This window comes from Budorcas taxicolor, chromosome 15 (genome assembly GCF_023091745.1).
Source record: "Budorcas taxicolor isolate Tak-1 chromosome 15, Takin1.1, whole genome shotgun sequence".
Lineage (NCBI taxonomy): Eukaryota > Metazoa > Chordata > Mammalia > Artiodactyla > Bovidae > Budorcas > Budorcas taxicolor.
In genome coordinates this window covers 38,428,277-38,572,455 of record NC_068924.1, presented here as the reverse complement: position 1 = coordinate 38,572,455, position 144,179 = coordinate 38,428,277, and the positions used below count along the sequence as shown (strand labels likewise).

The 144,179-nt window shown below is 37.9% G+C and overlaps 2 protein-coding genes across 2 annotated transcripts; one reads left to right on the top strand and one right to left on the bottom strand.

Moving 5' to 3' along the window:
- Positions 1-8,045: 8,045 nt before the first annotated feature.
- Positions 8,046-8,916, bottom strand: LOC128060688 (poly(A) polymerase alpha-like). Its single transcript, XM_052653064.1, has one exon. It carries the CDS (start codon positions 8,913-8,915, stop codon positions 8,058-8,060), a length of 858 nt encoding a protein of 285 aa, XP_052509024.1. The 5' UTR covers position 8,916; the 3' UTR covers positions 8,046-8,057.
- A 51,505-nt stretch (positions 8,917-60,421) lies between these two features.
- Positions 60,422-137,018, top strand: FAR1 (fatty acyl-CoA reductase 1). The gene is made up of 12 exons (XM_052652698.1): positions 60,422-60,507; positions 96,682-96,877; positions 105,810-105,985; positions 118,744-118,923; positions 121,484-121,661; positions 122,708-122,752; positions 122,878-122,996; positions 124,079-124,146; positions 125,639-125,810; positions 132,690-132,819; positions 134,996-135,123; positions 136,856-137,018. Exons 2-12 carry the CDS (start codon positions 96,689-96,691, stop codon positions 137,016-137,018), a joined length of 1,548 nt encoding a protein of 515 aa, XP_052508658.1. The 5' UTR covers positions 60,422-60,507; positions 96,682-96,688.
- Positions 137,019-144,179: the final 7,161 nt, after the last annotated feature.

Sequence of the window (144,179 nt, the reverse complement as noted above, 5' to 3'; positions counted from 1 at the left end):
TTGTCTTTTATATTTTTTCCTACCTCTTTTGGAGGATAATGGGCTGCTTTTCTGGGTGCCTGATGTCCTCTGCCGGCATTCAGAAGTTGTTTAGTGGCATTTACTCAGCGCTTAAATGTTCTTTTGATGTATTTGTGAAGGAGAAAGTGGTCTCCCTGTCCTATTCATCCGCCATCTTAGGACCACCCAAAGATGATGTTTTTAAAGTGCTGCACTCAACATGCCAGCAAATCTGGAAAACTCAGCAGTGGCTGCAGGACTGGTAAAGGTCAGTTTTCATTCCAATCCTAAAGAAAGGCAATGCCAAAGAATGTTCAAACTAACTCACATTACACTTATTTCACATGCTAGCAAAGAAATGCCCAAATTTTCCAAGCGAGGCTTCAGTTCAGTTCAGTTCAGTTCAGTCGCTCAGTCGTGTCCGACTCTTTGCGACCCCATGAATCGCAGCACGCCAGGCCTCCCTGTCCATCACCATCTCCCGGAGTTCACTCAGATTCATGTCCATCGAGTCAGTGATGCCATCCAGCCAACTCATCCTCTGTCATCCCCTTCTCCTCCTGTCCCCAATCCCTCCCAGCATCAGAGTTTTTCCAGTGAGTCAACTCTTCGCATGAGGTGGCCAAAGTACTGGAGTTTCAGCTTTAGCATCATTCCTTCCAAAGAAATCCCAGGGTTGATCTCTTTCAGAATGGACTGGTTGGATCTCCTTGCAGTCCAAGGGACTCTCAAGAGTCTTCTCCAACACCACAGTTCAAAAGCATTAACTCTTCAGCGCCCAGCCTTCTTCACAGTCCAACTCTCACATCCATACATGACTACTGGAAAAACCATAGTCTTGACTAGACAGACCTTAGTCGGCAAAGTAATGTCTCTGCTTTTGAATATGCTATCTAGGTTGGTCATAACTTTTCTTCCAAGAAGTAAGTGTCTTTTCATTTCATGGCTGCAGTCACCATCTACAGTGATTTTGGAGCCCCCAAAATAAAGTCTGACACTGTTTCCCCATCTATTTGCCATGAAGTGATGGGACGGGATGCCATGATCTTCGTTTTCTGAATGTTGAGCTTTAAGCCAACTTTGTCACTCTCCTCTTTCACTTTCATCAAGAGGCTTTTGAGTTCCTCTTCACTTTCTGCCATAAGGGTGGTGTCATCTGCATATCTGAGGTTGTTGATATTTCTCCTGGCAATCTTGATTCCAGCCTGTGCTTCTTCCAGTCCAGCATCTCTCATGATGTACTCTGCATATCAGTTAAATAAGCAGGATGACAATATACAGCCTGGATGCACTCCTTTGCCTATTTGAAACCAGTCTGTTGTTCCATGTTCAGTTCTAACTGTTGCTTCCTGACCTGCATACAGATTTCTCAAGAGACAGGTTCAACAGTATGTAAACCGAGAACTTCCAAATGTTCAAGCTGGGTTAAGAAAAGGCAGAGGAACCAGAGATCAAATTGCCAACTACAGTTGGATTGTAGAAAAAACAAGAGAATTCCAGAAAAACATCTACTTCTGTTTCATTGACTATGCCAAAGACTTTGACTGTGTGGATCACAAAAAGCTGTGAAAAATTCTTGAAGAGATGGGAATACCAGACCACCTCACATGTCTCCTGAGAAACCTGTATGCAGGTCAAGAAGCAACAGTTAGAACCAGACATGGAACAATGGACTGGTTCCAAATTGGGAAAGGAGTATGTCAAAACTGTATATTATCACCCTGTTTATTTAACTTATATGCAAAATGCCAGACTGGATGAAGCACCAGCTGGAATCAAGATCGCTGCCGAAATATCAGTAACCTCAGATATGCAGGTGACACCACCCTTATGGCAGAAAACAAAGAGGAACTAAAAAGCTTCTTGATGAAGGTGAAAGAAGAGAGTGAAAAAGCTGGCTTAAAACTCAACATTCAAAAAACTAAGATCATGTCAACCCGTCCATTGCTTCCTGGCAAATAATGGTGAAACAATGGAAACAGTGAGAGACTTTATTTTCTTGGGATCCAAGATAATGCAGATGGAGACTGCATCCATGAAATTAAAAGATGCTTGCTCCTTGAAAGAAAAGCTATGACCAACCTAGATAGCAAATTAAAAAGCAGAGACATTATTTTGCCGACAAAGGTCCATATAATCAAAGCTATGGTTTTTCCAGTAGTCATGTATGGGTGTGAGAGTTGGACCATAAAGAAATCTGAGCCACAAAGATTTGAAGCTTTTGAACTGTGGTGTTGGAGAAGACTCTTGAGAGTCCCTTGGACTGCAAGGAGATCAAACCAGTCAATCCTGAAGGAAATCAATCCTGAACATTCATTGAAAGGACTGATGCTGAAGCTGAAGCTCCAATACTTTTGGCCATCTGGACATGAAGAGCCAACTCATTACAAAAGATCCTGTTGCTTGGAAAGATTGAACGCAGGAGGAAAAGGGGATGACAGAGGACAAGATGACTGGATGGCATCACCAACTCAATGAACATGAGTTTGAGCAAGCTCTAGGCGGTGGTGAAGGACAAGAAAGGTTGGTGTGCTGCAGTCCATGGGGTCACAAAGAGTTGGACATGACTGAGCTACTGAAAAACAACACAATCAAAGGCTTTAGCATAGTCAATGAAGCAGAAACAGATTTTTTTCTGGAATATGTTTGTACATACTCTAAATGCCTTCAACAATCTGGTCCGTTCCTTTTCATGATAGGGAATCACTGATACCACTTTAATTTTGACTTCTAAACTTTCTGCCTTGCACCTATATCCATACATACACACATTCCCAGAGGAAACAAAGTTATATTTTGTAGTTTGGTTTAGGTTTTACATAAAGGAAGACTGTTCTGAAACTTTCTTTTCCCAATTCAACAAGGTATCTTAGGTCTTTCCATATTAACATTTTTTCATATAGTATTTTGTGGTCTGACTTTACAAAAATTTATTACGCTACTCTTGGTTTGTTTCTTATTTTGGGGTTTACAAACAATGCTGCAATGAATATCCTTGTACACACTTCCATGTGTACCTATACAACCATTAGTATTTCTTTGGGGAAGACAAGGAGAAGTCTTGAGAGACATGAAGAATTGCTGAGATAAAATTTGTGTATGTTTAGTATTTTAATACTTTATTGCCAAATTGCCATCCAAAATGATTGCAATCTGATCTACTATTACCAACATATGAGATGATCTTTTCTTCTAGTGCATAGTCACCCTTGATATTTTCAAGCTCTTTCAATTTTGCAAATCTACCAAGTGAAAATGCAAACTCATCATATCATTTTCATTTTTCTGTTTTCTAGTAAAGTTCTGTATCTTCTCCTCTCTTAAGACTATTTATATTTCTATTGTGAGCTGTCTACTTGTATTACTTATGCTTTTTCTATACAGGTGGTCTTCTCACCACTAATGTCGTTTTGGTGAATAGAAATTTTACATGTTGATGAAGTCAATTTATGACTTCTGATTTTTTAAATGAGGTTAAAAAAAGTCACATAACAAAATTTACCATTTTAAAGTAAAAAGCAATTCAATAATTTTAGTACAGTCACAAAGTTGTGCAACCATCAGTTCAGTTCAGTCGCTCAGCCATGTCTGACTCTTTGCAACCCCATAAATAGCAGCATGCCAGGCCTCCCTGTCCATCACCAACTTTCAGAGTTTACCCAAACTCATGTCCATCGAGTCCGTGATGCCATCCAGCCATCTCATCCTCTGTTGTCCCCTTCTCTTCTTTCCCCCAATCCCTCCCAGCATCAGGGTCTTCTCCAATGAGTCAACTCTTCACATGAGGTGGCCAAAGTATTGGAGTTTCAGCTTTAGCATCAATCCTTCCAATGAACACCCAGGACTGACTGGGTTTAGGAATGACTGGTTGGACCTCCTTGCAGTCCAAGGGACTCTCAAGAGTCTTCTCCAACACCACAGTTCAAAAGCATCAATTCTTTGGCTCTCAGCTTTCTTGACAATCCAACTCTCACATCCATACATGACTACTGGAAAAACCATAGCCTTGACTAGACAGACCTTTGCTGGCAAAGTAATGTCTCTGCTTTTTAATATGCTGTCTAGGTTGGTCATAACTTTCCTTCCAAGCAGTAAGCGTATTTTAATTTCATGGCTGCAGTCACCATTTGCAGTGATTTTGAAATAAAGTCTGAGTTTATTTCTGTTTTCACTGTTTCCCATCTATTTGCCATGAAGTGTTGGGACCAGATGCCATGATCTTAGTTTTCTGAATGTTGAGCTTTAAGCCAACTTTTTCACTCTCCTCTTTCACTTTCATTAAGAGGCTCTTCAGTTCCTCTTCACTTTCTGCCATAAGGGTGGTGTCATCTGCATATCTGAGGTTATTGACATTTCTCCCGGCAATCTTGATTCCAGCTTGTGCTTCTTCCAGCCCAGCGTTTCTCATGATGTACTCTGCGTAAAAGTTAAATAAGCAGGATGACAACATACAGCCTTGACATACTCCTTTTCCTATTTGGAACCAATCTGTTGTTCCAATGTCCAGTTCTAACTGTTGCTTCCTGACCTGCATACAGGTTTCTCAAGAGGCAGGTCAGGTGGTCTGGTATTCCAATCTTTTCCAGAATTTTCCACAGTTTATTGTGATCCACACAATCAATGGCTTTGGCATAACAATAAAGCAGAAATAGATGTTTTTTCTGGAAATCTCTTGCTGTTTCAATAATCCAGCAGATGTTGGCAAGTTGATCTCTGGTTCCTCTGCCTTTTCTAAAACCAGCTTGAACATCTGGAAGTTCACAGTCCATGTATTGCTGAAGGCTGGCTTGAAGAATTTTGAGTATTACTTTACTAGCCTGTAAGATGAGTGCCATTGTGCAGTAGTTTGAGCATTCTTTGGCATTGCCTTTCTTTGGCATTGGAATGAAAACTGACCTTTTCCAGTCCTGTGGCCACTGCTGAGTTTTCCAAATTTGCTGGCACACTGAGTGCAGCACTTTCACAGCATCATCCTTCAGGATTTGAAATAGCTCAACTGGAATTCCATCACCTCCACTAGCTTTGTTCATAGTGATGCTTTCTAAGGCCCAGTTGACTTCACATTCCAGGGTGTCTGGCTCTAGATGAGGGATCACACCATCGTGATTATGTGAGTCTGAAGATCTTTTTTGTACAGTTCTTCTGTGTATTCTTACCACCTCTTCTTAATATCTTCTACTTCTGTTAGGTCCATACCATTTTTGTCCTTTATTGAGCCCATCTTTGCAAGAAATGTTCCCAAGAAGTTGGTATCCCTAATTTTCTTGAAGAGATCTCTAGTCTTTCCCATTCTGTTGTTTTCCTCTATTTCTTTGCGATATCTGAGGAAGGCTTTCTTATCTCTTCTTGCTATTCTCTGGAACTCTGCATTCAGATGCTTATATCTTTCCTTTTCTCCTTTGCTTTTCGCCTCTCTTCTTTTCAAAGCTATTTGTAAGGCCTCCCCAGACAGCCATTTTGCTTTTTTTGCATTTCTTTTCCGTGGGGATGGTCTTGATCCCTGTCTCCTGTACAATGTCACAATCCTCCATCCATAGTTCATCAGGCACTCTGTCTATCAGAGCTAGTCCCTTAAATCTATTTCTCACTTCCACAGTATAATCATAAGGGATTTGATTTAGGTCATACCTGAATGGTCTAATGGTTTTCCCTACTTTCTCCAATGTAAGTCAGTATTTGGCAATAAGGAGTTCGTGATCTGAGCCACAGTCAGCTCCTGGTCTTGTTTTTGTTGACTGTATAGAGCTTCTCCATGTTTGGTTTGCAAAGAATATAATCAATCTGATTTCAGTGTTGTCCATCTGGTGATGTCCATGTGTAGTCTTCTCTTGTGTTGTTGGAAGAGAGTGTTTGTTATGACCAGTGCGTTCTCTTGGCAAAACTCTATTAGCCTTTGCCCTGCTTCACTCCGTACTCCAAGCCCAAATTTGCCTGTTACTCTGGTGTTTCTTGACTTCCTACTTTTGCATTCCAATCCCCTATAATGAAAAGGACATCTTTTTTGGGTGTTAGTTTTAAAAGGTCTGGTAGGTCTTCATAGAACCGTTCAGCTTCTTCAGCGTTACTGGTTGGGGCATAGACTTGGTTTACTGTGATATTGAATGGTTTGCCTTGGAAATGAACAGAGACCATTCTGTCATTTTTGAGATTGCATCCAAGTACTGCATTTCAGACTCTTTTATTGACCATGATGGCTACTCCATTTCTTCTAAGGGATTCCTGCCCACAGTAGTAGGTATAATGGTCATCTGAGTTAAATTCACCCATTCCAGTCCATTTTAGTTTAGCTGATTCCTAGAATGTTGATGTTCATTCTTTCCTTCTCCTGTTTGACCACTTCCAATTTGCCTTGATTCATGGACCTAACATTCCAGGTTCCTATGCAGTATTGCTCTTTACAGTATTGGACCTTGCTCCTATCACCAGTCACATCCACAGTTGTGTATTGTTTTTGCTTTGTTTCCATCCCTTCATTCTTTCTGTAGTTATTTCTCCACTGATCTCCAGTAGCATATTGGGCACTTACCGACCTGGGGAGCTCCTCGTTCAGTATCCTATCATTTTGCCTTTTCATACTGTTCATGGGGTTCTCAAGGCAAGAATACTGAAGTGGTTTGCCATTCTCTTCTCCAGTGGACCACATTCTGTCAGACCTCTCCACCATGACCCACCAGTTTTGGGTGGCCCCACATGCATGGCTTAGTTTCATAGAGTTAGATAGACAAGGCTGTGGTCTGTGTGATCAGATTGGCTAGTTTTCTGTGATTATGGTTTCAGAGTGTGTACCCTCTGATGCCCTTTTGCAACACCTACCGTCTTACTTGGGTTTCTCTTACCTTGGACATGGGGTATCTCTTCATGGCTGCTCCAGCAAAGCACAGCCACTGCTCCTTATCTTGGATGAGGTCGCTCCTCCTGACCTTGAACATGGAGTAGCACCTCTCGGCAACCATAATATCATTTAATTTCAGAACATCGTTATCTGGAAAAGAAACCCTGTAGCATTAGGCATTTGCTTCACATTCTCCTCTCACAACCAGACCTGTGGCAATCACTAATCAGCTTTATGTCTCTATGGATTTGCCTATGTTCAATATTTCTCACAAATGGAATCATGTAATATATGGCTTTTGTGTCTGGCTTCTTTCACTTAGAAATTTTCAAGCGTCACACATAGCTCAGTCAGTAAAGAATCTGCCTGCAATGCAGGAGACCCGTCTTCAATTCCTGGGTCAGGATGATCCCTTGGAGAAGGAAATGGCAATTCATTCCAGTATTCTTGCCTGGAAAATCCCATGGACAGAGGAGCCTGGCAGGCTACAGTCCATGGGGTCGCAAGAGTCGGACACAACTTGGCGACTAAACCACCACCACCACCACATGTTGTAGTATGTATCAGTAGTTCATTACTTTTTATTGCAAAACAATATTCCATTATATGGATATACCACATTTTACTTATTCATTCATCCATCATGGAAATTTGGGATTTTGTTTTCATTCCTTGGCTATTATGAATAATTCTGCTATGAATATTCCTGTACAAGTTTCTGTCTAACTGTTTTCAACTCTCTAGTAAATATACCTAGATGTGTTATAGGATTTCTGAGTCTTATGATAACCCTCTGTTTAACATTTTAAGGAAATACTAAACTCTTTTCCAAAATAGATGTACCATTTTATATTCTGAAGAACAGTCTACAATCTTCTGCCAATAATGTTATTTTCCTGTTTAGGTGTTTTTTTTTTTTTTTGGTCACTCAACATGTGGGATCCTAGTCCTCCAACCGAGGATTGAACGCATGCCCACTGCATTTGAAGCACAGACTCTTAACCACTGGACTGCCAGGAAAGTTCTGCCTGTTTTTAAATTATACCCACTCTAGTGGATGTGTAGTGGTATCTCATTATGGTTTCAAATTGCAGTTTTCTAATGATTAACATTGTTGAACATATTTTCATATGTTTATTGGCCATTTGTATACCTTCTTTGGAGAAACATCCATTTAAAACCTTTGCCCTTTTTTTTTTTTTTAGTTTCTACAATCAATTTTATTTTAATATAATCTAAACACATACCATTTAGAAAATACCAAGAAAAATTTATGTACAAGAGTTGATGCTATTGCATTTGGATAAAGCTGGCAAGTTCTTGCTACTAGCATAGCCCAGGAAACACCACCGAGGAAACCTAATATATTGGAATAGATGTTGTGGCGTTTGGCCCACAGTTTGATAGCTCTCAGGGTTAACCTGAAGTTGTCAATGTTTGGTACTAGATGTAAAATTTCATCGGTTACCCTGCAACCGTTAAGACTTCTTATACATCTTATATCTAAGTTTTTAAGCAGACTGTCATCTCTTAAATCCAAGTCTTCTGGAATAGTCTGCAGTGCTAATCTTGCAAACAAAATATCAATCTCTATCCCATCAAAACACAGTTTGATAACTGGTACAAATGCCTCTTCAACAGCTCTTAAATCTTTTACTTCTTCCTGTAATTTCAGCTTATCATAGAATGAGGTGAAAAAATCACTTCGATCAACATGTCTTGGTGCAACACACAATGCATCAATATCAGCACCTTTTGTATGTACTCCTAATCTATAAGATCCAAATGTAAAAATTTTCCCACCAACATTTTCAGTTACAGACTGTGGAAGATTCTTGCTTTCACTGATTTCTCGTATCCACTCTTTTACCAGGTTATTAAATTTTCCCAAAATTAAAATCCTGCGCTGCAGTTCCTCTTCCTCTTCAAAAACCCCAAAGGGCTTCAGAGTCTCAACTAGCTTCTGTGTGAGTAGGCAGTCAGTCTCCTTGGGGGCCGCTAAGCTGATGGGAGAAGTAATGCCATAGTGCTTCTGTGGCGGCTGTGTTTGCTGTGATCCCTGTGTTGTAACTGGAAACGGCATCGTCTCCTGCGCCGGCACCGCCCGGTCACTTCCCCCCGCCCCACAACCGCTGCCGCTGCCCACTGGGCATGATCCACTGAGGCGGGAGGGAGGCGGGCGGGGGCCTGCCTTAGCCCTGGGTCCTACCCCACTCCCGCACCCGCTCCCGCCGCTTTAAGCGCTTCTCCTCCTTCCTCTTCGTCCTAACATCCCTTTGCCCATTTTTGAATTGGGTTGTTTGCCTTTTTGTTGACAAGTTGCATTAGGTTTTTTAAAAAAAAATACATTCTGAATACTAGATCCTTATCAGATGTTTGAGTTGCAAATATTCTCTCCCATTCTGAGTTGCCTTTTAACTTTCTCTATAGTGTCCTTCAATGCACAGAGCTTTTTTATTTTAATGAAGTCTAACATCTATTTTTTCTTTTCTATATCTTTATGTATATTTTTGCTTCTGTTTTCAATATCCTAAGAGTTCACTGCCAAATGCAAGAAATTGAAATATGCTATGTTTTCCTCTAAGAGTTTTATATTATCTCTTACATTAAATCTTGATCCATTTTGAGTTAATTTTTATGTATGGTGTGAGATAAGGGTCCACCTTCATTCTTACACATATCCAGTTGTCCCAGCACCATTTGTTGAAAAGACTATTTTTGTCCCACTGAATAGTGTTGGCACCCTTTTGAAAATCAGTTGACCATAAATGTGAGGATTTCTTTCTGGACTCAAAATTCTGTTTAATTGATCTATATGTTTACACAGATACCAATACTTCATAGTTTTGATTACTGTGGCTTTGTAGTTAAGTTTTGAAGTTTAGAATTCTGAGTCCTCTAACTTTATTCTTTTTCAAGATTGTTTTGGCTACTATGGGTTCCTTGCTATTCTATATGGATTTTAGGATTGACTTGTCCATTTCTTAAAAGCAGGCAATTGTAATTTGATAGGGATTGCAACTAATCTGTAAATGTAGGGAATATTGCTATCTTAACAATTTTGTCTTCCAATCAGTAAACACATGATGTCTTTTTATTTATTCAAGTTTTTTTTTCTTTCTTTTTTTATTTGTTTGTTTGTGGGTTTTTTGTTTTTTTTTTTAATGCAGCATGTGGGATCTTAGTTTCCCAGCCAGGGTCTGAACTCATGACCCTTGTGTTGGGAGTGTGAAGTCTTACCCACTCTACTGCCAGGAAGGACCCTTCTTTAATTTCTTTTGGCAGTGTTTTATAGTTTCTAGTATGTGAATCTTGCACCTCTTCAGTTAAATTTATTCTGAAGTATTTTATTATTTCTGATGATATTGAGAATGGAATTATTTTCTAAATTCATCTTCAGGTTGTTTTTTTTAAATATTTATTTTTATTTATTTATTTTGCTGCGCTGGGTCTTAGTTGCAACACCTGGGACCTCTGATTTTGGTGTGTGAACTCTCAGTTGTGGTATGTGGGATCTAGTTTCCTAACCAGGGAGAGAAAACAGGACCCCTGCATTGGGAACATGGAGTCTTAGCCAATGGACCAACAGGGTCTATTGTTCATTGACAGAGTATAGAATTATAATTGATTTTTATAAGTGATCTTGTATCTTGCAACTTTGCTGAATTCATTTGTTAGCTCTAATAGTTTTTTAATAGATTCTTTACAGTTTTTGGTATTTGAAATTATGCCATCAGTGAATAGAAATAGCTTTACTTTTCCTTTTCAATTTGGATGACTTTTATTCTTTTTCTTGCCTAATTGCCTTTACTAGAACTTCCAGTACTGGATAGTAATAGAAGTATAAAGTAGGTATCCTTGTCTTGTTCCTGATTTTAGGGAGAAAGTTTCAAGTATGATGTTAGATGTGAGTTTTTCTTTCCATTGATGCCCTTTAGTAGGTTGGGGAAGATTCTGTCTCCTCCTGGCTTGAAGATCTTTTTTTTTTTTTTCATGGAAGGGTGCTGGAATTTGTCAAATGTTTTTTCTGCATCTATTGAGGTGATCATCTGACTTACCCTTCTTCATTTTCATAAAGTGATGTATTACATTGATTTTCACGTTGACCCACCCTTATGTTCCTGAAATAAATCCTACTTGATCATGTTGTGTTGAGGGCTAGTTTTTCTTTAATGTTTGATAAATAAAATTTGCTATTGAAGCTATCTGGTTCTGGGATTTTATTAGTTGCAAGCTTTTAGATAAATGAATCAATCTTTTTACTTGTTACAGGTTTATTCAAATTTTCTATTTATTCTTAGTCAGTTTTAGTTTTCTGTGTATTTCTAGGAATATGTCTATTTTATCCAGGTTATCCAATTTGTTAGTTTATATTTTTCATAACATTCTGTTATACATTTTCTATTTATGTAATATTTAAAGTAATGTCTATTTTCATTCTTGATTTTATTAATTTGAGTCTTCTCTCTTTTTTGCTTAGTCAGTCTAGATAAAAGTTTGTCAATTTGCTACCCTCTTCAAGGGACCAACTTTTTGTTTCACTGGTTCTTTCTGTTGTGTATCTACACACTATTTTGCTTATCTCTGCTCCAATTTTTAATGTTTCTTCTCTTCTAGTTGCTTTGGGGTTAGTTTGCTCTATTTTTCTCTAGATCCCTACAGTGGAGTGTTAGGTTGTGGATTCCAAATCTTCTTTTTTTAAACTGTAGATGTTCACATCTATAAATTTACCCCTAAGGACTGCTTTTGCTGCATCTCAAAGTTTTGGTATCTTGTGATTTGTCTCCATTCATCTCTAATTATTTTCTTTTGATTTCCTCTTTGACTCATTGGTTGTTTAAGACTGTGTGGTTTAATTTCCACATATTTGTGAATCTCTAGATTTTCTTCTTTTATTGATTTCTTCTCATTCATTTGTAACTTCATTCTATTGTTGTCAGAGGAGATACTTTATATCATTTCAATATTTTAAACCTTAGTGAAATTTGCTTTATGGCCCAACACATTTTATGCTGAAGAATGTTCTACATCCATTTGGGAACAATGTGAATCCTGCTGTTTGTAGCCGAAGTGTTCTATATGTGTGTCTTTGGTTTAGTTGATTTATAATGTCATTCAAGTCTTATATTTCCTTGTTTATCTTTTGTCTAGTTGTCTTATTCATTATTGAAAGTGAGATGTTGAAGTCTCCGATTATTGTTGAAATTTCTCCCTTCAACTCTGTTAGTTTTTGCTTAGCATATCTCAAGTCTCTGTCGGTATTTGCATATAGGTTTGCAATAGTTGTATCTTCTTCATGAATTGACTCTTTTATCAATGGGAAATAGATGGGGAAACAGTGGAAACAGTGTCAGACTTTATCTTTTTGGGCTCCAAGATCACTGCAGATGGTGACTGCAGCCATGAAATTAAAAGACGCTTACTCCTTGGAAGAAAAGTTATGACCAACGTAGATAGCATATTGAAAAGCAGAGACATTGCCAACAAATGTCTGTCTAATCAAGGCTACGGTTTTTCCAGTAGTCATGTATGGATGTGAAAGTTGGGTGGTGAACAAAGCTGAGTGCCGAAGAATTGATGGTTTTGAATTGTGGTGTTGGAGAAGACTCTTGAGAGTCCCTTGGACTGCAAGAGATCCAACCAGTCCATTCTGAAGGAGATCAACCCTGGGATTTCTTTGGAAGGAATGATGCTAAAGCTGAAACTCCAGTACTTTGGCCACCTCATGCGAAGAGTTGACTCATTGGAAAAGACCCTGATGCTGGGAGAGGTTGGGGGCAGGAGGAAAAGGGGACAGCAGAGGATGAGTTGGCTGGATGGCATCACCGACTTGATGGATGTGAATTTGAGTGAACTCCGGAAGATGGTGATGGACAGGGAGGCCTGGTGTGCTGTGATTCATGGGGTCGCAAAGAGTCGGACACGACTGAGCGAATGAACTGAACTGAACTGAACTGAATGTCCCTTTATCTTGCATAACAATTTTTGTCTTAAAGCCTATTTTGTCTTATATTAGAATAGCCACTCAAGTTCTCTTTTGCTTACTGTTTGCTCTCTTTCGGTTAGTGAAATATCTTTTCCATTCCTTTATTCTGTCTTTTTGTGATCTGGCTCTAATGTGAGTCTCTAGTAGACAGCATGTAGTTTGATCAAGTTTTTAATCCATTCTGCCAATCTCTGCTTTAAATTTGAGAGTTTAATTCATTCATATTTACTGATAGAAAGGGATTTACATTTGTGATTTATCTATTTGTTTTACATATGTCTCATATCTTTTTTGTTCCTTAGTTATCCTATTACAGCCTTTGTGTTAAGTGAATAGTGATTAGTTAAATAATAGCTTTCTAGTATACCATTTTTTCCTTTTTAATTCTCTTACTATACACTTTCTAGTTATTAATGGTTTCCCATGAGATTACAATTAACATCTTAATTTATTACAAGATAGTTCAAATTAACACCAACTTAGTTTCAATAATATATATAAAAACATTGTTCCTGTATAGCTCCTCCACTCCTTTAGGTTGTTATTATGTCAAATTACATTTTTACACACTTCATACCTGACATAGATTTATAATGATTGTTTTATGCATGTGTCTTTTAAATCAAATAGACTAAAAAGAGAAGTTATAACCAAAAATACATAAACTAACTTTCATATTTAGCTATATGGTTACCTTTATTAGTGGATATTTCTTTATTTGGATTTGAATTTACTGTTTTGTGTCTTTTTATTTATGGTTAAAGGGCTCCTTTTATCATTTCTTGTGGGGTAGAAACAATTTCTCAGTTATTATTCATCTGGGGAAGTCTTGGTTTCTTCCTTTTTTGTTAGTTTTATTCATGTGTGTGTGTGTGTGTGTAAAACCCCACAAGACATAAATTTACTATCTTAAGAACTTTTAGGTATATGTCACAGTCTTGTTATTAATAACTATGTGCATATAGTTGTACAACAGCTCTCTATAATTTTTTCATCTTGCATAATGGAACTCTATATTCATGGAACAACAGCTCTTGTTTCCTCCTCATTTCAGCCCCTGGAAACCACTCTTTCATTTCTATGAGTTTTATTACTTTAAATATCTCATATAAATGAAATCATGAGTATTTGTCTTTTTGTGACTGGATTATTTTACTTAGCATACAGTCATCAAGATTCATCCTTGCAATAGTATATGACAGAATTTCCTTCTTTTTTCAGACTGAATAATATTCATGCTTCACAGCATGGCCAAAATTTTAAAAAGTTAAAAATAATAAAATTTTCATTGATTTCACTCTGATTTAGATTCCTGAAACTCATTTAAGGATATTCTACATCCAAGATTATAAATATATTCCTTTAAATTTTCTTTTATTCTTTGAAAGATACATATTTTTTATAAAACACATGACATGCATCTGAAATTCATCAAAACTTATTTTTGTGAACAATGTGGGAAAGAGATTGTGGTAGGTTGAATAGTTATATTATTTTAAATAATTATGCTTCAATTAAAAAATTTAGCCAAAGAATTATCCAATTATACCCAATGCCAAGTACTCAAATGTATCTTCTCACTGAAATTCAAGGGTTGGGGTGGAGTGTGCAAGAGTACACTTGAGAGGGGTTGTGCAAGAGTAACATGATCTGCATTATGTTTTAGAAAGATAATTATGGTGCTGTTTTAACAATAGACTATGTGGGAAGGTGGAGATAGAAACACAGTAAGATCATGCATTCATGTGCGTTTGGTTCCTTCAGTTGTGTCCAGCTCTTTGCAACCCCGTGAACCGTAGGCTGCCGGGCCCCTCTGTCCATGGAATTCTCCAGGTAAGAATACTGGAGTGGTAAATGAAACTGAAAAATAATAACTGGAAACAAGAAGATTGATAACTTTGCTGAAGTTACAGAGATAAAGCCAGACTGGAGGGAATTTAAGAGGGAATATGAGGTTAGGAAATAAGAGAGAGCTAATTGACAACTCTTTGAAGGGTTTTGCAGTAAAGTGAAATTGAGAAATAAAGCAGCTTTTTTAAGGGGAAGTGTGGTCAAGAAACATTTTGTGAAAGATGAAATGTCCTAAATTATATGGCTCTAAGCATCCTCTAGTTATTGATCTGATGCAGTATCATTTCTCTGCAACCTCTCCAATCTATTCTGCCTTTTGTCATAAACAAAACTTAGTCTTGGTCATAAACAAAACTTTCCATTCCCTCAACCTGTTCTCTGAAGCTTTGCTTATATGGATCAGCCCCTTGTACACCAAGTTGGGCTGGGTGTGGAGGAGATCATATCCAAATCATAGATATTCCCCGCTCCTTCTCCTTTATGGTGAACTCATCAATAGATACCATCTATTTTCAGAGATGGGTTTCGTAGGGATTCTCAAATTAAGATCACTTCTGGCCTGTGTTAATGATGTAGATACCTTGTTTCTACCCCAGACCTACAGATCAGAATCTCCTTAAAGACATACAAATTGGGAACTACTGCTATTAATACTTCTTACTGTCTCCTTCATCTGTTTACCTCTGCACCTAGGCTCTTGATACCTACCTCTGGCATTTCTATCTAAGACCCTTTGATACTTACTACTCTATCTTGACCTCAGATATGACTCTATCATTCATCATTTGTTCTTAGGGTCTTTGACAGCATTTAAGAGCTATTCCATCCTTTGCCTCACAGCCTTACAGTTCAAGGAATCAGACAGCAGCCTTAAACCTATTTGAGTTAACTTGGGAGGCAGCCAGATAGAAAGCTTTACAGCTGGATGGTCAGCCAAAATGTGATAGTGTTAGAGAAACTGAGTGGAATAGTCCCCTTACACTTTGAATATGAAGTGGCATAATGGAGTCATCCAAGAAAAAGTCACATCTGAAGGAAAGAAAGATGATTTGTGAAATGGCAGAATTACAAAGACATTTTAAGATAGAACTGGAATTAAGCATTTAACAATAGTATGAACATAACAGCAAAGAAATTTTCATAAGCAATGTTTATTCGTTACCTAGTCATCAACAGAAGAGATGCAAGAGAAAAACAGTGTTAAGAACCTAACAGTTCAGAATTTCAATTTTATTTCTGCCGTGTATCCATTGAGTAATCTTAGGCTTATTCAGTTTCTCTGAGTTTCATTTTTATCCCTCATCTGTAAAGTAGACACAATGGCACTTAATACAATGAGCAGTTTGTGGACTGAATAAAAATATGATGTATAGTGCATAGAGCACACTGTATGTTCAATTAATGGTTTTTCCCCTCTCTCCCACTCCATGCTTCCATGGGAATCCAAAGCTTAATTGAATATGGGCAACTTGATAAAATTTGATTCGAGGAACTTTGTTTTAAATTTATGTTTTGAGCAGAAGTAGAGCACTGAAGAATTGATGCTTTTGAACTGTGGTACTGGGGAAGACTCTTGAGAGTCCCTTATACAATGAGGAGATCAAACCAGTCAATCTTAAAGAAAATCAACCCTGAATGTTCAGTGAAAGGACTGAAGCTGAAGTTGAAGCTCCAATACTTTGGCCACCTGATGTGAAGAGGCAAATCCTAGGAAAAGACCCTGATGCTGGAAAAGATTGAAGGCAGAATGAGAAGAGGGCAGTGGAGGACAAGATGGTAGAATGGCATCGCATTCAATGGGCATGAATTGGGCAAACTCCAGGGGGGTGAAGGGCAGGGAGGCCCAGGCTGCTGCAGTCCATGGGGTCACAAAGAACTGGACATGACTTGGCAACTGAACAACAATAACAAAGCAAGCTTAGCAGGCTCTAAACTAAGAAGTAAACCAATTTAGTGACTCAGAGAGGAGAACTCAAGATTTAGTAAAACAATAGTTTTTAAAAATCTCATCTATAGCAATAAGGCATAGGCCCCCTACCTCCTTGCCCCCAAGGTAAAATTAGCAAATTTCTAAAGCTCTTTTAAAAAGTGAGAATTTTTTTTTTTTTCAAAAGTGGAGTTGGAGTTAGACAAGGAAGGTGCTATTTCAAAGAATGGTGCTTCAGACATGTAATAATTAGACAAAGATTTTTTTAAAAAACAAAATAAACAAAAACCTCACAAAACCAAAAATCTTCCTGAAGATGGAAATAATAGAAAAGGAACTACAAAACGTTTTCCAATCCCTCGCTCTTGGCTATTTATCTGTCCTCTGTTTAAGCTTAAAAATAAAACATAACAAAATAAAATAAAATGCAAAATAATGTCCTGTTGAAATTGGTCTAAACCAGGGGTTGTCTTCCTAACAATTTCTCCCACTTGCTTGTTTCTTCTTGGACTGCACAAAGGAAACCCAAAGACCAAATAAAGGGATGTAGTTTAGTGCTCAAAAACTAGTCACATGACCTCTACAAATGATCAAATACCTCCAAAGCTCCTTCACTCTGTGAACTTCTTTCTGTTCCAGTCTTTGGACACTTTTCTAAAACCAGCTTGAACATCTGAAACTTCACAGTTCACAAATTTCTGAAGCCTGGCTTGGAGAATTTTGAGCATTACTTTACTAGTGTGTGAGAGCAGTGCAATTGTGCAGTAGTTTGAGCATTTTTTGGCATTGCCTTTCTTTGGCATTGGAATGAAAACTGACCTTTTCCAGTCCTGTGGCCCCTGCTGAGTTTTCCAAATTTGCTGACATATTGAGTGCAGCACTTTCACAGCATCATCTTTTAGGATTTGAAATAGCTCAACTGGAATTCCATCACCTCCACTAGCTTTGTTTGTAATGATACTTCCTAAGGCCCACTTGACTTCACGTTCCAGGATGTCTGGCTCTAGGTAATTTATCACACCATCGTGATTATCTGAGTCATGAAGATCTTTTTTTATATAGTTCTTTGTGTGTATGCTTGCCACCTCTGCTTAATATCCTCTGCTTCTGTTAGGTCCATACCATTTCTGTCCTTTATCGAGCCCATCTTTGCACGAAATGTTCCCTTGGTATCTCTAATTTTCTTGAAGAAATCTATAGTCTTTCTCATTCTGTTGTTTTCCTTTATTTCTTTGCACTGATCGCTGAGGAAGGTTTTCTTATCTTTTCTTGCTGTTCTTTGGAACTCTGCATTCAAATGGGTATATCTTTCCTTTTTTCCTTTGCTTTTGGCTTCTCTTCTTTTCACAGCTATTTGTAAAGCCTCCCCAGACAGCCATTTTCCTTTTTTGCATTTCTTTTTCTTGGGAATGGTCTTGATCCCCGTCTCCTGTACAATGTCACGAACCTCCGTCCATAGTTCATCAGGCACTCTGTCTATCAGATCTAGTCCCTTAAATCTATTTCTCACTTCCACAGTATAATCATAAGGGATTTAATTTAGGTCATACCCAAATGGTCTAGTGGTTTTCCCTACTTTATTCAGTTTAAGTCTGAATTTGGCAATAAGGAGTTCATGAAAAGGGAGAGGAACCAGAGATCAAATTGCAAACATTCACCGGATCATTGAAAAAGCAAGAGAGTTCCAGAAAAACATCTATTTCTGCTTTATTGACTATGCCAAAGCCTTTGATTGTGAAGAGATTGGACCAGACCAATCACCTGACCAATCTGATCAGGTGAACCAGACCACCTGACCTGCCTCTTGAGAAATCTGTATGCAGGTCAGGAAGCAACAGTTAGAACTGGACATGGAACAACAGATTGGTTCCAAATAGGAAAAGGAGTACGTCAAGGCTTTATATTGTCACCCTGCTTATTTAACTTATATGCAGAGTACATCATGAGAAACACTGGGCTGGACAAAGCACAAGCTGGAATCCAAATTGCCGGGAGAAATATCAATAACCTCAGATATGCAGATGACACCACCCTTATGGCAGAAATTGAAGAGGAACTAAAGAGCCTCTTGATGAAAGTGAAAGAGGAGAGTGAAAAAGTTGGCTTAAAGCTCAACATTCAGAAAACTAAGGTCAGGGCATCTGGTCCCATCACTTCATGGCAAATAAATGAGAAAACAGTGGAAACAGTGGCTGACTTTATTTTGAGGGGCTCCTAAATCACTGCAGATGGTGATTCCAGCTATGAAAGCAAAGACGCTTACTCCTTGGAAGGAAAGTTATGACCATCCTAGACAGAGACGTTACTTTGTCAGCAAAGGTCTGTCTAGTCAAGGCTATCGTTTTTCCGGTAGTCATGTATGGATGTGAAAGTTGGACTATAAAGAAAGCTGAGCTCAGAAGGATTGATGCTTTTGAACTGTGGTTCTGGAGAAGACTCTTGAGAGTCCCTTGGACTGCAAGGAGGTCCAACCAGTCCGTTTTAAAGGAAATCTGTCCTGGGTGTTCATTGGAAGGACTCATGTTAAAGCTAAAACTCCAAAATCTTGGCCACCTGATGTGAAGAGCTGACTCATTTGAAAAGACCCTGATGTTGGGAAAGATTGAAGGCAGGAGAAGGGGCAACAGAGGATGAGATGGTTAGATGGTATCACTGACTCAATGGACATGAGTTTGGGTAAACTCCGGGAGTTGGTGATGGACAGGGAGGCCTGGCGGGCTGTGGTTCATGGAGTCTCAAAGTTAGACACGACTGAGCGACTGAACTGAAATGAACTGAACTTTGGACACTTGCTCTTCCTGTGATGAATGCACAATGCTACTCATTGTGCAGAAGCAGAAACTTCAACAAGGAACTTGGGTTATTTCCTTCACCATTGTTTATGGAGGACAAGGAGAGGCTGCATGACAACTCTTAGAACACTGTGTTGTTCTCTGTGTCAGCACCAAGCTCATTGTGGTTGTGACTTACCTGGAATTATACTGAACACCTGAGAGAGCCATCAAGATATTTGCTGTGTTCTCAGTCCCACTTACAGCCCATGTTGACCAAGTAACTGTTGTATATTATGTGACCACCTCACCCCATACCACATGACCACAGCTGATTGAGAACAGGTAACTACGAGACCACCTGACCTGCCTCTTGAGAAATCTGTATGCAGGTCAGGAAGCAACTGTTAGAACTGGACATGGAACAACAGACTGATTCCAAGTAGGAAAAGGAGTACGTCAAGGCTGTATATTGTCACCCTGCTTATTTAACTTATATGCGGAGTACATCATGAGAAACGCTGGGCTGGACAAAGCACAAGCTGGAATCAAGATTGCCGGGAGAAATATCAATAACCTCAGATATGCAGATGATACCACTCTTATGGCAGAAAGTGAAGAGGAACTAAAAAGTCTCTTGAAGAAAGTGAAAGAGGAGAGGGAAAAGTTGGCTTTAAGCTCAGCATTCAGGAAGCTAAGATCATGGCATCCGGTCCCATTACTTCATGGCAAATAGATGGAAAACAGTGGAAACAGTGGCTGACTTTATTTTTCTGGGCTCCAAACTCACTGCAGATGGTGACTGCAGCCATGAAATTAAAAGACACTTACTCCTTGGAAGGAAAGTTATGACCAACCTAGACAGCATAGTAAAAAGCAGAGACATTATTTGCCAACAAAAGTCTGTCTAGTCAAGGCTACGGTTTTTCCAGTAGTCATGTATGGATGTGAGAGTTGGACTGTGAAGAAAGCTGAGTGTCGAAGAATTAATCCTTTTGAAAGGTGGTGTTGGAGAAGACTCTTGAGAGTACCTTGGACTGCAAGGAAGTCCACCCAGTCCATCCTAAAGGAGATCAGTTTTGGGTGTTCATTGGAGGGACTGATGCTAAAGCTGAAACTCCAATACTGTGGCCCCCTCAGGTGAAGAGTTGACTCATTGGAAAAGACTCGGATGCTGGGAGGGATTGGGGGCAGGAGGAGAAGGGGACGACAGAGGATGAGATGGCTGGATGGCATCACCGAGTCAATGGACGTGAATTTGAGTGAACTCCGGGAGTTGGTATGGACAGGGAGGTCTGGCGTGCTGCGATTTATGGGGTCACAAAGAGTCAGACACGACTGAGCAACTGAACTGAACTGAACTGAAGTACCTGACAGAAGGACCACCTATACATAGGCTGGCTCACATTCCATACAGTGGAATGACATGAAATGTTTTGCCTTAACTGAGGAAGAAGTTTGCTTACCAAAGAGTAAACCTTTGATTAGTAATGACTGCAAAAAATGTATATGCAATAACATTTTCATTTTATACGCTACAAGCACCTTCTGCCACAGAGTAATCTGGAAAAACAGATTACTTTTAAGAGGAGACCCTCTCCATACTCTGGGAAGTATTATTTTTTAATGACTTTTTAGTCATATTAATATGAGTCAGGGGCTTCCCAGATGGCACTAGTGGTAAAGAACACACCTGCCAATGCGGGAGACATAAGAGATGTGAGTTTGATCCCAGGGTCATGAAGATCCCCTGGAGAAGGGCACAGCTACCCATTCCAGTATTCTTGCATGGAGAATCCCCAAAGACAGAGCAGACTGGTGGGCTAGAGTCGCAAAGAGTCAGATATGACTGAAGCGACTTGGCATGCACGCAAGAATATGAGTCAAGTATCTATAAACTTTCCTTGGGGAATTCAGTAAAAATACACAAATATAGAGGGCTTATGTTGAAAACCTGAGTGTCCTATTTACAAAGGTAAATTGGTATTTTTTAAAGCAGAACTACCTCCTGAAAATATTAAAAACATTTTTCTTTAGTCTGGAAATAGAATAGCCTACACCTAAAAATCACTGAAGATATGTGACTTTGTCCAAGTAAATAAAAGTAGGAAATCAGAGCTGAAAATAAGTCACAATTATCTAAAATGAGCTTGATTGGCTGTAAGCCTACATGTGATAATATAAAAGACTGAGCTGCTCATATGTTGGAAAGTGGACTGCTCATTATTTTCAGAGGACCCTTATGGTGAGAGTCTCAGGTAAAGGAGATTTATCCCCAAGAATGAGAGGTGAAGAGAATGTGTGCTTCCCCCTTCAATCACCATTAAAGTGAAAGCGTTAGTTGCTCAGCCATGTCCAACTCTTTGCAAACCCATGAACTGTAGCCCTTCAGTCTCCTCTGTGCATGGGATTCTCCTGGCAGATACTGGAGTGGTTTGCCATTCCCTTCTTCAGGGGCTCTTCCTGGCACAGGGATTGAACTCTGGTCTCCTGCATTGCAGGTGGATTCTTTACCACTGAGTCACCAGGGAAGCCCTTATCTTCCATTACTTTCCCCTGATATTTCCTAGTCACTTCCACAATTTACCACTCCTACAAGGTTAAACTCTTCCTTTGTCTTGTCATTTCTCCACAATTTTTTTTTTTTTTTTTTTTAAGATATGTAGGCTCTTCATCCTAACTTCTTCTTCGGGTCTTCAGTTCTCATTTAAAGGTTCCAAGTGCACATAACAATATTGAATAAAATCTGTATACATTTTTCCTGTTAATCTATCTATGTCTGTTTAATGCTCAGGCCTGGCCACAGAACCTAAAAGGGTAGAGGAAAGGTTCTTCCCTTGCAAGAACCATGAGTGTGTTGAAAAGAATAACTGAGAGCTTGAATGTACATGAACTGTGAGCTGGAGAAAAGATAAAAGGTGAAAGAGAGAAACAGATGTAGAGAGAAGCAGACAAACAGTAGTTGATCCTCTTGCACTAGAGAGATAGTATTTGACTTTCTACTGCTGAGGACCCAAGAGCTGTTTTTTGTTTTTTTTTTTAAATTGTTGTTATTTATTTATGGCTGTGTTGTGTCTTTGTTGCTTTGTGCGGGCTTTTTCTAGTTGTGGCAAGTGGGGGCTACTCTTCATTGGAATATGCAGGCTTTTCATTGTGGTAGCTTCTCATGTTGGCAGAGCACAGGCTCTAGGTGCTTGGGCTTCAGTAGTTGTTGCACATGGGCCCAGTAGTTGTGTCTTGAGGGCTCTAGAGCTTGGGCTCAGTAGTTGTGGTACACGGGGTTATCTGCTCCTTGGTATGTGGAATCTTCTTGGACCAAGGATTGAACCTGTGTCCCCTGCCTTGGCAGGCAGATTCTTATCCACTGTGCCACCAGGGAAGTTTCCCAGGAACCGGTTTGGATTATGCACGACCACCCAGTCCCATGGGACCTAGCCCCATCATGGTTCCAGTTATTCATGAGTGAGTTTTTCTGTGGCAAGCTACAGAAAACAGCTCTAACTTAAGCAGAAGGGAATTTATTCAGAAGGCATTAGGGATATAATCAAATTGACTGGAGGTAGGAGAGTCAGGCTTGAAAACTGGTAGGAAGCAAGAGAGCCCTAGAGACAGTAGCTATCTTGGTGGCAGGAATGGTCTGGTCAAGATGTTGCTATACAGACAGAAGGGAAATATTATCATTGATAGTTTCAGTCTCTTTGTCCCTGTGCTAGCTATTGAAATTCCAGGGAGGGAATATACAATGCCCTAGCTTGAGTCAGGGGCCTGCCCTCCTAGCTTGAGTTAGAAGCCAAGTCTCAAACGATAGCTCCAAAATTTTAATCAAAGTGGAAGAGATAATAGGGGAAAAGGAAATTGGGGTGCTAAAGGGGAAAAGGTGAATATTGGGAATCAAACCAAGAACTGTCCACTCTCCAACCACATGGTTTCCTGTCCTTTCCTGTGTTGCCAGAGGCTTTCCCACATGACTGGATTCCCATCTTTTGATTCCTGTAAATACCATTACCATCGGCTGTCCCATAACTGTCACTTGAATGATTCTCAGTACTTGGTAACAGAAAAAAGTTGAGGCAGATTGCAAAGAAAAGTGTGCTCTTTCTGCTCTTCTGCTGTTTTTGTTTTTGGTCTATCTCCTATAGAAATTATTGAAACCTCTCAAAAAATAAAGAAAGAGATCTCAGCTTGCTTCTTCAGAGAGTGTTTGGCTCTGCTGGAGTCTCTTGACTTTGTCAGTTTTCTCTCTGGACATGTTCCATGTGTGAAGGGGTTATAATATTATAGTATTTCCTTTCTCAGTTAATGTTCACATGGTTTGGCTCAGAGATCAGCCCAAAGAGCGGCAATACATGGGCCCTTACACTCCCTCATTCTTTTCTTTTTTAAAACGAGCTATATAATTCACATGCCATAAAATCCACCCTTTTCAGGAATGAAACACATTGGTTGCTGTATATTCACAAACTTCTGCAACTATCACTACTATAAAATACCAGAATGTTTTCATCAGTTACTCCATGCTTTTCCTTCCCCTCAACCCCTAACAACTACTAGTCTATTTTCTGTCTCTATGAATTTGCCTATTCTAGATATTTCATATAAACAAGATCATGTAATATGTGACATTGTATGTCTGGCTTCTTTCATTTAGCATAAAGTCTCAAGGCTCATCCATGTAGTAACACGAATTAGTATTTTATTTCTTTCTATGGGTAAACAATATTCCATTGTATGGATACATCACAATTTATTTATCTATTCACAATTGATAGATATTTGGGTTGTTTCCACTTAACAGCTATTGTAAATAAAGCAGTTATGAACATTACGTACAATTTTTTGTGTTCACATGTGTTTTCAATTCTATTGAGTATATAACTAGGAGTGTAGTTAGTGGGTCATATGGTAATTCTGTGTATTACCTTTTGAGAAGCTGACAAACACCATTTTCAAAGTATAAGATTTTATTCCAGATCCTCAACAACATTTGTCCCTCATTTTTTTTCTTTTGGCCACATTACTTGGCATATGAGGATCTTAGTTTCCCAACTAGAGATCAAACTTGTGCCTCCTGCAGTGGTGGCATGGAGTCTTCACCTCTGGACTGCTAGAGAAGTCCCAGTTCCTCATTTTTATTTTAACTGTTCTAGTGGGTTTGAAATGGTATCTCATTGTGGTTTCCATTTCCATTTCCCTAATGGTTGATGATGTTGAACATCTTTCCAAGGGCTTATTGGCTATTTGTATAATTTCTCTGGAGAAATGTTATTCAAATCCTTTTCCCACATGTAACCAGATTGTCTTTTTACTGTTTAGTTGAAAGAGACCTTCCTTTATGTATCCTGGATATTAGTCTCTTATCTGATATATGTGCGTGGGTTAGTTACTCAGTCATGTCCGACTCTTTGCAACCCCAGGCACTGAAGCCTGCCAGGCTCCTCTGTCCATGGAATTCTCCAGGCAAGAACACTGGAGTGACTTGCCATTCCCTTCTTCAGGGAATCTTCCCAATCCAGGGATTGAACCCGAGTCTCCTGTATTGCAGGCACATGCTTTACCACCTGAGCCACCAGGTAAGCCCTATCTGATATATAATTTGCAAATATCTTCTCCCATTCTGTAGTTAATTATTTCACTTTCTTGACATTGAAGAACAAAGGTTTTTTAATTTTGATGAAATCTGATCTATCTATCTTTTATCTGGTACATGCCTAAGAAATCATTTGCTAATGCAAGGTAACAAAATCTTATACTCATGTTTTCTTCTGGGAGTTCTATAGTTTAAGCTTTTACATTTAGTTTTTCATTTTCAGTTAATTTTTGTACATGGTGTGAAGTGAGGGGAACAAATCCACTCTTTTGCATATAGATATCTTGTTGCCCCGGTGGCATTTGTTGAAAAGATTATTATTTTCCCTATTGAGTTGCTTCAGTATTCTTTTTGAAATCAAATGACTATTAATATAAAGGTTTATTTCTGTACTGTCAACTTGATTCTATTAATCTATATTGTCATCTTCATGCCAGTACCACACTGTCTTGACTATTGCAGCTTTGTAGTTATTTTTGAAATCAAGAATTGTGTGTCCTCCAACTTTGATATTTTTCAGATTGTTTTTGCTGCTCTGAATCCCTTGGTATCCCATATGAATTTTAGGATCAAAAGAAAAGCTGCTGATATTTTGAAAGGGATGGCACTGGATCTGCAGATCAGTTTGGGGTATACTGCCATCTTAACAATGTGAAGTTTTCTAACCTGCGACCATGTCTTTACATTGATTTAGGTCTTCTTTAATTTTTTCCAAAATTTTTAATAATTAAAAAATTATTTCTTAATATTTTATTTGTTTGATGCTATTAAAATGGTATTGCTTTCTCAATCTTATTTGCTGATGGTTGTTTGCTGGTGTACATAGATAAAACTGATATTTGTGTATTGATCTGCTATTTTGTAACTTCAGTGACTAAATTTATTTATCAGTTTTATAATGGTTTTAATGGAGTCTTGGGATTTCCTATGTACAAGGTTATGTCATCTACAAACAGAAGTAGTTTTAATTCTTCCTTTCCAATCTGGATGACTTTTCTTTTTTTCTAATTGCACTGACTAGACTCTCCAGCACAATGTTGAATAGAATGGCAAGAGCAAACAAACTTGTCTTGTTCCTGATCTTAGGGGAAAGCTCTGAAACTTTTGCCATTAAGTATGATGCTAGCGGTAGTGTTTCACACATGCCCTTTATCAGATTGAGGAAGTTACTTTCTATTCTTAGTTTGTTAAATGTTTTTATCAGCAATATTGAGATGATCATATGATTTTTTTAAAACTTTATTAATGTGGTATATTATTTGCTTGATTTTTGTAGGTTAAACCAACTTTTCATTCTTGAGATAAGTACCATTTGGCCATGGTGTATATCCTTTTTTATATGTTGCTAGATATGGTTTATAAATGCACAAATAGACAGCTATTATTTTGCTGAGGATTTTTGTGACTATATTCACAAAGGATATTGGTCTGTAGTTTTGTTCTGTCTTTTCCCTTGTGATGCCTTTGTTTGGCGTTTTTTTTTTTTTTTTTTTTTTTTGGCTGAGCTGTGTGACTTGCAGGAGATTAGGTCCCTGACCAGGAATTTAACCTGCTCCCTCAGCAGTGAGAGTGCAAGGTGTTAAACAGTGGACCACCAGGAAATCCTCTCTTTAACTGCTTTTGGTATTGGGATAACAGTGGCCTCACAGAATTAGGTAGTAAGTTTTCCCTCCTCTTCCACTTTTTTTGAAGTTTGGAAAGATCATACTAGTAATGCAACTTAAGACCATGAAAATTAAAGATTGTTTCCTGCTGAATAATCTATCCTTCAGGTTTATAAAAATATGAAATATAATATACAAAGACTATTGTGAACAAGGTACTAAATATTTAAAAGACACAAATCAAGCCAATAAGTTTTGTCCTGGATTAAGTTTACTCCCTCCTTAAGTTCCTAAAGATAATTTACTTAAGCTATATCACAAACTTATTTTCAAATCAAGGATTATTTTGTTTGTGAAAATGCAAATATATCACACTCCTTGAAAAACATTCAAGAAGCACAGCAACATATTAATATGAAAGCAAAAAAATATAAAAATAGTATCATCCAGAAATAATCATCAGATATATTTAGTGAACATTATTTCAGATCATGCTTTATATCACAGTTATTTAATTCCATATTTAAATATTTAAATGTATTCATTGTTTGTCACCACTCCTCTTATTTTATCTTCTCTATACTTAAATCTCATGGATATATGGATTTCTTAAAGTAGTTTTGTGTTAGTACTCCTGGGTAATGTGATTCCTGAGTTTCCTTCTGCTCAAGGATATTAATATGCTTCCTTATATGTGTTGTACTCTTGTCTCACATTTTAATTTTCTAGAGATCATTTTATTATATTTCAGGCATGAATGTTGCTGTGGAAGAGTCAAAGGATAACCCAAATTCTCTGCCCCCATTTTTCCTGTGTGGATGCTTGAAGAACATTCTTTAATCTTGAAACTCAATTTAATTTGATATGTTTCATCTCAAGTAAATCATTCTGGAATGATCAAAATCAGCTCTTTATTTTACAGATTCAGTTTCTTTTAATTTTTTTTTTCTGCCGCATTTTTTGTTACCTCTATTTAGGTCTTTTCATTTTTAAAATTTTTGTTGAAGCATAGTTGATTTACAATGTTGTGTTACTCTCTGCTGTGCAACAAAGTGAATCAGTTATACATGTACATATATTCACTATCTGCCTTTTTTCGTTTTGGTCTCACTGAACATCATATGGGATCTTAGTTCCCTGATTAGGAATTGAACCTGTGCCCCTTCCATTGGAAGAGCAGTCTTAACCACTGTATGACCAGGGAAATTCCCTTTGCTGCAATTTTTTAAGCTCACCTTTATGGAGATAATAATTAGTCTCATGTTGGATAAAGTTTGTTTTCTTCAATGACTAAATTCTAATTGTTTTCATTTTTGTTTTTTCTCTTATAAGTGATTAGTTAGGCTTTTTTGTGTTAGAAATATTTTTTCAGTTGTGTGCATTTTATTTCTTCCTATTTTATGTTAATTTATTAGAGACAGTTAGTGTTATTTTGACCCTTGAATTGTTTTCATAACTCTGCAATTTCCCTTTCCATCTCTTGTTGCATCTTATCTGATTTTTGAGTTCTTGCTTTGTTGAATTGAGGTTATTAAAAGTTCCTTAGGTATACTTATGAACATGTTTATTCTGCAAAGTATTGAAACAGTTACAGATGTTTCTTTTTAAACACCTCCCACACATGTCTACTTGAATATTCATTGGAAGGACTGACACTGAAGCTGAAACTCCAATAATTTGGCCACCTGATGCTAAGAACTGACTCATTGGAAAGACTCTGATGCTGGGAAAGATTGAAGGTGGGAGGAGAAGGGGACAACAGAGGATGAGATGGTTGGATGGCACCACTGACTCAATGGACATGAGTTTGAGTAGACAAGGGGATTTGGTGATTGATAGGGAAGCCTGGCATGTTGCAGTCTATGGGGTCGCAGAGTCAGACACGACTGAGTGACTGAACTGAACACACATCTATTATGTTACTAGTATCTAGATCTTTCAAGGCTATTTCTGTACCTTAACTATGTCATTGAGGACCTAAGCTATTCCCATCTTTCTGTTCTGCCATGCCTCAAAATCACAAGATGGTTGCCACAGCTCCAAGATTCAAGTTTATACACACCAGCATCCCAGCAAGCAAGGATAGGGAAGGAACTAAGAGGGAGTTATTTTTTATTGCTCTTTTTTTTTTTTTTTTCCAGAAAGGAAAGTTTTCCTCAGAACTTCTCTTGCTTCCACCCCAAACCCTTAATAGAGTTCTCCTTTCATATTGCCAGAACATAAGCTCTTCTCTAAAGAAGTCACTGAAAAAGGAGAACTGGATTGTCATGAGTCGTCTAAGAGAATGATTCTCAACTGAGGCTGATTGTGCCCTTCAGGGGACATTTGACAATATTTGTGAAAATTTTTGGTTGATACAAATTCAAACCAAAATCAAACCAAAACCAATACTGGCAAGAACAAAGGGAAGAACAGCAGTTGAGCATATACACTACCAACCTATACATCACTGACTAGTGGGAGGAAACCCATTTTCAGCTAGAACACTAAAGAATAATTTATTTTTCCCAACAAGAGGATTGTTAAATTATCCTTCCATTGCCATACAAAGGGCAAAACAGAACTCCAAGAGAATGTAGAGGTCCTAGATATACAGAGAGAAATGCTTCAACATCAAAGTCAGAAAAAGGAAAAAGCAATTGAGGTTTAAGAAGTGGAAAAAATACTGCAGAGTATAAGTATACACCTATGAAAATTAAATTAATCAAAACAGTCCTTAATGTGAACTTTGTAAATTATTTTATGAATAAAAGTAAAATAGAGAATAAATTAGAAAAAAAGGACTTCTGTAGTAGACTGAATAATAAATCCTCAAATATACTCATGTCTTGATTCCTGGAATCTGTAAATGTTATCATACATGCAAAATTTGTTTTTAAAATATGAATAAATTCTCATGAAATATGGAAATTATTTTTTTTATTATCATGTTACTGCTAAGTCGCTTCAGTCGTGTCTGACTCTGTGCGACCCCATAGTCGGCAGCCCACCAGGCTCCCCCGTCCCTGGGATTCTCCAGGCAAGAACACTGGAGTGGGTTGCCATTTCCTTCTCCAATGCATGAAAGTGAAAAGTGAAGGTGAAGTCGCTCAGTTGTGTCCGACCCTCAGCGACCCCATGGACTGCAACCCACCAGGCTCCTCCGTCCATGGGATTTTCCAGGCAAGAGTACTGGAGTGGGGTGCCATTGCCTTCTTGTTAGACCCAATGTAATCGCAAAAGTTCTTACAAAAGGAAGGTAGGAGGGTTAGGGTCAGAATAAGAAATATGACAATGGAAGCAGAGTTGAAGTGATACCATCACCAAGGAATGCAGATGGCCTCCCCAAACTAGAAAAGGCAAGAAAATAGATTCTCCTCTGGAACCTCCGAAAGGAAATAGCCCTGCTGACAGGCATTTTAGACTTGATTTCCAGAACTGTAAGATAATAAATTTAAGGTTTTTAAACTTGGGCTTCCCAGGTGGTACAATGGTAAAGAATCTGCCTGCCAATGCAGGAGACACAAGAGACACAAGTTTGACCCTGGGCCCAGACCATCCCTTGAGTAGGAAATGGCAATCCACTCCATTATTCTTGCTTGGTAAATTTCATGGAGAGAGGAACCTGGTAGGCTATTGTCTATAGGGTTGCAAAGAGTTGGACTTGACTGAGCCAGCCTGCACAGCCACAACAAGTTTGGAATAATTTGCTACAGTAGCTTTAGAGTATCCAAGTACAGGCTTACATAGAAAAAGAACTGCCCGACACAGAACAAAAATCATCCACAGGACTTGGACAATGCAAAGACAAGAGAAATCAAAATTGGATCAAAACAGAGGCAACACCTAGCTAAACACTAATTGGTTTCATCATTTTTCATAGTAAGAAGGAAACTGAACATTTCTGTGGGAATTCATTGTGGATTTGTTACAGTTTGATATATGTACTAGTCAAGATTCTTTAGAGAAACAGAACCAATTAGAGATTTTATATATGTGCGATGTCTCTCTATGTGTGTTTTAAGAAATCGTCCCACACAACTGGGAGGTCCAGCAAGTATGAAATCTGTAGGGCAACCTGGCAGTCTGGGAATTCAGGATGATGTTGCGGGAGTGATAATTCTGTAGGTCAGCAGGCTACAAACTCAGGCTTCAGTGTATCGGTTGTGAGAATTTCTTCAGAAACCTCAGCTGTTGCTCCAAAGACCTTGAACTGATTGAATGAGGCCCAGTCACATTATGCAGGTACTCTGCTTTATTCAAACTGCACTGAATTAAATGTTAATCACATATTAAAAAACAAAACAAAATCCTTACAGAACACCTAGTCTGTTCTTTGACCAAGCAACTGGGCACATAATCTAATCAAGTGGACACAAAAAATTAACCATCACAATGTACACAGGTACATTTAACTCTACAGTAGGATACACTGATTAATTAACAGTTCCTTTGTTGTGTTCATCAACTTGACTTACTAGTGTTTAGATAAAGATTATTTATTTATTTATGGCTGCACTGGATCTTTGTTGTTGCACACAGGCTTTCTCTAGTTGTGGTGATCGAGGGCTTCTCTTCATTGCACTGTGTGACCTTCTTACTGTGGGGATTTCCCTTGTTTCAGAGCACAGGCCCTAGAGCATGTGAGATTCAGCAGTTGTGGTGCCTGGGCTTAGTCATTGTGTGTATGGGCTTAATTATCCTTCAGCATGTGGAACCTTCCTGGACTACAGATCAAACATGTGTGCCCTGCATTGGCAGAGGAATTCCTAACCACTAGACCACCAGGGAAGTACTAGACAAAGATTTTTAATCTGGAATCCATGGACCTAAAGCTTCTTAATCTGGAATCCATGCATCTCTAGAGGATCTCCCATCTTCAGGTGTGGGGAGGAGGTTCATGAAACATTCTAATTATATACAGCATTTGAGTTGATGTATGTTTTTTCATCTTTCTGGGTGATGGGCCCACATTCTCAGAATTTTCACCACATTTTCAGAAGACTGAAAGAGTATGACATGGCCAAGAAAGGTCAAGGAATCATCATAAACAGACATCTAAGCTGAGTGGACCACTTTTGACATTTGAAGACTAAGTTCTAATGTTTGAACAAGCAACACCCTTACCAACTGCCTTGGCAGTTACTCATTATACGAAGTCCTCAGCAATTGCAAATAACAGATTAAATATAAATCTTTGCTTTCCAATAAAGTTTTCCATATCTTACTCTGATATGATATTACATAGAGAAGGAACAGTCCCATAGTTCAGCCCAAAATGAGTCTTTTAGAAGCAATTCTGGAGTCATCATAATTTTATAGATGAGCTATAAATGAGTTAATATCAACACATGGCAGTAGGGTAAGAAGCAATGAGGAGCCTTCCACAGTTTTAGAAATGAAAAGGCATATTGCTCTTTGAATCCTAAACTTATCAACTCAGCATATATAAGAAGCCAGCAAAATGTCTCTTAGGCCCTACAAACAACTATGTAGTTAAAGTGAATAAATCAATTAATAGGGGAAACTAGTATTTTAAAACAATTCAGACTACAAGTCAGCTGCACAGGGGAATTTATAGGGTAATGGAAATATTCTGTATGATAGTGTAGTTATAGACAGATGACTTATGCCTTTGTCACAACCCATAGAATTATGCATCACAAGTAGTGAATTTCTGCATGCAAATTAAAAAATATCAACCAGGATGTGCAGAAATCTCAAGATGGAATGCAGACAATGATGAATGAACCTAATATTACAAATATACACTATAACTTGACAGAAGGAAGTGGAAAAAACAGGAGCTGACTTAAGTGATTTTGGAAAAATATATTTTGACAGGATACTTCAAGGCTAAAGACAGAAAGAACTAGTTAATATGAGTTAGCATTTCTGAAATTACTTTATATACATGCAAGGGTAGAATAAGGTCTTCTTTGGTGGCTCAGACAGTAAAAAATCCGCCTGCAATGAAGGAGACCTGGGTTCGATCCCTGGGTCAGACTCTGGAGAAGGGAATGGCTACCTACTCCAGTATTCTTGTCTGGAGAATTCCACGGACAGAGAAGCCTGGTGGGCTACAGTCCATGGAGTCACAAACAGATGGAAACCACTGAGTGACTATCACATACACAGGGTAGAATAATTGAATGGTATAGACAATAGGAGCCAGATTTCTAACCCTCAGAGAATAAAGTTAAAAATTAATTAAGGAGAAAAGGCTAGAATTAATCCTGTAGTGTTGTATTAGAGTTAGGGATGTATGAACTCATGTTTATTGTAAGATATATGCACACAGATACAGAAACATGCATGTGTATGTTTACATGGATTAATGTCTATGTGTACACACACACACAGAGACACACACACTTGCTAGTTCTGTTCACTGAGTGGGCTGAGAAATAGTGGCAACTCAGCAGCAATAAGCACACTCAGGACTCAGATCTTGATTCCTAAATATAATTCTCCAATAAAAGGACACAAGAGATAACCTTAAATAACTCTCAGGCAACCTGAAATAACCTGAAATAACTTTCAGAACTAGAAAAATTTGACCAAAGCTGCAACTATTTCAGCAACAAAATAATGACAGTTTTCTCTTGTAATACATAGAATAAAATAAATATCCATGAACTTATACTGATGTAAATAAACCACTGAATAAATAAGTAGATATGTAAATGTGAAAAAAAGAAAAAATTTTTCTTACAAAAGAAAAGATTATACATCATGACCAAGTGGGCTTCATTCCAGGGATGCAAGGATTCTTTAATATTTGCAAATCAATCAATGTGATACACCAGAGTAACAAATTGAAAGATAAAAGCCATATGATTATCTCAATAGATGCAGAGAAAGCCTCTGACAAAATTCAGCACCCATGTATAATAAAAATTCTCCAGAAAGTGGGCATGGAAGGAACATACCTCAACATAACAAAAACCATCTACAATAAACCCACAGGAAACATTATCCTCAATGGCAAAAAATTGAAAGCATTTCCTCTAAAATCAGGAACAAGAAAAGGGTGCCCACTCTCACCACTACTATTCAACATAGTTTTGAAAGCCCTAGCCATCACAATCAAAGAAGAAAAAGAAATAAAATGAATCCAGATTGGAAAAGAAGTAAAACTCTCACTGTTTGCAGATGACATGATTCTCTACATAGAAAACCGTAAACACACAACAAGAAATTTACTAGAGATAATCAGTGAACATAGTAAAGTTGCAGGATATAAAATTAATATACAGAAATCCCTTGCATTCCTATACACTAACAATGAGGAAACAGAAAGAGAAATCAAGGAAACAATTCCATTAACCATTGCAACAAAAAGAATAAAATACATAGGAATAAACTTACCTAAAGAAACAGAAGACCCATATATAGAAAACTATAAAACACTGATGAAAGAAATCAAAGATGACACAAATAGATGGAGAAATATACCATGTTCATGGATCAGAAGAATCAATATAGTGAAAATGAGTATACTACCCAAAGCAATCTATAGATTCAATGCAATCCCCATCAAGCTACCAACGGTATTTTTCACAAAACTAGAACAAATAATTTCACAATTTGTATGGCAATACAAAAAAACTTGAAAGGCCAAAGCAATCTTGAGGAAGAAGAGTGGAACTGGAGGAATCAACCTGACTGACTTCAGACTATACCACAAAGCTACCAGTCATCAAGACAGTATGGTACTAGCACAAAGACAGAAATATAGATCAGTGGAACAAAACAGAAAGCCCAGAGATAAATCCATGCACCTATGGACACCTTATCTTTGAAAAAGGAGGTAAAAATATACAATGGAGAAAAGAAAATCTCTAACAAGTGGTACGGGAAAACTGGTCAACCACCTGTAAAGGAATGAAACTAGAACACTTTCTAACACCATACACAAAAATAAACTCAAAATGGATTAAAGATCTAAATGTGAGACCAGAAACTATAAAACTCTTTGAGGAAAACATAGGCAAAACACTCTGACATAAATCACAGCAATATCCTCTATGCCCCACCTCCCAGAGTAATGGAAATAAAAACAAAAACAAAAATAAACAAATGGGACCTAATTAAACTTCAAAGCTTTTGCACAACGAAGAAAACTATAAGTAAGGTGAAAAGACAGCTTTCAGAATGGGAGAAAATAATAGCAAATGAAACAGCTGATAAAGAATTAATCTACAAAATATACAAGCAACTCATGCAGCTCAATACCAGAAAAATAAACGACCCAATCAAAGCATGGGCCAAAGAAACAAATGGACATTTCTCCAAAGAAGACATACAGATGGCTAACAAACACAAGAAAAGATGCTCAACATCACTCATTATCAGAGAAATGCAAATCAAAACCACAGTAAGGTACCATCTCACGCTGGTCAGAATGGCTGCCATCAAAAAGTCTACAAACAATATATGCTGGAGAGGGTGTGGAGAAAGGGGAACCCTCTTACACTGTTGGTGGAAATGCAAACTAATACAGCCAGTATGGAGAACAGTGTGGAGATTCCTTAAGAAACTGGAAATAGAACTGCCATGTGACTCAGCAATCCCACTGCTAGGCATACACACTGAAGAAACCAGAATTGAAAGAGACATGTGTACCCCAATTTTCATCACAGCACTGTTTACAACAACTAGGACATGGAAGCAACCTAGAAGTCCATCGGCAGACGAATAGATAAGGAAGTTGTGGTATATATACACAATGGAGTGTTACTCAGTGGTATACATACACAATGGAATGTTACTCACCTATAAAAAAAGAGCACATTTGTGTCAGTTCTAATGAGGTGGATGAAACTGGAGCCTATTATAGAGAGTGAAGTAAGTCAGAAAGAAAAACACTAATGCAGTATATTAATGCATATATATGGAATTTAGAAAGATGGTAATGACGACACTATATGCAAGAGAGCAAAAGAGACACAGATGTAAAGAACAGACTTTTGGACTCTGTGGGAGAAGGCAAGGGTGGGATGATTTGAGAGAATAGCATTGAAACATTTATATTACCATATGTGAAATAGATGACCAGTCCAAGTTCAAAGCATGAAGCAGGGCACTCAAAGCCAGTGCACTGGGACAACCAAGAGGGATGGGATGGGAGGGAGGTGGGAGGAGGGAATCAGGACGGGGGACACATGTACACCCATGGCTGATTCCTGTCAATGTTGGCAAAACCCACCACAATATTGTAAAGAAGACTACAATTAAAATAAATTAAGAAAAAAAAAGAATTCAAAACAATATTTGTAGATACGTCTTCCTCCAGGAGAGAGAGAGAATTCCCCTCTTCTTGAGTGTGGGCTGTATTTGGTGGCTTGCTTCCAATGAACAGAGTATGGGAAAGAAAAATGGTAACTTTACAGTGGAGAAAGCTGGCAGGTACTACCTTGACCAAGTGGATAAGGTCAGCGTCATCAGTGACAAATCATTTTGATATCATATATCCCCTGCTAAATGATGTGAGGAAAAGTCACCTTACTTCTGTGATAACTTCCCCCCAAATTCATAACTCTTGTGTAATCATGAGAAAAACCCAAACTGAAGGATATTTGACAAAGTATCTGACCAGTACTCTTCAAAACTCTCAAAGTCATAAAGAACAAAGAGACTTCAGTTCAGTTCAGTTCAATCACTCAGTCGTGTCCGACTCTTTGCAACCCCATGGGGGACCGCAGCACACCAGGCCTCCCCGTCCATCACCAGCTCCCGGAGTTTACCCGAACTCAAAGACTTAGAAACTGTCAAAGATTGGAAGGGAAATGGTAATGGAAATGTAAAGGAAATGTGATGACTAAATGCAATATGGGATACCAGGTTGGATTAGGAATAGAAAAAGGACATCAGTGGAAAGCTTTGATAATTGTACTGTTTTTTTAAAAGACATGACGCACAGTAGGGGAAACTGGGTGAAGCATATACAGTGTGAGTGTTTGTGCATTTACTGTTGTCCCAGAAGTCTCTTATGTTGTCTTCATTTTTTTTTTTTTTCATTCTTTTTTCTATATTCTGTTCTGTGGCAGTGATTTCGAGCATTCTGTCCCGCAGGTCATTTATCTGTTCTGTCTCATTTATTACTGATTCCTTCTGGTGTATTCTGTTTGTTTGTTTTTTAGTTCTTCTAGGTCTTTGGTAAACATTTCTTGCATCTTCTCCATTGTTTTCTCAAGACCCTGGATCATCTTCACTATCATTATTCTGAATTATTTTTCTGGAAGGTTGCCTATCTCCACTTCATTTAGTTGTTTTTCTGGGGTTTTATCTTGTCCCTTCATCTGGGACATAACTTTCTGCTTTTTCATCCTGATTTACTTTCTGTAATGGACAGGGAGGCCTGGCATGGTGCAGTCCATGGGGTTGAAAATAGTCAGACACGACTGAGCGAATGAACTGAAGTGAACTGAATGTGCTTTTTGTTCTAGCTGCTGTGGGATTGTGGTTCTTCTTGCTTCTTCTGTTATCTGATGGAGGAGGTTAAGAGGCTTGTGTAAGCTTCCTGATGTGAGGGACTGGCGGTGGGGAAAACTGGATCTTGCTCTGGTGGGCAGGGCCTTGCTCAGTAAAACTTTAATCCAATTATCTCATAGAGACTTTTCTTAATCCTGTGTCTGTCACTTCCCCAATATCAGGGTTTTTTTCCAGCGAGTCAGGACTTCCACGGTGGCTCAGACAGTAAAGAGTCCACCTGCAGTGTGGGAAACCCAGGTTTGACCCCTGGATCAGGAAGCTTGAAGGCAGAAGGAAAAGAGGGGGATAGAAGATGAGATAGTTGAGTGGTATTACCCATTCAATGGACATGAACTTGGGCAAACTCCAGGGGATGGTGAGGGACAGGGAGGCCTGGCATGCCACAGTCCATGGGGTCGAAAAGAGTCAGACACAACTTGGCAACTGAACACACACACATCTGTCATTTGCTGGCTTTGTGACCACAGGGAGGTAATTTATATTCCTGCAGCTCAGTGATCTTGTGTGACTTTGGAAAAGTTGCACAACCTCTTTGTCCTTGGAAGCATTCTTATTTGAATTTCTGTCTCATTGCAGAAAGACTTCCTATCCAAAAACTTTAAGATTGTTTATTCAGCCTACAGGAACTGTGGTTGTGGGAAAGGAATGCAGTGAAAAGGGCACATGAACATACTGTCACTAGAAAAATACATCCCCTGTATAAACCAATCATCCAGCTTTCAAGCTAATTGCACCAATGCAGAAAATTCTGTCATGAATCTCTCACTGATCATGTTCATTCTAGGGTCCAAAGTCTGCTTTCTGGACTAGCAAGCCTCACATTCAGACCTTACAATCAGATGGGTTACCTCCCCAAGTCCTCCCCCACCTCCCAGCACCCCTTAATCCACATTGTTGTTCCAGCCCATTAGGCTTCCCAATAGCCAGCTCTCCCAGCAATAAGTCCAGTAACAACCATACTTGCTACATATAAGATATTCCTGATATCTTGGCATCCCTTATACTTTCTTGAATAATGTGAATACCACTTTAAAAAGTGATATTCCCTCAGCCCCCTTGATGTTTTTATTAAGTAAATGTTGCGGCTATATACTGGAAAAGTTAGGGCATAACACCAATAAACAATGACTCTAGATTCCAGCCTCTATCAGGTTCTTACTGTGTTGAAAGAAAATAACTTTATTTTCTCTCTCCTGCATAATTTTTCTTTCATCTCTGTATACATTACCTGTGCTTTTCCTTATCATTCTATGTTTGAAGGTCTGTGCAACCTGACTTGCCACTTCTCAGAGATGAAGAGAGAAGTACACATATCATTTGTATTTCAAGTATGAGGTCCTTTCCCCTTCTCAATTTTTTACCCATCCTAAAGCTTTGCCATGTACCTCAAGTTCTGGCCAACATGACTCTAACCTGGTTGTAAATTTCTAGTACCTATTGTAACCAAGAACTTTTCTTTACCACTCAAAGTTCACCAAACTCTATACTAAAAATGGAAATATGTTAGTCAGTCAGGCAGAGGTAAGCAGAACATCTTCTTATGTAAGCTAAAATGAAAAATAAAGTTGCTAAACATTTGTTTCCTCTTCATTATTCAAACTTTCGTACATATAATTTTGTGTGTGTGATTACTACAGTAAATAAACAACATCAAGAAATGGACAATTTCAAGAAATGGCAGGATACAGTCCATGGATCACAGACTTGAACATGACTGAGTGACTAACACTTCCACACTTTCTGAATATATACATATTTTAAAAACACATCAATAGAAGCTCTCACATTTTCTTCCCACACATGCCTGGGTTGCTAGAGCCTTGCTTTCCATAACAGTGCTCAGGGATACAGAAATCCAATGGCTGACTTCTATGAAATGTACATTTTTAATTTTACTGCAAACCTTGAAATTGCTTTTCAAAATGCAATGTGCTAATCTGCAAGGAGTTTATGAAGGAGCTCCTATTTCTTCACATTCTTTCTAAACTTCATATTGTCAGACTTTACACCTGCCAGTCTGTGGATTGATCTCTCCCCTCAGGAATCAGATTCCTGCTCTGACTCTCTCATTAGATAAGGAACCCCCTACTGTCACCTTAACACAAGATCTTTGATCATTTAATGTCCCTGAAAATAAGATTATTCCACAGAAGTAAAATAAAATTTCAATAGTGGGCCAGTTGTTGTTGTTGAGTCGCTAGGTTGTGTCCAACTCCTTGCAACACCATGGGGTGTAGCCTGCCAGGCTCCTCAGTCCTTGGGGCTTTCCAGGCAAGAATACTAGAGTGGGTTGCCATTTCCTTCTGCAGGGGATCTTCGCAGACCAGGGATCAAACCCGTGTCTCCTATATTGACAGGAGCATTCTTTACCACTGAGTCACCAAGGAAGCCCGGGACAGTAATTAAATGTGAGTTTAATAATATACTCTTTTCTGATCTTTCATGAATCTTTAAGAAATAATCACATAATGTTAAAACATTGTCACCAGGAGCCCATTATGCACTACTGCCTATTACCTGGTACCTAAATAAATCTTCAGTAAATTATTTGGTGAATGAACAGAAGGAAATGTCAATACATAGCCATGTACAAAAACAACTAGGTATCTCTCTTCATCCCTCTCTTTTTGTTGCTTCCCTGACAAGAGTTACCAAGTCCCGTTAGTTCTACTTCTGAGATATCTTTTCTCAGAAGTAGAGAAAAGGCAGAGGAACCAGAGGCCCTTTCTTCTTAAGGATTCCCACTAACGTGGCCCAAGTTATAGCCATCTGAATCTCTTTCCCTTTCCCATTTTCTCATCCCCAAACTAAAAATGTGTCAGTTATTCTTTCATGTTTATATGACATTATACATGTTTATCTTCTGCCTGGAAAATATTCATCTGACGATATTCTTACTTATCTTTTAGGATTCAAGTCAAATTTTACCTCCTCTGTGAAGATTTTCTTGACTTCTGGGCAGTTTGTTCTCTGTGCTCCCACAGATGTTTTAATGACTCTTCTAATCAGTTTGTTCTGCTTGTTCATTTGCTAAGTCATGTCATATCTTTGCAACTCCATGCACTGCAGCATGCCAGGCTTCCCTGTCCTTCACTATCTCCCAGAGTTTGCTCAAACTCATGTCCCATTGAGTTGGTGATGCCATCCAACTATCTCATCCTCTGTCTCCCCCTTCTCCTCCTGCCCTCAATCTTTCCCAGTGTCAGAGTCTTTTGCAGTGAGTTGGCTCTTTGTATTATGTGGCCAAAGTATTGGAGCTTCAGCTTCATCATCAGTCCTTCCAATGAGTATTCAGGGTTGAGTTCCTTAGGGATTGATTGGTAAAGATCTCCTTGCTGCCCAAGGGACTCTCAAGAGTCTTCTCCAGTACCACAGTTCAAAAGCATCAATTCTTTGGCATGCAGGTTTTTTTATGGTCCAACTCTCACCCTGGTACATGACTACTGGAAAAATCATAGCTTTGACTATACGGATCTTTGTGGGCAAAGTGATGTCTCTGCTTTTTAATATGCTGTCTAGGTTGGTCATAGCTTTTCTTCCAAGGAGCATGTGTCTTTTAATTTCATGGCTGCAATCACCATCTGCAGTGATTTTGGAGCCCAAGAAAATAAAATCTGCTGCTGTTTCCACTTTTCCCCCAACTGTTTGCCCTGAAGTGATGGGATCAGATACTATGATCTTAGTTTTTTTGAAAGTTGAGTTTCAAGCCAGCTTTTTTACTCTCTTCTTTCACCTTCATCAAGATGAAGTTCCTTTATTTCTTTAGTTCCTCTTCACTTTCTGCCATTAGGGTGGTATTATCTGCATATTTGAGGTTATTGATATTTCTCTCAGCAATCTTATCCCACCTTATGATTCATCCAGCCCAGCATGATGTACTCTGCATGTAAGTTAAATAAGCAGGATGAAAATATACGGCCTTGTTGTACTCCTTTCCCAATTTTGAACCAGTCTGTTGTTCCATGTCTGGTTCTAACCATTGCTTCTTGACCTGCATATGGATTTCTCAGGAGGTAGGTAAAGTGGTCTGGTATCCCCATCTCTTTGAGAATTTTCCACAGTTTGTTATGATCCACACAGTCAAAGGCTTTAGCATAGTCGATGAAGTAAAAGTAGATGTTTTTCTGGAATTCCCTTGCTTTCTCTATGATCCGATGGATGTTGGCAATTTGATCTCTGGTTCCTCTGCCTTTTCTAAATCCAGCTAATACATCTGGAAGTTCCCAGTTCATGTGCCACTGAAGCCTAGCTTGAAAGATTTTGAGAATTATTTTGCTAGCATGTGTAGTTGTATGGTAGCTTTGAGTTTGATTCCTAGGGTGGAAGATCCCCTGGAGAAGGGAATAGCTACCCACTCTAGTAATTCTTGCCTAGAGAATTCCAGGGACAGAGAAGCCTGGTGGGCTACAGTCCACAAGGTTGCAAAGAGTTGGACATCACTAAGTGACTTCTCATTGGACTACCTTTAATTGTCCTTATTTTTTTGCCATCTTGATCATTGTTGTCCAATAGAAATATAATACTAACCACATGTAATTTTTTATTAGTCATATTAAAAATGTAAAGAGAAATAGAGTCAAAGAATTTATTTTAATTTAGGCTAATACATCGCAATATTATCATTTCAATATGCAACATATTTATCAATGAGGTCTTTTATCTTATTTCTTGGTACTAAGTCTTCAAAATTCTGCATTTTTGATACTTAAAGCATATTCCAATCTAGACTGGCCACATTTCAAGTGCTCAATAGCCATATGTGGTTAATGGCTTCCATACTGAACAACTATTGGACATTCAAAAGGAATCATATCCTATTAATTTTTGTACTCCCAGATGTTTGTCAGATATACCTAACAAATGTTTACTAAATGAATTAATGAGTAAATGAACAATGACAAAAATAGCTGGTGTTGATTGCTTACTAAGTAAAAGGCAATGTGATAAGCTATACACATAAATTCATTCCTTTCCCTACCAGCAATGTTCAGTTGATATTCAATGGCTACTTAACAGTGATTCAGTTCAGTTCAGTCGCTCAGTCGTGTCCAACTCTTTGCGACCCCGTGAATCGCAGCACGCCAGGCCTCCCTGTCCAGCACCAACTCCCGGAGTTCACTCAGACTCACGGCCATCGAGTCAGTGATGCCATCCAGCCATCTCATCCTCTGTCGTCCCCTTCTCCTCCTGCCCCCAATCTTTCCCAGCATCAGAGTCTTTTCCAATGAGTCAACACTTTGCATGAGGTGGCCAAAGTACTGGAGTTTCAGCTTTAGCATCATTCCTTCCAAAGAAATCCCAAGGCTGATCTCCTTCAGAATGGACTGGTTGGATCTCCTTGCAGTCCAAGGGACTCTCAAGAGTCTTCTCCAACACCACAGTTCAAAACCATCAATTCTTCAGTGCTCAGCCTTCTTCACAGTCCAACTCTCAAATCCATACATGACTACTGGAAAAACCATAGCCTTGACTAGACAGACCTTAGTCGGCAAAGTAATGTCTCTGCTTTTGAATATACTGTCTAGGTTGGTCATAACTTTTCTTCCAAGGAGTAAGCGTCTTTTAATTTCATGGCTGCAGTCACCATCTGCAGTGATTTTGGAGCCCAAGAAAATAAAGTCTGACACTGTTTCTACTGTTTCCCCATCTATTTCCCATGAAGTGATGGGACTGGATGCCATGATCTTTGTTTTCTGAATGTTAAGCTTTAAGCCAACTTTTTCACTCACCTCTTTCACTTTCATCAAGAGGCTTTTTAGCTCCTCTTCACTTTTTGCCATAAGGGTGGTGTCATCTGCATATCTGAGGTTATTCATATTTCTCCCAGCAATCTTGATTCCAGCTTGTGTTTCTTCCAGTCCAGCATTTCTCATGATGTACTCTGCATGGAAGTTAAATAAGCAGGGTGACAATATACAGCCTTGATGTGCTCCTTTTCCTATTTGGAACCAGTCTGTTGTTCCATGTCCAGTTCTAACTGTTGCTTCCTGACCTGCATACAGATATCTCAAGAGGCAGGTCAGGTGGTCTGGTATTCCCATCTCTTGAAGAATTTTCCACAGTTTATTGTGATCCACACAGTCAAAGGCTCTGGCATAGTCAATACAGCAGAAATAGATGTTTTTCTGGAACTCTCTTGCTTTTTCGATGATCCAGCAGATGTTGGCAATTTGATCTCTGGTTCCTCTGCCTTTTCTAAAACCAGCTTGAACATCAGGGAGTTCACAGTTCACGTATTGCTGAAACTGGCTTGGAGAATTTTGAGCATTACTTTACTAGCATGTGAGATGAGTGCAACTGTGCGGTAGTTTGAGCATTCTTTGGCATTGGAATGAAAACTGACCTTTTCCAAGTAATAATTAGGGTTGGGAAAGCCACTTACTTTCTTAAGAACACAATTTTCCCACTTGTGAAAGGAGATGGGCAAAATGACTCTCAGACCAGTCCTAAAATAGTGTGGATATAAATAAATGCAGCATATTTTGAGTTGAGTCATGAAAGTAATGAATGGTCAGGTAACTTTTAGAAGACTATTGAGTAGTGGAAGGGCAAACATTTTGGAACTAGGCACACCTTGTTAGAATTCCCAACTTTGTTATTCGATAGTTATGTGCTCTTAGGCAATGAAATTAAATTTACTAACGTTCCACTTCTTTGTAAAATGGAGACAATAATACCTACCTTGCTGTGAAGTTTGGAAATAGTATTTCTAAAATGTTTGGCATATTTGTGTATCTTCAAAAGACAGAGACAGTATTGGTTATGAGAAATCCTTCACTCTTCTTGCCCCCTTAGGATTTAACAATCATAAAAATAAGCCTTTACATAGGCCTTACTATGTGCTAAAATGCTTTAAGATATAATATTAACTCATTCAGCGGGATAGCATTTCTATGACATAAATGCTGTTACTGCTATTTCCATTTTAGCCCCAGGAAACTGAGACAAAGAGGATAAATAACTTGCCCGTGGTCACACAGATAGTAAGTGGTAGTGCTTGGATTGTACCACTTACTAGGTGGTGTAATGCCAGGTGTTCAGTGCCAGAGTCAGGACATATGTCTCTCCTCTCTTTATTTTGTTGCAGCATTTGTGGGTTTTCTTTAGTTGCAGTGAGCAGAAGCTACTCTCTAGCTGTGGTGTTTGGGCTTCTCATTGTGGTGGCTTCTCTTGCTGCAGAGCACAGACTCTCAGGTGTGCAGGCTACAGTAGCTGTGCACATAGACTCAGTACTTGTAGCGCATGGGCTTAGTTGTCCTGTGGCATGTGGAATCTTTCTGGACTAGGAATGGAACCTGTGTCCTCTGCATTGGCAAGAAGATTCTTAACCACTGGATCAACAGGGAAGTCTTTTTTTTAAAAAAAAAAACCTAATTTTATTAATTTATTTATGGCTGCATCGGGTCTTTGTTGCAGCATGCAGAATCTTTTGTTGCAGCATGCAAGCTTCTCTCTAGTTGTGGCACATAGGCTCAGTAGTTGCAGCTTGAGGCCCTATCTGCTACAAGGTGTGTGGGATCTTAGTTCCCAGTGGTGGTTTGCTTACTAAGTCATGGCTGACTCTTGTGACCCCCATGGACTATAGCCTGCCAGGTTCCTCTGTCCATGGGATTCTCCAGGCAAGAATACTAGAGTGGATTGCCATTTCCTTCTTCTGGGATCTTCCCAAGAATTGAACCCGGGTCTCCTGCATTGCAGGCAGATTCTTTACCAACTGAGCTACCAGGAAGCCCTCATAGTTCCCAGACCAGGGATCAAATCTGTGTCCCTTGCTGTGGAAGATGGATTCTTAACCATTGGACCACTAGGGAAGACCCTAGATTCAGGACTCTTCATCACTGCTTAATTCTTCTCAAGCTAACCACTGATTAATTCATTGGAAAAAAACCATACAATTGGCTGCACTAATATATATCTAACAGTGTGGTAAAATGGCTTTTTTTCATGGAGAAACTAATCTATGCACTGTTCTCCGTTCTGGAAAATAAATGACTGGGGACTAAGTCAAATGTAAGTTTTAATTCCTTAAGAGTCATACATTTGTAATCACTGGCAATTTTTCTACACATAGGTGCGGTTTGCTGCCTAAGGCTCTCCTAGTTCAGGTCCTTTGTTTCTGTTAAGAGGCCTCTCCCTAGAAGCTCAAGGGTGAGCTGATACTGATTTCAGAGACTTTAGGCACAGTTCTCTAAAAGAACCACCCAAAGAGCAAGACAGAGGGGAGTCAGAGTCTGTGACTTACACCTTGGACATGTGGTGCTAGAATACAGATAATGAACTAGTGATTCTCACTTCTGGGCATTGGCAGCAGCTCTATTCTGATTGGTGCACAAAGGGAGTAAATTGCTAAAAAAAGAAAAAAAGACAAGAAAAAGAAAATAACCTCCAGGTCTCAGGGTTCTATTGATTTACTACCACCCCCAAAGTAAATTCCAAATAAATGCCAATGCTTATACACAAAAGATGGGCAAATGACTATCAAATCAGTTGTGGGAAGAAACTGGCCAGCAAGACAGTTACTTCTGTTCACAGTGACACTTGGAAAAAAGACAACAGGTGGTATTTAAAGAAATGTTACATTTACTGTTCTTCTTCCAATACCTGTGAGCCAGCTAACAAAAGAACACTGTTATCAATAAACAGGGTCTAGAGGAGATGCTCGAAAAGGTAGGCAAAATTTTACCTCTGTCTTCTCAGAGGTTTTCAACAGGGCCTGAGAATTAAACTGACATAAGATAAGACAAATGTATACACATTTGTATGTTTTACATGATACAGGGGCTTGATAAGAAAACGAAGACCTCTCCCCACCCCCAAAAACTGGCAAAACCTACAGGATTTTACATTACATGAAACAAAGAAGAAATTGTGGAAAAGTAACTAAATTACTTGGGAAGGTTAAAGAAAGACAAGAATTATTTTAACAGGTCTGTTTATACAGGATTCTCTCACTTTTAATTCCCTATTGAAGAATGTTTCTTTCTCCTGGCATAGGGAGAGTATCCTTCACACAGGAGATTTCACCTCCTGTTTTTAGGAAGAAATGGGGAGATTAGAAGTCTTTTGGGCATCTGTTATTGTTTCAAATAGCAGGTGCACTAGCGGTAAAGAACCTGCCTTCCAATGCTGGAGACGTAGGAGATGTGGATTTGATCCCTGGGTTGCGAAGATCCTCTGGAGGAGAGCTTGGCAACCCACTCCAGTATTCTTGCCTGCAGAATCCCATGGACAGAGGAACCTGGCAGGCTACAGTCCATGGGGTGGCAAAGAGTCAGACATGACTGAAGTGACCCAGTAGCAGTAGCAGCATTCGTTCAAGTGCCTTTAGTTCAAAATAATCCTTATGTCAAAGTAGCATATTTTAGAGTGGCATAGTCTGCCACTTTTTATTCCTCTACTTTGAAACTTCCCCCTAAAGATTCATAATCCAGAATCTGAGTTGGCAGATTATTCTGTTTCTCATTGAATAAGTCGCTTAGTCTTGAGAATAGGTCAGTTCATTTGAACGATAGTGTCTCAGTCCAGGAGGCAGTGGTACAGGTGAGAGTAGTAATTCATCTAAATTAGCTTTCTATTTGATGTGAACAATCAGGCATTCAATGAGTTTTTTTTTAATGGAAACAAAAGAAAAATAAATATTAACAGTTGGAAACCTAGTTTCTGAGTACAGAGAACAGCCAGGTGAGAAGATTTCTAGACTTAAGCTTCGAAGCATCTTTAGATGGTAGAATGAGGAGGGCAGTTTTTTATACTTTGATGAATGTCCTGGTTTGAAGTTTGAAAGTCTCTGGTTATGGCGCTGGGTGTTCTGGTGAATTTTCTGAGTGGCCCACAAAAGACAGCAGGCATGAAGGTTTTCTTTTAATGTATGATTTGCTGTGGTGATTTTTCTGAAGCTTATATTGTCATCTAGTTTTAGATTTTAGGACTTGGGGAAAAGGGCATTTTTAATTCTTAGTGATTTCAAGTCAGAAGAGTGGGAGAAAAATTAGAAGTGATCATTTGGAGAGTGGTAGCCATATACTGGAGGAAACTAGAATTCAAAATCCAGAGCAGTTTATGAGTAGGTAACAAAACCTCAAAGACAGTGAACACAATTAGAATCTAATAGTTATAAGAATGTGTTATAGTTTTTCACTGAAATATGTTTTCTCTCTCGAGTCAACCCCATTTTTATTAAACATAATTACAGTAAGACTATCTTCTTTTTGTAAAATAAGTTTAGTCTTGTTAAACTTAGCCTGATTATTTACATAAGTTCAGCAAGAATGACTTATCATATAGGTTTATTTTAAGTCTGCTTTGATAGAACTTTTAATAAGGAATCTTAGGCTGAAACTTTAAAAGTCTTTCAAGGATAAGAAGCCAATCAAGAATTCACCATCAGACTTTGCCTATGTACCCATGTGCCATAGTATCCATAGATTTAGGTGAATTCTACTCTTTTTGAGGTACCCAATATACTTTCAAGCTGGATTTAGAAAAGGCAGAGGAACCAGAGATCAAATTGCCAACATCTGTTGGATCATCGAGAAAGCAAGAGAATTCCAGAAAAACATCTATTTCTGCTTTATTGACTATTCCAAAGCCTTTAACTGTGTGGATCACCACAAACTGTGAAAAATTCTTAAAGAGATGGGAATACCAGACCACTTGACCTGCCTCTTGAGAAATCTGTATGCAGGTCAAGAAGCAACATGGACATGGAACAACATACTGGTTCCGAATACAGAAAGGGGTACGTCAAGGCTGTATATTGTCACTCTGTTTATTTAACTTATGTGCAGAGTTGCTGCTGCTAAGTCGCTTCAGTCGTGTCCGACTCTGTGCGACCCCATGGACGGCAGCCAACCAGGCTCCCCCGTCCCCGGGATTCTCTAGGCATGAACACTGGAGTGGGTCGCCATTTCCTTCTCCAATGCGTGAAAGTGAAAAGTGAAAGTGAAGTCGCTCAGTCGTGTCTGACTCTTAGCGACCCCATGGACTGCAGCCCACCAGGCTCCGCCGTCCATAGGATTTTCCAGGCAAGAGTACTGGAGTGGAGTGCCATTGCCTTCTCCTATGCAGAGTACATTATGATAAACGCTGCACTGGATGAAGCACAAGTTGGAATCACGATTGCCGGGAGAAATATCAATAACCTCAGATATGCAGATGACACCACCCTTATGGCAGAAAGTGAAGAGGAACTGAAGAGCCTCTTGATGAAAATGAAAGAGGAAAGTGAAAAAGTTGGGTTAAAACTCTGCATTCAGAAAACGAAGATCATGGCATCTGGTCCCATCAGTTCATGGGAAATAGATGGGGACACAGTGGAAACAGTGACAGACTTTATTTTGGGGGCGGGGGCTGGAAAATCACTGCAGATAGTGACTGCAGCCATGAAATTAAAAGATGCTTACTCTTGGGAAGAAAAGTTATGGCCAACCTAGATAGTATATTAAAAAGCAGAGACATTCCTTTGCCAACAAAGGTTCATCTAGTCAAAGGTATGTTTTTTCCAGTAGTCATGGATGTGAGAGTTGGACTATAAAGAAAGTTGAGTGCCGAAGAATTGATGCTTTTGAACTGTGGTGTTGGAGAAGACTCTTGAGATTCCCTTGGACAGCAAGGAGATCCAACCAGTCAATCCTAAAGGAAATTAGTCCTGAATATTCACTGAAAGACTGATGCTGAAGCTGAAACTCCAATACCTTGACCACCTTATGCAAAGAACTGACTCACTGGAAAAGACTCTGATGCTGGGGAAGATTGAAGGCAGGAGGAGAAGGGGACGACTGGGGATGAGATGGTTGGATGGCATAACCAACTCAATGGACATGGGTTTGAGTAGACTCTGGGACTTGGTGATGGACAGGGAGGCCTGGTGTGCTGCAGTCCATGGGGTCACAAAGAGTCAGACTCATCAATAACTGTGAATGAAGAAAGATTTAAAAATAGCCATGGTTAAAGATCTGGTAAGAGTTCACTATTTAAAAAATGATAAAATTATCAGGGACATTTGGTTATTTCTGTGACATGGAATGCTTTAAAATAATAATTGGGTTTATGACTACTTGTACAGATAATAAGGACACTGACAAATTTCTAGAAATTCTGGAAAATTCTTGAAATTTAGCAACATATGGCCGTACAAATATAAACAAATCAAAGTTGTTTAGCATTTTTAACAATGCTTTCTATGTAATTTAACACATTAAATAAGCTAATTAATCTCTCTCTCTCTTTTTAAGGAGAAGGAACAAGTCTTTTGAGATCTTCTGGGGGCCATATGGAAAATCCAAGTTAGTTCAAGGTCAAAAAGTCTTCATCTGAATTTGATTGGGGGAAATTTATCAAAATTGTCAAAAGGTTTAAAACACTTAAGTAGTATCACAGGTAACTGAAAAACAAGATATCTAATTAAGGTGACTATTGAAAGATTTTAAAGGGAAATGCAAAAAATTACATAGGTATTAAAAAAAAAAAACCCATCAGCTATTTTAACACTGAAGACTCAGTTTTTGTAAGTAAGCAAAGACCTAATAAATACAGTGTGAGAAATAAGAAATTATTTTGATCAAACACAAAATATTTATTTCCTTGACAGATTAAACAAAAATAAAGAAAACATCCTTTTATAATCTTGTATTAAAAGCAGACCAAACGTAGCACAGCCTTTAAAAACTGTATTAAAAAATTTAAAAATTTTACCAAAGCAGACCAATAATCTAATAAACTTCGTCATGTTAACAGAGAAAAAATTTAACTCGTTTCTATCCACGTATTATTTCAGTCATTTAAAAACATCTTAGGGGTGTGTATGTACTCAGTTGTGTCCAACCCCTTGTGATCCCATGGATTAGAGCCCACCAGGCTCCCCTGTCCGTGGAATTTTCCAAGCAAGAATACTGGAGTGGGTTGCCATTTCATACTCCAGGGTATCTTCCTGACCCAGGGATTGAGCTCAGGTCTCCTGCATTGCAGGCAGTCTCCTGAACAATAATGTGAAGTGTAATAAAATGAGGTATACCTGGCACAAAATTATAAAAATCTATAAGTTTTAGAGATATATGCTTTTTCATATACACAATTTTTTTAATGTGGCAAAAAATATGTATAGTAACAGACCCTCAAATATCTTTTTTCTCTTTGCAAAAATTAAGAAATGTTAGTTGCTCAGTCATGTTTGACTCTTTGCGACCCCATGGACTGTAGGCTGCCAGGCTCCTCTGTCCATGGGATTCTCCAGGCAAGAATACTGGAGTGGGTTGCCATTCCCTTCTCCTGGAGCTCTTCCTGACTCAGGAATCAAATCCAGGTTTCCTGCATTGTAGGCATATTCTTTACCTAAAAATTAAGAAGCCAAAAGTAAATAAACTTAGGTTTAGCAATTAATGTTTTAGTGTATTATCTCATTTAGAAATGATCTAGATATTCAGTGAATATCCATCAGTTTGGTTCAGTTCAGTCGCTCAGTCATGTCCCATTGCTTCCCCATCTATTTGCCATGTGGTGATGGGACTGGATGCCATGATCTTAGTTTTTTGAATGTTGAGTTTTAAGCCAGCTTCTTCACTCTCCTCTTTCACTTTCATCAAGAGGCTCTTCAGTTCCTCTTTGCTTTCTGCCATAGTGGTGGTGTCATCTGCATATCTGAGGTTATTGATATGGCAATCTTGATTCCAGCTTGTGCTTCATCCAGCCTGGCATTCTGCATGAGGTACTCTGCATATAAGTTAAATAAGCAGGGTGACAATACACAGCCTTGACGTATTCCTTTCCCAACTTGGAACCAGTCCGTGGTTCCATGTTCAGTTGTGATGCTTCTGGACAAGCATACAGATTTGAATATCCATAATTTAACTTAATATAACTTTACAGCCTCGAGCTTCAGAACAGATTTTGGAAACTATTTTTAAGTAGATATAATATTTCCTTGTGTTACTGTTTGTTAATAAAAAAACAAGTATAAATTATTTTTCCTGTAGATAAATCAGGCAAATATTTTTTAAAAACCATAGAAGCAAAGAAACTAAAAGTTAAAACATGACTTTCTCCAACTTTTTAAACATATTGTTGTGTTTGACATACATCAAGTAATTTATTTTCATTATACATTCTGATTTTAAAATTTTATAATCTCAAACATCTAGTTGAGATAACATAAATTCTTCTGACTAGTAAACCCAAATATTAATAGAATACATTCTGTGTTTTCATTATATCTAATGCTGACAACTTTGGAGACATAACCACTTTTACTAAAACCAACAAACTTAAGCTAGCTTTCACCCCGGATGTTGTGTACCTGAGAAACATTTGGGTTAGTTTCTATATTTCTGAGAGTTTTATGAATACTTAATTTATGTAAGCATTTATGTTTTAAGCCAATTAAATATAACTCTTTTGCAAAGTAATTTTGGCAATATCATACAGAGATAGAAAAATATTACATATAAACATAGACATATAGAGACAGATATGAAAAGAGATGTTACAGTTTTCATTTTAAATCTTAGCCATGTGTTAGGTGTAAATACAGAAAAGCAAAATTTACAGACTTAAACAAGAGTTACCTTTGTCTTATTTTTTCCTTTCAATTTGACCTTCCCATAGGTAGCAATGGGATATATATTTAGGGTGGGTGCTAAAAAAATTGACATATAAAAGTTTAAATATTCAAGAATATACCTATTTTAGGGGCTTCCCAGGTGGCTCAGAGTTAAAAAATCTCCCTGCCAATGCAAGAGAAGTGGGTTTGATCCCTGGGTCAGGAAGATCACTGGAGGAGGAAATGCCATCTGCTCCAGTATGGACAGAGGAGCCTGGTGAGCTACAGTCGATGGGGCTGCAAAAGAGTTAGACACGACATACCTATTTTAATTATGACTCAAAACCAACAAGCCTTTTTATGGCTTAAAAGTCAATAAACCTTTTATGGCTTAACCACAGATATGACAGGCATCCCTGGAGAGTAGAAAAAATGCAGCCCTCCAAAGACCCACAAAGTTCACTCACAGATTTAGCCTAAGAATGCAAAGAGCTTCACTGTTACAAGTAGTAAGAACAGGGTTTGTGAAACTGTTGTCTCTTGCTTCCTACAGGGATTCGAAATGCTTCCAGCATTAACTAGCTAATCCGTGGCATCCAGCGGGCAATACTAGGATAAGGGCTTCCTAGCTTTCATGCATTGGAGAAGGAAATGGCAACCCACTCCAGTGTTCTTGCCTGGGGAATCCCAGGGACGGGGGAGCCTGGTGGGCTGCCATCTGTGGGGTCGCACAGAGTCGGACACGACTGAAGTGACGCAGCAGCAGCAGCAGCAGCAGCTCTAGGAAGACAATGAAGGTAAAACAAAGGCTCCCTAGGGTTGGAATCTCTAATTAAGACAAGGCTGGCAAGGTTGGACAATGAGAATGCTGCTTGTCATTTTGTGTCTTGATTTCTAGCCTGTTTGGTTAACTCAAGCCAACACTTGTACTGTCCAGTCCAGCTGGTGGAGACCAGATAGAATATTTTCACTGGTCACAAAGCCAAGCTCTGATGACAAGAAACAAGATGAATGGGGCATCTCATTTTATGATTTTTCTCCTTATGACAAATACTACTAAAGAAACAGAAAAAAATAAAAAAGATAAGGAGCCTGTGGATTATTGTCAATAGGTACTGGGAACCAAATTTACAAAAGTCACAATTCAAAGAACTAATTTTCACATGTATTTTTCTCCTGACAATCTACATTTAGAAAGGGAAAAGATAAGGAGAGACTTATTTTTCTTGTTTTGGTTGGAGCATGCAGGCAGAGATTTAAAGGACCAATGTGTAAGAACTGTTACCTTCTGCCAGTTTTTTGTCAGGATATCTGAGTGTCCCAACTGTTAAAATCCCAACCTTATCACCAAGAATTGTAGGGGAGGCAAAATTTTGCCTCTTCTTAAGGCTTTTTGGCTAGGCCTGAGAATTCAACTGTTGGAAGGGCAGGGCTGTGTTCGCTCCCTGTTGTTTGGCCTGAGGCCACACTGTTGACCCACTTCTGGACACTCACAGGCAAGTCTGACTCAGGTCTCTCATTGGCCTCCAAAGTCAAATTCCCTGGGGGTTCTCAGTCCCTTTGCCAAATCCCAAGATTGGGAAATCAGTTGTGGGTCCTAGAACTTCCTTAACAGTGTGAGAATTTCTTTGGTATAATTTTTATGGAGTTTGTGGGTAGCTTGGTAGCTCTATGGTGGGGCTAAGGGTGACTTCCTCCAAGAGGGCTTATGCCACACGCTGGGTGTCCCAGGTCTGCTGCAGCCAGATCCTCTGTCCCAGGGGCAGGTCACTGCTGACCCGTGCCTCCACAGGAGACACTCAAACACTCAAAGGCAAGTCTGGCTCAGTCTCTGTGTGGCCTCTAGGTCCTGGTGCATACAAAGTTTTGTTTGAGCCATCTGAGCATCGCTAGTGGGTATGATGTTTGATTCTAAATGCGATTTCGCCCCTCCTACTGTTTTGTTGGGGCTTCTCCTTTGCCCCTGGACGTGGGGTATCTCTTTTTGGTTGGATCCAACATTCTGCTGTCAATGGTTGTTCAGCAGTGAGTTGCACTTTTGGAGTTCTCTCAGAAGATGAGCACACATCCTTCTACTCTGCCATCTTGTTTCTTGGCTATATAATGTCACCTTGCTTATTTAACTTATATGCAGAGTACATGTGAAATGCCAGGCAGGTTGAAACACAAGCTGGAATCAAGATTACCAGGAGAAATATCAATAACCTCAGATATGCAGATGATACCACCCTTATGGCAGAAAGCAAAGAGGAACTGAAGAGCCTCTTGATGAAAGTGAAAAATGAGAGTGAAGTAGCTGGCTTAAAACTCAACATTCAAAAAACTAAGATCAGGGCATCTGGTCCCATCACTTCATGGCAAATAGATGGGAAAACAATGGAAACAGTGACATACTTTATTTTGGGGGGCTCCAAAATCACTGCAGATGGTGACTGCAGCCATGAAATTAAAAGACACTTACTCCTTGCAAGAAAAGCTATGACCAGCCTAGATAGCTCATTAAAAAGCAGAGACATTACTTTGCCAACAAGGTCCGTCTAGTCAAAGCTATGGTTTTTCCAGTAGTCATGTGTGGATGTGAGACTTGGACTATAAAGAAAGCTGAGCACCAAAGAATTGATGGTTTTGAACTGTGGTGTTGGAGAAGACTCTTGAGAGTCCCTTGGACAACAAGGAGATCCAACCAGTCAATCCTAAAGGAAATCAGTCCTGAATATTCATTGGAAGGACTGAGGCTGAAGCTGAAGCTCCAATACTTTGTCCACCTGACTCGAAGAACTGACTCACTGGAAAAGACTCTGATGCTGGGAAAGATTAAAGGCAGGAGAAGGGGACGACAGAGGATGAGATATTGGATGGCATCACCGACTCAATGGACATGAGTTTGAGCAGGTTCCAGGAGTTGGTGATGGACAGGGGAACCTGGCGTGCTGCAGTCCATGGGGTTGCAAAGAGTCGGACATGACTGAATAACTGAACTGACTGACTAACTGATGTTAGGTAAAGTTGTCTCCAGAACAGACAAAAAACAATCATTTATTCATGTGGTAGAAAGAGCGAATTAAATGAATTATAATTTTTAAGTGTTTGAAAACAGTATGGGGGAGAGAAAACTTATGCGGTGCTCAAACTGTACTTTTAAAAAATACTATTTCATTTATACTCATACATGAAAAAAAGGGCTATACTACTATGTTTACAAACATACTAACAGTGGAAACAAAATTCAATAATGAATCACAACTAAATTTTATAAAAAACACACAAACATTACAAAATACTGATTGGTTATAGAAAGCAGAGTGGAATAAAAAAGACATTTGGTGTTTTCATTTCCATTAAAGAGCAGCACTCTCTGGGAAGAATCAAATCAGTTAGTAAGACTCCTTACACCCCAAAAAAAGTATGTACAAAGGAAAGCCAGTGATTATACTGGTTTTATTATTTTTGCTAAGCCATTAAAAAAAGACCACAAAAATAGGTTGAGCACCAAAGAATTGATTCTTTTGAATTGTGGTGCTGGAGAAGACTCTTGAGAGTCCTTTGGACTTCAAGGAGATAAAACTAATAAATCCTAAAGGAAATCAACCCTGAATATTCATTGGAAGGACTGATGCTAAAGCTGAAGCTCCAGTACTTTGGCCACCTGATATGAAAAGCCAACACACTGGAAAAGACCTTGATGCTGGGAAAGATTGAGGGCAGGAGGAGAAGGGGATGACAGAGGATGAGATGGTTAGGCAGCGTCACTGACTCAATACTCATGAACTTGAGCAAACCATGGGAAATAGAGGGTTAAAGGAAAGCCTGGCATGCTACAGTCCATTGGGTCAGAAAGAGTTGGACACAACTTAGCGACTGAAAAACAACAAACCATTTTTTCTTCCTAATACTCAATGCAAAGAAAGTAATATGAAGAAAAATATGCCCTCATTATTCACAATAAAAAGAGTCTGCTTCATTCTGCAGGCATGGCATATTGTACAATATTGTACATATTGAGCAGTTCATTGCTCAAGTGGATCAAAGTATCATTTTGATTCTGAGCCACTGAATAGGATCTCATACATATTTGGTGACTGGACTAACTGCATAGGAGCTGTGATAGATTGAACCTTCTGTGATCTCACTAAATAAGAAAAAGCCCTACACAAGAAAAGATCACAATCAACCTGTTCATAAATTCTATCTATAGGCTCTTTCACCAGTGCAAGGTGGAAAAGGGGCCCTTCCTTGTTGTGGCCTAAAGACTGATGGATTGATAGTGTGTCTGATACGATGAAGGTAAGAAACTGCCAGATTAACAAATCCACAATTTGTCTCAATTCTTCAAATAATGGCGCAATTTCCTTTCCTAGGCTGACAGTTAGTACTGTATTAGCATTGCTGCTGGCTATGAAACTCACCACGTAAGGTAAAGGATTGAATTCAACCACCTGGTGGTTGTAACAGATGATACACGTTTCTTTTTTGAAAGTCCAAGTTTTCCCCCTTGGTCTTTTTAAGAGCGAGGAAAGTGAAGAGTGAAGTTGCTTAGTCAGGTCTGACTCTTCACGACCTTGTGGACTGTGGACTGTAGCCTACCAGGCTCCTCTGTCCATGGGATTCTCCAGGCAAGGATACTGGAGAGGGTTGCCATTTCCTTCTCCAGGGATCTTCCCGACCCAGGGATCGAACCCGGGTCTCCCGCATTGCAGGCAGACGCTTTACCGTCTGAGCCACTAGGGAAGACCTTGTAAGGGCAAAAGTAGACAAGAAACCAGGTCTCAAAGCATGCTCTGGAGTGTTATCACTGGTCACTTTAAATGATAAGCTCTCCATCTCTGACACAACAGTAGCATGGAGCCCTTCAACACTTGGTAATTATATAGGAAGCGTTTCAGGTCATCCACAATAATGAAGCCCTTTCTCCAGCAGGATTAATCTCCATGCCTGGGTTTCTGGGCTGCCTGGTTCTCTGAGCTGTCTCTTCAGGACAGCTTCTGGGATAGGTTCCTCTAAATGCTGTCATCACATGATTTGTCTGTTTTTTTAATAGACAGACTTTATGTTTAAAGTGGAACAATTCTGGATGTCATAATTGTATGCAGCCAAGGTTCAGTTCAGTTCAGTTCAGTTCAGTCACTGAGTCGTGTCCGACTCTTTGTGACCCCATGAATCACAGCATGCCAGGCCTCCCTGTCCATCACCAACTCCCAGAGTTCACTTAAACTCATGTCCATCGAGTCGGTGATGCCATCCAGCCAACTCATCCTCGGTCATCCCCTTCTCCTCCTGTCCCCAATCTCTCCCAGCATCAGGGTCTTTTCCAATGAGTCAACTCTTCGCTTGAGGTGGCCAAAGTATTGGAGTTTCAGCTTTAGCATCAGTCTCTCCAATGAACACCCAGGACTGATCTCCTTTAGAATGAACTGGTTGGATCTCCTTGCAGTCCAAGGCACTCTCGAGTCTTCTCCAACACCACAGTTCAAAAGCATCAATTCTTCAACACTCAGCTTTCTTCACAGTCCAACTCTCACATGCATACACGACCGCTGGAAAAAACATAGCCTTGACTAGACAGACCTTTGTTGGCAAAGTAATGTCTCTGCTTTTGAATATGCTGTCTAGGTTGGTTATAACTTTCCTTCCAAGGAATAAACATCTTTTAACTTCATGGCTGCAATCACCATGTGCAGTGATTTTGGAGCCCAAGAAAATAAAGTCTGACACTGTTTCCACTGTTTTCCATCTATTTGCCATGAAGTGATGGGACCAGATGCCATGATCTTAGTTTTTTGAATGTTGAGCTTTAGGCCAACTTTTTCACCCTCCTCTTTCACTTTCATCAAGAGGCTTTTTAGTTCCTCTTCACTTTCTGCCATAAGGGTGGAGTCATCTAAGTATCTGAGGTTATTGATATTTCTCCTGGCAATCTTGATTCCAGCTTGTGCTTCTTCCAGCCCAGCGTTTCTCATGATGTACTCTGCATAGAAGTTAAATAAGCAGGGTGACAATATACAGCCTTGATGTGCTCCTTTTCCTATTTGGAACCAGTCTCTGTTGTTCCATGTCCAGTTCTAACTGTTGCTTCCTGACCTGCATACAGATTTCTCAAGAGGCAGGTCAGGTGGTCTGGTATTCCCATCTCTTGAAGAATTTTCCACAGTTTATTGTGATCCACACAGTCAAAGGCTTTGGCGTAGTCAATACAGCAGAAATAGATGTTTTTCTGGAACTCTCTTGCTTTTTTGATGATCCAGCGGATGTTGGCAATTTGACCTCTGGTTCCTCTGCCTTTTCTGAAACCAGCTTGAACATCAGGGAGTTCACGGTTCACGTATTGCTGAAGCCTGGCTCGGAGAATTTTGAGCATTACTTTACTAGCGTGTGAGATGAGTGCAATTGTTTGGTAGTTTGAGCATTCTCTGGCTTTGCTTTTCTTTGCAGCCAAGGTAGAGAACACCAAAAGAATTGCAGAGAATAACTGTGCTCACTAGAAATTTGACTGTCTTCACAAAAGCTGCCTAAAACTCTTTCTATGCTGTGCTCAGTCTATACTATGAAAGCGCATTTCTGATGCATTCTAGATAGTTGTAATGGGTTGTTTACTGCAGCTACAAAATTGTGCTCCCTTTCGTTTGATCAAAAGAAGTTACTTTTAAGTAGTTCACACTTTGTTATGAAATCTATAAAAATAAAGCACGGTGATAATCACTATTAACCCTATGAGTTCCATCAGAAACATAGGCAAGATTCTGTGTTACTCATTGTGGGGAATACAAAGATGAATAAGGACAAAGCAAAATGACCTGGTTTTGTTTTGGAGGAGGCAAATGTGGCACTGTAGAAAGATTATGGAATTTTGCATCAAATAGACCTAGATTTCAACCCCACTTCTGCCACCTAACAGATATGTGATTTGGGGCAAATTACTTGTCTCATTGAGCCCCAATTTTCTCTTCTACAACATTCAGATGAATAAATGAATAGTTGCATAGAGTTGTTGTAAAGATGGAGTGAAGAACCTCAAAAGAACTGTTTAATGAAACCCCGACAGAACAATATATGAGTTAGAAAATGTTATTAATATATACCATAAGAAAAGTTATTTCCTCACAGCCCGAAGAGGTACTATTTGAATAAAAAAATTAAAGCTTGATCTTGTCTTCTGTTTTTAAAGAAGTTAAGAAAGTCTGAGGGAATGCATAAACAGCTATAACAACTTTATCAGTAGCATATGTGTTTTTGGTGTCTATTCCTATGTATATTCTCAGCAATATATAACCCTCGCTGTAAACTACGATAATAACATTTTTGACTTGGTGCAATTTACTTTTATTAGTTTCCTGGGTTTATAACTTAGGTAGGCCACAAAGTAGGCAGCTCAGTAAGCTTATGTAGTTTTCAATTAGGTGCAACACCCTAGGGGCTTTTGTTCTACTGAGTGTCAGTCACTGAAACAGGCTGTAAATCTTCTGAACCATCTTAGCCCACCCTTAAAGCACCAATGGCCACCTCATGCGAAGAGTTGACTCACTGGAAAAGCCCCTTATGCTGGAAGGGATTAGGGGCAAGAGAAGGGGACGACAGAGGATGAGATGGCTGGATGGTATCACCAACTCGATGTACATGAGTTTAAGTGAACTCTGGGAGTTGGTAAAGGACAGGGAGGTCTGGCGTGCTGTGGTTCATGGAGTTGCAAATACTCGGACACAACTGAGCGACTGAACTGAACTGAAAGCACCAACCTGTGAGTTTTATTCAGCGTGCCAGGAACTTCACTCGTTTTAAATTCTCACAATCCTTTTTTTTTCCTTCCTCTAGTTTCTACTTTTTCAATTATAGTTAAATCTCAGTGGATTGTTTATACAGTGGGTGTCCCATGGAGCCTAAGGTTACAGTAATATTATGACGTTTTTCTCACAATTCTTTTATCATTAAAAAAATTGAGATATTTATACACAAAGTGCGTTGGGTGCACAACATCTTAATTGTACGACTCGGAGAATTTTTACCGAGGCATACACCACCTCAGTAACTACCACCCGGATCGAGAGGCAAACGCTCCCAGCTACCCTGAAGGTGCCCTGGGCCCCTTCCATTTCCCCCTCTTCCCTCCGTGAGGTAAACATTACTCTAATTTTTCTCACCATGGATAAGTTTTATATGAAATTATTCTGGAAGAAGTGTTAAGTGGAAATATTTGGCCCACAGTCCCGCGGGGCTGGACGAGACGTACGCTCGGCTCCCTCTCTCTAGAGCACCTCGCAGAGGCTCCAGGGAGCCACAGAGCCGCAGCTCGGCTCTCACCGACCCGAACCAGCCTCGCCAAGGCGAGAGCTGGGCCTCACGTAGACAGTGCTGGAGCACGCCACAATGGCTACCCGCGGTCCCTCGGACCCGCTTCGCCGCATCTTCCTAGCCTTTCCACCCGGTGCCGCTTCCAGGCGACGGGCAACCCGGGCGTGGCCGTGGGCGAGACCCGCCGGAACACTAGCTGCCAGCGGGGGCGTCCCTGAGCCCGGGATGTGGGCGGAGCGCCCATTGGCTGAACTTGCCCCGCGGGCTGGCCGGCTGCAGAGCCCACCTCCCTGCCTTCTCTCCGCCCTCCCATTGGCCCTTCGCGTCCCCCTCCCGCCCGGATGGAAACGGGGTTGAGGGGGTGGGAGGCCAGAACCCGGAGGAGGGTGAGCGGTCCTCTGGTAAGGGGTGCGGGAGAGCCAATCAGAACAAGACTTGGAGAAAAGGCGCCGCGCCAGCCAGTCACATTCCGAGGTCCGGGTCGGGGCCGGCTGACGCGAGTACGGGCCACAGCCAATGGGCTCGCCACTACCAGTCCGCTCTTCAGCAGCCGGTCGGGGGCGGTGGAAGAGCGAGTGAAGAGAGCGCGACGGCGACGGTGGCTGAGCCCTCGCTGGACGGCCAGGAGGAAAGTGAGGCCAGAGCCTCTGCGACTAGGTGAGAAGCGGGAACCCCAGGCGGGAGAGGCGGGCTTTGGGCCCCTCCTCGCCTGGCCCGGGCCGCGGCTCTGGGAGCTGTGGAGTCAGGCCCGGTTGAGGCGGGAGCAGTACCCGCCGCCCCGCCCCCGCCCCAACCCCCACCCCCACCCTCTGCTGCCCGGAGCCGGGGGTGCAAGCTTCTGCTGGATGGTCTCCGCGCGGCTTGCCGGGGCCACCGCCCTCTGGAGGGCCAGGACCCAGAGCGGAGCCGTAGGGAGGGGCCTGGTTTGCAGACGCGGAGCCTGGGGGCGCCGCCTGGGGCGGGGAAGCTGCGTAGAGGTGGCGAAGGTGGGGCAGGATAGTTAACGGAGGAGCAGGTTTGTGCGCTCGAGGGTGGCAGTGAAAGGAGGCCTGTGGTGGAAGGATTCTGGATCTGGGGACGAAGAAAGTGATGGGAAAAGGGTGATGCTCAGAAAAGGGAGTCCTCCGAGAAGGTGCGGAGCCAAGGCGCGTGTTTGGCCTCTCGGAAGTCGGCATTGACAGAAACTGGGAGGAAATCAACTGGGAGTGAAGGGAGGAGAGGCTTGGGACACGTGGGTCTGGAGTACGAGGCACTTCCTAAAGCCGGAAGATGACTGAGAGGCGAAGGTTTTAGGTGAGGTGTGGGTGCACGCTGTTTGACTAGAAGATGAGGAGGCCAGTTAGGAGAAAGTATACACGCAGCAAAGGAGATGGGTTTATGTGTGGTAGCTGAAGGATGTGGATCTTTTATGAGTAAGTCAGCAAGAATAACTGTCCATTTGATCAGGTAGGAGTCAGAAAGCCAGGGCAATAGGTTCATTCACAGCTCACTTCAGTTCAATTCAGTCTTTCGTCATTCAGTTATTGACGTGTGCGACTCTTTGCGACCCCATGGACTACAGGATGCCAGGCTTTCCTGGCCATCCCCAACTCCCGGAGCTTACTCAAACACGTGTCCATCGAGTCGGCTATGCCATCCAACCATCTCAACTTCTGATGTCCCCTTCTCCTCCCGCCTTCAGTCTTTCCCAGCATCAGGGTCTTTCCCAATGAGTCAGTTCTTCGCATCAGGTGGCCAAAGTATTGGAGTTTCAGCTTCAGCATCAGCCCTTTTAGGATTGACTGGTTGGATTTCCTTGCAGTCCAAGAGACTCTCAAGAGTCTTCTCCAACACCACAGTTCAAAAGCATCAATTCTTTGGCCCTCAGCCGTCTTTATAGTCCAACTCTCACATCCATACATGACTACTGGAAAAACCGAAGCTTTGACTAGACGGACCTTTGTTGGCAAAGTAATGTCTCTGCTTTTTAATATGCTGTCTAGGTTGGCCATAGCTTTTTTTTCCAAGGAGCAAGTGTCTTTTAATTTCATGGCTGCAGTCACCATCTGCAGTGATTTTGGAGCCCAAGGAAATAGTCTCTCACTCTTTCCATCCATTGTTTCCCCATCTATTTGCCATCTATGGCCAAATGCTCAGACTTGTTAACTCTCACCTCTGAGGGTGATTGTCCTCCCCCCCAACCATCCTCCAACCCGTGTGACACTCATTGTTGTTGATGAACTCTCATTGTTTTGCCTCAGCAGGAACTCATCCTCCCAGAAGCAATGGCACAATTATTGTTTGCTTTTGATTGGATGACAGTGAGGAATCATTTAATCCAATGTGTTGCTTTAAAGAGAACATGAGAGGATACTTAAATTCTGCCATGCAAGGGAGTTTCTCAACTGTCTGTGTAATATAAAAGTAATATAAGATCTCTTACAGTAACCCAATAAGAATGAACACAAATAATCCTGTTGCTGTATAAGAGTCAAGCATTTTGATGTAGAATTTGATTGTGTATCATGGTTGTTGGGAAATTGTTCAGCCTTGGGAAGAGTTTTGTAGTTAGATAGGTTCAAAGTTCTTTTCACTTAGAGGGAAGATTAACTTGATATCATTGCTACTGCCTTACTGTTTAAAGCTTTCGAATTTTTATTTGGGGATGTGAGAAGAGAAAAGGTAGTAGAAAATGAAATGGTCCATTAATGCATTTCCATTGGATTTAAGCAGGAGAAGGTGATTACCACTAAGGGGTAATTTCTGCTTGAGGGTAGGGCAAAAGGATTATGAAGAATTAAGTACTTTACCAACATAGGGTTTCCCTTGTCCTCAGCTGGTTAAGAATCCACCTGCAATGTGGGAGACCTGGGTTCGATCCCTGGGTTGGGAAGATCCCCTGGAGACGGGAAAGGCTACCCACTCCAGTATTCTGACCTGGAGAAGTCCATGGACTGTCTATGTATAATTCACAGGATTGCAAAGAGTCAGACACAACTCAGCGACTTTCACTCATTCACTTACCAACATAAAATGATATAGTGTTAAGGACGAAAACCAAAGAGGGCATTTGTTGTATGTTTCTTTATTAACCACATCAACAAAGCATTGTAGGTAATGGACCATTCTTTAGGATGTAGAAATACTTTTGTGGAAGTTGGTAATGCTATTTACTGATCACATTTTACTCTTAGTATAACAGAATACCTAAGTGCTGAGGTGCTGAGGTGACTGGGAGCAGAGGAGTAATCTGAGTGGTGTGGAATTAATCAGGGGAAGTTTCCTGAAAGAGGTGAGTGTTGAGCCATCTTTTGAACTAGGAGTTGGGGTATTGGTTATTGCAAGACAGGATGATAGTCCAGTAGTATGGACATGTTATAAGCAGCTGTGGGCAAGAGTGACAAAAATGGTTTTAAGGAATTAGATTTGATTGAAGATTTAAGGGTGTGGAAATCAACTAAGGCTTGTTATAGCCTAATTGATAAATGATGGTTTTGTATGGTGGCTACAGAGAGAGAACTTAGAATACTTAATGATGGCTTGGAGATGGTAATAAAGAAATGAGTACAAGAATATTTTTTGATAGCTATGGTAAGAAGAATATAGTGAAAGTAAGTTGGATTGTTTACAGTTAGATTTAGTGTTCAAGCTTATATAATAATAAATATTTTTGATTCCTGTGCTAGATTATGTTGATATTAATAGCAAAATTTATTGGGTACTACTATGTGCCAGAAGCTATTTTGAACTTTCCAAGCCTTATCTTCCTTTGATTATCCCTACTTTATAGATGAGAGAACTGAGGTTCAGAGAGATTTTAATTTAACCAAAGTCATACAGCTAGTAAGTGGCAGGTCAGGGTTGGCAAAGGCAATAAGCGAATGTGAATTGAACACCTACTTTGTGCCAGGCATTGTGTTAAGTGCTGGAGATTCAAAGTTGGCAAGCAAATTCAAGGTCAGGCCTGGACCATTTTTAGAGATAGTCAGAAGTTAACAGAAGACAGCCAGTGAAGAAATAGAGAAAGATTAGTTGGAGAGACTTTTGTAGACACTGAGGAATATACTGTTTAGGGAAACTTAAGATAGAGTTATACTAAAGAGGAAGTTATCAGTAGCAAAATATGTAGCTAAGAGACTCGGAAGAACAAAGATTGAGAAGAAACCATTGAGTTAAGTAAGGAAAAAACTAGTGTGAGTTTAATCTCAAGAAAGCCAAAATAAAGACATTTAGATAAAGGCTGGTAGTTGATTGTGTTTAGTGGAAGTGCTCTATACAAATTTAAAGTTTGGTATGATCACAATATGGTCAAATTCATAGGAAAAATGTTGGTATGTCCCTTTGTAATATTTTAATTATTGGCTGGTAAGGTGATGGATAATTTAAAAATGCTGATGCTCTTTGTATTTTTCCAGCTTATAAAAACAAGCATTGTTATTTTTATAATTAGTGGGGGAAAACTGTTCAACTAAAATGAACTAATAGTGAGGGAATATGTGGGTGGCCTAGTCTATGTTTACAGAAGGCAATGGCACCCCACTCCAGTATTCTTGCCTGGAGAATCCCAGGGATGGGGGAGCCTGGTGGGCTGCCGTCTATGGGGTCGCACAGAGTCGCACACGACTGAACCGACTTAGCAGTCTATGTTTGGGATAGGAAGGAAGGTAGGCTTGTTTCAGTGTCTGCTGCATATGAGCCACTTTGGTGGGCACAGTTCCATCTTGAAAATGAGTTATTATTGGAAACAACCGGAAACTGTACATTTGCCTAATCTGAAGGATCCAGTTACTAAAGCACTCTGAATCATAGATAAATGGTCTTGGCTTTTCTGAACCTTGTCTAATAAGTGAACTTAAAGTTGAGGAAACCAGACCTTACAGATCACACACTGAGTCATTTTATCTATCTTTTTGGCCTTCCCTAAACCTACATGTAGCCCTTCCTTGCTCCCATTTGTGGATTTATGGTTCCTCTCTTCAGTGGGTTTGTAATAGGCTTAGAGTATAAGTTCAGTATCAGTTCAGTTCAGTTGCTCAGTCGTGTCCGACTCTTTGTGACCCCATGAATTGCAGCACGCCAGGCCTCCCTGTCCATCACCATCTCCCGGAGTTCACCCAGACTCACGTCCATCGAGTCCGTGATGCCATCCAGCCATCTCATCCTGGGTCGTCCCCTTCTCCTCCTGCCCCCAATCTTTCCCAGCATCAGAGTCTTTTCCAATGAGTCAACTCTTCGCATGAGGTGGCCAAAGTACTGGAGCTTCAGCTTTAGCATCATTCCTTCCAAAGAAATCCCAGGGTTGATCTCCTTCAGAATGGACTGGTTGGATCTCCTCACAGTCCAAGGGACTCTCAAGAGTCTTCTCCAACACCACAGTTCAAACGCATCAGTTCTTCGGTGCTCAGCCTTCTTCACAGTCCAACTCTCACATCCATACATGACCACAGGAAAAACCAAAGCCTTGTCTAGGTGGACCTTAGTCGGCAAAGTAATGTCTCTGCTTTTGAATATACTATCTAGGTTGGTCATAACTTTCCTTCCAAGGAGTAAGCATCTTTTAATTTCATGGCTGCAGTCACCATCAGCAGTGATTTTGGAGCCCAAGAAAATAAAGTCTGACACTGTTTCTACTGTTTCCCCGTCTATTTCCCATGAAGTGATGGGACCGGATGCCATGATCTTCGTTTTCTGAATGTTGAGCTTTAAGCCAACTTTTTCACTCTCCTCTTTCACTTTCATCAAGAGGCTTTTTAGCTCCTCTTCACTTTCTGCCATAAGGGTGGTGTCATCTGCATATCTGAGATTATTGATATTTCTCCCAGCAATCTTGATTCCAGCTTGTGTTTCTTCCAGTCCAGCGTTTCTCATGATGTACTCTGCATGGAAGTTAAATAAGCAGGGTGACAATATACAGCCTTAACATACTCCTTTTCCTATTTGGAACCAGTCTGTTGTTCCATGTCCAGTTCTAACTGTTGCTTCCTGACCTGCATACAGATTTCTCAAGAGGCAGGTCAGGTGGTCTGGTATTCCCATCTCTTTCAGAATTTTCCCCAGTTTATCGTGATCCACACAGTCAAAGGCTTTGGCATAGTCAATAAAGCAGAAATAGATGTTTTTCTGGAACTCTCTTGCTTTTTCGATGATCCAGCGGATTTTGGCAATTTGATCTCTGGTTCCTCTGCCTTTTCTAAAACCAGCTTGAACATCAGGGAGTTCACGGTTCACGTATTGCTGAAGGCTGGCTTGGAGAATTTTGAGCATTACTTTACTAGCATGTGAGATGAGTGCAATTGTGCGATAGTTTGATCATTCTTTGGCGTTGCCTTTCTTTGGGATTGGAATGAAAACTGACCTTTTCCAGTCCTGTGGCCACTGCTGAGTTTTCCAAACTTGCTGGCATATTGAGTGCAATATAGCACATGAAAGTGCTGAGTTTACATATTTTACAAATTTAACCTAAACACTTACAATTTGTCATGTTTTCTGTTCCCAATTTGAAGAAGAAATGAGATACATTTCAAGAAAATTATCTTTTCTTATCAAATAATCATTCCAAAGCAAATTAGAAATATTTGTCCTAGTATATATTTATTCCAACCTTGTAAGTCAAGAATGGGATGTAGTTTTTAGTTTAATTTCATTTGGCGCATAGGAATTGTAGGAGGAAACTATTTCATCTATCCACTGTACTATGCTCCTTAAATAAATTATTAATACCACATTTAATTCTCGTGCAGTTCTCTAAGGTGGATATCTCATTTTATGAAGAGAATGAAATTCAGAGAATTTAGTAACTTTCCAAATTCCAGAGAGCTAAGTGGCAGGGCTGAGATTCAAATTTTGCTTTCCTGGTCCCATAGTTCATGCATATGAGATGTATAGAAGGACTTGTTTATTAATACATATGACTGAAAAGAATGCCACATAGCTTTAACCTTTGAAGATGGGACTCTTGCTCTGTGTGTTTGTGCCTTGTGACATAGGGTTTTAAATAACAGTGATTTTTGTGTCTTAGAGGGTACATTATATTTTATTGCTTTAGAGGTGTATGGTTTCACATTTTAGTATTTTTTGAAATGAAAATTTTACAGTGTCTATATTTCTTAAAAAATGTGAAATGGATACTATGTCTTAAAGCCAAATGTGTCTCAGAATGAAGGAAGTGTGGTATGTGGATGTAGCCTTTGTGTCTAACCGTTTCAGCAGTTTCTTTGCATTTTCTTCCCAGCCTTCCACCTTTACTTAGTCTATTCCTTTTTTTTCAGTATGGTATAATACAGAATTGAAGTGTATATTAATAATAAAATAGTCATTCTCTTCAGGTAGTGAATATTATAGTGTAGAAGAAAAAATTTTGATACAGAAAGTTTACATTGTACTGTGAATCAGCAGATCTGAATTTTAATGTTGGTTTTGTTAGCAACTTGATGTGTAACTTGAGGCAAGTCACTTCCTCTCTCTGCGCTGTAGCTTCCTCATCTGTAGAACAGGATGAGGAGGGGAACTTAAAAGACCTGTCTAGCTTGAAGAAAACTGTATGCCTTTTTTCTTATTAAAAAATATGAAAGCCTTAAAGCCTTTTCTTAAACAACTGTATTTGTTGCTTTTTACTTTTTTTTCTCTTCATCCACTGTCTTCCTTCCCTGCCCATTTTTCCCTGGATCCTTGAGGGTATTTTCAGATTCTTGGTTCATTAGAGAGTATCAATTACTTTTTTTATCTTCTTCAAGACAGACTATCTGAGAAAGTAGGTAAACAGTAAGTAGTTAATGAATGAATATGTTTTATCTGGGTTAATAAAATAATCCTTTGAATAAAATATCATCAGAGTTGTTGAGGTTTCATTGAGAAGTAATACTGCTCTCTTTCACATAAAGAATGAAATTAGTTTATTAAAGTAAGTATTTGCTCTTTACTGGGCAGATGTACAAAGAAGAAAGTTCCTGAATCTGTTTTTAAAAAGCTCTCTGTTCTAATAGCAAGGCAGACTTCTTTAAACTTTATATTATGGAAAATTGCAAACATAAAAATACAAAGTTTAAAGAAGTCTGCCTTGCATGATAGAACAGAGAGCTTCTTTTTTTTAAAATTATTTAATTGGAGGCTAATTACAATATTGTGGTGGTTTTCGCCACGCATTGACATGAATCAGCCACAGGGGTACAGGTTTCCCCCCATCCTGAGCCCCCTCCTACCTCTCTCCCCACCCCATCCCTCTGGGTTGTCCCAGAGCACCAGCTTTGAGTGCCCTGTTTCATGCATCAAACTTGCATTGGTCATCTGTTTTACATATGATAATATACATGTTTTAGTGCTTTTCTCTCATATGGTCCCATCCTTGCCTTCTGCCACATAGTCCCAAAGTCTGTTCTTTACATCTGTGTCTCTTTTGCTGTCTTGCATATAATGTCATCATTATTGTCTTTCTAAATTCCATATATGTGTGTTAAAACACTGCATTGGTGTTTCCCTTTCTGACTTATTTCACTTGTGTAATAGGCTCCAGTTTCATTCATCTCATTAGAACTGACTCAAATGCTTTTTTTCTAATAGCTGAGTAATATTCCATTGTATATACATAGCACAACTTCCTTATTCATTTGTCTGCCGATGGACTTCTAGGTTGCGTCCTAGCTATTGTAATCAGTGCTGCAATGAACATTAGGGTACATGTGTCTCTTTCAATTCTGGTTTCTTCCATGTGTATGCCCAGCAGTGGGATTGCTGAGTCACATGGCAGTTCTATTTCCAGTTTCTTAAGGAATCTCCACACTGCTCTCCATAGTGGCTGTACTAGTTTGCATTCCCACCAACAGTGTAAGAGGGTTCCCCTTTCTCCACACCCTCTCTAGCATTTATTGTTTGTAGACTTTTTGATGGCAGCCATTCTGACCAGTGTGAGATGGTACCTTACTGTGGTTTTGATTTGCATTTCTCTGATAATGAGTGATGTTGAGCATCCTTTCATGTGTTTGTTAGCCATTTATATGCCTTCTTTGGAGAAATGTCTGTTTATTTCTTTGGCCCATGTTTTGATTGGGTCGTTTATTTTTCTGGTATTGAGCTGCATGAGTTGCTTGTATATTTTGTAGATTAATTCTTTGTCACTTGTTTTGTTTGCTATTATTTTCTCCCATTCATAAGGCTGCCTTTTCACCTTGCTTATAGTTTCCTTCGTTGTGCAAAAGCTTTGAAGTTTAATTAGGTCCCATTTGTTTATTTTTGTTTTTATTTCCATTACTCTGGGAGGTGGGGCATAGAGGATCTTGCTGTGATTTATGTCAGAGAGTGTTTTGCCTATGTTTTCCTTTAAGAGTTTTATAGTTTCTGGTCTCACATTTAGATCTTTAATCCATTTTGAGTTGGTAAATCATATGCCTGCGATGCAGGAGACCTGGGTTCGATTCCTGAGTCGGGAAGAACCCCTGGAGGAGGAAATGGCAACCCACTCCAGTATTCTTGTCTGGAGAATCCCATGGACAGAGGAGCCTGGCAGGCACAGTCCATGGGATTGCAAGAGTTGGACATGACTTAGTGTCTAAACCACCACCACCACCATGGTGTTAGAAAGTGTTCTAGTTTTGTTCTTTTATAGGTGGTTGACTAGTTTTCCCAGCACCACTTGTTAAAGAGATTTTCTTTTCTCCATTGTATTTTGTTGCCTCCTTTGTCAAAGATAAGGTGTCCATAGGTACGTGGATTTATCTCTGGGCTTTCTGCTTTTTCCCATTGATCTCTTTGTGCCAGTACCATACTGTCTTGGTGACTGTAGCTTTGTAGTATAGTCTGAAGTCAGGCAGGTTGATTCCTCCAATTCCATTCTTCTTTCTCAAGATTGCTTTGGCTATTCAAGGTTTTTTGTGTTTCCATACAAATTGTGAAATTATTTGTTCTAGTAGAATAGAGAGCTTAAAGACAGATTCAAGAGCTTTCTTTGTATATATTTTTATACATGCATATCACCAGCTTTAACAATTTTCAGCTTGTGGTGAATCTTTTTTATCTGTATCCTCACTCACTGCCCCCCACCCCCCTGCCTTTTAAATTTTGAAGCAAGTCCTAGACATTTTTACCAGTTGTTACTGTATGGCTTGATAAGTATAACAGTGGACATGCTAATCTAACTGAAATGGAAATTTCTTCATGTAAATATATTTGAGATTTGTATGTTATAGTGTTTTGAGCAAGAGAAATTAGATGTAATTTGCTATATGACAGGGATAAGTAGTTGGAGAGACTTGACTGTTTGTATATAAAACAGAATATAGTAACATCAGGTCATGTGCCTGGATTAGAGATTCTAAATGGGAAATGACATTGGTGAGGTGTGTGATACATGTATGTGTAAATGTTAACCATTTGACAGTTTTAAGATTACTTTGAAATATCTCCTCTAGGTCATTCTTGTCTTTATGGAATTTTTGCCAAAAACTGTTGGCATGGCAGTCACTTGAGAACTCCTTCTTGAATGTAAGGAATTCATACCACTGTATCATTATTTTGGAGTATTGATTTAAAAACTTGGAACTATTAGTTGAAAATTAACATTTTAAAATATCTCCCATAATGTAGTTTTAGTCAAAGGTCATAAGCCCCTTTGAGCATCTCCTCATATCTTTGTGCTATCTCTTTTCCTCAGAAAAAATACACATATGCACAGTTTTTGATATAATTTCAGGGGGCTGATAAGCCTTTTTAAACATTCAGATATCTTTGAGTGTTTGTATAATAGAGATTCTGGTTTAATAATTCATTCTTTAATGTTTAGGCAGACAGCATACTGGTAAAATTCAACTTAAATTTATTTCTGTGTGCTCCTGACCTCTTACAAACAAGTGTTTTTCATTATTGAGTGAAATTATAAATTTCATTATGCAAATGCTTAATTTTTTAAAAGACCCATTTTTAATTGGATTCTTGGGGAAGAACAAGCCAATTTAATGAGTATTTAGCAATGATTTTACGAAAGATTTTGGAATAAGTGTATGGAACTTTATATAATGGCTGCTGTCCATCCTGAATTAACATGAGGTAGAATATGACTTAAGAATGAATAAATACATAAATACTGCTTTTTCGGAGGTAAAGGAAAAAACTTCTTTGACTTTTGTTTCTCTTAAATAGTTCATGTCTGTGGTGGAAATGATCTGTTAAAAGTATTTTGAGGTTCACATTTGTGTTAAAAAAACTGCTAGATATGATACACGGGCTTAGAAACATGTATTGATCTGACAAAGGATTAATTTTCAGTAGAGCCCTGAGATCATAAGTGTTTATTGTGCATCTAGTTTGAAGGATAGTCCTAAATACATTTCTGAGAAATATAGGGTTTTAAAAACTTGTGAATTACAGCTAACAGTATTGGGTTGGCCAAAAAGTTCATTCCAGTTTTTCTGTACCACCTTATGGGAAAATCTGAGTGAACTTTTTGGCTAACCCAATATAATCATAATTATGGGTATTAGCATGAGCAGGAAATGGCAACCCACTCCAGTGTTCTGCCTGGAGAATCCTGGGGACGGTGGAGCCTGGTGAGCTGCCCTTATGGGGTCGCACAGAGTCGGACACGACTGAAGTGACTTAGCAGCAGCAGCAGCAGCAGCAGCATGAGCAGAATCCTTAGGAGATAGGAACAGATCAGTTAGCTGCTAAATGGGACATTTGACTCTGCAGAGCAGGGCATAGATTGTTTGAAGATCAATGAATATTGGATGTATGGCTTTAAAGTGATAACCCTTGTGACCCATTTGAGTTAATAATTTTCTGAGTATCTCATTCCATCAGTGGTTTAGCCTCCTCTTCAGTAAATTCTGTGGATTATCAGAGCACTTAATTGACTCGCCCAAGGTCAGGTGCAGTGTTGCTCTTACTATCTTGACTCTTTTCATTCTGGACCTCAGTTTCTGGAGAAGGAGATGTCTTAACAACTAGAGTTTTTAGCTTTGGACTTTGATGCTCAATTGATAAATTGACCAAGAATTCTCTGAATTTTTAAACTCTGATATTTTTACTTTGCTGTATGTGTTCTAATCTCTAACCTTTGGTTACAAGCTTAATAGGGTAGGCTTCTTAGAAGCATTAAGTCATTTTCAGAGCTAGAAAAAGGTAAGAATCCCCCAAATCATCAAACACTTCCCTCCTTTTTTCTGTATCTTTCTGTGCTTGACAGCATTTTGTTGCAAGCTGTACATATGAACCTGGCAATTTTTTTTTTTTTCCCCAAATTGGAGGATAGTTGCTTTCCAATGTTGTGTTGGTTTCTGCCATACAGTTACGTTAATCAGCCATAATGATACATATATCCTCTCCCTCTTGAACCCCAACCCCTCCCCTGCCCCAACTTCTCTCACCCCACTCCCCCAGTCATCAGAGAGCAGAACCTGGAAAGTTTTAAAGATAGACCAGGAAAAGATTTTTGAGACTTCGTTATGGGATTAAGTTGTTTTAAGACCTTCCTGGAAGCTTCCTACCCAAAACTTGAGACTAGAGGGATCATTGACATTCAAGATGAGAGAAGTTATTATTACTTCCACGAAGGGCCCTAATTCCAAGTCCTTGTGCCATATTTGGTTGGTGTGGACATGGTGACCAGGGAGAAGACCTGCCCGTACATTAGTGGCCCCATAGCTAAGGTGAGGACTTTTAGAACAGTGACCGTCCAGCTCTTTTAGTCCCAGCCCTTTAGCTGGGTCATTCTGTAGCTCAGTAATTCTTTCTTTTTAGTGGAGTAATAGCAACTAAATTGTCAAGGTATAAGCATTTTGGAGGAGAGGAACTTTCTTCAGCAGTTAGGAATATGGATGGTTCCTAATTGAATGACAAAAAAATATACTTATCTTAAAGTTTAGACTAGTTAGAAAATGGTAGGTCTCAAATAAACTGGTGATGGAACTGTGTAACACATTTCACACGTTTATTGAGTGAGCGGAGTCACTCAGTCGTGTCCGACTCTTTGCGACCCTGTGGACTGTAGCCCGCCAGGCTCCTCTGTCCATGGGATTCTTCAGGCAAGAATACTAGAGTGGGTTGCCATTTCCTTCTCCAGGGGATCTACCCAACCCAGGGATCGAACCCGAGTCTCCTGCATTGCAGGCAGATGCTTTATCCTCTGAGCCACCAGGGAAGCATGAAGTTCAACTAATGGTAATTTTTAATTAGGAATAAGAATAATTATAATTAAAAACCATAACCGGCTAAAAACACAATTTCACTAACGATTGATTGTTCCTCTTGAAAATAACAGAATTCCATGTTTTGAGTGTGTGTATTTGGTAGATGCTTTGCTGCATTGTGGGTTGCAGCATCCAGAGTTAGTAATTGGGTACAAACTGAAGTCTTTGGTACATTCTAATAGCATACTCATTTTTGCAACTCTTAATAACTGTCTTTATAGTTTATTCAGAAGTAGTCTTGAGGATCAATGGAAGGTCATGCTTTCTAAATCATTTGTAGTTTGTGGGAGGTTTGGCTCATGTTTGTACAGTCATTACCTCAGATGGCTGATGTGGTAATCAATGAGCTTCTCAGGCACTTTGCTTACTTAGCTGTGTTTGGAAATTTGTGAAAGGCCAGGCTTTCCCTTACCCTACTGCTCTCCACCCGAGTGCCCTTCCCCAATAAAATCTCTTGCTTTGTCAGCACATGTGTCTCCTTGGGCAATTCATTTCCGAGTGTTAGACAAGAGCCCAGTTTCGGGCCCTGGAAGGGGTTCCCTTTCCTGCAACAAATGGCAATTCTGGTGGGGACTCTTCTTCGCTGACACTGACATCCTGACCACTCGGGGTACTCAGGGGCCAGCTTGCCTGCCAATGGACCAGACCTAGACAACTGGGACCCTTTTGTCCCTGGTCTCCTCCTGACACAGACAACTGGCCAGAGTGCCCCGACTGGTAAGAACAAGAGACTGTATTGACCTCTCTCCCCTTCCCTCTCTCTTTCCTCTCCTTAACCCTTTCTACTCTTCCCCGTTTTTCTAGTCCCCTGGTCCTGGACACAGGAATTGAAGGGCCTCAGCCTGAGCTGAGGGTTGGAGACTGATCACCTCCTCTCGGCAGAGAACTCGAATTCTGGTTCTGATTTCCGGTAGGGCCGAGTTCCAGTCCTCCCTTCCCTGGAGGCCCAGGGTAAAGTCCCATGACGCCTGGGTATCTGCAGGTGGCAGGAGACGTCTGTAAGGCCACCTTTTTGCCCCCTCCTCCACCTCCCCCACCTTCTTTCAACCTGGCTTCGTTTCCTCCCTTTGAAAATCTTTGAAGATCGGAGATATTTTCCTTTACTTGGATCTGAAGTTCTGTGTCTCAATAGGAGGTTTTCTGAGAGACTGTATTCTTGTATTTAAGGGAGAAGGAAATAGCAACCCACTCCAGTGTTCTTGCCAGAAGAATCCCAGGGACGGGGGAGCCTGGTGGGCTGCCGTCTATGGGTTGCACAGAGCCAGACAGGACTGAAGTGACTTAGCAGCAGGTTTTCAAAGAGGTCTACTGAGTTTCTTTACCTCAGGACATTTTGTAGGTCTTTGATGTGCTAATGTATTTTTTAACTCTCCTGGCTAGGGCTAAAATGTACAGTTTCCCAGTCCCATTTACCATGATTTGGAAAATGCTGCCTTGGCTGAGTAGAGCCTGTTTTTAAGTTCAGCCTTGGGAACAGATTGAGAAGGCTTCATAAGAAAGTGACACAAGAGAAACAGGAAATACAGCATATAGCAGGATCTTCAAAGCACTTTTATATTGTTAAAGACATTTGCTATCATAATCAGACTAAATAAAACTTAAACAAAGCCTGACTACTTCTATAACCAGTGAAATATCTGATTCTGTCATCTTGTTCTTAAAATTACTAACCTTCATGAATAGGCTTCAGTAGCTTTAAATTAGACCACATAGGGTACATGATTAGTAATCTGCCTGAGTCAGTTCTTTGGATCAACTTGTGTGTAGTCTACATGTAATGATCAGGGTATACCTGGAACATTTTCCTGTTAAAGTTAATTTTACTGAATAATTTGAAGTGTATATATATATTTATTTCACATAAACATTCTTAGTTTATTAATCACCTCATGAAAAATTTGCACAGTCACTGCAGAATCTTTACTCCTTCTGTTGTCCAGTCTCCAGCTCACTTTTTGCCAGCACCAAGGTTGGCCTTTGCAGTCCTCTTGACTTCCTTCATCCTGTTCTTCGTTCCTTTTGCTGTTTTCTTGAGGTCTTTTCTTATATAGGCCATATCTTGCATGTCAATGTTTGGGTTCATTTTTCTTTCTGTAAAATCTGCCAAAGCCAGTTGTCTTGCCACTACCAAAATGGATTTGAATCCAAATTCAAAGATGACATCTGGAGTGGTCTTGTACATTTGGGCTAGTTTTACCTAAATTTCTATCTTAGCTACTTTTGCCTTCCCAGCGTGAAGGATGTTGATGACAGTTTATTTTTGGTTGGTCATGAACTCCCTGGTCTGGAGAATTACTGTTTCATTCATGATGGTTGCTGATCTTAAAGCAGCCAGAGAGGAAAAGAGTGAAATATTTTTATATTAATTTTAGGTATATTGTGACAACTTTCAGGTGGACAACTTTCATGAATTTTTAAGCTAAATAGGATATTTTGATTTTTCTGTTGTTTTGTAGATGTTTAAGAAATCTTATCTTTGGTAATACACTTGAAATATTAGGATACCTTTGTATACGGTATTTCACTTTTCTGAGTTTGAAAGTATTAGGATAGAAGTTACATGTCTTAACATGTAAATATTTTTATTAAGGTAAGGAGAGCCTGTAGCACAATTACTGATCTATAGAAAAATCATGTGTGACTTTGGAGATTATTTTTTAAGAATTGTTTTCTCCCAGAATGGAATTGAATGCATGTTTTTGCAAGCAGTGGAATTGCTTTTGACCAAACGTGTTAACAAGAGCACAGTCCTTCTTCTGTAGGCTTTATGGTAGAGATGTTACCCTACTGGTACAGAAAGAAAGGGACAGAAAGGACAGAAAATGGGTGTTGCTGAAAAATTTAAGTTTTCTTGTCAGCTGGTAATTTTAATGCTGTAAAATTAACATTTCCTCTCTGATGAAGTAAAACTTGATATTTAAAGATGTTTTTTTGTTTAATTTTTATAATTCAAAGGAATTATGAGTCTGATTTTTCTTAATGTGTAATTTTCCAGGATAATGAGCCATTTTAACTTGTTAAAGTGCCCTGCTTAACACAGCAATGTCAGTATTCAAAATAGTTGTGTAGTGCCCTAAGGACTGATGAACCTACTGAGATTCCTTACTGAGAAGTATCCTAGACATTGGGGAAAATTGGATATAGAGAGTTAAACATTGGCATCAGTATCTGTGTAGGCAAACAGAGTGGCCATTATATTTACTTCAATGGGTGCTTACAACAGGGTTAGACACTAGCATCTTTTATTGAAAACCAAGATGCTAGAGCTATTCTTTTGTTTGTGGGAAAAATGCTTTGTAAGCCTTAATTTTTGAAAGGAAAAAGGAACCCACTATTCTTATCAACTTGTACATTTTGAGTTTGGATTTTAGCCCTTTTTTTGTTGTTTACAGCTCACTTACAGAGGAGGTTTTCATTAATGTTGAGTCTTAAGCAAAAGACTTAAGACTCTTGAGTTATTTTTTTAAAGTTAATCTTTAATCTTTATATAAATAAAGATTCTAGAGTTATTAAAATATACTAAAAAGACGTTAGTGGTTCTCAGTATACCTCTAGATGAGAGTCTATTAAAAATTTTAAAAGAAAATATATGCTCACTTACAATATAAGTCCTCTTAATAGTCTGACTAGAATGAATTGGGTTGTTTTTGGCTGCAAGTATGTCAACTCCAAGTAGAAATCTACTGGTTAGAAATTCACAGTTAAGTGAATATGGGAAAATGAAAATTTTATTAAGTGAATGAGATTATTTGTTAGGCAAAATCAGTTGACCCTGGAGCAGCAGTGGGGGTGCCAGTCCTCATGGATGTAAAAAAAAAAATCTATGTGTAATTTTACAGTTGGCCCTCTGTATCTGTGGGCTTGCTTTCCTGGTGGCTCAGATGGTAAAGAATCTGCCTGTAGTGTGGGAGACCTGGGTTCGATCCCTGGGTTGGAAAGATTCCCTGGAGGAGGTCATGGCAATCCACTCCAGTATCCTTGCCTGGAGAATCGCTATGGACAGAGGAGCCTGGTGGGCTACAGTCTTCACGGGATTGCCAAGAGTCAGACTAAGAAACAGCACTCTATGATTCTGTATCCTCAGGTTCAACCGACTGTGTTATACAGTACTGTAGTATGCATTTATTGAAAAAAAAAATCTGTGCATAATTGTACCCATGTAGTTTAAACTTGTGTTGTTCAAGAATCATCTGTACTTTAAAATATGAGACCCATGGGCCGTGTTTTTAAAAGGCATTTTAGGCGGCTTAAATATTTGCTATGAAATAGGTCAGACATGGATTAAATGTATTGTTAAACCAGGTTCATTTGCCTTATATGCAGTAGGCCAAAATGCTTGCAACAGACCCAAAGGTTTGCAGTAGAGGAGTTTATTCAGGAGGCAGCCAAGTGAGGAGGTGTAGGAGAACAGATCTCAGATTCGCTTCCCTGAAGGCAAGGGGTTTGCAGTCTTTATGGAATAAAGAAGCAGGGTGGTATTAGGCATGGGGAAAGGTGAATGCTGGTAGGGAAAAGTTGAGGTAATCAGTATTCATTGCAGGTGTATCTAAGCTACATGCTGCTTCTTGAGATGCATGTTCAAATTAGCATGATCTAAGGGTGGATTTTTGAGCCCTCTGACATCATTTGTTGGATACTTGCATAGGCCCAGTTTTAGCGTCAGTGAAGTCGCTCAGTTGTGTCCGACTCTTTGCGACCCGTGGACTGTAGCCCACCAAGCTCCTCCATCCATGGGATTCTCCAGGCAAGAATACTGGAGTGGGTTGCCATTTCCTTCTCCAGGGGATCTTCCCAACCCAGGGATCGAACCCAGGTCTCCCACATTGCAGGCAGACGCTTTAACCTCTGCACCACCAGGGAAGCCCTTTTAGTGTCAGTGGTCCCAGCCAAAAATCTTAGCCAGCTTAAACTGGATAAGAGCTGACTCCAAGTTTCTGAAAAGCAGCATAAGCCTCTGATACTGTAGGGACCCATTCTACAGAGGTATATCTGTAGCGGGTGTTTAAAGAGTCAGAAGAAATAATGAAGATGAGTTTGATCGATGGAAGCAGATTCCAAGCAGAAGGGTTTTTAATAAGGTGTTCCCTTAGTTGCTGTTTTGTAAGACAAGCTCTTCAAGAAAATTAGAGATACCAAGGGAACATTTCATGCAAAGATGGCCTCAATAAAGGACAGAAATGGTATGGACCTAACAGAAGCAGAAGATATTAAGAAGAGGTGGCAAGAATACACAGAAGAACGGTACAAAAAAGATCTTCACGACCCGGATAATCATGATGATGTGATCACTAATCTAGAGCCAGACATCTTGGAATGTGAAGTCAAGTGGGCCTTAGAAAGCATCACTACGAACAAAGCTAGTGGAGGTGATGGAATCCCAGTTGAGCTGTTTCAAATCCTGAAAGATGATGCTGTGAAAGTGCTGCACTCAGTATGCCAGCAAATTTGGAAAACTCAGCAGTGGCCACAGGACTGGAAAAGGTCAGTTTTCATTCCAATTTCAAAGAAAGGCAATGACAAAGAATGCTCAAACTACTGCACAATTGCACTTATCTCACATGCTAGTAAAGTAATGCTCAAAATTCTCCAAGCCAGGCTTCAGCAATGCGTGAACCGTGAGCTCCCTGATGTTCAAGCTGGTTTTAGAAAAGGCAGAGGAACCAGAGATCAAATTGCCAACATACACTGGATCATGGAAAAAGCAAGAATGTTCCAGAAAAACATCTATTTCTGCTTTATTGACTATGCCAAAGCCTTTGACTGTGTGGATCACAGTAAACTGTGGAAAATTCTGAGAGATGGGAATACCAGACCACCTGACCTGCCTCTTGAGAAATCTGTATGCAGGTCAGGAAGCAACAGTTAGAACTGGACATGGAACAACAGACTGGTTCCAAATAGGAAAAGGAGTACGTCAAGGCTGTGTATTGTCACCCTGCTTATTTAACTTCTATGCAGAGTACATCATGAGAAATGCTGGACTGGAAGAAGCACAAGCTGGAATCAAGATTGCTGGGAGAAATATCAATAATTTCCGATATGCAGATGATACCACCCTTATGGCAGAAAGTGAAGAGGAGCTAAAAAGCCTCTTGATGAAAGTGAAAGAGGAGAGTGAAAAAGTTGGCTTAAAGCTCAACATTCAGAAAACGAAGATCACGGCATCTAGTCCCATCACTTGATGGGAAATAGAGGGGGAAACAGCAGAAACAGTGTCAGACTTTATTTTTCTGGGCTCCAAAATCACTGCAGATGGTGACTGCAGCCATGAAATTAAAAGATGCTTACTCCTTGGAAGAAAAGTTATGACCAACCTAGATAGTATATTCAAAAGCAGAGACATTACTTTGCCGACTAAGGTCTGTCTAGTCAAGGCTGTGGTTTTTCCTGTGGTCATGTATGGATGTGAGAGTTGGACTGTGAAGAAGGCTGAGTGCCGAAGAATTGATGCTTTTGAACTGTGGTGTTGGAGAAGACTCTTGAGAGTGCCTTGGACTGCAAGGAGATCCAACCAGTCCATTCTGAAGGAGATCAGCCCTGGGATTTCTTTGGAAGGAATGATGCTAAAGCTGAAGCTCCAGTACTTCGGCCACCTCATGCAAAGAGTTGACTCATTGGAAAAGACTCTGATGGTGGGAAGGATTGGGGGCAGGAGGAGAAGGGGAGGACAGAGGATGAGATGGCTGGATGGCATCACGGACTCGATGGACGTGAGTCTGGGTGAACTCTGGGAGATGGTGATGGACAGGGAGGCTTGGCATGCTGCAATTCATGGGGTCGCAAAGAGTTGGACACGACTGAGCGACTGAACTGAAGACAAGCTCAAGAATTTCTTTTAGTCATCAATTTGTTAACCTGTGGGACAGTTTCAAAGGGTTGACCATTTCAAGAGTAATATCAGTCACTTTACCATATTCTCTGTGGCAGATTGCATTTTCTGAAGGTAGTTGTAACAATATCTTCCTTCTCATATGTTCTTTTGGTGTGACCTTGATTATTCTCTCATCCTGAGGTGGCATTTTTTGCCCCTTTCCCTTGAATTTGGGTGATCCTGTGATTCACTTGTGAGCAATAAGGTGTGGTCAGAAAAGGTGAGCTCCCTATCCAACTCAACAAAATACTGGTTTTGAAGTCTTCAGCAGCCTTTAAGGTTATAGCCTGAGATTGCCATGCTATCCCAGACTGCCTCATGTGGACAGAGTACATGACTCTTAACAGCAGGAGCTGGAACTGTTCAGCTAAAACTGCTTATTAGAGCTCTTCCAAATTCCTAACTTTGAGATACAGTGAGACAAGATAAAAACGATTATTGCGTATTGTGTTGTTTTCAGACATTAAGTTTTAGTGTGATTTTGTTACATAGCAGTAGATAATCAGAACACTGCTTTCTCTGAATCTGCTACTGTATACTGAAATTTATCAGTGTACACTATTTATCTGTATACAGTTTTTAGATGAACAGTCAGTGATATATCCCATTGATTTGTTCTGGGATCTGATCTTTAACTTTATTTTGGTCTTTTATCTCTGATACATAAAACTTTTTTCTTCTGTTCTTGCCTGTACCCCTTTAGAAAAGCCATTCCATCTCTTAATTAACTATTTAGTAGAGTGTGTTTTGGTAATTGAAACTGTCATGTTTGTTGGAAAGTGCCCATGATGTGTTTGTTAGGTCATAAGGACACATGATCATCTTTAGAAAGCCTTTTGTTCTGTACTTTAATTTTAGTTACTATGATATTTGACCTTCTATTAGTTTCCTGGGGTTGCTGTAACAAAGTACTACAAATTGGATGGTTTAAAATGACAGAAATTTATTGTCTAACAGTTCTAGAGGTTAGAAGTCCAAAATCCATGGTCTGTCTGAAACCTGTAAGGGAGTCCTTCCTTGCCTCTCACTGATTTTTTCTTAGCAGTTTTGGTATTCCTTTGCTTGTAGCTCCAATGTGTAACTCCAGTTTTGTTTTTGTTATCAGGTGGAGTTCTCCCTGTGTATCTCTGTCTTCAAATGCATCTCCTCTTAAGGACACCAGTGATGTTGAATTAGAGACCCATGTTGCTCCAGTGTTACATCATTTACCTTAACTAATTATACATCAGTGACCCTGTTTCCAAATAAGTCACATTCTGAAATCCTAGGGATTAGGATTTCAACATGTCTTTTTAGGAGGAACACAGTTCAATCCATAACAGGCTTCGAGAGAGATCGGTATAATTATGTTTTAAACCGTTCACACATTTTTACTCCAGCCTCCCTGATAGCTCAGATGAGACCCAGGTTTGATCCCTCGGTCAGCAAGATCCCCTGGCGAAGGGAATGGCAACCCACTCCAGTATCCTTGCCTGGAGCATTCCGTGGACAGACCATGGGGTCACAAAGAGTTGGCCACGACTGAATGACTAACACTCACTTTTCACTCCAGATTAGATGTGAATGGGGTAATCAGTGACCTTGAAGAAGCTCTGTTCTCTGTATTTTAGGTCCTCTTCCCTCTAGCATACACACATAGTATTTCTAAAATTTGATAGTATTTTTTTACTGTTAGACTTATTGACCCTTTTGAGAATCTGATAAGAGCAGTGGATTTTTTCCTCTAGAATAATGTAGAGATATAAGCATGGGATTGCACACTTGTACACACACATATATAAACACACTCAGGAAAGTATTTTTCATGAAAGTAAGTGTCCTTGGATACCCACCTCCATGCAATCCTGTTCATGAACTTCTGGATTAGAAAGATATTAATTCCCTAGCAGTTACAGATACCTAATCTCAATTTCCCTTTTAGTGCAAAACAAGTGGAAAAACAATAAGGAAGAAGCAGAAGTTATGTATATGGGATATCCTCATGGTCATCATTGTAACTCAGTGTAGCTTTTGGGGGAATTTTCATACTTAGGTAATATTTACTATGTGCTTGGCCTTCCTTGGTAGCTCAGAGGTTAAAGCGTCTGCCTGGAAGGCAGGAGACCCGGGTTTGATCCCTGCGTCGGAAATGGCAACCCACTCCAGTACTCTTGCCTGGAGAATCCCATGGAGGGAGGAGCCTGGTGGGCTGCAGTCCATGGGGTTGCAAAGAGTCGGACATGACTGAGCGACTTCACTTTCTTCACTTTAGTCTCTTTTCTGCTTCCAATCCCATTCCTTTAGCCATGTAATACTTTTATGTAGAAAAGAATAGGTACTTTTAGACCTATTACTTAAAGCCCGAAAGCCAGCGTGCCACAACTATTGAGCCTGTGCTCTACCCAGAATATAAACAAACTTTGTATCTTCCACAGTGTTGGGGTTAGCTCTTGACCTCTTTACCTTCTGTGTTATTTTTTGATTACTGTATCAAGATTTTTTTGAACATGGTAGTGGTCTAGGGTTTCGGAGTCTTATGACTGGATTGTATACTCCATGTTCTTCTTCATTTGTAGCCTTTTCTGCAAAACAGTCTTGCCCAGGCTTCAGCCCTGAACAACTTAATGGACTTCCCTTTTAAAAATAAAGATATTTTTAGTTTGTCTTAAAAAAGGCTATCGGTCATGTCTTTGTTTGTGGCATATCTGTATAAATGAAGCCTGGCATTCACTTATTGATTTTTTTTTTTTTAAAGATATAACAGTCAAGTATTTACTGTCCATTTTAGTGATATGCACATTAGCTCTAGTAATAGTGGAATCATAGGCAATGAATATTTAGACTGTGCTGGTTTCCCATTGATACCTTTCTTAGTTCATTTTTCTGAATGTGAAATATTCAGAATCTTTATTTAGAAATAACAGGGGTTGGCAGACTATGACCTATGAACTGTCTTCCTGTTTTTGTGAATAAAGTTCTACTGGAACACAACAATGTCTATTTGCTTATTGGTCATGGCTGATTTTGTGCCCCAAATGGCAGAATTGAGTAGTTGCTGCTAAGATTGTATGGCCCACACGCCAAAAATATTTATTACTTGACCCTTTACAGAAAACCTTTGCCAACTCTTGGTTCAAAATATTTTGGAATTAATTCCCCCCTTTTAAGAATATTTGAAGTTTTTTTTTGTTGTGGTTTTGTTTTTCAGTCATAGGATCTAAGGGATATTAAAAGGCCATTCAGCTCAGCATTCTGTCCTACTGCTGCTTGAGTTTCCTTCAGTACTCCTGCCGAGTTGTCCCCCAGCTTAGAGGTGTAGGATGGTGTGACAGAACAGCATTGGATGTGACTGTGTTAAGCACAGAATTGTCCCTAACTGGGAGTCGTCAGTGACTCCCCATGAAACGATAGAGAAGTAGGTTATTCTTTGTTTTCCCCACTGTCTCCATTGGTAGGTTATTTACTTTGGGTTAGTTACATGTTAGAGGCACAGAGGAGTCAGTTTTTAAGAGGAAGACAGCTAAACAGATTCTACGTTAAGGTATAACTGTAGGTAGAAATTTATAGGAAGCTGGAATGAATGTTTGGACATTGTCTAGAGACTTTTGTATTTGGTGCTTAGTTTTTCTAAACAAATTTATAGCAGCTAAAACTTAGAACTATAACTATCTTGTCAGCTTTTACTGTCTGTGTTCAGTAAATACTGGTACAGAAAGAAAACATACAGGTAGAGCCAATCTCACTGCAGACCTTTATTGCAATATTTGGTACTTTTGTGTACTTGATTCCTTGGTGAGCATAATGAATGTAGAGGTCCTCTCAGGAGATGGGAGAGAGGGGTATCTGATCCAAAGATCAACGTTATCCTGATGGGGGAAGAATTTCTCACATTCCATTTAGGAAATCCAGCCTGTTAAAATCTTGTTAAACAGCAGTTTCACAGTTAAAGCACCTTCTTGTTTTTAATTTAGTACGTTTTCCATCTAATAAAGAAATGGAGGGCTTCCCCATTAGTTCAGTGATAAAGAGTCTGCCCACCGATGCAGGAGACATAGGTTCGATCCCTGGTCTGGGAAGATCCCACGTGTGGAGCAGCTAAGCCCCGTGCACCACAACTATTGAGCCTGTGCTCTAGAGTCCAGGAGCCCTAGAGCCTGTGCTCCGCAACAAGAGAAGCCACTGCAGGGAGAAGCCCACACACCACAACTAGAGAGTAGCCCCCGCTTGCTGCAGCTGGAGGAAGACTCACATAGCAGCAAAGGCCAAAATAAATGAAAATGTGCACAGCCAAAGACAAACGAAAGAAAAAGGAAAAGCTCAGGTCATAAAGATTACCAGAAGAAAGCTAAATACTGTGTATCTTTATGAAATGATACTCTTCTATTTTCACTTTAAAAAGATTTTTCAAAGTTTTTTTTCCTCTTAGATGAAAGGGAGTTTGTAAATTGTTAGAGGACAAAAGATAATGGAGACTGGCTAATTGATGGGAAAATATACTCTTTCAAATTTTTTTGGTGCCTTCTGATTTTTCTATTTTACAAAAATAGTGGTTTTTAAAAATACATAACACATGCACTGGATATATAGTGAAAAACAAATGTCCATAATTTCTCTTCCTGAGTTATCCAGTTCTCCCTCCCAGAGGCAATTGTTACTATCAAGTTTTTGGCTTTTTTTGCTAGAAAAATATATTTATTTATAAACATATGCATTCATTTTTTCATTCTTATCATACAGTATATTACATCTTGGCCTTTAAGATTAATCATGAATCTGTGTTTCACGTCAGTATAAGCTGAACCACCTCTTCTCTTTTTTAGTCCTCAGAGGTTTAGTTTAAACCTCCTAAAATCATTAATTTCCTTCTCATAATTAAAAAACGAGTTTATGTGCATGTGACTATAATAGTATATAATCCAGAGATAAATTAGCTATGAATTGGGCTTCCCTGATGGCTCAGAGGGTAAAGCGTCTGCCTGCAATGCAGGAGACCTGGGTTCGATCCCTGGGCTGGGAAGATCCCCTGGAGAAGGAAATGGCAACCTGCTCCAGTATTCTTGCTTGGAGAATCCCATGGATGGAGGAGCCTGGTAGGCTACAGTCCACCGGGTTGCAAAGAGTCGGACATGACTGAACAACTTCACTTGCATTTTTACTTTGGTAATAAAATTTTTTTTCCTAGTCTGAAAATTATGCCCATAAGTAAATGATGATTTTCAGGAAAAAAAAGATAAATTAATTATTTTTAGACTGAAATATTATAGATCAGACTAATTGTTGAGGGACTATACTGAGAAATCATTGACAAAGAAGTAGAGGAAAGATGAATACAGAAATGTAATTATGTGCCCAGCCTTAATCTTACACAAACGCCATGAAGTGAAGGGTGGGAGGTATATATGCTGTCTATATGTTTCTAGAGATGAGGAAACTGCAGAAACAAACAGATAAGTAAGATCACCCCCAAGATAAATGAGTGCACCTGGATTTCAGCCCAGCCCTGCCAGACTCAGGTCCCTACTGCATTATGGCATTGGGTTGTCTGAAAGGATTGTTCCACAAAGTGAGCCTAACTTACTTATCAGGAAACAGTTTGTAACAGGACCAGATTCAATAGAATACTGAAAATGGCCTCACTAGAGATTTAGTTTTTTAATAGATTATGTAGGGGAGGAAAAACTTTTCTTCTATCCCTTTATGCTCTATGACTGAGGCTTGCAAATCAAAAAGACAAAAGACAGATTAATAGAAAAGGCATACATACATTTTTTAAGTTTGCATAAGGGCATATCACAGAAAAGTGAAGACCCAAAAAGGGGTGGTTTTCACCTTGAGACTTGAGAGCTTATATACCGTATTAAAAAGGGTTATAAATTATGGAGATGTGACTAGACACAAAGGAGTTTGGACTTTAGGGGCAATATATTTTGGGAAGGTAAATATATGGGAAAACTAATAGAAGATATAGGTTATTTTAGTAAAGTTTTTGCATCTTGGTGCTAACTTTCCATCTTCTTTATCACCATAGAACTCACCCAGAGAGTCCTCATTATGGCAGCCCTCATTTCTTGGAAGTTTCTGCTTTTAATCAAATGAGAGAAGGTCTGAGAAGAATTCTTTCTGCATATGTTAGATCTCACTTCCTTCAGCTCAAAGTAATCCATGTGCCATTAGTGACAGTTTGGGAGTACAAACTTCTGAGCCCATGCTGCATTACACAAAACTCACTGTTTTTCAAAGGTAGTTAAGTGTAGTATGTAGTATTTATTTATATATAGGTATAGATATTTGTATATATTGTTACAGGTGTTTGTAGAAACATGTTTGAATTTTGTTATCAATCTTAAGCAAGACCTTATGCTCTCAGAGCTTCTTGTCTGCCTTATCTTATTACCTCTACTACCCTGAGGTGGTTTTTTTAAATTTATTCCAATAAATAATTATGTTTAGGAAAAGTCTTTCAGTGGATCGGGTAGAGTAGACTTGGAAATAAATCCACTAACCTTTGATAAATGTTTACTTCTTAACCCAAGAGTGTTGTCTTTTTATTTAAACTGATAATGGTAATAATTAAGTCCACCTTGGTGGCCTTGTGAGTCAAATTCTGAGTTTGACAGTAGACCTTTTCCTTTCTCATTCTCTTTGTTGGGTGCCTCTGGAAATGGCCTTCAGGGAAATACTGGTAAAGTCTACAGCCTTGGAGTTTTAACTATTAAAGAGTCTACCTGCATTAAGCAAGAAAAATTATTAAGAAGACTTGTAGGAAATTGTATCTGAAAGCATGAGAGATACAGTTTTTTGTGCTTAATCTCTCCTTTTCCTGTCTTGCCTTTATTATTTATTTTTCTTATCACTGGTGAGTCTTCTATAAAACTTTACTTCAAGCCCATGGATCCACCTTGTTCCTTCCTCCCACCATATCCTAATCTCCTGCTGTTCACATGTGTCTTTCTGCTTAGCAAGTGTCTGAAACAACTACTTGAAATGTGTTAAAATTTTAATTTGAGTTGTTCTTAGCTTTAATATAGGCAAGAAAGTGAAGTCACTCAGTCGTGTCCGACTCTGCGACCCCATGGACTGCAGCCTCCGAGGCTCCTCTGTCCAAGGGATTTTCCAGGCAAGAGTACTGGAGTGGGTTGCCATTTTCTTCTCCAGGGGATCTTCCCGACTCAGGGATTGAACCTGGGTCTCCTGCATTGCAGGCGGATGGTTTACCCTCTGAGCCACTAGGGAAGCCCAATATAGGCAAAGGAACTCCCATTTCTTGGCACTAAAGAGCTACTTTTTGGGGGCAGATTTTTATGGTTTTCTTGGTTTTGTAGTACCTCAATCTCTCACTTTGATTGCTTTGTCTATTTAAATAACTCTTTTGTTACAGGTTGAAAATGAGAGAAAACTTATCTAATTATTTTATCTTAACTAGGTTTCTAAAAGTAATGAGACAACATAGTTGGCTTTTCATTAATATTAGGACTTTAATTAAGAGAATACAGTTATTTTACACAGGTGCAGTTTATGTTGATTGGGTGGGTGTTGCCTTAGAATTATCTGTGGTTTCTCTGTTTGTTTCCCTTTCAGGCTCTTTTTGCCCATGAGACCTGCATGTTCTCCTTTTATGAATAAGGGAACAGGTTCAGAGTAGTAGTTTTATCTTAGGATCTCATGGCTTCAAAGTGGCAGAGCCTGGACTTGAGCTTCTAGCAAGTGAATGTATCTTAGTTTCAGTAGCTTTGTAATATGTTCTCTTAATATAAGTTTACGTGCATAATAAAAACCCACTAGCAAAACCCACTTTAGCAAGAAAGCCTTGAAAGTAATTGTGATATTTGGTACCCATCATTTTGCTGGTCTTCCAAAAGATTTCTGCCTCTTTAACTTTTGAACCATAAAGGATAAGGTACTTTTTGAAGAAGATACCCAGCTGCCACTGCTCAGTGGTTTTCCTAAGACAGCTCAAGAACAGTGAAAATAAATATGAGTCATGTTTCACTGCTTCTCTGCCCTGGCACATGGAAATAATACTGCTGCTTTTCTAATTCTTGCAGTGCTTCAGATACTTTTCAACTGATCATAGGAGTGTTAGATATCTTTTCATTTCAGTAAAATCACACAGTAAGAATCTAAACTGCATGTTCTGGAAGGATTGGCAGCATTTCTCTCCTGGCTTCTGCTTTTCTGGTAGTTTTTGGCCATACTGACACGACTCTGTGGAAAATGCAATCAGTCTAGACTTTGCTTAAAATTCTCATTTGTACCTGCTTTGCCAGTAAGTTAACAGGGTAAAATGTATTGGTGGGTGGGGGGATCAAGAATACCTGGAGACAGTGTAAAAATACTTGGTGCTTGTAAAGTTTGTGGTTGCATTGTGATAAAGTTGGGGAATTATGGAAATCTGTTCTTTCTTCCATGAAGAAAACCCTAAAGATAAAATCACCTGCAGATAGTTTTAAGCTAAATACCTGGAACTAATAAGCAGTTTCATTTTATAGCTCTCTTAGTCTTTATACTCTTAAGGAGAGAGTATTAAGTTTGGTAAAAATTTTTATTATTTGATGTTAACAAACTGGCTATTTAGGCTTCGTTAGGGAGGGTGTTCTCCCTGATAGATAAGGCAGAAAGTACTTAGATGTGTTATTTTTAGGATTGAGCCAAGCATGTATTCAGGCTATAAATCCTCAGTGATTAAAGGGAAAATTTGCTTAGTATCTTTTTCTGTCTTAAATGCATGTGTACACCTCTGGAAAACTTTCTGGTGCCTGGTATCTGATAGGTGCTTAATAAATATTTGTTGAACAGATTTTTACATAGGAAGGAGATGAAGCTCAGAGAATTAGATAACTTGTTCTAGGTCGTGTGCTCAGGATACTGTGTTTGACATATATTTGTATGTAGTTGTTATTAGTATTTACCAGATTTGTTAGCTGTATTGATGCAGAATTATTCTTCATTTCTCTGCTATGACAACTTTAAGGCTCTATAGTTTTAATTAAATTGGGGTTGGCAAAGTCTTGAAATAGTCTTTATATTTATTTTTGATCTTTTTTTTATTTTTTAAATTATGAAAGTGTTATAATACATTTGCAGGAGACTTGGAAAATACAGAAAACAGTTACATATAGCTTCACTATGTATTACAGTTATCTTTTTAAGTAGATATTAAAAGAGTTTTAGTTGGAGTTTCAATATCAGACTCTTAAAAATTAATAGAACAAATAGACAGGAAAGTAGAAGGATGTAGTAGACTTGAAAAGCACTGTGAACTAATTCAACATGATTAAGATTTATACAGTTTTCACACGACAGGATACAAATTCTGTTCAAGTTCCCATAGACTATAAACCAGGAAACACTGAAACTAAAACAAGGGATCTAAAACAAGGTGCAAAAATTTCATGGTCTACAGGTATTGAAATCATACAGAGTTTGTTCTCTTATCACTGTAGAATTATGTTAGAATTCAATATCAAAAGATAGTTGGAAATAACCTACATGTTTTCAAGTGCAGTTTGACATTTACCCAGAGAAATCTTTGATTTAACCATTGAAAACTTCCATAAAATTAAAAGACTGGAAAAAACAGAGGATGATTGCAGAGAAGAAAGCATGTAAATGAGAAATTAATATCAAGGACATTTAAAAAACCCCATCGTATTTGGAAATTTAATGTCTTCTTTTAAATGATGGATGTATCTAAGAAGCCATTATAAGGAAAAGTAGAAAATATTTGTAACGGAATAAAAATGAAAAGAGAATTTATCAGTATTTGTTGCATATAGCTGAAGCTGTTCGTTGCAACTAAAGACAATGTAGAATCTTGAAAGTATGAAAACATAGTGGACACTGGCATAAAATTTTGTGAACTTTGAACAAAATCTGTACCTTAGTTAATCCTGTATCATGTTTCCTGTTTTGTTTTTTACAACACAATATTTCTTTATGTTTTCAGAATTGGATTAGAGATTTCAAGCCTCATTCAAATTAAAAAAAAAAATCACTAAAATAATAGCTGGACTAGAGACTTCTAGGAGTAATGCTAGATGCCAGAATGAATCCACTATATCAAAAGTTTTGAGTGAATATAAATTAGAAATCTGGCATTCTATTCCTACTTAGACAAGTGGAACCAAAATGTCATTAATTTTTTAGGTAAGCAAAAATTTAAAGTTTCCTATAATACATACATTTATATATACTCTCTCTTTTTATATGTATCAAAAGCTTTTCTACACTTCATAAAAACTTGAGAAGAGATAAGGAAATTCGAAAAAGATAAGGAGAAAAGAGATAAGGAAATTGGAAAACATAAACTAAATGAAATGAGAGTACGTAATACAAATAGGAAAAGTGAAACAAACTAGATAAAAGTAAAAGATCATCATAAAAGTCCAGTTGTTTTTAAACATGGCAGCTCATTAGAATCACATCTGGAGCTTTGTAGAAAAAAAATACCTGTGGCATTTGGATTAAAAAAAAAAAATTCCAAGGTAATTCTAATGTGCATCTGGGTTTTAAAAAGTAATTACAGGTTTTTCTATTAAATGGTAGTTTTAGTGATATAGAATCCTATTATTTTCTGTTGACCAGTCAGGATACAGTATTATTAAAATGAACAATAGTAACATAATCTCAGAAGTAAAAGATGTTTATCAGTTTTCACAGTCAATAGCCAGACAAAAAATAAAAGATCATTACAATTGCAAGCCATAATGGAAACATGATTAACCTAACAATGTAAAATAATTACATACAGTTTGGGGGGTTAAATAGAGTGATGTGGTAAGTGGAAGTGAATGCATACACGTTTTTTATCCACCCAGTCAGTCTGTGTCTTTCGGTTGATGCATTTAATCCATTTACATTTAAGGTAATTATCACTGTTTATGATCCTATTACCATTTTCATTTGTTTGGGGTTTATTTTTTATAGGTCTTTTCCTTCTCTTGTGTTTCCTGCCTTAAGAAGTTCTTTTAGTATTTGTTTTATAGGTGGTTTGGTGGTAACTTTTACTTGTCTGTAAAGCTTTTGATTTCTCCGTCAAATCTGAACTAGACTCTGGCTGAGTGTTCTTGTTTGTAGGTTCTTACCTTTAATCACTTAAAATATATTGTGCAGTTCCCTTCTGGCTTGTAGAGTTTCTATTGAGAAATCAGCTGATAACCTTGTAGGCCTTTCCTTGTATGTTATTTGTCATTTTCTCCTTGTTGATTTTAATAGTTTATCTTTAATTTTTGTCAGTTTTATTACTGTGTGTCTCAGTGTGTTCCTCCTTGGGGTTTATTCTGCCTGAGGCTCTCTGTGCTTCCTGGACTTGGTTGACTAACATCTGAAGCAAGTGAAGATCTCCTTTATGCTTCATTATCTCTTCAGGCCTTTCCCATTTTTCTTTACTTTTTACTGAATTTGTAGCTCTTCATATATTCTGGGTAGTAATTGCATTATGCATGCTACTACAAATATCTTTTACCTGGTTTGCCTTTTCTGTCTATTAATAGTGGTGTGAGATGAACTCAATTTTAGTGGTTTCCAGTTTGTCAACATTTTTCCTTTTTGATTAGTACTACTTGTGTCCTATTTAATAAATGATTCCCTAACCCAATTGTGGAGATGTTCTGTGTCATATTCTAGTCTGCCTTTCACATTTGGATGTATAGTCTACCTGGAATTCATTTTTGGGCATGGTATGATATACTGTAGTCTTTTCTTCTTGTCCCAATACCATATTTCTGTAGCTTTATAATACATCTTAATACATGATAATGTAAGTTCTCCAGCTTTGTTCTTATTGCTTGTCTTGGCTACTCTTGGCCCTTTACATTTCTGTATCATTTTAGAGGCTTAGTTTCTATACCTAAACAAAAACAGCTTAAACTTTGGTTAATGTGTTGAATCTGAGGAATATAGTATACACATCTTTCTACTTATTTAAGTATTATTTAACTTCTCTCAATATTTTTTAGTTTTCAGTTAGTATCTTTTACATTTACTTCTAATTTTTGGTATTTTCAAAAATAATTCATTAAGGTAGAATTCAAATAATATAAAATTGATCATTTTAAAATGAAAAATTCACTAATATTTATTCCATTCAATGTTGTGCAGCTATTGCCTTTGTCTAGTTCCTAAACATTTCTGTCTCTCCAAAGTAAAGCTCCTTAAGTAGTTTTCCTCCGTTGCCCACTCTCTTCACCCTTCAGTTCAGTTCAGTTCAGTTCAGTTACTCAGTCGTGTCCAACTCTTTGCAACCCCATGAATCGCAGCATGCTAGGCTTCCCTGTCCATCACCAACTCCCGGAGTTTACCCAAACTCATGCCCATCAAGTCGGTGATGCCATCCAGCCAGCTCATCCTCTGTCATCCCCTTCTCCTCCTGTGCCCAATCCCTCCCAGCATCAGGGTCTTTTCCAATGAGTCAACTCTTTGCATGAGGTGGCCAAAGTATTGGAGTTTCAGCTTTAGCATCAGTCCTTCCATTGAATAGCCAGGACTGATCTCTAGGATGGACTGGTTGGACCTCCTCGCAGTCCAAGGGACTGTAAAGAGTGTTCTCCAACACCACAATTCAAAAGCATCAATACTTCGGTGCTCAGCTTTCTTCACAGTCCAACTCTCTCATCCATACATGACCACTGGAAAAACCATAGCCTTGACCGTCTAGGACATTTGTTGGCAAAGTAATGTCTCTGCTTTTCAATATGCTATCTAGGTTGATCATAACTTTCCTTTCAAGGAGTAAGCATCTTTTAATTTCATGGCTGCAATCACCATCTGCAGTGATTTTTGGAGCCCCCCAAAATAAAGTCTGCCACTGTTTCCACTGTTTCCCCATCTATCTGCCATGACGTGATGGGACCAGATGCCATGATCTTTGTTTTCTGAATGTTGAGCTTTAAGCCAACTTTTTCACTCTCCTCTTTGACTTTCATCAGGAGGCTTTTTAGTTCCTCCTCACTTTCTGCCATAAGGGTGGTGTCATCTGCATATCTGAGGTTATTGACATTTCTCCCGGCAATCTTGATTCCAGCTTGTGCTGCTTCCAGCCCAGTGTTTCTCATGATGTACTCTGCATATAAGTTAAATAAACACGGTGACAATGTACAGCCTTGACATACTCCTTTTCCTATTTGAAACCACTCTGTTGTTCCATGTCGAGTTCTAACTGTTGCTTCCTGACTTGCATACAGGTTTCTCACCCTTCAGCCCCTGCCAGCTGCTAGTGTGCATTCTGTCTCTATGGACTATCTATTCTGGTTATTTCATGTAAATGAAATCCTGTAGTATGTGATCTTCTATATCTGGCCTTTTAAAGTTAGTATGTTTTTGAGATTCATCCTCATTGTGTAGTACGTTTCAGTATACTTCATTCCTTTTTATGAATGAATAGACTCTCTATGTATATACCATGATTTGTTGATCCATTCATTTGTTGATTTGGGGGCTGTTTATATTTTTGGGCTGTTGTGAACACTGCTACTGTAAACAGGTGTATACATGTACTTTTTTGAGTACCTATTTGCAGTTCTTTTGGGGTATATATCTAGGAGTGCCATCACTTCATGGCAAATACATAAGGAACAATGGAAACAGTGACAGACTATTTTCTTGGGTTCCAAAACCACTGTGAACGGTGACTGCAGCTATGAAATTAAAAGACACTTGCTCCTTGGAAGAAAAACAACAGCAAACCTAGACAGCATATTAAAAAGCAGAGATATTATTTTGCCTGCAACGGTCCATATAGTGAAAGCTCTGGTTTTTCCACTAGTCATGTACAGATGTGAGAGCTGGACAGTAAAAAAGGCTGAGAACAGAAGAATTGATGCCTTCAAATTGTGGTGCTGGAGAAGACTCTGCGAGTCCCTTGGACAGCGAGGAGATCTAACCTGTCAATCCTAAAGAAAATCAGTCCTAAATATTCATTGGAAGGACTGATGTTGAAGCTGAAACTCCAATAGTTGGGCCGCCTGATGTGAAGAACATTTCATTGGAAAAGACCTTGATGCTGGGAAAGATTGAAGGCAGGAGGAGAAGGGGATTACAGAAGATGAGATGGTTGGATGGCATCACCGATGCCATGGACATGAGTTTGAGTAGGCTCCAGGAGTTGGTGATGGACAGGGATGCCTGGCGCACTGCAGTCCATTGGGTTGCAAAGAGTTGAACATGACTGAGGGACTAAACAACAACCTAGGAGTGGAATTGCAGAGTCATGAGAATTATGTGTTTAACTTTTTGAGAAACTGCCAGACTTTCCTATCATCAGCTGAATCATTTTTCATTCTCTTCAGCAGTGTACATGAATTCTAGTTACTCTGTATCCTTATCAATTGCTAGTTGTTATTGTCCATAATTTTGGGGGCTTTTGTATGGTATTATAAGTGGTATAGTTGTTTTTTTTTTTTTAACTTTGTTTCCTGTGTTTTGCTGGTGTATAGAGATACATTTTGGAAAAGGCAATGGCCCCCCACTCCAGTACTCTTGCCTGGAAAATCCCATGGATGGAGGAGCCTGGTGGGCTGCAGTCCACGGGGTCGCTAAGGGTTGGACACGACTGAGCAACTTCACTTTCACTTTTCACTTTCATACATTGGAGAAGGAAATGGCAACCCACTCCAGTGTTCTTGCCTGGAGAATCCCAGGGATGGGGGAGCCTGGTGGGCTGCCGTCTATGGGGTCACATAGAGTCGGACATGACTGAAGTGACTTAGCGGTTAGCAGAGATACATTTATATATATATATATAAACATAAACTTTATAACTGGTGACCTTCTTAAATTCACTTGGTAATTCTGATATTTATTGATTGAATTTTCTACACACATTTGCATTTATGATTTCCAGTGCTTTCTTATTCTCTATTCCTTTTTCATAGTAGTTTATTATTTGATGGATGGGCGGTATTCTTGTTGAATGACTTAGAGGGTATTTATTAGAATTTAAATTTTCTTTAAATTTTTTACTTCTTTAGTATTCTTTGTGATTGATTCTGTTGCTTTTCATTTTGGTCCTTCTTAATTTTCTTAAATATCTGATGATCCTTGCTGCTGCTGCTGCTGCTGCTGCTAAGTTGCTTCAGTCATGTCCAACTCTGTGCGACCGCATAGACGGCAGCCCACCAGGCTCCCCCGTCCCTGGGATTCTCCAGGCAAGAACACTGGAGTGGGTTGCCATTTCCTTCTCCAATGCATGAAAGCGAAAAATGAAAGTGAAGTCGCTCAGTCGTTTCTGACTCTTAGCGACCCCATGGTCTGGTTATCCATATTTGTGAAGGACTAGAATGGTTGATTTTGGTAGCTGATACTGGCTTCCTTTCAATTTTCTGAAGTCTGTTTTTCCAAGAGAGCTTTCTCTCCAGGTGGAATTACCGAGAGCTCTGTATGAATTTGTTTTAAGGGCCAGCAGCATTCAGATAGCCTGGGGACCTAAAATTCATTTCTGGGGATCGAGTGCTCTGAAGACTTCTTTTGTTGTGGTTGTTTTTGTTTCTCTCAATGCCCCGTCTTCCCTACCTGCATTTGTGGATGTTTAGAGCAGCTTCAAGCTCAGCCCTCCTCTTTTTCTCTTTCATCCCTGGTGCCCGTGCTGGGTGTTCTCAGCAGTTCTGGATACTAAGCCAGGGAGCCAAAATTTATACAGGAAGTAAGACTGTCAGGAGTGGCTCTGGTTTTCTCTGAGCAACCTTTAGTTACCTGGATTACTCTATGCTTTAATTTAGCTTCTTGATCCTGAATTTGGGTTTTTTCTCTTTAGATGATTGAGATAGCTCTTACCTCATTTTGGTCCTTTCCTATGTTTGTTTTGCTTAGGTTTTATTTCTTCTGCTGTGACTTCTCTATCATTTTAGCCTCATTTATTTTTTCCCATCTTCCTTCTTTTCTTACTGCTTGTTAATCGGTTTTCAGAATGTAATGAATTTTTTATAATTGTGAAAATTTTAGGGGTAAAATACATGTATCTATTCCTTAGCTTAAATAAAACACAAATACAGTTGAAGCTCCTCATTCTCTTCTCTGATTGTGTTACACTGTCTCTAATGCACCCATAAAGATTATCATGTGTGTGCATTTCTAAACAATAAATGGCATTCTTTTGAATATGTTTGAACCTTAAATAGTGACATACTGCATGAATCTTTCTGCATCTTGGTTTTTCCACTTAACCCTAGTTCTTTTATTTGTTTTCTCTTAGCATACTCACTCTGTTTTCTCCTGTTTCAGTGGAATTTGGGTAAGGAAGATAACTCAGCCTATATATTTCTTACTAGGACTTTTTTTAAAAGGGAGACTTAAGTACCTTTTGGATATGTTATCACTCCAGACATATAAAAGAAAGGACTTGGTGTTACCTCTTGTTTCAACTGGTGATGATAGGTGAATATGACACCTCACCATGTTATACAAGCTAAGCAATTGAGTCTTGCTGCTGACCTCTATTTGGTGTTATAAATACTTTTGGAGACAGAGAAATACCATTCGTTTGTGTTTGGAGTTTAACTGAGGTTTAAGTGAAGATTTCTGTTCCTATTGCTGAAGGAATTTTTAGAGGTCACTTGGTACAAGCTGTGTTAAAGAAACCCAGGGCCAGAGAAGGTGAGTGACTTGATTGAGGTGATCCAGGGAAAAAAAACACAGGGTTTAGAAGCTAGTGTTGCAGTTCGTTGTACTTTCTACCTTACTCCAATGAACCAAAATTTAATAATGTTCTGTTTTGTTAACATTCATCTTGGATTTTTGCCTGTCCTTTAAAATACTTGAATACCAAGAGATTTTTAGTAGATAAGAATTAGCATAAATCTTGGAACTGATACTTATTTGTCATGTTTTCTTTAGGATCAGAATGGTTTCCATCCCAGAATACTATGAAGGCAAGAATGTCCTCCTCACTGGAGCTACTGGTTTCCTAGGGAAGGTACTTTTGGAAAAGTTGCTGAGGTCTTGTCCTAAGGTGAATTCAGTATATGTTTTGGTGAGGCAGAAAGCTGGACAGACACCCCAGGAGCGAGTAGAAGAAGTCATTAGTTGCAAGGTAAGTATGGGAAGTAATCATTAAGAAGAGAGAAAAGAGTGTGTTTGTGTGTATATTATTATAATCATCAACAGTCTAGTATCCTGGAAAAAAATTAGTAGAAAGTCCTATAAGAATGGCAGTAAACTGAATATGAGTCCTGATCAGTAGGAGATAAAAGCTTTCCTCCATGACAAAGTTGTATAACAAGTTCTAAAGTACCTTTATGTTATATGTTTAATGTGTTTTTAGAATATTTGAGGCAAGTTATCTGTAATTACTAGACGCTTTAAATAGTTTTCAGAATAATAATACTTGAAAGTTACTTTCTAATTCTTACTGTGCTATGAGACACAATACTTTGACAACAGTTAAAATTTTGTAAGCACTAATTGCTCCCCATGAAAATATTAGGAAGTGGCAAAATCACATACTCCTGTTTGACTAATAACATGACAGAAGGGTCATATAGAATACAGAGTATATCATACATTTAAACCTTTAGAAAAACATTGCTGAGGGAAAAATGGAGATGAGCTGGAGTAAAATTATTTCATGGTCATAAGCTTTTGAATTTTCTCAAAATGAATGGATTTATCTGACATTTGTTGTTAATAACTTTGGTATAGTAGCTATGTAATTTTTTAGTTACTAGATAGGTATTTGGTACCTTTTAACCTTCTAGGGCACCTGTGACTTATATTTAAAAAAAAAGAGACCAAAACCAGAAACATCTTGAGTTACTCTGAGCAGTCAAAGAATTGCTAAGAAGTATCAAAAGATATGATGATTAATTCTAGATTAACAGCTCTCTTAGAATTAATAAATAGATAATTTATTAGAAATAATTTATATTCCATTCTGGTTTGATCTTTCAGTAGAAATCCATAGTTAATAGTGGCTGACCTTTATTGAGTGCTTACCTTGTGCCAGGCACTATATGCAAAACACTTTGTGTATGTATTTAATTATTACAGCAACTCTTGAAGGTAAGTGTTAGTGTTACTCCCATTCTACAAGATCATATAGTTAGTGTTAGAGCCAGTGTTTATGAACTCTTAATGATTGGACCTTAGAGCTCATGCTCTGGTAGGCACAAATGTTGATACATCCCATTTTGCAAATATGGACAGTGAGTCTCAGAAGTTGTCATTTTATCTGAAGTTGTGTAGCTAATAGATGCTGGATATAACATAGATGACTTGATAACAAATTCCTTTCTAATCCTCAGTAGATAAGAAAGTAAGGCAAAGGTGATGGAAGGCTTTGTGATTCAGTGGGAAAAGTAATCTTGAGAGTTGGATACTTTACTGGTAAATGTTGTAGCTGGTACACGCTGAATGAAAATAGCTTAATTTCCCAAAGGCAATGGCTAAAAGCTTGGTACCTTTTTCACAAAAATTAAAAGAGAAGATGGCAAAAGCAAGAAAGAAGTCGGTGAAGATCAGAGAAAAACAGAGTTAACAACGGCAGGAATGAGTCAGTTTATGGATTAGGGCAGTAATAGGAAGCTTATCTCCTAGGAGAGATAAAGTATGATAAAGTGAAAGTCGCCCAGTCATGTCTGACTCTTGGCAATCCCATGAACTATATAGTCCATGGAATTCTCCAGGCCAGAATACTGGAGTGGGTGGTCTTTTCCTTCTTCAGGGGATCTTCCCAACCCAGGGATCAAACCCAGGTTTCCCGCATTGCAGGCAGATTCTTTACCATCTGAGCCACAAGGAAGTCCAAGAATACTAGAGTGGGTAGCCTACCCCTTCTCCAGGGGATCTTCCTGATCCAGGAATTGAAGCGGGGTCCTTGCATTGCAGGCGGATTCTTTACCAATTGAGCTATCAGGGAAGCCCAAAGTATGATAACAGAAGATCAATTGAAAGAAAAGATAACACCATACAGGATAAGACCTGTACAGAAGTGTGGGAGTGTTTAAATACAACTTTTAATTTTCTTAAAATTACAGCATTTTAATAAAATACAGTCACCAATATTCACTACAATGACTTAGGATAAATTAAAAGGTTAAATTATTGATATATTTAGACTGTTTTCTTTACCAAGGTGTTATATTGTTTGGAAATGATTTCCATTCAAATATAATTTTGATTCAGAAGGATAAACTTCTTTCTTTTGTGAAGCATTCATGTTTTTCTTGTTTGTATTTTCCTCTTATTCATTAAGAGGTAATTCTAGACCCATAGGGTTTTAATAGTGAGGTGTAAATTAATACTAGTTTTTCCTTTTAAAAATAAATTATTTGAAACTATTAGTAAGACATTAAAGAATAAAAATAATACTTACTTTTATCCCAGTGTTTATTAAGTTTGTCTCCACATGAAAACTTTAAATAGTCTTTATCAACTAGAAAAACTTCTTTTCCCTGAATTAGTTTTAAAAAACAAATCTAGCTCTTTGAGGGCTACTCAGTGACTATATAGCTCACAAGGGTAGTTATACTCTACCAGTATTCTCCCCGTTGCCACAGACTCCCATGCACTGAGTCCTACTCTGCATTAGAGGTGTTCAGTCTCAGTTGTGTCCAATTCTTTGTGACCCCATGGACTGTAGCACACCAGGCTGCTCTGTTCTCCATTATCTCTTGGAGTTTGCTCAAATCCATGTCCATAGAGTTGGTGATGATATCTAACCATCTCACCCTTTGCTGCCCCCTTTTCCTTTTGCCTTTAGTCTTTCTCAGCATAGTGTTTTCCAGAGGTCGGCTTTTCACATCAAGTGGACAGATACTGGAGGTTCAGCTTCAGGCTTCAGCATCAGTCCTTCCAATGAATATTCAGGATAGGTTTCCTTTAGGATTGACTGGTTTGATCTTCTTACAGTCCAAGGGACTCTCAGGAGTCTTCTCCATTACCACAATTTGAAAGCATCGGTTCTTTGGCACTCGGCCTTCTTTATGGTCCAACTCTCACATCCATACATGACTACTGAAAAAGCCATAGCTTTAACTATATGGACCTTTTTGGGGCAAAGTGTTGTCTCTCTTTTTTAATACACTGCCTAGGTTTGTCATAGCTTTTCTTCCAGGGAGCAAGCGTCTTAATTTCATGGCTAGATTCTGTATAGACAATAAAAAAAGATGTGAGTTAATACTTCAGTATTTACCACCATAAAACCTACCTATATAATAACTATGATTGAAGAATCTGCCTCTTAAAGTGTGGTAGGTACAAAGTTCATTTTCAGTTTTTTTGTGAGAGCTGAGATTGACTCAGCCGTATTCAATGTCATTTTAAAATTAAAACTATTTGGTAGCCTAGTAGAAGGATGTTTTTAAAAAACATGATATAATTTATAGCTTTTTTTCAAGTGACTTTTAATTGTAACTCTTGAGCAAATTATTTGATAATGTATATTGACTACAGTGTGTAGCAGATAGTATTATTACCTCATCACTGTATTTTTTCATATCCTCCAAATAGGTTGAAAGATTCTTCAATCATTTAAAGCAATGATTCTCAAACTTTTGGTCTCTAGACCCCTTTACACTTTTAAAAATTATTGAGAACTTCGAAAAGGTTTTGTTCTTGTGAGGTTTTGTTTCAAATATCTTATTGACATTTATCATAGTAGATTCTAAACCAGAGACATTTTTAAAGGAAGAGAATATATGTACAAGCACAGCTTCCATTAGTCATCAAGAGTGATGATATCATCACAAATGTAGCTTTGGAAAATTCCTCTCTATACTTGTGAGAGAATGAAAGTGAAAAATAACTAATGTTTTAGTTTTATTATGAAAATAAAAAGTTTTGACTTTGTGAGGTACCTAAAATAGTCTGAAAGACTCCTAGGAACTTACCACACTTTGAGAACTGCTGCGGATTAAGAGGGTTCAGTGTTGCTTAGACCATTTAGGGACATCCTTCTGGCACATTATTAGGGATATACCAATAGGGGCAAAAATCTATGCTTTAAGGAGGGAGCTGACTTTTCCAGATATCCAAAATTAATTTGAACCCAAGCTTGGCAGTAAAAATTCCCTTAAAACTTTCGAAAAGGGAGGAGGCATCAAGGGGGCTTTAAGACCACAAGGCCTATTTTATGTAATAATGCCTGCTTGTGTGTTTTGTTGCCATCTCTGCCATTTGTTTACTCATGTTTTATTATGAACCACTTATAATTGGTGTAATTATAATTGGTATGATGGTTTAGTCACTAAGTCATATCTGACTCTTGCAACCCCATGGACTGTAGCCTGCCAGGCTCCTCTGTCCATGGGATTCTCCAGGCAAGAATACTGGAGTGGGTTGCTGTTTCCGTCTCCAGGGGATTCTCCCAACCCGGGGATTGAACCTAGGTCTCCTGCGCTGCAGGTAGACTTTTTACTGATTGAGCCACCGGGGAACCCCTGTAATTGGTATAACCACTAATAATCGTTTCCCAACACACTTTTTTCCTCTATTGAGAGGTTATTTATTCTTACTCATTTTTTATTTTTCAGAAAACATATTTTGTGCCTGCTCAGTGCTGGGCATTTGACTTGATATAAAGGGTTGAATTCAGGATTAAGTAAGAGTCGTTGCTTTAATGGAACCTACAGTCTACAGTCTTTAAGAAGGGGGTTGAGGAAGAGAAAGTATAGAGGTGTTAGGAGAGATTGGATAGGAGCAATTATTGAAGCTGCTGTCCTAGTTGGAATTGAGGGCCTAAGTAAAATGTGAAAGAGTTCGGCATCTTCTCTGGAGTCTCCAGGGTAATGCTTCTAGAAATTTCCCTCACCAGTAAGCCTTATTTGTAAAGGAAATGATTATCTTCTACATAAAGCCTGAAATTTCATTTAACTTTTGTAGTTTAAACATGGCCATTATTTTACTCTAATCTGCTAAAGAGGACTACAACCAAAAAAAAAAAAAAAAAGTGATAAGGTTTGGATTTTAGAAAGCTGATCATTTTAAACATTGATCTGATATATATATACTGCTTATGTCTGTGCTGAAGGATCGTACAGTCCCCAAGTATTTGTCTAAATATCTGACTACAATACTCTACAAAATTATGTCATTTTATTTTATGCCTTAAAATATTATATCATGTTTTTTAATTCCCCCCGGCACATCCTACTGATTATTCCTAGGGTCATTCATTCTTACATATATATAGCATAGCTGCTAAATCAATAAAATGAGTTCTTTTTATATCAAGCAGCAATTAATATGTACACTTAAAGTTATTAAACATTTAAATAGAGTCTACTATGATTTTGAAACAGGAATAAAAGAGCATAAGCATAGGGCATACATATACTGTACTGTGATATTGTCTTCTAGCAGAATTTCTCAACTTCAGCACTCTTCACATTTTAGGAGAGTTAATTCTTTATTGTGAGGAGCTGTCCTATGGATTGTAGGGTGGTCAGCATTCTTGGCCTGTGCCCACTAAATGCCAGCAGCTCCCTTTCCTCACCATCCCAGTTGTGACAAGGCAGAATTGTCTTTCAGTTCAGTTCAGTTCAGTCGCTCAGTCGTGTCCAACTCTTTGCAGTGCCATGAATTGCAGCATGCCAGGCCTCCCTGTCCATCACCATCTCCTGGAGTTCACTCAGACTCATGTCCATCAAGTTGGTGATGCCATCCAGCCATCTCATCCTCTGTCGTCCCCTTCTCCTCCTGCCCCCAATCCCTCCTGGCATCAGAGTCTTTTCCAATGAGTCAACTCTGCACATGAGGTGGCCAAAGTACTGGATTTTCAGCTTTAACATCATTCCTTCCAAAGAAATCCCAGGGCTGATCTCCTTCAGAATGGACTGGTTGGATCTCCTTGCAGTCCAAGGCACTCTCGAGTCTTCTCCAACAACACAGTTCAAAAGCATCAATTCTTTGGTGCTTAGCTTTCTTCACAGTCCAACTCTCACATTCATACATGACCACTGGAAAAACCATAGCCTTGACTAGATGGACCTTTGTTGGCAAAGTAATATCTCTGCTTTTCAATATGCTGTCTAGGTTGATCATAACTTTTCTTCCAAGGAGTAAGTGTCTTTTAATTTCATGGCTGCAGTCACCATCTGCAGTGATTTTGGAGCCCCCCAAAATAAATTCTGCCACTGTTTCCACTGTTTCCCCATCTATTTCCCATGAAGTGATGGGACCAGATGCCATGATCTTCATTTTCCGAATGTTGAGTTTTAAGTCAACTTTTCACTCTCCTCTTTTACTTTCATCAAGAGGCTTTTTAGTGCTTCTTCACTTTCTGCCATAAGGGTGGTGTCATCTGCATATCTGAGATTATTGATATTTCTCCCAGCAATCTTGATTCCAGCTTGTGCTTCTTCCAGCCCAGTGTTTCTCATTATGTACTCTGTATATGAGTTTAAGCAGGGTGACAATGTACAGCCTTGATGTACTCCTTTTCCTATTTGGAACCAGTCTGTTGTTCCATGTCCAGTTCTAATTGTTGCTTCCTGACCTGCATATAGGTTTCTCAAGAGGCAGGTCAGGTGGTCTGGTATTCCCATCTCTTTCACAATTTTCCACAGTTTATTGTGATCCACACAGTCAAAGGCTTTGGCATAGTCAATACAGCAGAAATAGATGTTTTTCTGGAACTCTCTTGCTTTTTCGATGATCCAGCAGATGTTGGCAGTTTGATCTCTGGTTCCTCTGCCTTTTCTAAAACCAGGTTGAACATCTGGAAGTTCATGGTTCATGTACTGCTGAAGCCTGGCTTGCAGAATTTTGAGCATTGCTTTACTAGCATGTGAGATGAATGCAATTGTGCATCAGTTTGAGCATCCTTTGGCATTGCCTTTCTTTGGGATTGGAATGAAAACTGACCTTTTAGACATCACCAAATCTTCCCTGGGGCCTAAAGTTGCCCCAACTTGAGAAGTGATATGCAGCAATATCCCGGGGAAAATAAACCTCATTGCTGGCAAGGATTGAATTAAAATAGCTGACTATGAAATAAATTCTGGAAAGAGAAGAAAGTACATTAAAGAGGGCGTTAGCAGACTTAGTAAAGTAGGAACTAATTGGGGTACCAGTGGGTTAAAAGCATTGGAAAAGATGGCTTTGAATAATAACATGGTGGCTAGAGAAGGGAGGAGCATCAAGCTTGAGATGTAACTTGTGAAGCAGCATGACCAATTCTGGTGGTAGTGGTGGAGATAATCTAATATGAAGAGGAATTAAAGGTCATTGGCAGTCTGGGAAAATGAAAAAGTGAATTCAATGTGTTAAAAGTACTTTTCTGGTTATATCTCGGGCTCCTTTTTCTCTGCTATCCCCTTAAATATTCTTCAGAATTTGTCCTAGGCCTAGATCTCTTCTTAGTAGGTCCAGTTAGGAGATTACTCAGCACCTTCTCTTGTATGTGAGATGAACGGTTGTATTTTAAAATAGATTTGGAAAAAGCTTCATGTAATCTGGACCTCGGGTGCTCATTACTGTTGCTGCTGAGTGATACTCTCCAAGGGCTACATGTGTGGTTTATAGAATCAGTAATCTGTTTCTCTCTTCCCTGAACTCAGGACCCACAGAGCCAGTTACCTCTATGGCACTGATCTTCTGTGGAGTCTCATTGACACTTTACAGTCAATATGAACAAAACTGAACTCCTCTCCATAGGTATTCTTCCAGTGGTTTCCACCGAATGAGTTTATTCACATACAAGTGTTTGTCAGCACTCTGTTATCTGGGGCCTGTGTGCTGAGCACAATAGATGTGGTCCCTGTCCACACGGAGTTTGTATTCTTTATTCCTTCTCCTGTCATTGGCCAAGTCTTAGAGTTATTTTCAATTTCCCAAACATAAATGCTCTGTTACTCTTAGGTGGTTATATGTGACACTCTTTGTCTGAAACACTGTTCTTATAATCTCAAGTCCTTCCCCAGCAGGGCAAGTTGTTGCTCCCGTACAGTCTCATAAAACTGTTGTGTTAGCCCTGTTTTATTACTTATAACACTATATTTTAACTGTTTCCTTGTTTAATTTTTCCTATAATATTTTAAATAACTTGAGGCAAAGGTCATTTTCTTGTTTTCTCAGTGTATGGACAGTACTTATTTTATTTGAAACGCTTAGTAAATATTTTATTAATTACTATAAAAACAGTAATATTGAAGTCATTACCTAAAGGTGGAGAAGACTATTACTTACTAAAAGTCATATAGGAAGGTGAAAGTGAGTGCCATGTTTTTTTTTTTTTTTCCCCCAGATTTAAGACTCTGCTTAAACTACAAGTATGGATTTTAAATGGATTGGAGAGTCAGGGTGTAATAGAACAGTGATTTGGAGGTCCCATCTATAAAATCTGGGGTAAAAAATTAAATTTGACTCACAGTTAAATGTATGTTCGTACTGTAACCATCTTGGGATCTGACTGATTCTCTAGTTAAATTTATTCCTTTGAATATACTTAAGGAATATTGAATTTTCTATTTTCAAATTAGAATCCTATATATATGATACTTTACAGGTTTTTCCAGCTTCTGATCTTAATATTTCCTTAAAAACTTTTTTTTCCTTTAATATACTTACATTTTTTTCCTCTTTAAAATTTTTCTAAGATTTAAAGTAGAGTGTAGTTAGTGTCATTTTATTCTAATCTGCTAAAGAGGACTGCAGCCAAAAAAAAAAGTGATAAGGTTTGGATTTTAGAAATCTGATCATTGTAAACATTGATCTTATATATATACTGCTTATGTCTGTGCTGAGGGATCATACAGTCTAATGAACAAAGGCATAAACAGTTAAAATTTAACTTTGCAAACTGCTACCTCTGTGTCCTTGGTGAGTTACTGAACCTCTCTGTTTCTCAGATTCCTCATCTGTAAAATGGGGATAGTATTTTCCATACAGAATGATAGCAATTTAAGCAATCTTAGGATTTGCATAGTTGAAATCTAAAAAATACTGATCCTTGGGGGAGAAGACGGTGATGATGGATTTTAGAAAGTTGAAAAATACTGCCCTAAAATGTTTTTCTCTTTTGATAGCTTTTTGACAGATTGAGAGATGAAAATCCAGATTTTAGGGAGAAAATTATAGCAATCAACAGTGAACTCACCCAACCTAAACTGGCTCTTAGTGAAGAAGATAAAGAGATCATCATAGATTCTACTAATATTATATTCCACTGTGCAGCTACAGTAAGATTTAATGAAAATTTGAGGTAAGTAAAAGTATTTATGTGATATTTGAACTGCAATATAGTTAAAAGATCTAATTTGAATTTTACTTGTTAGTCAAGTCATTTTGAAAATGTTTGCTCTCTATTGTAGCTTTCAATATCCTACAGCGTGTTAAAAGAATTTTCCTTCTCTTAACAGTTAAAAACATGGGATTGCTAATGTATGTTTCTTAGAAGTAGTTGCTGTGAATTTAAATATGGGGCAGGGAGAAAGCAAATGGGAAGTGTGGATTAGAAGAAAGAACTTTACCTTGGGTAGGAGTATTAGTCTTAACAACTAATAGCGTTTATTTCCTTTTCCCTCCGTTCTTTCAGAAGTGTATACTCCAGCAGCATTATTTTTCTACTTCACACATATTGATCTGATATTAAATATTAAATAGGCTCAGGTTTTGCAGAGAAAGAAAAAATGGCTTATACATTGAAGTCATACCTTGTTTTTGTTTTAAAATTTTGGTATCACTGTTAATAGGGTACATTGGATATAGGTTTACTTTAAAAACAGTTTGGACTTCCTTCAAGATACCTATTTCAGGAAAAAACATAGCTTTCCAAATGGTCGCTATGTTTTAAGAAGTCTCACGTATATGCAATTCAAATAATGATGCTTAATTCAGAACACTTTTGATGTTATATACAGTTTTATAATGTAAATCTAATTATATGGTCTTAGATCGGTTAGAATGGTGTATATTTTTTAGGTTTCATGATTGCTTGAAGGGCTTCTTAAAATGTTTTTAAGTTCAGTTCTGATTATAAAGGACTTTGAGATTAGCCCCCATATTGTCTGTAGAAGTGCAAACCTGAATTGACACTGTGTGACATGACAGTTCAGCACCAAAACATTACAGTGAGTTCTGCTTAGAGTTCAGGTGAGGGAAATGATTAATAGTCCCTTATGTTTCTTTAACAATGTTTTATAGTTTCAAGGTGTTTTCTCACTCATTATTTCATTCCGTGCTTACATTACCCACCTTTATATAATGGGCAAATCCATTTTATATTTGAGGAAGCTGAGACAGCACTATGTAGTGGAAAAGGCATGAGCTTTGGAATTACATACCTTGGTTCTAATCTTGGCTTTATCCTTTATGATCTGGTGATCATTATTTATTTACTTTTTAGTTCTTTTTATGCAGCAGTTATGTGTTCAAGATTCATAAGTGACAAAAGAATCTTATTAGAACTTAGTATAATCTCATTTTCATAAAATATGTGTACACATACATGTTTTATACATATATTTTTTAGTATTGGCTGGTTATTATATTTGGATAGTGTGATTACAGGTGGGTTTTTATTATGAAGTAGTCAATCTATTTTCTCTTATTCTAGCTTCCATAACCAAAAAAGAGTTCACATAACCTTATGAAAGTGTTTTGAGGAAAAGGTATATTCATACTTGATAATTGTGGTATAATCCTCAAAGGGAAAATTAGATTCTTTCAGAAGGGAGATTGTTTTGCAAACAGGCAACATTCATTCAGGTGAAACTCATCTAAATAGCCTTATGAAAAGGACCCAAGTGTAATACTTTTGGGGCAAACATTTTCTTTCCTCTTTGTCTTTCCCTTAGGGTAAGCAACATTACCATTAACAAAAGGGAAAATTTATTATTATTATTATTATTATTATTTGTTCTTTCACTAGAGATTGATGAACATTTATTGTTCTTCTCTTCCTTGCCAAGGCATGTATGTTTATTCACCTAATCCCAGTTGTTACATTGAAATTACTGTTTTCTATGAAGCAATTTTAATGGATGATGTCTTAAGTGGTGATATTATAACATTCTAAAATACTGTAGGTTGACCTAACTACTTTTTACAGAGCAGTTATTCTTTTTTTTAATGGTTAGCATTTTTATGTCTTTTTTTCTTAATATATATTTTATTGAAATCTAGTTGCCTTACAATGTTTCAAGTGCACAGCAAGGTGATTCAATTATTCATATACACATATATTATTTTTAAGATTATTTTCCATTATAGGTTGTTACAAGATATTGACTGTATGTGGTTCCCTGTGCTATACAGTAAACCTTTGTTGCTTCAGAGCTGTTATTCTTTATAGCCACTTTTTATTTTAGTCCACAAATAAAAAATGGTTCAAAGCCTTTACTTCCAGGGCAAAAAAATCTAGATTTCACTCCCCAAACTATATTTTTGGATAAATCAGAATAAATTGCACACAATTTGCAAAGTCCATATAGTCTAATAGAATACGCTTAAATAACCATAAAATAGAAAATGTGGAGTTACTGAAGAGCATATGTTAAAGAGCTATGCGAGTTGAGAGGTAGCAGAGCTCATTTATTTTTCACATATGGTGGTCTATAAATCTTGAAGTGGGGAGAAATGGATATCAAGATTAAAAATTATAAAGAAATACTGACAAAAGGAGAGAGTGATATTGAGGATAAAAAAGGGAGTTACATCATAATCTGGTATCCCTTAAGTATTAAGGAAAGTGAGGGTAGGCAGGGCCAATGGAGTTGAGAGTAAAGAAGTATCAAGAGATAGAGACCATGATGAGGATGTAAAACAGGCTTAAGTGCAGAAATGGAAGGACAGATAATGTGGTGTGGGGAAAATTCACAGTATGAGGTTTTAGAGATGGAACAGTTTGGGGTGAGAAAGCCCAGGGTAGGAATATGAGAGTAGGTGTTCCGAAAGGAGTAAAAGTAAAGATCCATAATTAGAACAGATTAAGAAACTGTTGAGTTTAAGGCCATTGATTCTCAAACTTTAGAGTGTGTTATGAAGCTTAAGAATTACTGGAGAATGTGTTTAAAATGCAGAATCTTGGACTGTGTTTGCCAAATTCAAATCCTGTAGTTTTGAGATAATAAGTGGGAATCCTCATTTTTAGGAAGAACCTAGGATGTGACTATTTTATTTTTTTAATATAAATTTATTTACTTTAATTGGAGACTAATTACAGTATTGTATTGGTTTTGCCATACATTGACTTGAATCTGCCCCAGGTGTACATGTGTTCCCCATCCTGAACCTCCCTCCCACCTCCCTTCCCATCCCATCCCTCTGGGTCATTCATCCCAGTGCACTAGCCCCGAGCACCCTGTCTCATATATCAAACCTGGACTGGTGATTCGTTTCACATATGATAATATTATGTTTCAATGCCATTCTCCCAAATCATCCCACCCTCGCCCTCTCCCACAGAATCCAAAAGACTGTTCTATACATCTGTGTCTCTTTTGCTGTCTCGCATACAGGGTTATCGTTACCATCTTTCTAGATTCCATATATATACGTTAGTATACTGTATTGGTGTTTTTCTTTCTGGCTTACTTCACTCTGTATAATAGGCTCCAGTTTCATCCATCTCATTAGAACTGATTCAAATGTATTCTTTTTAATGGCTGAGTAATACTCCATTGTGTATATGTACCACAGCTCTCTTATCCATTCGTCTGCTGATGGACATCTAGGTTGCTTCCATGTCCTGGCTATTATAAACAGTGCTGTGATGAACATTGGGGTACATGTGTCTCTTTCAATTTTGGTTTCCTCAGTGTGTATGCCCAGCAGTGGGACTGCTGGGTTGTATGGCAGTTCTGTTTCCAGTTTCTTAAGGAATCTCCACACTGTTCTGCATAGTGGCTGTGCTGGTTTGCATTCCCACCAACAGTGTTAGAGGGTTCCCTTTTCTCCACACCCTCTCTAGCATTTATTGCTTGTAGACTTTTGGATAACAGCCATTCTGACTGGCATGAAATGGCACTTCATTATGGTTTTGATTTGCATTTCTCTGATAATGAGTGATGTTGAGCATCTTTTCATGTGTTTTTTAGCCATCTGTATATCTTCTTTGGAGAAATGTCTGTTTAGTTCTTTGGCCCATTTTTTGATTGGGTCGTTTATTTCTCTGGAATTGAGCTGCAGGAGTTGCTTGTATATTTTTGAGATTAATTCTTTATCAGTTGCTTCATTTGCTATTTTCTCCCATTCAGAAGGCTGTCTTTTCACCTTGCTTATAGTTTCCTTTGTTGTGCAGAAGCTTTTAACTTTAATTAGGTCCCATTTGTTTATTTTTGCTTTTATTTCCAGAATTCTGGGAGGTGGGTCATAGAGGATCCTGCTGTGATTTATGTCAGAGAGTGTTTTGCCTATGTTTTCCTCTAGGAGTTTTATAGTTTCTGGTCTTACGTTTAGATCTTTAATCCATTTTGAGTTTATTTTTGTGTATGCTGTTAGAAAGTGTTCTAGTTTCATTCTGGTTGACCAGTTTTCCCAGCACCACTTGTTAAAGAGAGTGTCTTTTCTCCATTGTATATCCTTGCCTCCTTTGTCAAAGATAAGGTGTCCATAGGTGCGTGGAATCTCTGGGCTTTCTATTTTGTTCCATTGATCTATATTTCTGTCTTTGTGCCAGTATCATACTGTCTTGATGACTGTGGCTTTGTAGTAGAGCCTGAAGTCAGGCAGGTTGATTCCTCCAGTTCCATTCTTCTTTCTCAAGATTGCTTTGGCTATTTGAGGTTTTTTGTATTTCCATACAAATTGTGAATTTATTTGTTCTAGTTCTGTGAAATATATTGTTGGTAGCTTGATAGGGGTTGCATTGAATCTATAGATTGCTTTGGGTAGTATACTTACTTTCACTGTGTTGATTCTGCCGATTCATGAACATGGTATATTTCTCCATCTATTAGTGTCCTCTTTGATTTCTTTCACCAGTGTTTTATAGTTTTCTATATATAGGTCTTTAGTTTCTTTAGGTGGATATATTCCTAAGTATTTTATTCTTTGCAATGGTGAATGGAATTGTTTCCTTAATTTCTCTTTCTGTTTTCTCATTGTTAGTGTACAGGAGTGCAAGGGATTTCTGTGTGTTGATTTTATATCCTGCAACTTTATTATATTCATTGATTAGCTCTAGTAATTTTCTGGTGGAGTCTTTAGGGTTTTCTATGTAGAGGATCATGTCATATGCAAACAGTGAGAGTTTTACTTCTTTTCCTATTTGGATTCCTTTTATTTCTTTTTCTGTTCTGATTGCTGTGGCCAAACTTCCAAAACTATGTTGAATAGTAGTGGTGACAGTGGGCACCCTTGTCTTGTTCCTGACTTTAGGGGAAATGCTTTCAGTTTTTCACCATTGAGCAAAATGTTTGCTGTGGGTTTGTCATATATAGCTTTTATTATGTTGAGGGTGTGTTCCTTCTATTCCTGCTTTCTGGAGGGTTTTCATCATAAATGGATGTTGAATTTTGTTAAAGGCTTTCTCTGCATCTATTGAGATAATCATATGGCATTTATTTTTCAATTTGTTAATGTGGTGTATTACATTGATTGCTTTGTGGATATTGAAAAATCCTTGGGATAAAGCCCACTTGGTCATGATGTATGATCTTTTTAATGTGTTGTTGGATTCTGATTGCTAAAGTTTGTTAAGGATTTTTGCATCTATGTTCATCAGTGATATTGGCCTGTAGTTTTCTTTTTTTGTGGCATCTTTGTCTGGTTTTGGTATTAGGGTGATGATGGCCTCATAGAATGAGTTTGGAAGTTTACCTTCCTCTGCAATTTTCTGGAAGAGTTTGAGTAGGATAGGTGTTAGCTCTTCTCTAAATTTTTGGTAGAATTCAGCTGTGAAGCTGTCTGGTCCTGGACTTTTGTTTGCTGGAAGATTTCTGATTACAGTTTCAATTTCCGTGCTTGTGATGGTTCTTTTAAGATTTTCTATTTCTTCCTGGTTCAGTTTTGGAAAGTTGTACTTTTCTAAGAATTTGTCCATTTCTTCCAAGTTGTCCACTTTATTGGCATATAGTTACTGATAGTCTCTTATGATCCTTTGTATTTCTGTGTTGTCTGTTGTGATCTCTCCATTTTCATTTCTAATTTTATTGATTTGATTTTTCTCCCTTTGTTTCTTGATGAGTCTGGTTAATGGTTTGTCAATTTTATTTATCTTCTCAAAGAACCAGCTTTTGGCTTTGTTAATTTTTGCTATGGTCTCTTTTGTTACCAACAAATTACAAAAGAAATCAAAATATGCATAGAAACGAATGAAAACGAAAACACAACAACCCAAAACCTGTGGGACACTGTAAAAGCAGTGCTAAGGGGAAGGTTCATAGCAATACAAGCATACCTCAAGAAACAAGAAAAAAGTCAAATAAATAAACTAACTCTACACCTAAAGCAACTGGGAAAGGAAGAAATGAAGAACCCCAGGGTTAGTAGAAGGAAAGAAATCTTAAAAATTAGGGCAGAAATAGGATGTGATTTAAATGACAGATGTCTGGGTCCCCTGCCTTGGTTGATTAATTGGCCCCTAGACATCTGTTTCTATATCTTCATCAAATTAGAAAGTAAAATCAGCAGCATTAGTGATGAAATCAGTAATGCAGGTAGTATGTTTGTAATCAGTGATGTAGGTAGTATTTTATCAGAGATAGGAAAGAGAGTGGTGAGGAAGAGATCGTGATGGCCTGGGGAATTAATTTAATATGTAGTTTCCCAGGACTCAGTTTAGACATTGGAGAGTGTCTAAGGATGAGGTCCAACAGTCTGCATTTTTAATAACTCAACTGGTGTCAGTCATGCCAAGGATGAGTCCCTGGTCTATGTCTTAGAGGTGTTATCAACATAGAGTTTGAACAATCCAATATAGAAGACAGGTGAATAAGAAAATTTATTAGCTGTTCAAGTTGAGGTTTCTCCTTTATTGAAGTGATTTCTGTGTCTGCATTAATGATGGACCATTATTACAAAGATTTGTTCATTTTGCTCTCCCCACCAAAAGCCAGTGTTTCATAAAATGCATTTAAGAATTCATATAACCAAATAATAGCAAGAACTTTTATTTTTGTTTAGCACTACTGAATGCTTTCAGATCTAACATGTCAGGACCTCAGCCTAAAGTTCAAGATGTAGAAACTGGATGGTGGTAAAACAAGAGTGAGAATAGCCTGGCAGGGATATTAAGAGTTATTTATGTGGACACAAAATGCCTTCAGGTTTGGGCTCTCAGTTGCAGACGAATGGTAAGAGGTGAGCAGACAGAGCACAGGTGTGCTTCCTTTGTAAAGTTATTCCTACTTTTCAGTGACCCAGAAATTCTGTCACCATCCTCAGGAGCCTGTGACAAAATATCCTTTGTGGCTTGCTCCCAAAACATTTCTCTCCCTACCACTATTGTTTTGCAAATGGGAAAGAAGATAGCACATTGCCTTACAGTCTAGTGGACAGTATCCTGTCTGTGAAATGTCTTTTTTCTTGATATCTGTTCAAACAGATTTTCCTCCTTCAGTTGAGATAAGGAAAGAAAAAGATAAACTCATGATTATAAGACCCCAACCAGATTATTTCATTGAAAAAAATTTTTTTTCTGTTTTCATAGGTTCTCAGATACTATTAAATTAAAAGAAAAAATAAGACCCAAGAGTTTTTTCTCATGAATTATTTCTTGTTCCTAGTGACCCAGAACTTGTTGTCCTGTCCTCAGAAACCTGTAATAGGATATTTTCTGTATACCTTTTCCAAAACAGCACTCTCCCCATTCCGACTGTTTTGCAAATGTGATATGCATCAAAGCACTACTTTACAGTTAAGTGGACCAGATTCTATCTGTAACATATTCTGGCCTTTTAAAAGAATGGTTGATTTTTTCTCTTCTTAAATATTGAAAATGTAACCAAAACTGTTTTTATTTTTTTTAAAATTTTCTTGTGGTTTCTCTTTGAAAATAGTTTTCCATGAAATGTAAGCATAAAATTTATAATTTTCCTATTGAAACAATTTCTATGTTTCTGAGTTTTTCATATATAATTTTCATAATGTGATATTTCATGTTATTATCCTGTAATTTCACATTGACTTAGCATGGCAAATTTAGGGAATTTTCCTGAGGCTGTGGGAATAAAGGGAACTCTTCTACTCTGCTGGTGGGAATGTAAATTGGTGCGGCCAGTTTCTTCGGAGAACAGTATGCAGGTTCCTCAAAAAACTAAAAATAGATTTGCCATATGGTGTAGCAGTTCCACTCCTGCGTGCATATATCTGCACAAAACTATAATCCAAAAAGATGTATGCAACCCTGTGTCCATAGCAGCACTATTTATAATAGCCAAGACATGGACAACCTAAATGTTCATTGACAGATGAATGAATAAAGAAGGTGGGTATGTATACATACAATGGAATGTTATTCAACCTTAAAAAAGGATGAAATAATGCCTTTTGCAGCTACATGGATGGACCTAGAGATTATCATATTAAGTGAAGTAAGTCAGAAAGAGAAAGACGAATACCATATGATATCACTTATATGTGGAATCTAAAGTATGACAAAAATGAACTTACCTATGAAACAAACTCACAGACATAGAGAACAGACTGGTGTTTTCCAAGGGGTAGGGGAGGGTTGGAATGAAAGTTTGGGACTAGCAGATGCAAACTCTCATGCAGAATGGATAAGCAACAACGGGCCTAATGTATAGCACAGGGAGCTATATTCAATATCCTGTAATAAACTGTAATATAAAAGAATATGAGGAATATTTATATTAATAAATATATAACTGAATCACTTAGCTGTACACCAGAAACTAACACAACATTGTAAATCAAGTATACGTCAATTAAAAAACAAAAGGAGAAACGCAACCAAAAATCCCCCAAAACAACAAATGTAGGAAATTTTACTTTCTTTTTGAAAAATTTGGATTAGATTAAGTTTTTCCTATCAGTTAAAATTTCAGTAGTTTAACTAAATTAGTAACTGTTATTTCTGTAATTCCTGGTACTTTATCATAATCTCTTTCAAATCAGTTGTATCAGCTGATAGTGTCACCAAACACTGTATTAACTTTGCCAGTTTTTTTCACAGTATTACTGGTTTTGAGTGTTTTAACTTTTTTCCCCCCTCAAATATGTTATAAATGAAAGTATAATATAAAGTGGGCTTCCCAGGTGATGCTAGTGGTAAAGAACCCACCGGGTAATGCAGGAGACATAAAAGATATGAGTTCAATCCCTGGGTCTGGAAGACCCCCCCGAAGGAGAAAATGGCAACCCATGCCAGTATTCTTGCCTGGAGAATCCCATGGACAGAAGACCTTGTCAGGCTACAGTCCATAGGGTTGCAAAGAGACACAACTAAAGTGACTTAGCATGCAAATAATAGATCACAAAAACTACTCACCCTTTAAGTAATATTTTTTAAATGCCTATTTTGGGACTGTGTTAGGAATAATGTTAAGTACTTGCAAGCTTTTTTTTTTTTTTTTTTCATTTAATTTTCATTAAAATCTTAGTAGGTAGTCTTTCTTTTACCTGTTCTCCTTTACTGATGAGGACACAGGCCGGAGTGCTTGAGTGACTTTCAGTTCAGTTCAGTTGCTCAGTTGTGTCCAACTCTTTGCGACCCCATGAATCACAGCATGCCAGGCCTCCCTGTCCATCACAACTCGTGGAGTTTACTCAAACTCATGTCCATCAAGTCGGTGATGCCATCCAGCCATCTCATCCTCTGTCGTCCCCTTCTCCTGCCCCCAATCCCTCCCAGCATCAGGGTCTTTTCCAATGAGTCAACTCTTCGCATGAGGTGGCCACAGTATTGGAGTTTCAGCTTCAGCGTCATTCCCTCCAATGAACACCCAGGACTGATCTGCTTTAGGATAGACTGGTTGGATCTCCTATCTGCCATGAAGTGATGGAACCAGATGCCCTGACCTTAGTTTTCTGAATATAGAACTTTAAGACAACTTTTTCACTCTCCTCTTTCACGTTCATCAAGAGGCTTTTTAGTTCCTCTTCACTTTCTGCCATAAGGGTGGTGTCATCTGCATATCTGAGATTATTGGTATTTCTCCTGGCAATCTTGATTCCAGCTTGTGCTTCTTCCAGCTCTGCGTTTCTCATGATGTACTCTGCATATAAGTTAAATAAGTAGGGTGACAATATACAGCCTTGATGCACTCCTTTTCCTATTTGGAACCAGTCTGTTGTTCCATGTCCAGTTCTAACTGTTGCTTCCTGACCTGCATATAGGTTTCTCAAGAGGCAGGTCATGGGGTCTGGTATTCCCATCTCTTTCAGAATTTTCCACAGTTTATTGTGGTCCACACAGTCAAAGGCTTTGGCATAGTCAAGAAAGCAGAAATAGATGTTTTTCTGGAACTCTCTTGCTTTTTCAATGATCCAGCGGATGTTGGGAATTTGATCTCTGGTTCCTCTGCCTTTTCTGGGACATCTGGAAGTTCATGGTTCACGTATTGCTGAAGCCTGGCTTGGAGAATTTTGAGCATTACTTGACTAGCATGTGAGATGAGTGCAATTGTACGGTAGTTTGAGCATTCTTTGGCATTGCCTTTCTTTGGCATTGGAATGAAAACTGACCTTTTCCAGTCCTGTGGCCACTGCTGAGTTTTCCAAATTTGCTGGCATATTGAGTGAAGCACTTTCACCTTCAGAGTATCATCTTTCAGGATTTGAAATAGCTCAACTGGAATTCCATCACCTCTACTAGCTTTGTTTGTAGTGATGCTTTCTAAGGTCCACTTGACTTCACATTCCAGGATGTCTGGCTTAGGTGAGTGATCACACCATCGTGATTATCTTGATCTGAAGATCTTTTTTGTACAGTTCTGTGTATCCTTGCCACCTTTTCTTAATATCTTCTGCTTCTGTTAGGTCCATACCATTTCTGTCCTTTATGAAGCCCATCTTTGCATGAAATGTTCCCTTGGTATCTCTAATTTTCTTGAAGAGATCTCTAGTCTTTCCCATTCTGTTGTTTTCGTCTTTTTTTGCATTGATCACTGAGGATGGCTTTCATATCTCTCCTTGCTATTCTTTGGAACTCTGCATTCAGATGCTTATAGCTTTCCTTTCCTCCTTTGCTTTTCGCTTGTCTTCTTTTCACAGGTATTTGCAAGGCCTCCTCAGACAGTCATTTTGCTTTTTTGCATTGCTTTTCCATGGGGATGGTCTTGATCCCTGTCTCCTGTACAATGTCACGAACTTCCGTCCATAGTTCATCAGGCACTCTATCTATCAGATCTAGTCCCTTAAATCTATTTCTCACTTCCACTGTATAATCATAAGGGATTTGACTTAGGTCATACCTGAATGATCTAGTGGTTTTCCCCACTTTCTTCAGTTTAAGTCTGAATTTGGCAATAGGGAGTTCATGATCTGAGCCACAGTCAGCTCCCGGTCTTGTTTTTGTTCACTGTATAGAGCTTCTCCATCTTTGGCTGCAAAGAATGTAATCAATCTGATTTCGGTGTTGACCATCTGGTGATACTGATAGATATGCTAAGCCAGGTTTGAACCCAGGTCTTACTCCAGAGTCTTGTTTTTAATCCCACTTCACTTCAGGATGTATAAATTTAAAAAATATTATTCACACATATTTTTCCATGCTTTTCAGTTGAGTTCAGTCGCTCAGTCGTGTCTGACTCTGCGACCCCATGAATCACAGCATGCCAGGCCTCCCTGTCCATCACCAACTCCCGGAGTTCACTCAGACTCATGTCCATCGAGTCAGTGATGCCATCCAGCCATCTCATCCTCTGTCATCCCCTTCTCCTCCTGCCCCCAATCCTTCCCAGCATCAGAGTCTTTTCCAGTGAGTCAACTCTTTGCGTGAGGTGGCCAAAGTACTGGAGTTTCAGCTTCAGTATCATTCCTTCCAAAGAAATCCCAGGGCTGATCGCCTTCAGAATGGATTGGTTGGATCTCCTTGCAGTCTGAGGGACTCTCAAGAGTCTTCTCCAAAACCACAGTTTCAAAGCATAAATTCTTCGGTGCTCAGCCTTCTTCGTACATCCATACATGACCACAGGAAAAGCCATAGTCTTGACTAGACGGACCTTAGTTGGCAAAGTATGCTATCTAGGTTGGTCATAACTTTTCTTCCAAGGAGTAAGCGTCTTTTAATTTCATGGCTGCAATCACCATCTTTTATAGTTGGTGCTTTTATAGTTGTCATAATTTTTTTAATGGCTGTATTCTTTCATTGTGTTAAAAATACCTACTTTATTAAATCATATCATAGTGAATATTTGAGCTCTAGCCTTTTGCTGTTTCTAGGTAGTGCCTTATCAGTTATTATTCTGCGTATATACTTTTGCATTTGTGAGATTTTTCCTCAAAAACATTTCAAGAAAGGGATATATATAGACCTTGGGATCTTGCATGTCACCCTTGTAACAAATGTACCAGTTTTATTCTTAACACCCCTTTGCATTTGTTGCCTTAAAAAGGTGGTTAGCTTAATTGCTACAAAAAAGAGAAATAAACATTTTTACTTGATTTTATGTTAATAAAATTTAAGGTTTTTGAGTTTTCTTTGACTGTTTTGTCCTGATTGATGACTCTACCATAGCATTTTAAAATTACTTATTCTTTTCTTTGTATGTGGTATAATGATTTCATAAAATAGTATGCTTTCAAAAATCAAGATGCAAAAAAAGTGTAAAATGATTTCCAAATGTATGCATAAAAGCCAAAGACTGAAATTATCTGTGTCTATTTCTGGGTAATTTAAAATAATCAGAAAAATTTTAAACACAATTGATAGAATGGCTGTACTTCATGTTAAAATAACAAACAAAATCTGAGCTAAGGGATTAGTTGTAAAGAAACAAATACCTCTTTGTCCCTTTCTGTCTTTGATACTCTAAAATGGAAATAAGTTTTTTTTTAGGAGGTGAAAGAAAGACATAGCTTCCCAATTTTTTATTGTGACTTCTTGTTTTACAGAGATGCTGTTCAGTTAAATGTAATTGCTACACGACAGCTTATTCTGCTTGCACAACAGATGAAGAATCTGGAAGTGTTCATGCATGTATCAACGGCATATGCCTACTGCAATCGAAAGCATATTGATGAAGTAGTCTATCCACCCCCTGTGGATCCCAAGAAGCTGATTGATTCTTTAGAGTATGTTTGTTTGAAATTTATTTAAATTTGCTTTGACCCCAAACTTTGGATCCAGATTTATCTATTTATGTGTATCTCTTTGTCCGTTCAGTTTCTCTCTCTCTCTGTCCACAGTATGCATTGCTCTCTTCCTTATTCAGCAAATTATTATATATCTACTGTGTTCTGTTTATCGTATCGATTTGTACCTAATGACTCTAGGTGAAGTCATTGTGAAGCTTTCCCTTTTGAACAGGTGTTGTGATGGTTGGAGGAAAGCCTTTGAACAGCTTATTCATGGTATTAGAGTCTCAGTTTTTTCAAGGAATCAATCTTAGCCACTAAGAAGTTCCTGATATCCATGGAGACTAATGACTGCCTGTTCAATAGCAAGGTCTAATTTATTAAAAGATTGTGCTTTTATTTTGCCCAGTGGAGTACGGTTGACCCTTGAATAACACGGGTTTGAACTATGTGAGTCTACTTCTATACAGATTTTTCAGTAAATAAGTACTCCATGCTGCACAGTCTGTGGTTGGTTGAATGTGTTGATGCACAACCATGGTACAGAGCGCTGACTGTTAAGTCACATGGGGATTTTTTACTGCACGTAGAGTCAGTGCCCCAACCCTGTGTTTTTCCAGGTGTCAACTGTATATCCTCAGAGGAGCCTTGAATTTTTAAGAAATCAAAGGAGTCATGATCCTTTAATTGATATTCCTAGTGTTATTGTTTATTATCTTTCTAAGGACTAGAATCCTACTATCAGTTATTGCTTGAGAAGTGTTTGTGATTTGGTGGATACAACTAGGCATGGCCAAGATTTCATTTGCTTCAGCCTGTACATTCTCATTGAGTGAAACAAATAGGATCAAAGCAAGAATAAATAGCAGGATCTTTTCTTCTTTTATAGACTGTAATTATAGAAAATTCCAGTATCCATTATATCTTCATGTGTTTTTTTATTCTCATATAATATTCCTGCAAGCTTTTTCTTCCTTTATTCTCTGTTTGCCCTTAGGTCTCTCTTCTTCTAAGAGATCCTGTTCAGGTTCAGCTCCTTAGTTACCACCCCCTGTTGTCTCAGTTGAATTTTTTACTTCCCAGGGGCGCTACAGAATGTTCATGCTCCTTCTCCAAGTTTTCTTCTAAAATAAGCACGGAAGTCCATTTCTTTAAGGTTTTCCTGGAAATATGAGAAAATAGATTTGTAAGAAAGTTAGTATTGGGAGCTTTCTGGGACATTCTTATGGTAATTCCCTGGTTTCTGTTTTCTAACTCCATTTCTTAGATAGTTCCAAATATCTACCTCATTTTCCTCAGATCATTAGGCAGAAGTGTTTAATATCTCTGGGAAAAGTTGAACGTGCAAGTTAATTTATCTTTTTACTTTTTCTCTATCCAAACGTCTGAGTTGCTGAGAAAGAGCCTATAAACCTATTCTGTTATTTCCTTTCTTTGTTTACAAAGAAATCTGGCCAGCAGATAATTTTAGGATAACTTGTAGATTGACTGTGTAATCTCCCTCCAGTGATAAGGCTTACTGGCTCTACAGTCTCTCCTAGTTAAGTCTCTCCTAGTTAAGTCTCTCCTATTTTATTTTTTAATGTAACTCTTTTATCCATTTTTTGAAGTTCATCTCCATTATGGAATTTTTCCTATGTTGAATAGTAATCTACCTTCAATTTTATAAATATTCCTTTCCTTCCACACAAAAAAGTACTTTAACATACAGAAGAAAGTTTATCTTGATAGTCCCATTTTATACATCCTCATCAGTTAATGTGGGTATCACTGTATACTAACAGTATTTTTAGTATACAAATATGCATAGTATTATAGACAGACAGGAAAACTATCTGAAAACAAGTACATAACATTGAAATTAGAAATTTAGACTGAAAAAGACTATAGAGATCACCTAGTATATCACCCTCCTCTTATAGGTTATCATAGTAGACGTTTTCTTCAGAGATACTGAGAAAACTGAAGCAATTTTATGACTTCATAGTAGATTACTAGACCTTTTATATTAATTGTAAATGTATGTTCATTTAAAATGTGTATAATTAACAAGTTACGCTGTTACGGTGATTATATACAAATCTTTAATTCCTTGGGGCCTGATGTATTTTGCAATTTATTTAGACTTTAGAAAAAATATAATCTATTGTGTAATATAAAACAACTTCAGCTATTTAGATTCGGGGTAGTGCTCCTTGTCAAACACATAGGAAGTGTATGAATACTTACAACTAGAAGATTTTTTTAAAAAAATACCATAAATCAGTTCTAATTCACTTTTGCTACCTACTGTATGGTATATGAAAAAACTCTTGGTTTTTAGCTGTAGAAACTGGATATACATCTGGATTTGTGGTTGATATTTAATGAAAGTAAAGCTGATTTCCATTTTTTTTTTTTTAGTAGAAGTTGTCAAACACTTGAGTTGGAGCCACAGACATATTTGAAATATGCAAAGTGGTTTTTCATTTTTTAAATGAAAATATATCTGAAAATATTTTTTTGAAGTGAAACAATATCTGAAAATATTTTTGCATGTAATTTCTTTGTTTACCAGGTGGATGGATGATGGCTTAGTAAATGATATCACACCCAAATTGATAGGAGACAGACCTAATACATACATATACACAAAAGCATTGGCAGAATATGTTGTACAACAAGAAGGAGCAAAGCTAAATGTGGCGATTGTAAGGCCATCAATTGTTGGTGCCAGTTGGAAAGAACCTTTTCCAGTAAGTTGCTAGAGATCTTTGTAAATAATTGGAATTGAGAATTTTAAGTCATAATTTTGTACAAAAAGAGTTGGCAATTTTTTAAGAGCAGGTTTTGTTTACTGTACATGGCTTACTGTGGCAACGTTGTTTGCATTTGTAGAGAGAGACACTCTTGGTACTTTTATGTAAGGTGCATGTATTGTAATGTTGCATGTATAGAAATGCAGATAAGCTTTTAAAATGTTAATTGAAAATTAAAGGCTATGGTATTGTCTGGAGTCAGAGGAGACCATGCCTTTCAAGTTTCTTTGTCATTGATAAGAAATTGGACACTGACACATCACCATTTGTTGGCCTTTAAAATTATTTGTGGATTAGTTTCCCTTGTGGAGGTGAAGGGAATAACGGTGAGAATATTCAGGATCTTATTTTATTTCATTTGCTTTTTAGTACCTCAAAGAGGCAGGTCTTCTAAGAAGTTCACTTCTTGTATAGTTCACATGCTAAGGAAGATAAAAAATTTCTCTGATTTGCTGTAGAAAAGCAAGGCATTATAGTATTTGTGAATCGCTGAAATAAGAGAAAACGTAGATATAAAATGAAATAAATTGACTTAGGAAAGACTTAAGTCTCTGTAGTAGTAGCAAATGATACTATCTCTTTTGTTACTTTGACATTACTCTGTTTTATTCAGTAATCTTGAGAATTTACCATTTCCTTCAATCTAAGGATACTGCCTTAGTAAATAGCACAAAATCAAACTTGAGCAATCTTAATTTAGCTTAAATATTTGACAGATATAAACTTCTTTTTGCAAAATTCTCTTTGCAGAGAGTTAATGAAAGAGTAGGTAACCCTTTGAAAATTATTTTACTTAGTCATTTGCAATCTCAGAAAAGACTATTTAAGATGGGGAGAAATACTCTGGCCTGAATATAGTCAGATTTTTAGTTCTTAGAAGACTACCAAGTATGTTTGTGGAGTTATATAGAGTTCAAATTGTAAATCTGTAATTTTATAGTATTTCTAAACTCCCTTCCTTTTTTTTAAATTTTTGGTATTAGGGATGGATTGATAACTTTAATGGACCAAGTGGTCTTTTTATTGCGGTAAGTAATAAGCCTTGTATTGTATTGAATATTCTGTTTTGTTTTTTTTTTCCTGTGTATCTTTGTATCGTGTATTTGCACTATGGGTTCTGTGCCTTAAAGTTTTGTTTTTAATTTCAACAAAGGCAGGGAAAGGAATTCTTCGAACAATGCGTGCCTCCAACAATGCCCTTGCAGATCTTGTTCCTGTAGATGTAGTTGTCAACATGAGTCTTGCGGCAGCCTGGTATTCCGGAGTAAATAGGTATATGAGATGGCAATGACGTTTATTAGATGTATAGTAACTGAGATGAGAACTAATGTTAAAAAATCCTCTATAATGAATATTTATCAGTTTATTAACCCATACCAGTATTATATAGATATATTATCACTTTCAACTGCAAGAGTTGACTTACCACAGCCAGTGAAGTGATTCCATCAGCAGTAATAAGAATTAATATAAATTCTTGTGTACTGGCACAGGATAGACAAGGTCATTAGAGATTTTCTTTTTAATGTATTTTTTAATACACACTAAAACTTGGTATAAACTTGTCATATATAAAGAGGTGAAATTCATAGAGAACAGCTTACATGTATCAAACATGCACACTAGTACACTTTAATCAACTCATGGGGCTTCCCTGGTGGCTCAGAGGTTAAAGTGTCTGCCTGCAATGTGGAAGACCCAGGTTCGATCCCTGGGTGGGGAAGATCCCCTGGAGAAGGAAATGGCAGTCCACTCCAGCACTCTTGCCTGGAGAATCCCATGGAGGGAGGAGCCTGGTACGCTACAGTCCATGGGGTCGCAAAGAGTTAGACACAACTGAGCAACATCATTCGCTATACTATATAATATTTATAGGTCTAACACTTAAACCTAAACACCTAAGCTTCTCAGTGACATTTTTCTAAATAATAATCTTCCCTTATTTTTGAAGTCACTTTTATATTTTACGAAAGGAGGGATATGATTATATGAGTATGTTTCTGGTAAAAGCGAATTCCATTCACAATTTCTTTTTAACTAGAGCCTCTGAAAATGGGAAGGAGATAGGAAGAGCTGAGGTGGTTCTTTTTCCTGTATGAAAAAAAGACAGTTGTGCTAGTACAAGAAGAAAAATATGAAGTCTGTGTTTTTATAAATATTTTTTTGGTAGGATTGGAAAAAAGGGTAGTGTAAATAGTTGTTCAGACATAAAAATTAATCCTTTAAAGATAATATTTTAAATATTTATGGTAAAAAAGTCCTCATTTATTCCTACTTAAGTATCATATAAGATTTAGATTGGTTAAGTTTTAACTTTTTAAAATTTTTCATTGCTTTGATCTTTGTCTTTGCAGACCAAGAAACATCATGGTGTATAACTGTACAACAGGAAGCACTAATCCCTTCCACTGGGGTGAAGTTGGTATGATTTTACCTGTATTTTTGAATGTTAGAATAAATTTTTATAAACTTAAAATGTTCACTGATTACGTTAGAATAATCCATGAGGCATTAAAGCCACCCAGTTACAAGTTTATTCTTATTTTAGTTGCCATGTTAGAACATCTACTAATACTGCCTTTTGGTCCTTAATAATGTTTCATAAATTTAAAAATGCCCAGCTGTGTATTCCCTCCTCATCCCACCCTTGTCTGACCCTTATTGTTTCTCTGCTGCCATCTGCAGGATGCCCATAGATAGCCGTGGTATGGAAATAAACCTTTTTCCTTCCCTCATGGGCATTCTTAATCCTGATGTTCCCTATTCACAAGCAGTATCACTCACAGCTACAAGAGTTGATATATCACAGGAAATAGCTAGTTGTCCTAAGAGGAATAGCTGAAGGAGTAAGCAAGTAGGATACATTTTGTCAGAATATTTTCTGTTGCATTTATTAATCTGTTAAATACACAAATTGACAGCAGCAGTGTGTATGCTGTTACTTGTTTCAAAACAGGAATAGTATAACTTAGAACATACTGAAACTTAAATCATTTTTAAGTCAAATATAAAGTAAAATATATTTACAGTGTTGATTTAGTGTACTAGGTCTTATTTTATCTCTAATTAAACAGTTTTTGTTAGCCTTGTGGAATAATTTTGATTTTAAAGTAAATCTTTGTCTTTTATTCTAGAGGTTATTCTATGACATTTTTATTTCTATTTAATGATTGACTGTTAGAGAATAAAAGGGGAAAAAATCTAGGGTGCTTTTCATTTTATGATAATTAGTTGTGTTCTTTTAAGAATTTTAAAACACTTCAGATGAGTTAGGTTTTTTATAGTCTTTCATTGTGTTAGGAAGTTCAGCAAAAATCAAGTTGAGCTTTATCTTTTAGTGAATATCTCAGTAAACATTTCCATTGAAGTATTAACGTAGATGATAATAGAGTTGATTGTTTTGATATTGTATAACCTAGATAAATTACAGCAGAAGTTAATTTGGGGTTGTTTTAAGCTTGTTGATATATGTTAATTTGAGCAACTTAATTATTCATAAGCAAAGGATGATGATTTCCCTTTTCTTTTTAAAGTAAGTACAGTAATAAGAATCTGGAAAGAGGAACAGAAAGAAAGAAGCTGTCATGAGAGGTGAAATATAGAAAGTGACCTTGTAAACTGATATAGGTAAAACATGAAACGGATTTTTAAGAGTGAATTTTAGCAAAAATTCATTCATCTAATTAAAAATCATAAATAGTGGGAGTTCTAAAACCACTTGAGTTCAGCAGTTTAATACCCATATTCCCTTAGTTACTATAGAAAGTAGAAAAGTTTGTTTTTTAAATGAACAAACTCTGACATCTTTGGTAAAATATTTTGCTTTGTAAAAACATGATTTTTTTTTTTTTTTTTTTTACAAAACCTCACTACATGGTTATTATCAAAGCTGTTACACAACTTTTCTTCCTCAGAATACCATGTAATTTCTACTTTCAAGAGGAATCCTCTCGAACAGGCCTTCAGACGGCCCAATGTAAATCTAACCTCCAATCACCTTTTATATCATTACTGGATTGCTGTAAGCCATAAGGCCCCAGCATTCCTGTATGATATCTACCTCAGGATGACTGGAAGAAGCCCAAGGTAATGGTGACTAGCTCTGTCTTATCTGTTCCTCTGGCTGTTAAACAACCTATGCTTACACTAAACTGCATATTAACTCTGTATTTGTTTATGCTTATGATAAGGCTTAATGGCCTTTTGTGACTGAGAAGACTCTTGAATTTAGGAATTTATCAGAAAAGCAAAGGTAGTGTTATAATTCATTCTGTTCTAAATTTTGGATGATAAATTACTGTCAAATGCTGAATTCTAGGTCTAACTTTAGGTATTTTTTTCTGAATAACAAAACATTCAAAATGCTTTGATGCTTATTTTTCCTACAGGATATTATCTAAATCATTCCTTCAAGATGAATCCTTTAAACCAAGTATTCAGGCGCCCCAATATTAAGTTTTATACCAACAACTTATTGCTTCATTATTGGAAGGGTGTCAGACATACAGTACCTGCATTATTGCTCGATCTTGCACTCAGGTTGACAGGTCAGAAACCGTGGTAAGAAGAATAGCAGTAAATACACTGTATTGGTAAGGTGGTGGAGGCTTGCTGGAGAGACAAAAAGTCGCTAGCATGAGCTTTACCTTTAGTTACTAACCTGATTAATCACAATCACAATCCGGATGCTAGAACATTTCTTAGAAATTGAGGATATTTGGGGAGACTGTGGATCTCATCTTATTGGGCCATTGATCCTCCAAAATCCCATATCACAGGAAATGTCCAGCGTCAAGGTTGTCATTGTTATTATAAGCTGAAATTGAGCCCTTCTCTCCCCATTAATAACTTGGAGGTGAGTTTTATAGGGGATTAAGGGTTAAATGTTTTGTTTTAAGTGGATTGTACAGTTTTATATGAAAAAAACCTAGGATGCTTCTAGGAAATTAATTGCTTGAGCTGTCTCAGCTTCCCATTCAGCTTATAATATTGTAATTACAGTTTTTGACTAATTTTTCAGGTTGATAATGTCATAGTTTAAAACGAAGGTTAACAAATTGAAAACTTCATTTCTTATAGTTGTTATAACAAGGCCTTTTTTTTAATTGAAAGCTCACAAACTTAAGTAATCCTACTGTCTTTACCACAATTACAGTGAAATATACTATAAAAATATTATTTTTTTAACTACATTGGCATTTGTAGTGGAGCGTTTGATTGGAGAGTTCAGGATTTGAGTATTTAAGTGTAAAGAAGATGCTGATTCCAGAACTTTCATCAGCTGCTCAAATAAAAGCGAGGTATCTGCTAGTTATAGTGTATCAGGATTTGAGTTACATGTAGGGAATTTTCTGTGGATTCAGTTGTCCATTATGTTTCTCATCATGTATGTTAAATATTGAAATACATGAGTGGTGTTGAACAATAGTGCATGCTATCTTGATATTAATAGATTATATGTAGATTAGGGCAGAAAAATCAAAACTAGGTTCAAAAAATAAAATAAGTTAAATATATCACAATGCTTTACACAGAAAAGGGGGCTTAGTAAACTTACATGAAGAACCAGAGTTGATTAAATAATTTATAATAGATATTGATGCATAACAAATTATCTCAAACTTAGTGGCTTAAAACAGCAGCTGTCATTTTATTATTTCTTTTGGTTTATTGCTTCTCTCAGCATCTGGAATTTAGGAAGGAATCCGCTGGGTAGCTTTGGCTTAGAGGTCTTTCATGTGACTAAGGTCAGATGGAACCCTTTCAGGGACGTGTGGTGGAACAGCTGGTGTCATTGTCTCCTCATGTGGTATCCGGATCTTTTCATAGAGTGTCTTTGCAAGGACCAGTGGTCGCCTTAGGGGAGTTGGACTGCTTACATGACAACTGGAGGCTTCAAGGAAAAGTGTTTCAGCAGGCAAGGTGGAAGCAACGTGCATTTTCTGACCTACCTAAGAAAATCATGCAGCACTACTTCCACCTTATTCATTTAGTCCCAGGCGAGTCACAGATCTTCCAAGATTCCAGGAGCAGGGATATAGAGAATAGTCAAGATCATCTTGTAAATGAGCTGGTGAGATGAAAGGTATTGTTGCAACCATTTTTGGAAAGTGCAGTTTGCTATGGTCAGTCTTCTAGTCCCAACAGTTTATATTCCTCCTACATGGAAAACACTCTTGCTTTTTCCCCACAAAACCTCTCTGACTAAAGCTTGAAGCCAGTGTGGTTAGTGAAATCTGATATAATTGTGGATGAAGCTTTTCAGATACATTTCCTCAAATATTGATCTGAAAACCTGTGAACTAAAGTGTCAGGTTACCTCCTGTCCGTCTGACGTATAATAGTGAGACAAGCATAGGAAATAATTTAGACTTGTTCAAAAGAGAAAAAATAAGAGGCACACAGCAATCACTGGTCCATAACAATTCTTCATTCCAGCAGGGTATGTTTGATGGTTTCTTAGTTAGGGTTTCATTCCCCCTCTCTCCTGAGTCATCCTTCTTTTCCTGTTGGGAAAAAAAAAAGGGCCTGTGTTTGCAACTGAATAGCCTTCTTACCCTACTTCCTGCCCACAAAAAGTTGGGAGTCTTTAGAGCAGAGATGGCAAGCTTTCTGTAAAGCACCATATAGTAAATATTTCAGTCTGTGAGCCATATGGATTCTGTTGCAGCTTTTTACCTCTGCTGTTAAATGTAGCTTCCACCTTATAACTACTCGATTCTGCAGCCTCAGACAATATGTAAATGAACAAGCATGACTGTGTCCCAGTCAGACTTTATTTTAAAAATAGATGTATTTGGCCCTAAGCTGTGGTTTGCTGGACCTTAATGCAGAGGCCTCTTTGCATTTGGTACTGTCTCTGTCCTTATAAGTGTAAACTCAGAATTCCTTTAAAATTGTGTGTGTTTCCCATGTATTTGTTTTAAAACAATCCAGTCCATTAGACCAAAGCCATACTCACAGATCTTTTTGAGACATACCCTTCTCTGTCTTGGGTTCCTTATGAAGTTGCTATGGAACAGCACCCTTGAGTCTTTAAATCTTTGCCTCTTACATCCTTCGCTCTTAAATCCTGCCTCTTAGAGCCTCTGTAAGACATATCGTTAGCATCTAGAATGAAAGTTTCTATGAAATATACTACTGTAATCTTTTTGAGGTCCTAACAGAATCTTACATCTGCATTCTCGGTTTGATCTTTGATCAGAAGTTGTTTCTAAATGAATTCCTGGCTAGAATTTTACATGCCTTCCAAATTCCACTAAAACCAGATAGTTCATTTTTTAAGGTCATCTTTGTCCTGTTTGAGGAAATCTTGGCTTAGATCATCAAGTTTATTAGATACATTTTCTATTTTCCATGTGACCATAGGTAATGGTTTTGTTCTTCTAACTTCCAACATTATTTTCCTCACTTACCTTGAAACTCTCACCAGCAGCTTCCGTATAGCCCTTTTATTTTTTCCACTAACATCCTTTGTCCTTCCATTCTTTATCAGTGGTCTCAAGGGCCTCACAGTTTCTGTCCACCTAAAGGCAGTACTGCGTGTTCTAGATTTTTATTACAGCAGTCCCTCACTCCCAGTACTGATAGATCTGTTCCCATTATTTGTGCTGCATGACAAATCTTCCAAATTTAGAATCTTTTTTTTTTTAATTTAGATAAAATTGACATCAGACAGTATCTTAAAACAGTAATCATTTCATTCTGTGGGTCAGAAGTTCTAGAAGGCTTTGATGGGATGGTTCTCTCTTAGAAGTGATTGCAGTCATAGGGACTAGGGCCAGGTACACTGTAGGGAATGGTAAAGGAGAGGAAGGGTGCCGAGCAGCTGGGTGGCCAGACATCTTTCTCTCTTCATATAGTCTCAGAACCTTTCAATGTGGTCTCTGCACATGGACTAATTTGGGCTTCCTCACAGTGTGGCAGCCTCAGGGGGAGTTGAACAGCATACATGACCTCTGAAGGCTTCAAGGGTGAGTATTCCACTGAGCAAGGCAGAAAGCTACCTTACTTTTTCGTAACTCCCCACAGAAGTCACAGTATCACTTCCACCTCATTCTGTTGGTATAAGTTAACTTCACCTCTTAATGGGACCTCTTAATAGTTAAGGTGATACTGTAGGTGAACATGTAAGATGGGAGATAATATTTGCAGCCACCTTTGGGAATTAAAATTTGCTACAAATAGGAAGCATCAAATAAAGAGTCTTCTTAACTGAGGTTTGTCCTGTACAAGGCTTTCTAAATATCAAACCAGGAATGCTTTGGGAGCTTACAGTCTAAAAGCAACAAAAGACATAAAGATTTTTTATTTAGGCAATTTTATAAATGTTAAATACATGGCGGTAGTCGCTCAGTCATGTCTGACTCTTTGAGACCCCATGGACTGTAGCCTCCCAGACGCCTCTGTCCATGGAATTTTCCAGGCAAAGAAAGCTAGAGTGGTTTGCCATTCCCTTTTCCAGGGGATCTTCCCCACCCAGGCATCTAACCCAGGTGTCTTGCATTGAGGGCAGCTTCTTTACCATTTGAGCCATCAGGGAGGCCTCAAATGTTAAATATAAAGTCTTATAATTTATATTATTAAATTTGTTCAGATTATTTGCTGAGCAAAGTAGTGGCCTCTACACCTTACATTAGGACCTTAATATAATGCCTGCTTCTGCATTAAACTAATGGCAGTCATGTCATTCATGGTGTCCATTTTACTCATTTGCATTGTTCTGAGTACCAGTCAACTTGATAAAAATATGACTTACTGTATATCTGGGTATAATTTAAAAAGTACAACTCAGATATGCATCATATGGATTCTGGTGACTAGTCTCTGGGAACCAGAATGCATGATATTATCACATATAGAAGCAGTTTAAGTTATCTGCTTTAGCTTTTGAAATGTAGTAGTTATTTTCTCTTAATGGTATTTTAAAAAAATGGTTCTGTGGCCTTCTTTTTGTTGTTGTTTTGTTATTTAGCTTAACTTTCTCCAGTTTAACTTCTCTGAATCTTAAATTTTTTATTTTTGTGGTTCTCAGTGGAGGGCAGTTTTGCTTCCCTCAAGGGACATTGGACAGTTTTCGGAGATGTTTTTAGTTATCACAACTGGGTAGATGCTACTGGCATCTAGTGGGTAGAGACCAGAGATACTGCCAAGTTTCTTACAGTGCACACAGCAGCCCCCTCCCACAAAGAATTATCTGGGTTAAAATGTCTATAATGCTGAGATGGAGAAACCCTGGACTAGATGATCGTTAGGATCTTGCCCTCCTCTAAAAGTTTTTAAGAATTTTTTTCAGGTTGCTGTAATAAAGAATGAATACTCAGAACATACATGGCAATGTGGTCCCAGGCATCTGCTCTTAGAGCATGTTTAACCAAAGACTAGTGAGGCAGAGTTTTAAGTTTCTATTTATATTTCCCATAGTATTCAGTCCAGACTTTTATTACTTGATAAATGTTCTGTGAACTTAATATATATATATGACCTTTCAGATTTCCTTCTCCCTCTCCAGTATTTTATTGTAATTATGGCAGAATCACTGATTGACTTTTAGGGTAATTCTGTCACTTGAATGAATCTGAAAATAAGACTAAGTGAGAATTGTCAGTGAAAATGGAGTTAGGAAGAAAAACTTTTTAAATAAGGTGTATGTCAGAAAGCCACATTAACCAAATATGTGTGTATGTGTGATTCATGTATGCTATACTGGCTGTGATAGTTGGTATTAATGACCAATCTTGTAAATCTTCTCCTCCCTTCAAATTCTTTCTGTTTGAACTATTCCTGTCTAGATTTAGCCTTTGATGCTCACTAATTCTTTCTGTGTTTAATGGAGGTTTTATTTTGTAATTACTTTCTTTAATGAAGTACAGTTCATCTTTACATATATACTCCATGTTGTCTCATTTTCTTTCAGTATTCTGCATTCAGGCTTTCTTTATAAATGTGTTGAATGTGTCAGAATTGCTTAGCTAATGTTACTGTTTTAATTTCCTCCTCATTTCTAATGTTCTCATTTTCTTCTATTTCTCTCATTTCTGAAGCCCTGATTTGGGGATCTCTAAACTGCATAATGCTAATCCTAATTGTGGGACTATAAATAGAATTCTTTTAAAGTGTTTCTTCACATATAATTTTTCTTTTTATCAGAGATTAGGAATTTTTGGTGTGTGTGTTTTGAAAAGTTCTGCCTTCTATTTCTCTCCCTATCATTGATAATTATTATCGTGTAGATGTTACTGTTCTGGTTAGTGTTATGATATCAATGACTTAACAGTGAATCATGATATATAAAATGCCAAATTTAAAGATTAAAGCCCCTCACCCTTTTAAAAAGAAACGAAAAAGTATTGAACTTTCTTATTTTTATTAAGATGGATATTGGGGATTTGGGAAGATTAGGGAATATATTGAATATCTGTTTGAGAAAGTTGTCAACATGAGTCATTGGTTTCATGGCACATCCAGGCGCCTGTTGGTGTTCAAGGGCAAATTGTTTAAAATATATAGAGAGAATTAACTAAATGGCAAATGAATATTTCTGTATACTTTGCTTCCATGATGCTGAAGAGTTGAGATTAAAACATAACGATATGTTATGAATTCACAGAAAATCTTACTAAAATGAAGCTGAGCTAAAATGTGATTTAAGGAACAAAAAAGGAAACGAATGCTAATTGAATTCATTTATTTGCTTAGTATTATATGTAGAAAATTTAGCCTTGAAATAACTGTATTTCATATATCAGCAGAACTCTCCTTGGGCAATATGAAATTCATTTACTGCTGCTTAATTTTTTTTTTGCATTTATATAATGTTCCAAGATGCAGAAATATTCTTATTTCCTAGTGATTTGGTACACTTATTGAACTACGTGTTGCAATTTTACTGTCAATTCCCTGGGTGGTGGTGAGATTTTTCCTTATCTATGCAAATTATGAATCTCAGTTTTTCTTAAAATACAGGATGATGAAAACAATAACTCGTCTTCACAAAGCTATGGTGTTTCTTGAATATTTCACAAGTAATTCTTGGGTTTGGAATACTGACAATGTCAATATGTTAATGAATCAACTAAACCCTGAAGATAAAAAGGCAAGTATTTTTTTATATTAGAAAAGAAGGAGCATACTAATTAGAGTATGCTAATTAGCAACCTGAGAAATAATTGGGTATTTTCTACAACCATTATGCAATAAGAAGGTTGATCTATTTATAGGGTCCCATTTTCAATCATAATTGGTAATAAAATAAAGTTGCTTTATTTTAGAATTTTATAATTAAGTATGAGAGTAGCAGAAATATTTTCAAAGCATGATTGAAATGTTGATTCTCTTTTAATGTCAGGTTCAAAGAGAATTTTTATGCATTTCCCCCCTAAATACTGTTTTAAGTTTTGAGGAAAACGTTTCAGAAATTGCTTTTCAAATAATCTTCTACTTTTTGCCATTCTACATTTTGCTTTCTGTTAGTTTGAAACTTAAACTCTTATGAATTTTCTTTTTAAGTTTACCTTAGATATTTGAACATGCATACTTAACAAAAAATTGAGCAATTTGTATAGCCTCTTCCTTAATGATACTAAGGACCATAAAATGTTTCAGCTCTGATTACCACCCCCACTAACTTAGGTGGTTGTATGTTACTTTAGTGTTCTACTTAAATCTCATTATTAGAAATGATTATTTTGTTCAGCTTTGTTGTTGTTGTTGCTAAGTAGTGTCCAACTCTTTCGCTACTGCAGCACGGACTGTAGCTCACCAGGCTCCTCTGTCCATGGGATTTCCCAGGCAAAATATTGGAGTGGTTGCCATTTCCTTCTCCAGGGGATCTTCCTGACCCAGGGATTGAACCTGCATCTCCTGCATTGGCAGGTGGATTCTTTGCCACTGAGCCATCAGGGAAGCCTGGGGGCTAGTTTGCTCCTGCTTTACAGTATCATTTCTTAATTTAGCAAGGCCTAATAAAATATTGATACTTCCACCCTTTCTTGGATCATGCAAAGGCTAAAACATGTAATCTAGTCAATTAGTATTCATACAGATTTACCAGCATAGTTGTCTTTTTACTGCTCTTATTTCTTCCTCCATCCTCCTCTAATGATTTCAGACTTCAGTCTGGAATCATTTTCATTCTGCCTAAACAGTGCCCATTAGTGTACTTTCTCTAGTGTTTGTCTTCTGTTGATGTTAGATTATCTCAGTTTTTATTCTTGGAATATTTTTATTCTTCAGTGATATTCATACTGCTATAGAATTCTATGTTAGCAAGCTTTCTTTGAGCACTTGGAAGACATCGTCTCATAATCTTACAGCTTCCATTGCTTCTTTTGAGATGTCAGTGGTCAGACTAATAGTTGTTTCTTTGGAGGTAATCTACAGTGCCTTTTCTGGTTTAAGAAAAATTTCTTTCTTTGACTTTCAGCAGTTTTACTCTAGTATGTAAAGATACATGTGTGTATATCCAGTATGTGTGTGTTTTAAATCTGTGGCTTGATGTCTCACAATTTTTGGAAAATTTCCAGCCATTGTCTTTTCAGATACTGCTTTTTTTCTATTCTTTTTCACTTTTCCTATGGGAATCCAATTACACAAATGTATGACCTTCTCATTATCTCATATCTTAAGTTTCCATTTCAGTGCTGTGGTACTTTAATGATTTATTTATGGTAGCTTTTTTATTTTTAGTCTGGAGCTTGCTATTTTCAGAGAAGTGTTACAGCTTGCTATTTTCAGAGAAGTGTGATGGTAAATTAAATCGTGAATAATCTGTTTATCACACCAAAAAAATTACCTGATTGTGTGTGGAAGAGCTCTGAGCAGAATATATCCCTCTTATTTTGTCATGAAGTAGCATTCTTGTAAGGGTTGATTTTCTATATTTATCTACTATTTTCATCAAATGGCCTACTTACTGTTACCTAAACTCCTAAGCCAGCTTTCATTCTTAAAAAAAGAAAGCCACATTCTTTCTCTTAATGTCAATACTATTTTCTAGGAAAATTAATCTGTGTAGTATGCAAGATGTTCAAAAAGAAGAGATACTGTAGATAGAAGGAAACTGGAAATAAGTGTATTGTTTCTGTGTTTAATGGAAGATAATGAAATAGTAAAAACTTTTTTTGTGAGTGGCAGTAAGATTTTAAAAATTAATATGGTAAACATTTTGTAAGCATGTCCTGTGGAATTAGCCTTTGGAAAAAGTGAATTTTTGACTGGTTATGAAAAAAAATTATTCAAGAGAATAACCAGTAATTGTTTTGTTTATGTAGACTTTTAATATTGATGTACGGCAGTTACATTGGGCAGAATATATAGAGAACTACTGTATGGGAACTAAGAAATATGTACTGAATGAAGAAATGTCTGGTCTTCCTGCAGCTAGAAAACATCTGAACAAGTAAGTTTTATATGGGTTTGATTTCATCTTGTCTTCCTTATGAAATACTAGTTTTTTCCTAAGCTGTTAACTTGAGATATTGCTAATAATATATTGTATTTAGGAAAGTGGTTGCCTTTGGACTGTAACTCTGGTAGTGTTGATTTAACCTATGACTATTGAAGCTTACTATTTTCATCAGTTTATACTATTCATTAGTAAGAAAGTCAAGTGGAATTTAGTTTTAAATATCACTTTCATCTTCCCTTATTGCTACTGAAGAAGTAAAGATATCAGGAGATAATAAAAATGTATTTTAAACTGCAGATAATGTAAAGTTTCTTCTACCTTATTGAAATACATGTTTAGAAGAAGAAAGGAGATCTAATAATACATTATTTAGTATAGAGCTTTTTCTTTGTTTATAAAATAGTTATTCTTTTTCCCTTAGTCTCTTATAAAACTAATATGTACTAATAGTTAAAAAACACTTAGAAAATAAGAGAAAAAATTACTATTAATCCATTATCCAGAGATGCAATTAGTAGTAATCTCTTTTATTCATAGTAATTTTTAATACAATTTTTATAACAGTTTTCAAAACTTTTACATTATTCTTGCTCTTTCAACTCTTTGAGACTTGATAGGGCAGATAGTTGTGTAGATGAAGAAATAGAGACTTAGGGAAGTTGTATTTGAAAGGTCATATTGTATTAAGTGGCAGAGCAAAGTTATTTTGTCTACACTCATTGTTCATATATTGTACAGTTAAGCATTGAATAACATGTATTTGAACTGTGTGGGTCCATTTATACGTGATGTTTTTTCAATAAATACATACTGTAGTACCACACAGTGTGAAGTTGGTTCAGTTCACTGATGCAGAAATACAGGTAAGAAGGGCTGACTCTAAAGTTATATTTGGATTTTCAATTGTATGAAGGATTAATGCCCCAACCCCCACATTGTTTAAGAATCAACTGTAGTTCTATATCTTTCATTGCCTGTTTAAGTTAGTGGAATTTATGTAATGTTATGGCATACCTAAAGAATTTAGATTCCCTTCTAACACCATTAAAAAAACATCAAAACTGTTTTGAAACATAAGCAAGATAATACGCATCTTGCTCTCTGAGAATGGGAGGGTCTTCCTGTGTAGAGCAAGTACCATGTTTCATTCATGGTATGAGGACTTGTCTAGTTGACTTTTGATCTTGACGGACAGCTCTAACTGAAGGAGTAAGTTCCTCTGTCTGACAACTTGTAAGCAGCTAAAGATATCCAAAAATATTTATTTTGTCTGTAGGATGATGTATATAATGAATGTCCCTTTTTAGATGAAATAAGCTCTGGAATTACAAGAGATATTTCTATTTTACTTAACATACTTGTTGCCTAGCACAGTTTAGGGCATACAGAAGGCTGCTTAATAGTTCTTGTTAACAAGTAAATTTACATCCCAAATGTTACAAAAAACTTTGTATTATTGTTAATAGAAATAATGCATTGTTTGATGGACTGCTGTCCAGAATGTGCACAGTCAGTTGTTTTTGATGTTTGCTAACTTTCTAATTGCTAGTTAATTATTAAGTAAGTTTCAAATTCATATGGATTTGAACTTTGATTAAATTAAGAATTGAATATGAATTATCTGCTAGCCAACAATATTCTTTTCTAGAAGATAGTATCCACTATATCTCTTGATCTGCTTTCCAGGTTGAGAAACATTTATATCTCTTGATCTGCTTTCCAGGTTGAGAAACATACGTTACGGTTTCAATACTATCCTTGTGATCCTGATTTGGCGCATTTTTATTGCAAGATCACAAATGGCGAGAAACATCTGGTACTTTGTGGTTAGTCTGTGTTACAAGTTTCTGTCTTACTTCCGAGCATCCAGCACTATGAGATACTGAAGACAAGAATTTAGCATTAGAACATCTATGCATATGGTGGTCTAAATGCATAAAATGTAAAATGTACTTAAGTCATTTCACCTTTTGTCAAGACATTAAACCATCTTAGCTCAGAATGTGGAGTAAATTATGGTACATTTTATGTAACATTTTAATGTATGCTCATAAAAGCGTAGTCAATACACTGTGGTATGCCAACTCAAATCTGTAATAGCCATCAAAACCATGATTTAACATTTTGATCCCTGGGGGAAAAGGGTTGGGTAAGGGCAGGAGGGGGAGATAGGAACACTGACCAGTATAACTGTGCAATTCTGGAATATACTAATTAAAATATGCCTTAACATAGAGTGATTTTCTAATTATAATATTTAGTGCAGTGGAAAGCATTTATTTGGATGGGAATACTAGCTAAGTTGGTAGATATTTGACTCTACAGTGTTTGATTTTTATCATCAGTTGAAGTGATTTTTAGTTTTGTTAAAATTACAGCCAAACTATTTTCACATCATCCTGTAAGTTACTGAATGGTCTCAAATGTGAAAAACACATTTTCATTTTCCTCCTTTCTCTGATTTGAGGTCTGATACATATCATTTTCTATAAGCAATCAGTTACTTTCATAATCAGAAGGCTATATATTATTATAGAGACCCTACTGGATCTAAATGAGTTTGAGAATCCATATCAGCATATGCCATGTGTTTTTAGAAGGAAAATGAAAATTCACTAAACCTATTAGTATTAAGAAAGAATAAGAGTACATTTTTCTTGACCACATTATGACCAAATAAAAACCAATTCTGTGACATTTTGTTCATGATTTGAAGCTGGATGATTACTTGAGACTTTGGCAAGCAGGTGTGGGTACAGGGAGGAATTCATCATACTTGTGCTCTCCTCCCTTAATGAATTTTATTAATAGGACTTTAAAAGGCGTATACTATCCAATTAAAACTGAAAGTACATTACTGTGGAATAATGTATTTGCAGGTAATCATAACATTAAGAAAATGTTCTCATATGTGTGTAAACACATACTAACTTTTGACCTTGAGAGCTGAATTCCTTCAAGAAAAATAATGCATAAAATAATGTGTATAAGATTAAATAAAGAACTTTATTTACATACCACATAAAGTAGCAAACTGTTGAATGAGTTTAAAGATACCTTTTATTTTTTGTGCATGTGGTTTTAGCTTTTAGAAAGAAATGAGTTATAGAAACAAGTAATAGTAAGAAAATTGATGTATATTTTAAATGATACATTATAATTCCCTTTAAATCTTAATAGTAGTTAATTCTCCTTACTGTTGTAACACACATTTGGTTTAACAAATCAGCATAACATGTTCTAATTTAGCTGATCAAGTTGTACTATATTTAAATCATTAACAGTGTATCTTGAATATGTTTAATGAAGTCAGTTTACAATACAAAAAGTTACATAGAACTTTAATCTTAATTTTCTGATCAATTCAGATGCAATGTACAAGAAGTTTATTTTATTATTGTGAAAAAATTAAATGTAAAGGAAATCACCTTCTTCCATGCAGGTGTATAATCTTGAAAAGGAAAATGCTTCCATGTTGAAGCCAGCTTTTCTGTAGTAAAACTTTTAAAACATTTTAAAAGAAATATGTATATAAATATATATATATATTCTTTGCAGTGATACTAAAAGTCTCTGGTCTAGGACCATACCTTTTATAAGGTGTGAGAGACCATGGCAGTGTCTAAGAATGGAATAAATGATGATGCCTTTGATTTAAAGTGGCCCACATAATTAACTATAGATGCTCTAACCTTTGAATGCTCCATCTCTCCAATACGTTTCCATAATGTGTTGAAAATAAGCTAACATTTGTATGATTTTATACATCTGCTGACAATACTTAGATGACTTATCTTTGTATCTTGCAAAAGAATCAGGTACAACTTTAGCAGGCATGTGAAGTACATGGGAGGTTTGAACTCTTTCATTATTGTTGTAATCTAACTTGAGGAAATGATAACTGGGAGGGTGCTAAGGCCACTGCATTAATTTTGTGTGTTTAGAATTCTTTTGTCAAAAGAAAGCTAATGAATAAATTAATATGTCATTCTGGAACTTAAAAGTTTTAAAATTAGTATAAAACATACATAGGTTGTTAATCCTCGCCAACTTGACTTTGAGCTTAACTCAAACATAAAGATTTTAGAAATCATTTGTATTGATGTCATTTGCTAGACCTGGTTTTTTAGTTCTTTCTGATTATATTTTTACACACAGACTCAAATTTTAACAGGATAGCCTGTTGAATAAATCTAATAAATCATTTAACTCATTTGATAATAAAGCTACATTTTAAACATTTTTTTCCCCCATTCACTCTTGATTCTTATAATTCTGGCATATGCATTTGTCACTTGTGAAGTCATTGTAACTATAAGTAAACTTGACTTGGCAACATTAATATGTTTAATAACTCATCGCCGAGAAGCATGGCAATACATTCTTTGACTTGGGGATGGCATAAAATAAACATTTTCTGAATCTGTGTAATAAAGTTTGGAAGCAGGAAGGGAAGATCTTATTTCTCTTCCTTTTCTATGCTTGTCTATAGGAACTGGTTCAGGGTTTTTTGCTTTTTTGTTTTAAATGTAAATCGATAGTCTTTTATAAGAAATAGAAGCATTATTGGGTGCCTTTGTTTGTAAACCAAAAAGTAATAAACGAATCCCTATATTTCCATTATAGTATTTATTGTTTTTTTACAATAATTGTCCTGAAAGTTACTCATGAGGTTATGTGGTTAGAATTACAGGAAACAGTTCTCACTTATAATTCTTACCTTTGTTAAGGTGTATTCATTGTTTCTTTGTATCCTAATTTTATTGAATTCTAAGTCTCTTACACAGCATTTTAGAGGAAGCACATAGGCAAGATGAATACATTTTGTTAAACTATTATTTTTATTTATTAGCTGGAATGAGGTGGTTTTTCTGAAAACAGTGCCAGGGTGTCAGTTAGGTTCCATGTACTCTCCTCCCCATTGAATGATACCATATTAATTTATAAATGTATTTGTTGTAACTTGTCTGTTGAGTAAGTATAAAAAACCATTCATTAGTAATAGAGTGTAACCATAAAAAAGGAGAGAGCTGATATCAGGCCAGGCAGGGTACAGGTGAATATAAACGGCCTTCCGAGCCAAGCTCTTCTAGGCTTGACTCTAAGTCATGACTTGAAACTGTTGGCACTGACTTGTTCTATTTTGAGGAAAAACTCCCTATTCTTTTGCATGAGCAACTAGAGAAAGGAATGTATACTGCATAACTTAATATAGAAATGAGTTAATTAAATCTACAGTCTCTGTGATAAAGAAATATGAAATATTTTCTTATTGAATTAATATTTTTATCTTGAGGTATTTTCTAGTCATAGAATGAATGTCTTTTTTTTTTTAATGGTGATACTCTTAGCATACATCTCTATCATTAAGATTCCTAAACAAATCATCTTTGTCATTTGAGCATATTTGTTAAATAATTCCTTTGATTTTTCTTTATTAAAAGAAATTTGATTAACATTAAGTTTGACGTGCTCTTTTACAAGTTGATGGCTATAAACTATATTTATATAAATAAATGTGATAAGTATGAGTTTAGTATCATTATGGTTGGCTAATAAGGCTGTAATTGTCTTTTTCTTTTTCTCCCTTCCTTTTCCTTCTTCCCTCCCCACTCCCTCTCTCATTTCCCTTTCTTCCTTCATCACAGATCACATACAATACCTGTATTTTTATACAAGCTGAAAAGACAGTGGAGATTTTTCTGAATTCATTAAAAAAAAAGCATTCCTAATATTCTCTTCAAAATATTTACCTTAAGTTTCTCTCCTAGACATTTGACTTAGTTGTATGTTACAGCTTTATGGGGTTCAATTAGGGATCCTCCAGAGGTGCTTTGGAAGCAGAATTCCTTTATTTTCTGCTGTTATACAGAATATCTAATTCTCTTTCTTTCTTTCTCACTTTTTCCACATTTATCTGTGAAGAGCTTATCTTCAGTTTTTGAGAGCAAAGTATAACTAGAAAGTTTAGGCTGAAACACGAATTATTAATGCCAATACTTGATGGTCTTTGAACTACAAAGATGATCTCATATGACTCAACCTAGTATTAGAGTAGCTTTCTTTATTTTTTAACAAACACACCTGAACGTAAACATACAGATGAATGCAATTTTATTTAAAATACTCATCCTAGGAGAACGTGTATTTATTTCATTAGTCCTTAATTTTTTGACATCTAATACTTACTTTTCTGTTTTATGTTACATCTTTCACAATTTTCTGTCATTTTCCCCAACTAGGTTGTTTTTCTTGAGAAGAAAACCAGCTTGAACCTTTTGCGGTGTAGAAATAACACTAGTGAACACTTGTTGACCAAGTGTGCAAGGCACAACCCTAAGCATTTTACATGTATTAACCCATTTTTGCCTAGCAGCCCTTTGAGGAGGGCACCTCTGTTTACCCATGTTTTATAGGTGTCATAACTAAGGTGTGTGATGTTAGTAATTTATCTACATTACACTGCTAGTGGCAGAGCCAAGGTTTGAACTCAGGGAGTTTAGTGTCAAAGCCTGCTGCACATGTCCAATATGCTAAACTGTCTTTTATTATAGGAACACATGTACATGTGTTGTGTTAGGCACTGTGTTTTATGTATTGCAATTATCTGTTTATCTGTATCGCTCAGCACACTGTAAACTTGTCAGTGGTTTGAATTGGAATATGACACACTACCTACCATGTAGGATCATGTGACTTAATTAACATAGGTAGGTAAACATAGTTTTAATTAACATATAAAGAACAAAATACTAAAAGCACAAAGGAGTGATATACTGCTTAGTATTTTCAGGGAAGAGCCCATACAAGGCATATTTGAATTGTGGTTTTAAGTCTGATTGGAAGAATGCTGGGAAAGGGAAGCATTCCAGGTACAGAGAAGGGCATCTGTAAAGGGAAGAGTGGGGATCCATGAGTAAATATTTTGGTGCTAAAGTCGAGGATGACTAATGGAAGATGAGATTGGGGGGGGCACATTTGGGGGTCAGCGAGGGCCTCTGTGTGCTCAGAACTCACTATGGAATGTGGAGTGGCTGTGGTCAAAACCACTTAGAAGGTTCTCCTAGTAAAAGCATACCCAGTTCCTATTAAATATGAATACATTTTGGACTTTCAATGAACTGACCTATTACACTCATTTTCTGAATGAAATCAATTTAAGAGAAAAAAAAATTCTACTCAAATAGTATCACTGTTAATGGTGCCAGTGGTGAAACAACTTGTCTCTATGTTTTTCATTTTTCTGTGATTCTCGAAGTGTGACCCTAAACCAGCAGCATGCGTGAGCATCTGGCATTACCTGAGAACTCAATAGAAATGTGGCTTTCAGGTCCCACCCATACTTAGTCAGAAACTGGGGTGGGCCAGCAGCCTGTTCTGACACGCCCTCTACATGATTGTGAAGCATACTAAGGAGAATTGCTGGTGTGGATAGTCGGTCATCGTGAGATACCAGCAAGGTCCTAAGGACCTAGGAGAATGTCTTAAAACTAAAGATCAACACATAAAACATGATACAAAACATGTAGTGATACATAGGAAAAGATCTGACCTCCTAGGAATAAAATCACAATGTTCAAGAAGTTAGCTTTATGTGATAACTATGGGTTGTCTAGCTTTTTGTCGCTTATTCATTCACTTTTCTCCCATTTTCTGCAAGGAGCTTCTGTTATAAACAGAAGCAAATGTTTTATTTTAAAGTAACTTACAAAAAATAAAAAATAAAGTAACTTACAGATAAGGGTGGAAGGACACTGAGGGGGAAAAAAGCTTAAAAAAAAAAAAAGGTCCATTCATTCTGGACCTAAAAAAGGTCTGTTTTGAAACTCCAGATCTTGAGATGGTGTTTTTGTCTCATGATTAGAGAGCTACAGCCTACTATGTTGTGATCACCCTTGAAATTGTCCAAGTCTTTGTTATGTTTTTGATGAACTTGGTAATTATATTCATTTCTATGCTTACTAGTTTCTTACTTGGTCTTTATGTGGTACCAACCATGAGTGTGTGTCCTTTCTGTGCAGCCAAGTAACCACAGTCCTCTAACTAGCTTAATTCCCTGTTGTAATTTCCATTATAGTGCTCACATTACACATTAGTGAGTTGTGAGTTTATGGAGAGGCAACTCCCACAGAGAATTCTCAACTCTTGATAGATGGAGGTGTTTCTGTCCTTAAAGGTGAGTTCTAGAGCCTGTGCCATGGGAACCTCTCATAATTAACATAGCATGCAGGTAGTTGAAAGTATTGCTAATGTTTTACTGGAGAAAATCTGAAATGATTGGGGAGTTTGCCTTAAGCTGTATGAAAACAGAACCTACTCCCATTAGATTAGAAATATCTGTTTACTGTGTTTCCTTCATATGATTGTGAGCTCTCCTGTAGGGCAGGGCCCGTTTTTTTAAGCAACCTGGCACATGGAAGTTACTCAATAAATGTCTCAACTTAACTCAGAACATGAAGTTTGTCCTTCCTTCTATCAGCCCCAGAATTGTTAAGCTTCCTCTTAGTATATAAAATTTTACAATCAAGAAGAACTTGCCAAAAAGAATATGAAAGCTGACACCAGTAACCTCTTTTTTTCTCCCCTCACCTAGAGATGCTTACAGAAGACAATACAAATGCCCCAAGTTAGAAACTTCACAACTGACAAATATTACTTTTACCCAATAAACATTGATTGGCTGCTTGTTATCCACTGATGTAAAGTCATGCTAAACACAATCTTCTGAATTCTTCAGTTCAGTTCAGTTCAGTTGCTCAGTCATGTCCGACTCTTTGCGACCCCATGAATCGCAACACGCCAGGCCTCCCTGTCCTCACCAACTTCCGGAGTTCACTCAGACTCACGTCCATTGAGTCAGCGATGCCATCCAGCCATCTCATCCTCTGTCGTCCCCTTCTCCTGCCCCAATCCCTCCCAGCATCAGAGTCTTTTCCAATGAGTCCACTCTTCCCATGAGGTGGCCAAAGTACTGGAGTTTCAGCTTTAGCATCATTCCTTCCAAAGAAATCCCAGGGCTGATCTCCTTCAGAATGGACTGGTTGGAT

Excerpts from the sequence above, each read along its gene's own strand:
- LOC128060688 (XM_052653064.1), bottom strand. The coding sequence starts at position 8,915 with ATGCCGTTTCCAGTTACAACACAGGGATCACAGCAAACACAGCCGCCA.
- FAR1 (XM_052652698.1), top strand. The coding sequence starts at position 96,689 with ATGGTTTCCATCCCAGAATACTATGAAGGCAAGAATGTCCTCCTCACT. Across the intron at positions 118,924-121,483 it reads AAGCTGATTGATTCTTTAGA|GTGGATGGATGATGGCTTAG; the intron begins GTATGTTTGTTT and ends TTTGTTTACCAG. Across the intron at positions 135,124-136,855 it reads GCTAGAAAACATCTGAACAA|GTTGAGAAACATACGTTACG; the intron begins GTAAGTTTTATA and ends TCTGCTTTCCAG.